The 130087-nt window shown below is 40.0% G+C and overlaps 1 pseudogene; it reads right to left on the minus strand.

The window, feature by feature from the left end:
* Positions 1–23551: 23551 nt before the first annotated feature.
* Positions 23552–88191, minus strand: LOC103602086 (annotated as a pseudogene).
* Positions 88192–130087: the final 41896 nt, after the last annotated feature.

Below are 130087 nucleotides of genomic sequence, written 5' to 3' on the forward strand. Positions count from 1 at the left end.
CCCATCCAATTCCCACTCCCCCCTCCAGGGTCTGCATTGAATATCCCACGGGTCGGGACAATGTGTGTTCCAGAAGGGAAGGAGAAAGGAAAAGGCACTGAAAACCTATTCAATGAAATAATAATAGAAAACTTCCCAGGTATAGGGAGAGATGTGAGCCTTCAGATCCAGGAGGTTCAAAGATCCCCAAACAGATTCAATCCAAAAAGATCCTCTCCAAGACACATTACAGTCAAACTGGCAAATCTCAAAGACAAAGAGAGAATCCTAAAAGCAACAAAAGAAAAGTGTCAAGTCACCTATAAGGGAGCCCCTATCAGGCTAACAGCAGACTTCTCAACAGAAACTGTACAGGCCAGAAGAAAATGGGATGATATATTTAAAATCCTAAAAGGAAAAAAAAAATCCATCAGCCAAGAATACTATACCCAGCAAGGCTATCCTTCAGAAATGAGGGAGAAATAGTGTGTTTTCCAGACAAACAAAACGTGCAGGAGTTCACCACCCCACGACCAGCACTGTAAGATGCTCTTATCGCTGAGAGAAGGGCATTGCCCCCTACCCCTTTACTTGCAGGAAGGCAGTATAGAGGAGCACACAAAGAGGGATGCCCTTAAAATGTGACCAACAAAGAGATGGACAGAGGTATATATGTGAAGAGTAGATACCAGTTCATGTCCAGATGGCTGACCAATGTTCATCCCTGAGGATTCCCAAAAGTACCTAGGGAGGAAAATCTGGCAGACTAGATGCACACCATAGCATCAGTTGGAGACTTGAGCGGTTGTAATTTGTTCATTAAAAATGCAACCTCACAGCCCTGTGGAGACTGAGTAAAAGGAGTATCACCTGGAAGGTAGTGCTGGCTCATAAAGCGGAACATGAATGGTGCTAAAATCAGTACAAGAAACCAGAGCCAAGGTCATTAATTCCAAGAGAGTGAGTGTGTGTGCACGTGTGCACATTCATACACACGTGTGTATATGTTTAGTTTCTGGGAAAAGGGAACAGTCAACACTCCCTATTAAAACTATGGCCAAGCTTTAAATATATCTATTAGATTTAGCAATTGGATTTATCTACTCCTACATGAACAGTTGGACTAAAGGTATAAGGTCTCTTTCTCTCCTGAAATTATTTGATTCTAATGTTTTCAAGTATTGCTGTCTTTTTTATTCATGTCATAGAATGCTTCTCTGTTCTACAGTGTTCTCTAAGGCAAAATAAGAATTTCACTGTTTATATTCTGAAGACAGTGTAGCCCACCTGCTTTTACCAGCTCAGTATTCTTGTTCTAACTCAGATAACCTGTTAGTATACATGCACCTACACTTCCTTCCCCATCAGCCCTTGCAAAATGACTGATTACAGAAGCAAATAGATTATTTCCCCAATCGAACCTAACTTTTGTATGTTAGTGGTAGTGTCTTTTTGGACAAGGTGTCTGAGCATGACAGATATTAATACACCTCTTTATCCACAGACCCTCTAATATAATGATGACTAACACTCATCTAACATGCATGAGCCACTCACTGCTCTAAGTACTTTACAAATATTAGGTAATTTAACCCTAACAACAGACCATAAGGAGGATACAATTATTCCCATTTTATGAATAACAGAACTAAAGAACCAGAGATTAATTTACATGGTAGAAGTTTGAGCTTCTGAAATGTCGATGCTATTGCAGATTGGGTTCTCCAGAAAATGGATTCAGAGATAGAGACTAATATGCAGAAAGTTTAATTAGAAGTGCTCTCAGGATAAACACTCGTAGAAGGAAAGAGAAGAAGTGACATTGGGCAGAAAGAGAACTTGGACCAAATGCAGTGTTAACAATAGCCTTTGTCAACACCATGGAGCTCTGAAGCCAATGTCGCCCTCCAGAGTGGTTTCATGTACAGTGAGACCAGGACTTCTACACTGACCAGTCATCAAGTTGAGGCTGCCCTTAGAAAAGGGAATATGACCTTTGTGAAGTGGCTCTCTCCAGGCAAGGGCACTTTCCAGAGAAAAGCAGCATCCACAGCTACTAAGACAATAGGTTTCTCAGTCCTGACGGGGAAACTGGGCAGTGCCTCCAATATCCATCACATACGTGCCTATGAATCACTCAGGGATCGTCTTAAAATGCAGGTTCTGATTCAATGGGTCTAGGCTAGGGGTGAGATTCTGCATTTCTAATGGGCTTCCAGGTGATGCCAGTGGTCATGCAGCTTAAATGCTACCAAGCCAAGAATACAACCTAAGCTATCGGGTTATGAGTCTGTGGTCTCATCGCTCTGCTGCACTGCCTCAAAGAAATTCTCTACTAAAGTTTTAATTCCAGAGAACTTCATATACTATGTCAGACTGACTAGGCTTAAAGCATTTTCATGACTCCTGGCCTACAGCTTTAATGGACATGCTATCCCAAGTATTTTTTATGGCAAAGAATCTTTGCTTGGCCAAACTTTAGTTAGGCTTCTGAACTTTATCCTAGGCCTATCTGGGTACTTCCTTGTAAAATCCAGTTTTAGAAAAAGAACCCTCCTAAGTCAGTTTTGCAAGAACCCCCAGCCTTGATATCTGATTACTTTCAGTATCTGGTCAGGTTCCTCATCATCCACTATCTCCCAGGTGGTGTTTGATCGCCCTGGCCTATCTTCAGCAAGAATCCAGTTAGGTCAATTTAACCAGAATCCCCCTTATCCCTGATGTTTCTTTCCTCTTAGTAATTTTTCATCCACTGGCTCCCCACCCTGTTCCTTAACTTTAAACTCCCACTAGGTGTGCTTTATTTGGGGTTGAGCCCAATCCCTCTCCCCCATTGTAAAATCCATTGCAGTGGTCCCTATACTATCATGGTGGTGCTGAACAAAGTCTTCCTTACTATGCTTTAACAAGTATCATTGAGTAATTTTTCCTTTAATATGTATTGCTGCAGTTTACCGTTGCTGGCTTTCTTAGTTTTCTCTGTATTTCAAATAAGGCCCAAAGATTTTGATTTCTTTTAAAAAGCAAGTCACTTCCACAAAGTGCTACTGATCCAATTAACCCAAGCAACTTTCACATCATTCTACTACTCAGTATTAAGGAGTTTGCAAAGTCTTAGTGATGTTTTTATCCAGGAAGGGCTTTTCCTCTAGCTAGCAGTCATTTTTCTTTTTGACCTTTAAGGAAGCATATCCAACATGAGAATGTTCCTAGCTATTTGGTATTCATAATTTGTAGCACACATTGGCTATTATTATTTTTATCAGAAAATTATCACTTTTCTATTTAAAGAGTTTATTATATTCAAAGGTATGATTTTATTACATGTTAGAGACAATTCCCCCCCAAAGGAGCCTGCCTTTAATTTCATAATGAGAACCAGTAATAGAGTTGAATTTCACATCTAGGTTCATTTATACTCAATTTTTTAGAAGCAAGTCTATGCTATAAAGTTAAACCCATACTAAGAATTTCCCAGGTTACAATATCCTATTAATTAGATGATGATACTTACCGTGTATGCCCCACAAGCACAGAGGGAAGAAGATAAAGTCCTATGCAATTTTATAATATCCACACAAAGGACAGATGCAAGAATCAGTAACATGTATGTCAACTCTTATTTTTTTTGTAAATACTTGCAAAAAACCTATAATCTAATTATTTTATTCATCATTTAAAAACAAGTTTGTTTGTGCACGCACACATGCGTGTGCATGTGTATTTTTTTGCTATATAGAGATGAGGTAGCAGAGATATGGAAAAGAGAAGTGACCAACTTGAAGACATTTATTGGACTGTAAGAAATAAAATCTTAAACTAGGCAACATTCTGGTTGAGAAACTCTTTTAGCTCAGTCGGTTCCCTAGGCAACAAAAGTCGGTGTTAAAAAAGAAAATAAGAAAAGGACAGCACTTAGAGTAGTTTAGATTTCAGAGGTATTTTTCATTCAGGTGATTCACAATGGAAAATCATTTGTTCAAATTCTGCAGTTAGTGATGGTGACTTTATAAGAATTTGGATCAGCAGATAGAGTAGTTGTGCTTCTAGAATGATGGTTCTCAAAGTGCAGTCTCTGGACCAGCAGCAAGCAGCATCACCTGGGACCTTAGAAATGTGAATTCTCTGTCTCCATCCTAGATCTGCTGAATCAGAAACTGAGCCATGGGGAGAGAGAAGGGAGGCAGCAATCTGTTTTCACAAGTCCTCCAAGTGGTTCCGAGCCCACAAAAGTCTGAGAACCACTGTGGCCACAGAGCACTTTCTAAGTTTTGTTTAGAACCACTTCTGTTCCAGAATATTTTTCTACACATATACATATACATATAGACACACAGGTAAGAACACAAAATCTTTAAAATATTAGTTTGAAGGAACTCAAACTAAAACAGTTGTATCAGAAACAAATCTTACTCAGGAGGGTTTGATTAGAATAGTCTCTAAAATTTCTTTCAATGACTTTTTCTATGCCTAAACAATAAAAGTTGCAAGTTGCATGGACAGCGTCAGCAGTGAAGACACTACCATTGAATTTAATTTCAACCAGTATCTTGAAGAGCAGAGAGCAGCAGGAGACATCAGGAGAAAAAAGAATTCTTTATGCTTTAAAGAGAGTGGAAAATGACTCCCATTGGATTGTTAAAAGCAGTCTTCCCATTGAGGTGGAGATGCAGTTTGCAGTGTTCACTATAGTCCCCGTGCTGCTTAGCAAGAAGGTCAGCGGAGATAAGAGCCCTGAACAGGAGAGGAGATACAGTCTTTATTTTGTTCCTGCCCTTTCTTCCCTTTGCTAATTGATATTGGGGAGATAGCTATAAATCAGTAACCACTGGTTGAGAAGAAAAGCCTAGACCCTCGTTTTCAAATCTATTCAAGAGGTAATCTAGGGTGTTCGTAGCCCATAGCCAAGACCGAAGTTGGAGTCTGATAACACAAGTATCTAAAATCTTGCAGCTGTCCATCCCAGCCCTAAAAACGACTGGGTATAAACTAGTCAGTTAAGAAAGAAAAAATATATAAGATGTGGAGACAAAAGCAAAGCTGGATTAAGCTTTAATTTATATATAAGGCTTAATGTAACAAGGACGACATGGTTGTTTTTTGATTGCTTTTTCAGTTAACATACTGTACTATATTAAGCACTGAAATATAAGATCTATATTTAAATATTTAATTTAAATACAGTGTTTTTCAAGTGGCTTTGTGTATTTGTTTTAATAATTACATATTTTAAAAACTATAATGAATGGGGAAATTATTGGTCTATCATTCAGTAACAGCATGTAGCTACCATTTATGTTTCCAAAGCATGACTTCATTTAATTCTGACAATCCTCTGAGGTTGCACCATTATAATCTTCACTGTGTATGTGAGAAAATTATTGCTAAGACATTTAGTCAGGTTCACCCAGAAATAAATAGTAGAGGCAAGATTTGGCCTCTGATCTGTCTCTAACCCTTTGCACTTGTTGGTCTCAATCAATTAATCATATCCATGCTTTAAGACTGATGGTCGACCATACAACCACCATGTGCATTCTTCCTGTGTAGTCTTATATTCTAATTGCAAGTCTAGTTCTTTGATGGGGTTAGTAAATCTTTTGAAAGTCAGCTTTATGCTTCATATATTTAGAAATCTAGATGTCAGTTAGGAAAAAGAATAAAAATAAACAAAGGAAAATTTTAAGTCATTCCTACTTTTAAATTAATTTATTTTTAATAACCAATTTGAGGCAAATTTTACATTGCATATAAATCACCCATTTCAAATGTACATTTCAATAATTTCAAAAATACATTTACCAAGTTGTACAACCATTACCATAAATCAGTTTTAAAACATTTGCCTTACCTCAATAAGATCCTTATGCCCATTATTTTTATTCCTCCCCACGCACCCCACCAAGGCACCAATAATCTGGTTTCAGTCTCTGTAGATGTGCCTTTCTGGAGATTTCATTTAAATGGAACCATATAACATGTGGTCTCTTGTATCTGCTTTCTTTCACATAACGTAATTTTTTTAAGATTCATCCATGACACAGCATGTGTCAATAGTCTATCTCATTTAATTGCTGAGTAGTATTTCACTAAACCACATTTTGTTTGTCCATTTACTGATTGACAGACATTTAGGCTGTTGCTAATTTTTGGCTATTAGTAATAGTTTTTCTAAAAACATTAATCTGCAAGTCTTTGTGCGGATATACGTTTTCATTTCTCTTAAGTAGATATCTAAAAATGGAATTGCTTTCATTTCTTTTGGGTAGATATCTAAAAGTGAAATTGCAGGGTGATGTGGTAAATTTATGGTTAATTATTTTTTTAACTGCCAAACTGTTTTCCAAAGAGGCTGCACTATTTTATATCCCCACCAACAATGAATGAGAATTCAGTTTCTCCATATACTCACCAACATTTGCCATTGTCTGTCTTTTTTATCATAACCATTCTAGTGGGTGTGAAATAGCATGTCGTGGTTTAAATTTGCATTTCCCTAATGACTAATGATGTTGAGCATCCTTTCATGTGCTTATTAGCCATTGATATAGGTTCTTTGGTGAAATGTCTATTCAAATCATGTACCCATTTTTTCATCAGGTTGTTTGCTTTTTATTATTGAGGAGTAAGTATTCTTTGTATATTCTAACCAAAATAGATTATGTAGTTCTAAATCTGTGTCTCAATGTATTCCGGAAAGACCATATATAGTACAATCTCTGTACACCTCAAAAACATTGAAGCTGCACCATATCATTTCTGTGGTGATGAGCAAATTCAGTAGAATTGAAGTTTAAGATATCTGCAATCATTGTATCTTTGTGTGTGTGTGAGGACTTATTCCTCACAGCTGGAATTAGTGAACACAGACTGTCTTTTAAAAGAAGCCTGTTGTTATCACATTTTGGTGGTTTTAAACATGGCATCATATTCTTTCACTCTCCTCCTGTCAGGAGTAGGGTCTATCTATTCTGCACTGGCTTGTAAGTGCTTCGATGAATTAATACAGTACAGTGGAGATGATGATGCGTGACTCCCAGGCTAGGCTGTAACAGGCCACGCGTGTTCTGTCTCATTTGTTGCAGCACTTGCTCTTGAAGCCCTGAACAGCCATGAAAAATGTCCAACTATTCTAAGGTTGCTGTGCTGTGGAGAAGCCCAAGCCACATGGATAGATTATGTGTAGGCAGTCCAGTTGACAGTCCCAACCAAGGCACCATATATGTGAGTGAAGAAGTTTCCGCATGATTCTAGACTCCAGCCATTCAGATCTTCCCAGCTGGGGCCCAAGACGTCATGGAGCATGAAAAAGAGACAAGTTATTCCTGCTGACCCACAGAATCTGTGGACATAATAACATTGTCGTTGTTTCACACCATGCATGGAAGCTAACTGTTCATCCAGCAGTCTTATGACCATGAGGGACAGAAGCCCCAGCAGGATTGGTCAAATAAAGTGAGGTTTATAATAAGGATCTTCTCATGAACTCCGAGAACGTTAGGAAACCTCTAGGAACTGCAGTCACACTTTCCACCTTCCACGGAGATCTCCGTGTTCTCATATACGTTCCCGCCCCATTCCCTCTCATGGCAGATGGGATTTCTCAGTGTACTCATCAGTCAGTACAGGACCCCATTGGCTTCCCCACCCTGGTCCCCAGCGACATCATCCTGCTACTTCCCAGCTTTATGTCCCACCGCCAATGGATAGCCAATCTGATGTCTCTCTGTTCAAATTCTCAAGTGAGAAAATCTGATTAGTTGAGTTTATTTATTTGAACCAGACCACTCAAGCTATGGGTAAGCCAGTAGTGGTTACCTTTGGGTGAGGGATGCTATCCTGATGAGGGGATGTTGGGAAAATATAGAAAAACGGTCAGGGCCTCTCAGATGTTCAGAATCTTGCCAAGCATCTAATGTAAATATGCATGTGCACCCAGGTGTTCCTTGTTCCTTGCTACGGTAATTGCATGTGCACCCAGGTATTTTGGGTTATGAACTTAAGTATAAGGGACTAATGGCTCTGATAGGCAATACTTCTTAGGACGCTTCAGGAAGCCACGAGGGCGGCTGCTCCTAGCTCTGAGTAAAGCCTATTAATTTTTCACCCACGGCACCCAGGACCTTTTCCTATTGCCTAGCTCGTAGGCCTGCATGTGGAGGGTTTGTGACTCATCTGTACCCTAGCCCTAGCTTTACAGGGGACATGGGCCAAGGACATATAACACATAGGGATGCTCTTTCAGGAACTGTGAGCAAGGAAGGAATATCAAATCTATGTATTTCATGAATATGAAAAATCACCATATGATAATGTAATGAAGACTACAGGAGAAATGTATACAACATATGAGGGTACTTCAAAAAGCTTATGGAAAGATTCATACTGTCTTTCAATTCTGTTCCTCACAAACTTTGTGTAGTACCCTTGTACCATGAAATGAGAAAAGGAGAGTTATTGATTTTGCTGGAGAAGTCAGAAAAGCCATCCTAGAGTTGATGGCATTTAAACTTAGTCTTAAATGATAGGCAGGACTTATCAATTTTTCAGGCAAAGGTGATAATCAAGGCACAGAATTGCCTGGCATATTGAGGAAGTGGCAAGTACTATCACGGGACCAGGTTGCCAGAGGGCTTCGGGACGTGAGACCAAAAAGTTAGGATGACATGCTGGGAATGCCCCTGTTCATGGTAATACTATCAGAGGAGGAGAAAACTTTGAGTGAATCAATGTGAAAAGTTAGGCAAGACTTAGATTTATTTTCTAAGTTAGTAGCTCTCAAACTTGAGTGTGCATCAGCATCACCCAAATGGTTTGTTACAAAAGAGACTGCTGGGTCCCACCTGAGCTTCTGATTTAGTGGGTCTGAAGCAGACCCTGAGAATCTGCATTTCTGACAATTCCCCGGTGATGCTGCTGCCAACTTTCAGAGCACTGCTCACTGGAGTTATCCTTTATAGCTCATGCTAGCCTGAGGCCAGGATTTAGAACCCACAAATTGATGTCTGGTTCTGACGTAGATTCACATCTCCTAAAGGCCTGGAATTTTCCTCTACTTCTACATCAGTAGCTTGCCTAATATAAGTTGATGAATGGCCAGGCTGTGAATGTTTAACAGCAAGTGAATAGTTGCCATAGTGATTCTGTCTTATTCTAGGGACATATTTATACAAGACTCGGGATTAGAATTGAAAATGGAATCTATCACTTGTTGACTAAAATAAGTGATCACGATGGTCTCTCCTGATCTGGCTGCCATAATGAGGGCTTGCCTGTTGACTGGATTTTAATTAGTGGGTAATACACCAATTTTAAATCCACCACAGGTCAGAGGAAGTTGTCCATCAACTACATGGTGGACTATAGGTCAGCGGTGGTGGTTTTCCTTTATGCTCTGACAGGTTGAATGTGTTCACCATTTGCAGTCCTCCCTACACCTGACAACTCCATTTGCCACCATTCCTAAATGGAGACCCTGAGAGGCCATATGTGTCACTGAAGTAGCCCTGGAAAATTATACTTGTGTGCACAATTTGAGGTTTGAGCAGGCACTACTGGAGAGAGTCTTGGGAATTGTTTCAGTCCACAGCTGGCTTTTCCCAAACAGGCAGATTAAAGTATAAAGGCCCATTATTGCTACCTGTTCAGAGGCAGGTCATCACAGGTGCTGTGGCAAGGGGAGGGAGTTTCACTGGACGTGGAGTCACAAGTCTTAGATTCTAGTCCTCGTTGTATATTGACAGTGTGACATCAAGTAAGTCACTTCATTTTTCTGAACCTCAGCTTTTTCATCTCAAAAATGTCAATCTTAGTACTCACGTAAGAGTCCCACAGTTGGGAATGATCTAGATGATATATATGAAAGTACTTTTTAAACTGTAAAACTCCATACAATTTAAGGTATTTTGAATATATTTGAATGTTAGCTGCCTGTATCCTCTTTGAAATAAAGTGAGGGCTGGAGAAATCAGTAAATATTAGATAAATAGATAGATAGATAGATAGATAGATAGATAGATAGATAGATAGATAGATTGATTTAGGATACAGTGAGTGGATAATCTACATAGAAAAAAAAGGGAAATATCCAGGTAAATGGAAAATTGAAGCAGGAAGATTTAGAGCAAATTTTAGAGTCAAAATAATGGGAAAGTTATGGTTTAAAAGTAAAAGCCTAGCCATTGTAGCCTGTGTAGAATAATCAGCTACTGGAAAATATCCTACGGATGAATATCAGGAATAGTCAGTTAATAAGGAAAAAACACGTAAACTGTTTATAGGTGTATAGGAAAGAATAATTTGTTTTGAGTTCCATTAGACTCATGAAAGTATTCAGACACTGGAGAACTTGAATGACACCGAATACTGCAACGAGTATAAATGTGAATCTCACTGCCAAGTTTCACATTGTTGGGTAAAAAATATTTGATGTAAGGGAAAGAACTCTAATTTAAATATGCATTTAAGATTCTGTGTGTGCTAATGCCAGGCACTTACTAGGTCAAGGTCTCATAGCCAGTTGCATATAGTCGGCATTTGTTAAGACTGACATCATGTGCTATTTTAAAAAGAATTCAGTGCTTTTCTACTAAGCACGTGATGAAAATATTAAGTATATAGACTGTAAGAAGCAATGCCTTTACTAATTTATTTGCTTATTAAACATTTCATAGACATCTATTATGTATGAGCCAGACACCATGATCAGCCCCAAGGATACAGAAATGTCACCTCCTGTTATTCTCGTCACTGCAGTATGTTTGTTCCTTCTTGACACTCACTACATTTTGTAATAATTTAATTTTTTTGTTTGCTTACTTATTTCCTGGCTCTATTACTAGACTATAAGCTCCATAAAGACCGGGATCAAGTGAGCCTTGTTATAATTTTGTCCCCAGGCCAACTATGGTTGAATAAATTAATGTTTGATGAGAAAGATACATCCTTGCCCTCAAAGAGCTCATAGTCTGGAAAACATGTGATTACATTACAATGTGATAAGTGGTTTAGTAGCCGAATGTTGAAAGAGCTATAGGATACGGAAGAGGGAGAATGTGGCTAATTCTGCCAGTAGGAGTCAGAGGAGATTTCACTGAAGAGCAGATATTTGTGATGGAACTTGCAGGATAAGTAGGAGTTGAGAAGTAGACAGGGGTGTTGTGGCTGACATTCCAGACAGAGGAAATGTGGTATGTTGAAGCCATGGCTGTATGATAGAACATGGCATGTGGGAGGAACCACGAGTAGTTGAAATGATTAGGGCAGAAGAGACACTAGAAGGGGTGGCTTAAGATGGGGCTGGAAAAGTACACTGGGACCAGAGTGCGAAAGGCCTCGGATTCTGTGCCATGAATTTGAACCTCACTCAACATTGATGGAGAGCCATTAGAGGCATGAGAATGATGTCATTAAACCATAGAACAATGTCCCCAGTGGTCAGTAGAAGGAGAAGAGGGTGTCAAAGACCAGTGAGAAGAGAATTGCAGTCATCCAGGCAAGAAATGATGAGGTCTACGACCAAAGCATGACCCTGGGAATTAGGAGAAGGGGACAGATTTGAGAGGTATTTAGAAAGCAAAATCAATGAGACCTATAACTGATAGAATATGATGGGTCTGTGTGAGAGAAGACTGAGGATTTATTTTATTATGTACCACGTAAGTATTTGTTAAATATGGTTCTAAGTACTTTACAGACATTGATTCATTTAATCTTAGCAGCCCCATGAGCCTTACTATTAGCCCAACTTTATATATGGGGAAATCAAGGTACAAAGATGCTAAGTGACTTGCTCAACATTACACAGCTATTATGTGGTAGGGCCAGGATTTGAACCCAGATAGTCTGGCTCCAGTGTCCCTGGTCCGAAACCCCAAATAAGCACTCTCACAATGGCCTTGTCTCCAAGGACACAGTATCTAGGAGCAATCGCAAGTACTCACAGGAATAGTTCAGTTCCTAGAAGCCTTGAATGATTTTGTTCTTCCTTTGTCTTCCAAACACTAAAAAAAACCCTCTCCTTTTCCCAATATTAATGATTTCCATGCCTTTCTGAATGGAATCAAATGGGTCTGAAAAGAGAGACCATTAAAAACAGAAACCAAAGGACAGAGTTGGAGCCTGTTAACAGAGCTCTGTGATTATAATGATGAAAGCCTGTAATACCATCTTCTTTGCTTTCCAGAAGCCTACTTAACATATCCAGTGGGCTATTGTTTTCCTGTAGTTCTCAGGAGAAGCTTCTTACAAAATTCAGTGTACATTATGCACCTTGATGAATCTAAAAGTTAAGCCAAATAGACGTGGAGCCAGCCTTCAAATCTATATGCTACTGGAAGAGAAAAGACAACTTTCCAGGGAAGAACCTAAAAATGACTTTTTCAGTCTCTTATCCATGTAGTTCCCTTTAAACCTGGCCCAATTCCTCTAAGCCAGGAATTCTGGACCAGGAGGTTAGAGGCAAAGCCACCAGAAAGTACAACAGTCAGGGTAGATGGTTCCCATGTGGGTGGTGGCAGCAAGCATCATTGAAGAAATTTTGGAGCCCTCACTGGGTGCCTTCAGGGTACTGTCCCACTGATAGAACCTGAATCTTAGTGCATTCTCTGTTCTGTGGTGCTGGCAGAATTTTAAAGTAAATCTTAAAATCTTTAAAGTAAATTTTAAATGAATAGAAATTATGCATCAGCACTTTTAGGAACTACTAGTACAACAACTGCTTATGTTGGGCAATTCTAAAAATGAAAATTCATAATTGTCTTGTAAAAACATGAATGCTTTAGTTGAAAATTAATTTTTGTTTGCTAATGAGAGTAAAGCAGAATTAGGCAAAATGTAGTTTGACATGCCATTGAGCAATAACCACAACATTCTCTCTACAGCTCGGAGTCACTTTTGTTCAATTATGTTGGGAAGGACAAACTTGACTTTGTAAAATTTACATTTGCTGATGTCACTGACAAGGGATGACAAATGTATTTCACCCACATTTTTCTAGGACCTGTTATTTTTCATGCTCAGTGTAATTGACAAATGATTATATTTTTCCACGTAAAACACATTTTGTGCTTCTGTGACGGAGAGCCCTTGCCTTACTGTCAATTTTGTTTTAATTGAATGTCAAAGGCAACACGTGCAGTTCGGAAAGGAAAAAATGAATATTAATTTTTCTAGTTGGGATGAAATACACGTTACTTAAAACTTTCTATGTCAACCATTTTTAAGTGTGCAGTTCAGTGGTATTAAGTATATTCACGTTGTGTAACCATCATCACCTCTAGAACTTTGACTTTTAAATATACAAACATCAATAAGCATGTCATATATATGACTATCCACCCATTTATGTTAAAAGGGCCCTCAGGGAAGAATGTAAGTTATTCAGCAGCCTCTCTATATTAGAAGGCCTCACCAACCCCATTCTGGCACAGAGTAGGCAGGTTACAAATTTATTGAATGAATGAATGAAGAAATGAATACATTCCTGTTGACATCTTCATCCCTTCCTGCTGGGAAAGTGAAAATGATGCCCATAGAAAGTGTCCGGTCCTATTTGGTCCTAGTGAAAGTCTCCCTAGTCTTTAGCACTCAGAGTCCTCTGGGACAAACCACCTGAGGTCTCAGTCACCTATCAACATGCAATTTTGGGTCCCTTGTTAAAGGAGGTCTTGCATATTTTTTTCCATGCTTGCTTTGGTCTGTGGCCCGTAGAAATAAAAATATCAGAAATAGAAAGAGACTTGTATTTCCTCTCTGTCAGCCTGAGATTTCTGCTATTTTTAGCCAGAACCGGCCCTGCTTCATTTATCAGTTAACTCTGGTTTTGAAATTGGCCTTCTGTATTCCCCTGGGCAGTAGCTCTCAGCCTGCCCACTTCCAGATGAGGGAGGATGTAAGAACTCAGTGAAAATAACCATCATCATACCATATATTGAGCACTCACTGTGTGCCAGGCATTGTGATACATCTTACATGCGTTATTTCAAATAATCCCCCAAATAACCCTCCAAGACAAGGGTGAGGTTTCCATTTACAACTGTTATGTGTCTGCCTGTGCCATACATGCCATCTCAATTTATCGTTAAAGCCGCCTTGTTATATTTCTCATTTTACTAATGAAGAGACTGAGATTCAAAGAGGTTGAAAATCCTTGCTGGTTACTTAACTGTGAGTAACAAAGCTGGGATTCAAATTCAGGCCTGCCTGACTCCAAAGTCTATGTTATTTCTCCCAACTCTCTTTAGGCTTCCCCTTTGCTTCACCAGTATTTGATTCCTACTTGTGCAGCTGATCTTTTGCAGGCTTGGTTTTTTATGTTTTTTATATATCTTGACTCTTTCTTGCCATCCACAGTCATGAAGATGATGAATCAGATATTTAGAGTTCTGGGTCTTTGATTTGCTTCTGGGACACACAATCTTGTCAAGACTTGTAGCTATTAAAAAAAACCCCAAACTATAATTACAAGAAGCCTTCTATCAAGACCAGGTATTGGCCAAATGGACTTGAACATATAAATCGACCTTCACTGACACCATCTGAGATGAGGTGGGGAAGGCTGACAGCAAGAAGGCTGACTGCAAAGTAGATTGATACTCAGACTCTCCCTGAAGCATTCTTTCATCCTGCATGAGCAAAAGGAGACCAAACAGGACATAGCTATGGTTGTCTCATCACATTAAAAAATCAGTATTAGTTTTTACTAACTGGCTTTTGCAAGCCTTTATATTTGAGGTTTTAATACTTTACCAAAATAATTCCACTCTGTTTTTCCTTGCTTTTCCCCCCTCATTACAAAAGTAATGTGTTTGCATTGTAGAAAAATTGCAAAACATGGGAGAACAAAGAAAGAAAATAAAAATGCCCCTTTATTGATCTACTTTCTTGATGTCCTAGGAGAAAAGACCCTGAACTCACCATTCCGTTATATAATGGACTACACACTAGCTCTCTCCTTCTGATTTCAGCATAACATATAGATTTCTGAAAATTCAAGCCAAGAATGAACTCATGTTAAATAAAGACCTGAGTATACTTATTAATATACTTCTCTTAGGAAAGCTAAGACTTCTTGAGAGTTTGCGACTAATTTCTAGTTTGTGATTTTCTTTCTCTGTGTCTTAAGGACAATTGATCACAGACAGCATTAGTAGGCCTCTTGTTAAAGTTTTATTTGTATTCATCTTTAAAAGCTGATTTTGAAATTACATTGAACTTCATAGACTAGAATATGTCAGTTCTGGTTAATTTGCAAAATACACATTTCTGCCCTAGTAGAATAGAGCTACCTGCATGGCATGTTTTCAATTATTTCCAGGATTGAAATGCTTCACTTTTGGGAGAATGAGATGGCTACCTGCATGGCATGTTTTCAATTATTTCCAGGATTGAAATGCTTCACTTTTGGGAGAATGAGATGGCTACCTGCATGGCATGTTTTCAATTATTTCCAGGATTGAAATGCTTCACTTTTGGGAGAATGAGATGGCTACCTGCATGGCATGTTTTCAATTATTTCCAGGATTGAAATGCTTCACTTTTGGGAGAATGAGATGGCTACCTGCATGGCATGTTTTCAATTATTTCCAGGATTGAAATGCTTCACTTTTGGGAGAATGAGATGGCTACCTGCATGGCATGTTTTCAATTATTTCCAGGATTGAAATGCTTCACTTTTGGGAGAATGAGATGGCATGTATGAAAGCATCCAGCAGAAAATCTTGCCCCTCGTTGGTGCTAAGCACATATCAAATGCTGATAGTATGCGAAAATATTTGCAAACCATACATCTGACAAGGAATTAATACCCAGAATATTCAAGGAAGTCAAACACTTCACAGTAAGAAAACAAAGAATCCAATTTAAAAAATGGGCAAAGGAGTTGAATAGACATTTTTCAGAGGAAGACATACAAATGGCCATAGGTACATGAAAAAATGCTCAACATCATTAATCATCAGGGAAATGGAAATCAAAACCACATTGAGATATCATTTCACCCCAGCTAGACTGGCCATTATCAAAAAGACTGAGAATAACAAATACTGGTGAAGATGTGGAGAAAAAGAACCGTCTTACACTGTTGGTGGGACTGTAAATTAGTGCAGCCATTATGAAAAACAGTACAGAGGTTTCTCAAACAACCACAGATAGAACTGCCACATGATCCAGCAATCCCACTTCTAGGTATGTACCCAAAGGAATGGAAATCATCATGTCAAAGAGATACCAGCACTCCCATGTTCAATGCAGCTCTATTTACAATAACCAACCTATGTGGAACCAACCTAAATGTCCACCAACAGATGACTGGATAAGGAAAATGTGGTATATATACACAATGGAATACTACTCACCCATAAAAAAAGAATGAAATTCTGCCATTTGCAGCAATATGGATCAGCATGGAGAAAATGGTGTTAAGTGAAATAAGCCAGGCACGGAAAGAGAAATACTGCATGTCCTCATTCATAAGTGAGAGCTAAGAAACAAAGAAAGAAAGACTATAGGAGTCCCTAGGAGCCAGATCTTGTACTTACTAGTGTCTCCTGCATACTGGAATGGAGCCCATGGCTGCCAAAGAATTTGTGAAACCATGAAGGATGGACTACCTTGATTACCCTTCTCCAAAGTAAGTACATAGCACTCCAGCTCTGTGGGATAGAGCAGGTATTAGAAAAAAAGGCACATGGCAAAAATAAGTTTGGGAAATTTGGGGTGAGACAATATTAAGCCAAGAATTTCTTACAATTTTTCATTCACTTATATTGAATTGTGAAAGCATAAGCGGCAGTGATGTTACAAACATTTCCCAAACTTACTTGACAATGCAGCCCCTTTCCCTCACACTCAGTCAAGAAGACCCACAAGGGCGAGAGCGTGGCCTACTCAAGACACTAAAAGAAGTTCAGTATGTCCGAGTGTAGACTGCAGAGATCAGCCTGAATACAGAAGTGAGGCTGAGCAGGAGACTAAGTCAGCTCTTGAGAAGTCTTGTAAAATGTGTTGTGAAATTGAGGCTTCATCTTAAAGTCAGGGAGAAGCCACTGAAAAACCAGACTGCATGACCCTCAAATAACACAGCTATTGAAGAAAGAGAAAATCACATTTGGGAGAGAAATGGTGGAGAGTGTTGATATTGCAAAAAAGTAGATCAGCAGACAGAGCAACTAAAAACCTTACGTTTTACTTTACTATGAAACTCATTTCATTGATTATAATTCTGTTATAATTTATGCCATTATACCATAATCAATATTTTACTCTACAAGAAATGTATGCAGAAAAGTAACAAGTACTGTTTATATATCCTTATAATAATTATTTTGTACTGTAATAAAATCAATATCTTAAAAAGTCCTGTAAATCACCTTTTGAAAAGCCCTTATAGAAGATAAATATTTATATCTAGAATACATATGTTACTATCCAACGACATTTCACTTACAGTTTTTTAAAAGTGGGCATTGGTGTTCTCCATTTTGAGAATGCAAATTAAGAGAACATTGCTGATTTTAAAATGCTTCTCCCTTTACGAGGAAAAAAATCTCTTCAAAAAATCCCTGATGCTTTGATAATTAATTAATTTTGGAGAGGAGGGTAGCAGAGAAACTTTAAAGGGCCAACTGAAGATTAGTGAGACATTTATATAAAACATTGTTAAGTGATGGCAATGAGAGAAAATTGATTTAATTGACTAATTTTTTACTATGCACAACTTTTCAGGATCATATCTGTTCTATAAAGAATACGCTTGCACTGTGGGTTCTTGTGAATGTTGATTTTAAATAAACTGTCACTAATATAATTTTGGTTGAAACATAGCCTCCTTGCTACATACCACATGGCAGCATGGTTCCCAGTGACAGGCAAGGATGTTTCAGTGCTTCCACTTATATCCCCCCTTGTCATGAGATGTCCCTTTCTTCATTTTGCTTGTCCTTTTAAACTGAACTACCTTATCTTCCTCTCATGTTCTGTCAGAGGTGAATCAGCTCATGGGTCCCGTCTCTCTTCAGGGGGCTTTTGCCCTTTGCAATTCATTTTGTCTGGTTACCTTGTAACCTCACCTCTCCTACGGGCTCCAGAAAAGTTTGGATTTTGTAGATTACCCAGCTTTTTCCTCATTACTACGGTGAGAGTGACACTTGGTGAGAGTGACACTTCTATATCCTAAGAGGAAATGTGGGCTCTGCAGCTCATGTTAATACATTTTGTATCACAACCAGTGCATACATTCAATACATGTAACTAATGCAAAAATTTCAGAAAATAATACTTAAATCTCTGACTTTTTCTATTCTGTTGTATTCTTCTGCTTTTATTTTCTATGATATGCTATTCTATTTTAGTAAAAAAAAAAAAAAAAATTCCAGTTGTGACCTACTAAATTGATTTTACAATCAACTAATTGGGTCATGAACTACAGTTTCAAAAATACTGGTCTGATATGGGAGGCAGATGGATAAATGTATCATTACAATATAATGTATTAATTTCTACAACAGAGCGTGTACTTTACCTAGGTAGAATACATATTATATAAACAGGGTTTTATTTGAAAGCAATAGAACCCCACTTTGGCTAACATAAGCAACAAAATTTAATAGGGTATCACTCAAATCATAGATTCGATAGGAAGATTAAGGAATCTCCACATTTTTAATCTGGAAGATTTAATTGAGGCTAGGTAGCTGAGAACATGTCCAAGTTCACACCATAAGAACATGCTGGTTAGGACATTGTTATTGGCAAAGCCTGCCACCCTATTTGATTTTTTGAGCTTGATGAGCAAAATTTTGTCACATGCTTGGCATGTTTTTTGTTGTTATTGTTGTTGTTTTGGCTCCTGTTTTGTAGGATGCTGTCTGCCCTTACCCAAGTTGCTGATTGCTGATTAAAGGCATAAGGAAGAACAGATCTCTCCCTGTGGGACACACCAACCTAACCCTTAGAGGGTTCTCATCAGCACTGGGAGGAAGATGCTCTATGACAATGTGTCACCCTGACATTTGGTTGAAGGACATTTTATAGTTCTATACAACACCCAAGGGTACTATTGGCCACAAAGAGATTTAAGTGGTTTTCTTCAGACAAAAGGTAGAAAAGGGGATTTTAGACCAAGTTTAGTCTTTGGTACAAACTAAAAAGCAACCATGAGGAAGAGAGGAAAGAATCCTAACCAATGTGACTCAGGGATTCATTCTTTTTAATTGTGTTTCAATGTGGCTGATTCTCTAAAAGGAAATCATGCTTCATAGTTTGAATATCATGAAATTTTATCAAATACTCATGCACATTTTTATGGATGAAGAAAGTCATTTTTAATAGTATATTTTAATGATGGAATTAAATAGTGGCACTGACTCCAAAATTCAATAGCCTTAGGTTATCACAAGAAAGATGATAAAATATTCATTTCTTTGTAATTAGTTTGAGATAGAGGTAAAATGAAAAAAAGGCCTGTAGCTTTGAGGTATTGGTTTGAGAAAGATGTTCCCTACAAAAGTGGGAGAGTAAACATCACTGTGCTTAATAAAGACCACAAGGTCATGAAACATGGCTACTATGCTAATCTGCTTTCCAAATTTCAATTTGTCTGTAAGCACATATTGCCAATTAGTGCCCACTCTGTTTAATCACATATTTTATTACTATCTCATATACCCTTTGTTTATTTTAGTTTCCACATAGCTTACAGCTCAAAAGCAGAAATTCTTTGAAACCTAGACTATCTTACCCCTCCCCCCAACTAATAATTATAGAGTGTTTGAGATTATGGCTCTGTTGTTCACATCCGCCATAAAAGTTAAGTTCTTAATCTTTTCTGAGTCATGAACCCTTCTGAGAATTTGATAAAAAAATATTAAAACCATCTCTAGAGAAAAGTCCCTCCACACATTTGCAGCTATACCCTAAAATTTCATTTAATACCCCGTAGTGTGTGGACTCCTTAAAGCATGTCTTTGGAGTCAAAATTGACAGCCACTGATTCAAAAGCTGGATGGTTATTTCCAATTTAGAGTGAATACAGGAAGTTTAGTGGAGATTCAAGATGAGGGAGAAATTAAATGTTTTTGTTTTTCTAGGTTTAAATGTTCACAGGTTGGTTTTAAAATGAATTTCCAGAATACTAAACATATGCATATCCAAAAATAATTTTAAAAGAATCATTTCTTGGTACTGTATTTCTGAAGGAAAAATTGGTAATATATGTCAAGAGTCTTAACAATGTTCATAGATTTTTGACTCGGTCATTCCAATTTTAGAAATCTAATCTAAGGAAATATTCAGAGATGTAGACAAAGATCTATGCCCAAGGAAGCTCATCACAGTGTTATTTAAGATAGCAAGAATTTGGAAACAAGATGTTTAGGGGGAAAAAATGGGTAATTAAATTAATTGTATTCATGCAATAAATTATCTGAAGCCATGGAAAATTGTTTTTTATAAAAATATTTAGTGGCATGGGCAACTACTTAAAATCAAGTTAAAAACAAAAAAGTTAAAACAGATAGAAATAATTTATATAATCTAAATTAGGGAATTAAAAATTGGAATGGGTTTTAAAGTCTTTGTGTGAATGTTGGGATTATGGGTTATTTTTAAATGTTCTTTATATTTTTGTGTCTTCCAAATATTTTTACATAGAATTGGTTTATTTCACTAATGAATAAACCAATAATCATTGTATGGTTACTAAGTGCTAGGTACTATGCTATACATATATCTAAGAAATGTTTACTCTTAGAAAAAATAAAACAAATGAAACCCACATGTTTCATGTATAACAGCCATAAGACATCTAGAATTTTTCTAGCCGTGATTCCTGTGTGGTTTATTTTCCCTTTACAATGTAACATAGGTTAAATAGATTCTATTTAACCCACATTTATTGAGTACAGTATTTCTTTGTATTGGGTGCTGAACTAGTCCACCATTTCTAAAGTCTGCAGCACTGTTCAAAGTCCTGTAGAGTGCTTTTAAAGTTCTTGTTGAATTAAATTCTAACGCCAAAAAGAAATATATCTGGGTATCAATCCTAGCTCTTCCTTTCAATAATTGTGAGACAGTGGATGCCTTACTTCTATAAGCATGTTTCCTCTTTTGTTAAGTGGAGCTAATAGTACCTACCTCAAAGTGCCAATGACAAAATTAAATGAAATACTGCATATTAAACATCTATCATAGATCAAGCAAGTAGTTGACCTTAATAAGTGTTTCTTTTCTATTCCTTATTGAACCATATGTAATTGCTGATATTCAACTGTTTTTTTTACTGACAAAAATGACAATTCTATATTGTTAAATCTAATGATTAGTGATTGACTATGATATATAGTAGTCCCCTTGATGAATTATATGGAAAATTTATAGATGTGGACTGGAACAGAAAGGGAGGGCTTGATGCAATTATGATGAAATAACTCAATGAAATTCTGAGAACTAAAGATGCTTTCTTAATTTTAATAGGGATAACATTCCTACTAGTCATATTTTAAAAGCAAAAAGAGCAATAAAATCTAGGAGACCACATATACAACAGAGGGTTGGGGGAGGCCTTATTAACTAAACTGGAAACTCAGATGTTCTATTAAAAAAAAAGAGAAAAGAGAGAAAAAAAATGAGGAAAACTGGCTCATTAAAAAAAGAGAAGCCTGGCCAGTTAGCTCAGTTGCTTAGAGGATGGTGCTGATAACACCGAGGTCCAGGGTTTGATCCCCGGACAGGCCAGCCACCCCCACCCCCACTCCCCCCAACAAAAAAATCTTAGCAGGAAGAAAAAGAGAAAAAGTCGTATCTATTTGACCATATAAAACTTTTTAATATCATATTAAAATATCATAAATAATATTGATTGATTGCCTATCTTTTATCACTACAATATGAGGTCCAAGAGAGAAGAGATTTTTGTCTATTTTGTTCACTGTCGAATCCTCAGTACATAAAATAATGTCTGACACATAGTAGTTATAATTACAAAAAAATGCTATAACTAAAGGCAACCAACAAATAATAGATGAGAACAGACAAAGGGTTAATATTTCTAATGCAAAAGAGTTATGAAAAATTAACAAGAAAGGGACATGAAACTCAACAGGAAAATGGGAGGATCCAAATGTCCAAGGAGTATGTGAAAATGTTCTCAAACTAATATGTAGCATTACCACTTCAGACTGGCATAAATTAAAAAGAGTGACAACCTCTATTGTTCATAGGGATGTAGGGGAAAGGGTACTGCCATACAAGGCTGGTGAAAAGGTGACTGCCTCAGATCCTATTGGAATGCAATTTGATGCTATGTGCTAAAATTTAAAACAAATATGCATTTTTACTCACAAATGCTTCTTCTGGGTATCTGTTTCATAGAAATGAAAGCACAGGTGCATAAGCATATATATGAGGATGTTTATTGCAGCACTATTTTAGAGGCACAAAAGAAAACAAGCAGAAAGTGTGATTGCCCGTCAACAAGGGAATGGCTGAATAAATCACATCACACTGCAGTATAAAATGTTACATAGTCATTAGAAAGTTATTGCTAAGAAAAAACAAGATTCAAAATTATGTGCATGTTCCAATTTTTGCAAAGTCATGACAAAACTTCTCTATGTACCTATTCATATCCATATATATGTAATGAAAATGTATGTACATTATGTGTAGTCATTTATTTACAAATACATGAGCATAAAGAAGAGCATGAAGGTATATACAGTAGGTTTTTAATGGGGGTAACTTTGTGTCTATGAGGAGAGAATGTAGATTGACAGGGAAGTACATGGAAAAGGAAAAGCTGAACCAAAACAGAATACTGCATTTAAAAAAGTATGTATGACACAATCACACACACTGAATTTATGTAAAGTTATATACAACTGTTTATATGTACAAATATTTTAAAAGAAAAAAGCAAACAGACAAAGGAAGGGAGTTTCACGGAGCCATGGCCATCTCGGTGCCATGTCTTGGTGGGCCATAAAGAACACTGTAATATAGCAATAGAATGGAAAATAATGTAAGGCAAGACCGCCAAGCCCATTTTCAGGGAGGATGGAGAAGGATGCATTTCTACCATTAGATAAATCAAAACGAGTTAAGTAAACCCAAAGAACCCGCTCCCAGAGACCATAAAAAAGCCAACAGGGAATTAGTGTAGCAAAATATGAAAATGAAAAATAATAAAAACCACCACTGTGAAGCACATTTGTTAGAACCCAGATTCAAGCCTCTAGTTAAACTTCATGACACAGAGAAGCCCTAAAGTGAAGCGGAAGACTTGAACTGTACCTTACGCTGCCTGATTTCTAAAGTATGTTCGAGCCTTACAAGTCCATGATTTTAGAATGCAACGGGGATGATCTAACATTTATTATTCATACAATCATAGAATTTTGGATGTAGACAGGCCTTGGAGGATTTTCTACTAGTTGGTCCAAAGGCTGAGTTTTAAAGATTTTTTTTATTGACTTTTTATTGCATTTTTAAAAGACACAACATAAAATTTACCATTTTAACCATTTTAAGGGTAATTTTTATTATTTTTATGTACAGAAAGCTCAACAGTGTACATTTAACCCAGTTGAGTGGCGAGTTCTTTGGCCTTTGCCTTTTCCGGCTTGGCAACGTGAGCCACAGGTTCTGGGCCCAGGACATTGTCTCTCTAGTGATAGCAGATCTCATCATACCTGACATCGTAATTGGTCCGGATAGCTTCCACCAGCTTAGCCAGAGCTCCTTTGTCTTCCGAGTAAACCAGTGTGACGATGACAGTGGGGCAGGCCTTCCTGTGGACGAGTCATCCCTATCTGGCCTGCCCCTTGATAATGCAGCAGGGAGCCCCCATCTTATGGCACAGGGCAGGCTGGAAAACAATCAGCTCAATGGGATCCATGTCATGTGCAGTCACCACCAGCTGAGCCTTCTTCTCCACCAAAGTGGTGATAGGATTAACCCCTGCTGTAAGGACAAGTGGACTGTTAGTAGGGACATCCCCCTTGTTGGCAGCTTTCTTAGCCCAGGTGAACCGTCTCTGCTTCTTCTCCTAGTCTGCACTTGCGGGCCAGCATAATCAGGTGAGTAGCTGTTTGTCGGCCCAAGGCCTGGGTGAACTGGTTAATTGCAGGAGGCACTTTCAACTGCTTATAGAGAATAGCCCTTTGCCATAGCAGCCGGAGGTAGTGGGGCCATTTGACGAAGCAGGTGAGGTCCTTTTTGGGCTGGATGTCCTGTCCAATGCCAGAATTCTTAGACCTTTTCTGAGATGATTTACCACCTGGTTGGTTGCTGCTTTTTTACAACAGCAGGGCCTAGGGTCACCTTCTTCTGCTCAGCCTTCTTTCCTATGGGAAAGACCTGGAGACTCAGAAACTTAGTATTTCAAATTCCAACATCTCCAAGTTCGTAACCTTGATCAGACAAATGTGTGTGCATATGCCTTAATCTCCTAGAAGAGTATGCAGTGAAGGATAATATATCTGGTCTGGGTCTCAGAGAAACTTAAGAGAAACATAAATGAATCCCTGCTTTTCAGTTCATTCAGCAAATGTTTAATGAGTGACTAAATGCCAGGAACTGTGATAGACACTAGGATGCAACAATGAACTAAACAGGACAGGGTCCTTGCTCTCACGAGCTTACTGCCTGGGCAGGTGCAATACATAGTCTTTAATCCAGAAATAAAACTGTTGAGTATGTCTTTCAAACTGAGTTAGAGGAGAGAAAGAAAGAAAACAATACAATGAGTATGAACAACAGAAAACAACCTAAAAATGGTCACACTTCCCCGAAGTCATGTTTTCACTGAATCTACAGGATGAGTAAAAGCTAACTAGACGTGTTTGTAGAATAAAATTTGTAAATAAAATGATAGTTTGACAGTTCTTTAGGGAAGCTTTATTGGAAAGATAACTTTTGTAGAGAAGATAGCATTGTTTAGGTTCAGCAAATATACTACCATTCTGCTGTCAAGTTCACCATGTCTCAGCCACAGCGGACATCACCAATCAATTCCAACACTTTTCTGGTACGGCTTCTCAATAGAGGTTCCAGGCAGCCCTTGCCAATCAATCAGATTTGGCACTAAAAACAAAATGTATTTTCCATCTTGGGTATAGTGAAAAGATCTCTGGCCTCAAATTTAAAAATCCTGAATTGTAGCTACACGACTTCAATAATATAAGGATACTGGCCAACATTTGGACCGTTTAGGACAGTCCCCAAAATAGAGGACAACAAACACTGCTGCCTTTCCTGTAAACTACATGAAAGGGTGTGTGGGGTGAGGCCTCATGTTCCACTTTTCAATTTATGGACAGGAGAGTGAACCCAGAAGACATGTCCTTGGGCAGCACCAGAATTTGTGAATATGCCTGAGAATTACACAAGCATTTTGCTGACACTTGCAAAACTGAAACTAAGAGGAATGCCAGTACAGAAGGTATTAAATTTCAAGCCAGAAGGGCTGATATTAAACTTTCCAGAGATGTTGAATGTACATAACTTATAATTTGTGATGGCTCTTGCCTCTGCTGGTCACAGAGCCAAGGCAATGTTCTCTGAACAATAAAGAACCAATTATGCTACAAACTCTGATTGATTTGGAACATGGCTGCTTTCTAGAACTTCTATTTATTTTGTATTTTAAGATGCATATTAATATCATTTTTATAGTTTTTCTCTTAACCCCCACTTTCTATAAGAACAAGTGCATGCCAACTGAAGTTTTGCCAGTCACGATACTTTAGCAGCTGGCAAAGAATTACTGGATTTCAAAAGGTTTTTTCTTTTTTTGATTTTTCATCTCGACACATGCCAATATCTTTAACGCTAACTGTTACACCATTGCAAAAGCTGTCTTGGGTATCCCACGTTCTGTTGAGAACCACCCTAGTACCTGATCACTCTATACCTTTATTACTGTCAGCACAGTCCTGGTGAGATGGAACATGAACTCGAGTAGACCTGCCCTCACTTTGTCTAGCTGAAGAAACAGAAGCTTGATTCTGGATGAAATTTTCATGCTTTTCACTTCTGTAATCTTATGATGGATAAATGGTATTATGCTAATAATAAGGATTGCCTTTAGCATTTGATTACATATCTTACCCAGCGACACATTTTCTTCGACTGCAGTCTTTCATATCAGTGCCAAATTGCATGAGAGCTACAGAGAAGATTTCAATTTAATAGGTGGAAAGAATGTTAATTTTAATCCCACTATGTCGGTGTTTTGGCAAATGAGTCAAAAGGACACAAGGAACTCTGGATATTAGCACAATTACTTTTACTCCAAAGAAAAATGAAAGTTGTATGTTCGGCTTATTGTCATTTTCATCTCCCTCTCCTCCCTCAAGCTCTCGGTTTCAGAGATTTAAGAGAAGTGGGCAGGCAAAATTTAGACAGTGGTGCTCATCAGTGTTTACGATGAGAATATAAGACCCCTTTTGCTGCATGTATCAAGAGTGCCAAGACACAAAGGCGCTGCGGAGCTACTCCTGTGGCCTAAGCACCTGGGAAGCTGAGTTTGTATATCCGGGGGCTGGTGGAAGTAGATGTGTAATGCCCCATGATCTGATTGCTCCTGTCCCACCTGCCCCTCCTCTCGAGTGTTTGCCATTGTGTTATCACTCTCCTACACAGTTCTCTCTTCTTCTTTGTTGATTGCTACTTTTTTCTGCTGACAGCTGACCAAACCTTAGGAAAGCCAAAGCATGCACCTCTGGGATGTTCTCAGCTCCCTCTGATGCAGTATTGGAGTGCAAGACCTGTGCAACTGAGACCCCAGTCAGCTGTAGACCTTTGACTGGCGGAGCTCCAGAGTCCCCACAGATGTCTTTTTATACACTCTCCCATTTCCCTTACATTTCAAGTTTGTAATATATAAAGGTCCCCAGGGAGGAGCAGTCACAGTCACGGCTCCCTTGCTCTACAGGACACTGTTCTGCCCCCTGCTGGGAGTACATAGTATCTCTAGGACCATTCCTTTGGGTGGTTGGTAGGATTTGAATGTTTGGAAATGAGTGGTTTTAGAAAGTATGACTTTAACCAAGAGACAAAATAGTTTTAGTGGTTTTTTGTTCCTGTTACAGCTTTATCTTGCCATACGGTGTTATGCATGTTTTTGTCTCTCTCACCTTCACCTTTGATTGTCACATCGCCTCTCCATAAGCAATGCAGCTGTGAACGCTTTCAGGTGTTGCTTTCCCCACATGACCTAGGATTCATGAACCCTCCACCCAGTGGCAGAGCCCAGGAGTACTGTGCCATCTCACTTCATGTGAGCCTCACGGACGGGACCCGCTCAATGTCTCTATGTCAGTACAAGCTGCTATGGATTTGGGTCCAATTTATATCACAAACTGCATATAACTGGAAAGATTCAGCAGTAAGGATCCATGGCTTCTATTAATCTTGTAAAATGTTTATTTAACTGGTAAAATTAGAATGGTTTATGTGAAAGAACATGGAACTGAGTTCCAATCGTGACTCGACCATGACTTACAGTTGCATTGTCTGTAAAAAGATGACAATGAAATAGAATTATCTATATCGCAAAAGTTTTATGAGAGCGAAGTGAGATAATATATATAATACACTAAGCACAGTGCCTAGCACACCATAAGTGGCCAGTAAATAGTCACAATTATTACTTTTATTGTTGTTGTTCTTGCAGCAGATGTTACGGGCTGCCTGCCCCAAATCCATTACTCCATTCTTGCTGGAAGTGCCCCCATTTATCTGTGTCCCCCTGCAGAATGCCAATGATAGGTTTAGGGTGGGCAGCTGACCCAGTTCTGGCCAGTGACACATGGAGGGAATTCTGCTCGGGGTAATAGAAAAGTTTGACTGAAAGACATGCATGGAAGGAACACCCCTGTTTCTTTAGTTGGATGTTGTGTGTCTAGATGTGACAATCAGAACAAGTTAGGGGAAACAGGCAATAAGCTTTCCTCTTCCTCTTTTACCTCCACAGATAGCTAGAGGGGTACGTAGCAATAGACCTGGCCCTGTGGGACAGCACAGCCATGTCTCTGTCTTCCTTGTTTGTTGAAAAGGTATCATCTGTGAGCAGATGACTGCAGTGCCGTCAGCCAGAAAGCAGTAAGCTCTCAGGACTTGATGTTAGGTTCAGAGAAAGTGGGAGCTCCCTGTCCAATCTAGAGCATCAGTCCTGTGCTCCAACCAGCTGGAGCAGGGCTGCGCTCTGGGTCATCGGCATGTGCACCAGCAAACCAAATACAACGTGGGTTCTTCGTGGCTCTTCCTCAGACGTGGAACTCCCTGAGCAAAGCTGTTTTAGGTCCTTGGCTGTAACAGCAGCATGAAAACACCAACTCCCCCATCTCCTTTTTATCAGCCTAGACACAAATAACCTATTTATTTAGCCTGATTAGGAAAATGAGCTATGTTATACACATAGGTTTCCATATAACTGAAGTTGAGCCCTCTGTTCCAGACTTTAATTTTAACATATTTTTTGTGGAATATTGAAAAATATGGTTCTTGTTTCTTGGCATTATCTCAAAAGCTAAATGCATTTTAAACTTTTTCCTGATGACTTAGAGTCTTCTTTATGACTCAGCTGTGGTGTCTATGTGTGTGTCTGCGGCCTGTAACATGGTGACTCTGAGAGGTTGGAGAGCTCACAGTGCATGTTCATGAAGTCTGCACGGTTTTGTTCTGTGTGAAAGGAGCACTGGGCTGGGAGTCAGGATGCCTCTTGTCAATAAATTTATATCCTCTTGGTGCAGAATGTGCCAGGCTTGTCAGAAGGCAGGAGCTAGACAGAGTGGGGGTGGGGAGACTGTCATTGGAATTTCCCTACGGTGGAGATTCAGGGAACCAGGAAGAAAACTTCCCAGGAGAGCTCTGGAAGGGCTGAGATAGAACAGAGATTTCTTCTCCTTGTCACCCCGTGCTCCCCTCGTCTTCCTTTGAACCTTCCGACAGGTGAGCTTTGAACCTCTTCTCAGTCCTGGGGTTCAGTTTCCACCCTGAGCTTTTGCACTGCCCTGACCTTATTGACACCCACTTCCCCTTCCCTACCTCTCATCTCCTGGGTCCTCCACTTGGGTTCAAGCCAGGCAAATGCAAGGCTGCTAAATGCCACTTGGTTATATACAGGATAAATTCTCAGATTTTACAGAAGAAGTTGTCAGTTTGCAAATTTTAAAGGAAGAGAACCTAAATCTATAAACCAATAAGATAAATTCCCCAACTTATTAGTAGGCTGATTTAAAGGAATCCATCCTATTAATCGAAAATGTCATTTTTAAACTTGCATGTCACCACGGTATTAGTACTTTGTGAAATCGGTGGTTCCAACCAGCAATTTTTAAATAAAATAGAATAGAAAATATCAGGGTGCATCACACATAGTAAGAAAAAGTATTGTTGCATGAAAAGTCTGATTCCATTGAATATACACAAAGATGTGAGTATATGGACAGGTTTACAAGGTTAAATGTATTTCTTACTGTAGATGGTAGGCAAAATGTTTGAAAATTATTGAATTCTAACAATTGTACTTGGCAGTCAACTTAGGATCATATCTGAGCCTCCCCTGGTCCTGGGAAGGTATCTGAAGTATCTGGGAAAATGTGCCCTCCTGATAGGACTTACTGCTGCACAGGAGCTAAGGTGAGTCTTTGTGCTCATGGGTGAAGTCCTCCACCTCTTCCAGTGAAATACTTACCTATAATGTTAGATATGTCTACAAGTCAATTTTGGACTGGACAAATGCCTCTCCCTCATTTTTCACGGGTAAATGAAATAATTAGAGAAATAACTAACCTTACTTTGAAAATGGATGGATCCGCCTGTATCATTTCTCATTTCTGTAAATGTTGCTGTGGGCTATAAGGGTGGTTTCTCCTGGCTTCAGGAGGATCATCTGCTGTCCAACTGTCTCTAACCTGGACCATGTTACAGCTTGAAAGATAATGGCCTTGTGAAGGTTAACTTTATGTGTCAAGTTGACTGGACAGTGTGCCCAGATTAAACATTGTTTCTGGGTGTTTCTGTGAGGGTATTTCTGCATGAGATAAGCATTTGAATCCATGGACTCAGTAAAGTAGGTGACTCTCCCCAATGTGGGTAGACATTATTCAATGCTTTAGGAGCAGAGGAAGGAGGAATTCACCCTCTTTTTCCTGCCTCAATGCTTCAGCTGGGACATCTCTTCTTATCTCCTCGGCCCTCAGAATAAGATTTATAACCTTGGCTCCCCTGGTTCTCAGGCCTTTGGACTGAGACTGAATTACACCATCAGCTTTCCTGGATCTCCAGCCTGCATATGGCAGATCGTGGGACTTTTCAGACTCCATAATCACACAAGCCAATTCCTCATAATAAATCTCTCAACAGATATGGATATAGATATAGATATATAGTTACATGTCTCCTACTGTGTGATGGTTAATTCTAGGTCAATTCTGTCAACTTGATTAAATTAAGGAATGCTGAGAAACCAGGTAAAGCTATCTTCTTAGGTGTGTCCATGAGGGTGTTTCCAGGAGATATTAGTATGAGAGCCTGAATAGACTGGGTGGGAAGAACCCACCACCCTCGGTGTGGGTGGGAACCATCCAATCTGCTGGGGGCCTAGAGAGAACAAGAGACAGAAAAAAGGCAAAGCTCTCTCTCTATCTGCTAGAGCTGGGATACACTCTTCTCTCCTGTCTGTGGACATCAGAGCTTAAAACTCTTCAGCCTTTGGGTTCCAGGACGTAACACCAAGGACACCATTAGCTTCCCTGGTTTCGAGGCCTTTGGACTTGGACTGAGCCATGCTAACAGTATCCAGTTTGCAGATGGCCTATCATGGGACTTCTCTTCACAATTGTATGAGTTAATTCCCCTAATAAATCCCTCTCATACATTTGTAACATATCCTATTGATTCTGACTCTCTGGAGAACCCTGACTAATACAGGCCTCAAGAACTTCTCTCATCTATGCTGATGGCTGGTGTGGTTAAATTTGGTTTTAAAAAGCTCCCAAATATTCAGGAATATCTGTCATGTCCTCACCACAGAGAGAAGCTCCACACCTCATAGCTAGTGTGTATCATCTCTACCAACACCAGTTCTACCTGCTATTTTACCCCTTTTCCCTTCCCTGTCCTTATAGCCAAGCTAAAAAATATATACTTACTGAGAATCATAGACATAACTTCTGAACTTAGATATATCCATGTCTCCTCAGGCCTCCTGATTATCCATCCCAGGCCCAATGGGTCATCCATCACCAAGACCCTAATGGTTTTCAGGCTCTCAAGATGACTTCTACCTGCCATTCCAGCAAGCATACAACATTCTTCATGGGGCCCACACAGCGAACATTTAGATATTTTAGATGCTACAAAATCTAACATATAAGTTTTACTTTGGCTATTATGTTTATAGATTTTCAGAAATTTACTGTTCAAGCTGCCCCAATATTACAACTTTTTGGAGCCAAACCATTTGATTTTGAGATAGGCATAAAGCATAGATTTTAGTTTTCTGTAAATGAAGATCCACATGTATTTATTTATTTATCTGTTGGTGGCTGGCCAGTATGAGGATCTGAACCCCCAATCTTGATGTTATAACACAATACTTCATAAATGAAGATCCACTTTTAAACTACAGCCTTCTGCAGCTTTTGACATGCAAGTCATAGATTCCTGCCTCTTTGGTTATTGTGAATGTGTCTCCATAGAAGTAGATGGCCAATAAACGAAATGCAACTGATCAAGCTCAGACCTATGTGAGACCACACCACATGCTGATCCAGGCTACCAGGGAAAAATCAGGAAACAACCAACAGGATTGGTTTTATGGCCAATTGCTGTAGGTGGTAAGATGCGGTGTGCAGATTTTTGCAGGCAGCACCTACATAGACTGGGACACATTTTAAGTGCTTAATAACTGAGAGTTGTTGGTGTTTTCATTTCCTTTTGTTATTCTCATCACTCCTTACCAGGCACACTGCAGGCATATGCTCCTTGTTACAAAAGGGAATTATGAGCATGGATGGTTCAGTACAAAATCTTACTCATTTGAGCCCTAAATAGTTCAATCTATGCTTCCTGCTGTTGGGTCATCAATCCATTATTTAAAAATTTGCAGCACCTATTACCTCAAGAGGAAGGAATGGTGTTGTCAATGGTGCTCAGATATTGAAGCCTTCCTACGTCCACCTTCTGTTCTCCATGGTCCTGAGTGACTTTGACTCTCCTGTGGACATTCAGCTAATTTACTGTATTGGAGCACAGGCTTGTATCTCAGTGAACTGACTGCATTTCAGCAGCTTCTCCTGAAACCAAGTTTTCTCACAAACTTTTCAATAAACATTCCAGCAATAGTCCTATTTATTTCTCTCCTTATCACATACTCAGACTTCTTGAAAGAATGGTTTCTACATTCACAACTTCTAGTTCCCTCACCTCCTATGTTAGTTAGGGCACAGGCTAACTAAGCTTGTGTGACAACGAGATCCAAAAATACAAGGACTTATATGATTCAGAACTTCTTATTTATTTATTTGTATTGAAATGTAATTGATTGTACATATCTGTGGGGTACAGGGTTGATTATCAATACCTGTGTGCAATAAGGGATGCTCAAATCAGGATAATTAGTACCTTCAGCATGAATTTAGAACTTCTTTCCATCATGTAGCATTCCAGAGGTGAGTAGTCCAGTCCGCTGTTGTCCGTCCAGGAACACAGGTTCCTTCTACCCTGGGGCTTCACCATGCCCTGGAGGGTTGTACTCATCTCAATGATGAGGACACGGATGACCCCAAGGATTTGACCTGAACAACTGAAAAAATGGAGTTACCATTAACTGAAATGGGAAGAGGACAGAGGAGAGAAGCTCACTTTTAGTTAGGTTAAGTTTGACATGTTTATGACATGTCTAAGTGGAAATATGTCAGTAGTAGGCAAGCGGTTAGGAGTTCAAAGGAGAAGTCCAGGCTCTAGATATGATTTGAGGAGTCATCCATCACAGGAGTTGATGAGATCAACAAGGGAATGAGTGTGTATAAAAGAGAAAAGGATTAAGGACTGAGCCTTGGGTCACTCAAAAATTTGGAGGTTGGGAACATGATGAGGAATCAGCCAGAGAACAAAAGGGGGCAAGTAGTAAGGAAGAGGAAAATCAAGGGAGTGTGCTGTCTCTGGAGCCCAGAGAAGAACACATGTCAAGGAGGAGGGTAAGTTAATTAACTTGCCAAATGCTGCTTCTGAGCCAAGTAAGGTGTCTTAGTACATTTTTGTTGCTTACAACAGGATATCTGAAACTGGGTAATTTCTAAAGAAACAAAATTTATTTCTTGCAGTTCTGGAGGCTGGGAAGTTCAAGGTGGAGGGGCCACATCTGCGGAGGGCCTTCTTGCTGGTGGGGACTCTCTGCAGAGTCTTGCAGCAGCACAGGGCATCCCATGGTGAGGGGGCTGAGCCTGCTAGTGTGCTAGCTCAGGTCTCTCTTCCTCCTGCCATGATAGTCCATTAATACATTCATCCACTCATGAATCCATGAATGGATTCATCCACTCATGAGGACAGAGCCAACCACCTCTTAAAGGTCCCACCTCTTAATACTGCCACATGAGTTTCAGAAGGGATGAACATTCAAACCATAGTGTAAGGTAGGGACTGAGATACAACGATTGGATTTAGCTTTAAGTGGTAGACAATATATTTTCAAAGCCGAGGTGAAACCAATAAGGGTATTTGGCTTAGTGTTGAATAGGGAAAATGCACGAAAGTCTGGGAGTAATTGTGCCGCAAGAAACATCCTCTCCAGTTTCATGGGTCAGAGAATAACTGCGAGAGGATTCATTGCAACAAGTGTGTACACGCATTCACTCCTGGTGATTCACTTTAATGAAGTGGAACAATGGTGTAAATTAGCCAAATCAGCTTTCAAATTGCTACACATGCTTATGTTTGTATTAAAATGAGCTCACTTATCTGAACACATATATCAGCATGGCATTGTGGGCCTGCGGCCAGCAGGATGCCCGGAAACAGTAGCAACAGGACATCGAAACCCACCAGAAAAAGCCCACAAGGCAAAAGATAAAGGGGCTGTTAACCATCTAGCTGGTATCAGACAGGCTGCTCTGAGGCAAACAGGTCACCAATTAAAGGGACAGAAGCCTCCAGCTCTGGGTAAAGTTCAGTCACTAGGTGTATGAACTTAGACACACTGTTTTTCCTTTTTGGAGTAAAATGAGGGAGTTGGACAAGATAACCTTTCAGATCTCTTCCACCGCGTACACTGCAAATCTAAAGTATTCCAAACTCACAAAAGAATTTACCTTGTTAATAATTAGTTTTGCCCCAGATGCATGCATTACTAAAGGTGTCAATGATTTTATCCTTGTAAATCACTTTCTTAAAGAAAGCCATGTACTGATTAACTCAGAAGCTGCATGTGCACACAACTGTACAGATTTGGAGGCCTAATAATGTGGGGACATTTGCTGTATCTAACCTACACGCTCAGAAGGACTTATCCCCCATATGCCTTGCCAGGGCAAGGCAGCAGGGTGGTTGTTGCTAGGAAGTGAAACATTCTGTTACCCTGCACAATGGAAAAAAAAAAGAAAATGACAGCAGATGTGTGGGATCAGCTCTGTGGATCTGACAGTGATGACCCTCCTAATGCGTGCGAGCATGCATCTTTCTTTTTGCCTTTGTGATTTTTTGCACATCCTTCCAAATTAATTCTTGGTGTGCTTTATGGATGAATGTCGTTGGACTTCTGTGCTGGGCTCCGTGTCTATTGTTGGGATTGCATATAACATAGAGGAATCATCGTGGGGGATTTTTGAGCAAAGTTTTTTAGAATTCATACAAAGCTGCTCCAGCACATCATTCTATGGTGGAGACTGAGAGAGCCTACAAAAGATATATTCTTGAAAAATAAACGAGGATATATATTTATATTCTCCTAATTTATTTTTATCTTTTAGAGATAAATTGGAAACTGGTTATGAGAAAAATAAAATATTTTGTACCCGGTGGGTACAATGACTTTTGATCTAGCACAATAGCAATTTTTGCATTATAGCCTCTAATAGTCTACAAAGCACCTGCCATGTATCATCTTGTGTTGCCTCTACAATAAACTTATTTGTAGACAAGAAACAAAATATTAGAGCAGTTAATTTGAGTCTGACAGTCTTGAGACATCTTCCTCCCTCAGGAATCTTTATGATGACAACATAAATTTCAGGACACCAAAGATTGGAGATTGATCAAAAGGTTTTCCTGTCGAATGGCCGGAAATCAACCATATTGCTTTTCACTCTTTGCCTGAGGGTGGGTTTATCCAATCACCTAAAGAGTTCCTAACTGCAGACCTGCATTTCTCTGCAAATACTGGGTGGGGTGTGGGGAGGATTACAGAGCTATTGCCTGGGAGGGCCTGAGCAGGCCACTCCTGAGAGAGGAACAAGCCTCCATTCCTTTCTTGTTTCACTAGGAGCAAATATGCTGGGTATCTGGGGACATCCAGTCGCTACTCTTTTATGTACCTTAGGACAATGCGGGGCAAATTTTTTCCTGATCTTTCATAGAAACATAATTTCTAAACAAAGAAGGCCTTTAAGTGAGAGATTTATAGGTGATACCTGGTCTTCTTTCCTGCAGCAGATCTTGTGGGAACAAGCACATACATGGCTCTACACGATCTTCCTAGATGACAGTCACAGCCCGTTAATTTATCTCCTGTCTAAACAGAAAAAGAAATGATTATATGACGGTGTGAATCTCAGGCCCCATGTAGGGGATTTTCCTCCATGTCCCCAAAGACAGGGATTGACTCCCCAAAGTCACACACAGACAAGAAGTAAACTCAAGATTCGAATACCGACTTCTTGATTCTGAGGTTAACTCTCTCATACATCCGCAAACCACAATTATAAATTCACTAGCCCAGTTTTTAGGCAACCAGTACCATTTGGCACCATTTGAACTTTGGATGTAACCAGTCTCAAGGTGAGCTCAACCTCTGGACTTCCCAGTTAAATAAGCCAATAACCTGCCTTCTTTGCTGGAGCTGCTTTGAAATTGTTTTTTTTTTTTTAATTTTAACATTTACTTGTACATATTTGTGGGGTACACTGTGTTTTTTCAATACATACATATACTGCACAATAATTCACTAAGGGTAGATAGCATAGTTTTGTATCTGTTAGTCCACCATTTCTCCTCTCCCTCTTCTACCTGCTCTCCAGACCTCTGGTAACAATTAGACATTGGTTTCTTGTCACTTGTCAATGAATTTTCTAAATGATACATAAGGCTTCCAAGTCTGCAAGCAAGTATGTGTGCCTATAAAGTAATGATAAGTAGCATATACTGATGGTGAACTAGGTGCCAAGTGCTGTGCTGAGTACTTTGCATACGTATTCATTTACCTTCAAAATAATGAAGTAGGTATTATTGTCCTCATTTTCAAGATGAAGAAACTGAGGTTCAGATGAGTTAAGTTTATTCCCCAAGATCATATATCTAGGAAGATTCAGACCCTGGCAGTCAGATGGCACAGTCCCCACTCATAACTGCACTGCCATACAGACCCCTGTCCATGAGAGTACCTGTGTATCTTCCCTGTGGTGTTAAGAGGTAGGTTAATGGGGAGGAGGCTGACACTTCTGGCTTGTTAGTCATTTTCTGCAGAGCAGACCTTGATCTCGGGATGCCCAGCTACAGAGCATGTGGAGAACTGCTTCCAGGAAGAAGTCAGCGAGTTGAGACTGAGTCACTGGACCATGGATTATAGCAAAGGAGTTTGGAATGTGGTGAATCATAGCATCTGTCATTGAACAGGAAGTCTGACTGAAATAAGAAAAGGATTTCTGGAAGCAGAATCCAGCCCAGGGAAGGCAAAAAGGATGAAACTGACAGGTGTGTCAGCCAGGTCCCCTTGCCCCCATCCCATCCTCCAGGTGTTTAATTTTGGTTATATGTGATTTATTTTATACAGTCTTCTGTCGCTGGACACTTAGGATCTTACCATTTTTTGCTATTATTAGCAATGCCACAGAGAACATACTTTATAAATCCTTTAATTATTTCCTAAGGATAACTTCCTTGGAGAGACTTATTGTGTGAAAATAGACATGTCTTAACTATTGGCCATATAATCCTTCAGAAAACTTATCAGGTAACTCCTCCACTAACTACTATGTAAATACGTATTTTGTATACATAGGCAGTATTTATCAGCCTTTTAAAAATTTTTTTTAACTTCTCAATATACATTGTAGTTGATTTTCATGACCCTTTACCTGCTCCTCCTTCCCCTCCCTATCCCCCCCATCATATCTGTTCATTTGTCTTAAAAAGTTCAAGGAATTGTTGTGATTGTCGTGTCTTCTTCCCCCCCCCCCACCCTTTATTTGTTTGTGTGTTTATTTATTTATTTATTTTTAGCTCCAACAAATAAGTGAGAAAATGTGATATTTCTCTTTCTGTGCCTGACCTATTTCACTTAGTATAATTTTCTCCAAGTTCATCCATGTTTTTGCAAGTGGCAGTATTTCATTCTTTTTTATAGCAGAGTAGAATTCCATTGTGTAGATGTACCACAGTTTCCTTATCCACTCATCTGATGATGAACATTTGGGCTGGTTCCAACTCTTGGGCGAAGGAGCTGAAAAGGCATTTCTCAAAGGAAGATATATGAAAGTCCAACAGATACATGAAAAAATGCTCAACATCACTCAGCATTCGGGAAATGCAAATCAAGACCACTTTGAGATACCATCTCACTCTAGTCAGAATGGCTAATATCCAAAAGACTGAGAATGATAAGTGCTGGAGATGTTGCGGAGATAAAGGAACTCTCATAAACTGTTGGTGGGACTGCAAAATGGTGCAGCCTCTATGGAACATGGTATGGAGGCTCCTCAAAAAATTGCAGATAGATCTACCATATGACCCAGCTATCCCACTGCTGGGAATATACCCAGAGGAATGGAAATCATCATCTGAAGGGATGCCTGTACTCCAATTTATTGCAATACTATTTATCAGCCTTTTTAATCTTTGAAAATATGACTATGAAAACATCTGATTTTAATTTGCTTTTTTTTTTTTGGCTAGTGTAATCATTCCTAAATCGGCAATTGGGCCATTGGACATTTTTGAAACATTTTTTCTCATTTATTGTCCTGCAATTAGGATATTAATACATGCTCTTTGATTGCAAAGACAGAAACCCAACAAATGAGAGGACTTATTGGATCTAGGAGTGCATTTGCTTTTGGGTTAAGTCTAGATCCAGGACCTCAAGTTGTATAATAATATTCTCTCTCTGTCTCTCTCTCTCCTCTCTCTCTCTCTCTCTCTCTCTCTCTCTCTCTCTCTCTCTGGTGTTTCTTCTTGGTCAGACTCTTCTTATGTATTTTTGTCTTTTTTTTTTTTTTTTCCGTGTCCGGCAACGGATCACAGCCCTCAGTGTTGCCCCCGTACCGGACCGGGGACCGGCAACGGGATTGCAACCCTCGGTGTTGCTCCCGCGCCTCGCTCAGCCAGTGAGCGGGAGCCGGTCTGTATGTGGGATCCGAACCCTCGGGCGGCAGCGCTGCTGCGCCTCCCAAGCGGTGCACTATCCAGTGTGCCACTGGGCCGGCCCTGGACTCTTCTTATGTAGCAGCAAAAATGACTCTAGGCTTACCTTGCCTTTGCAGCAAAAAAAAAGGGGGGGAGGGAGGGTGATGGGGTGCGGTGATGTTCCTTTTATTTTATAGCATATGCAATAGTTAAATCACCTGAAAAAGACTGACTTATGCCAATGACTGAACATGCCAACCCCTGGAATAATCAATGTGTCCAAGGGGTGAGGAACTCTAATTGGTCATGTGCCCATTCTTAATAGAGGGAAGATAGAACCATGCTATTGATAGTTCCATCAGGTAGTAAGGATATTTTCCCAAAGGCAAATTATGCGAAGGAGAGGGAAAGGACACTAGACTGGCAAAACAAAAGATGACTACTAAAATATTCTTTTCTATTTAAAACTGAGATGTTCATCTTTTTATTGATTTGGAAAAGCTCTTTACATATTAAGAGTATTAACCTTTGAACTGTATTATCTCAACTACATTGTTTTTTTTCCACCATTTTTCACTTTGTTTATGGTGTACTTTTTTCCTCTTATGGAAATTTAAAATTTTTATGTAAGTCCCATGATCCAGTGAGATTTCTCAGAGCTGCTACTTCGGGAAATTCTTGCCAATGTCTCAGGGCCACTCCTCACCTCACTCTACAGACTTGAATAGCTAAATATACTAAAGCTTTGGTTCCTCACCTACCTCAAAGAGTTTTCAGGTGTTGATTGATTTCTTTGTCTGAAAAGTTGGTAACGGTAGTACCACAAGGGTATATGGTTATAGCAGAATGTCCTTATTTTCTTTGAAATGCATGTTATAGCATCAGAATGTCTATAATTTATTTTGAACTGCTTTGAAATGGTCCATCTAAAAATATAAATAATAAGAGAGAAATGGATAGGGTAAATGGGTTAGAGTCTTAACAATGTTAAATGCAGGTGGTGGGTAAATGAGTGTTCATTATACTAATATTTCTACTTTTTTATCTTGAATTTTTTTTCTATTTAAAAAGTTTGAAAAGAGAGTGAGCAGAAGAAGGAGCACTGGACAATGGTGGAGAAAGTGAGTTCTTTACTGTACCTGTCCTCTATCAGCTCCACTCACGGCCCGTCCCAATGACCAGGTGGGGGTTTGGGTTCTGGATACAACACTGTGGAGTATGTTCTGCAGTTATTACCCCTGGTAGAGCCATTGCTGCTGAAAATGGATTGGGGGTGTTGGTGCCATGGAGGAGCTGTGAATGTCCTTGAAGCCTTACTTCCAGATGATCCTTGGAACACCATGTAAGGTGGTGGCCTAGCTGCCTGATGACCCGAGCATGGACTTTGACTTCTAGTTTCTTGTGAGAGCTAGAGTCACATTTTTTATAGGTCTCAATTTTGTTCTGAATATTTAGGTCAAATAAAAGCCAGCTTTTTATTACAAGGAAAAAAAAATAACTTGCCCCAGAGCTTGCTAACATCAGTTCAGAAAAAAATGTGAAGTCCTTGGCAGGGTTAGCCCTGTTCAAAAGAAGTAGGAAAAACTGGAGTCATCTTTGAAGAACACTAGCCTAGAGAAAGAGTCATCAGAAATCTGGAGCCTGGAGGAAAACTATGAAAAGTTTAAGGATGAAATAACTTCCGAAGAGTAAGACTTGAATGAAGAAACCTCTGGATGCACAGAACAAGAGTAGTCAGTGGCTGAAATTACAGGAATGGTCTACTCACTAGAAGATGAATCAGGAGTCGCCACATCACAAGCAGCTTTTCCAACAGAGCATCAAGCCAAGAGCCAACCCCCAGGTGGTCCCTCACCAGCAGGCAGACTTTCACATTGAAAACAGCCTTCCTCTCTCTTTTCCTTAGGTCTCTTCTGTGCTACTGGACTATGTTCACCGATCTCTTCGTCCAATCTGAATTCACTGTTGCTGGTGGATCCAAGGGGACAATTTCTGCCAAGAAGATCTTTTCTCCTCTTCTCTTTCTCCCCTTCCAACTCTAGATTCTACACGCCCCCACCCCCACCTTCACACCCTGAAAATAGAAGTGAATTTGTTCAAGATTAACTCAGCCTTCAAACAAACCAAATACTGTGCTTTCAGAACCAAACCAAAAACCTGGGGCCTCCTTTTGTCTCTTTCTTAAAAAACAGTTTTAGAATTATTTATCTTTTATTGCTGTTCCCAGAAACTGACGCTACATAAGAGACTATACTTTTGCTCACATTGAAACTTGATGGGACTGTGATTCTCAATATTTTAAAAATAATATTTACATATAACGTATGAGTAACATTTTTATTTATTTTATCCTTTAGTTAGTATAAAGACTAACCTCAATAATAATGGGAGTAATATATGTATAGTTCAAAAACAGGAGTTGTTTTAAACTGCAAAGACAGCATTTGTTTGCCCAGAGCTGTACTTCTTATAGTTATAAAGCAAGTGTATTTATTAACTAAATAAGTAGTGATTAGTGATAGGTCTCTAAGAAGATATAGGCACTCTCAAGTTCGTTGCAGTGTTATTCACAACAGCCAAAATATGGAAACAGCCTAAATGTCCATCAATGGATGAATGGGTAAACAAAATGTGGTATATATACATACATTTTTAGCCTTGAAAAAGAAGGAAATCTTGCCATATATAACAACATGGATGAACCTGTAGGACATTATGCTAAATGTAATTAGTCGGCAACAGAAGGACAGATACTGCCTGATTCCACTTATATGAGGTATCCGAAATAGCCAAACTCATAGACACAGAAAATAGAATAGTGGTTGCTAGGGGCTAGGGGGAGAGGGAATGGGAAGGTGTTGTTCAACAGGCATGAAGTTTCAATTATGCACAGGAAGTAAGTTCTAGATGTTTGCCATACAACATTGTGCCTATAGTTAAGAATACTGTATGATGCACTTAAAAATTTAAGAGAGTATATCTCATGTTAAGTGTTCTTACTATGATAATAAAGATGTAAGTAAGTACAAAAGTAAATAGCAATTTATTTAAAAGGTTTTTGTGTGATGAAATTTATGGAAAATTAATGTTTGTTTTTTGGCTTTTCTTCCATGCTTATAAACTTTTCTACCTCCACATTGTAAAATCTTTCTTATAAATTATGTCCTAGAGCATTTATAATTTTACATTGTAATCCATATTGAAGTCATTTTTTGTGTTAGTTAAGGTAACACAAGCTACCATAACAGAGAAATCTCCAACTTCAGCGCCTCAATGCACTAAAAGTGTATTTGTCACTTACATCAAAATCCAATGCAGGTGTTATGAGGACCCAGATTTCCATCTTGAGTCTATAACCTCCTTTAGGTCAATGTAGTCTTCTTCAATGATCTCAAGGGAAGAATATGACAAAATATTTAGACAAAGTTTATGAGCCATGCAAGTGGCACCATGGAAGTGGCGTGCACCACTCCTGACCACATCCCATGGTTAGGGTTCAGTCCATAGACATAGAAAACTGCAGGGGAGTCTGGGAATTTAGGTGTTGTAACAAGAGAGAAAGAAACAGGCTTTGGGGAACACAGAAAAGTCTCAGCCACGATTTTGCACAACTTTGTCATAAAATGAGAAGTATGGATTCTTACCATTTGAAAATTTGGGGACATGTTGAATAAAGCATTCCCCACCTCCACCATTGTCATCTATTAGCTTTAGCTGGACATTTGTACCTGTCACTCTAGCTCTTTGATTGTTTTGGCATTTTTGTATTGTTCTGTTTTCTTTTTCATGGAATGTGAAGTATGAATCCAACTTTACTTTTCTCTATATGGTGAACTCACTTTCCCCAGCACCATCTACCTAAATAATATAAATAAATTGTAATTTAAAAATTCGTTTAAAAATGGAGAGGCAAACACACACCAAGTTCCCACATATACAAGGCCTCTCTATGCTCTTCCAGGGGTCTATTTGTCTGTTTGTTGATTTTTGTTTGTTTGTTTGTTTGTTTTTATTATCACACTGTTTTTATGACAACGACCCTTGTCCTCCAGAGCCAGGTCTGGAGAAAGTTGCTGGCCACCTATGTTACTTCATCATCCTCTCTGGGTTGCTAAATTTCTAGGCTAAATCTTAAATTTTGACATCATTCTCAATAGAGGTAGCATAGGACAAGCTAGAGCTAGATATAACCATGTGGTTTTCAGGCTATGTAGTGAGTGTAGAAAATACAAGAAAAAGATGGGAATGTGGGTGCCCTTACTGATTCATGACCACGACAGCCAGGAGAAAGGTTTGCATACGCCAGCGGAAAGGATAACATCTCCCTTGTCAATTTCCAAAACTCAGCATTCTCAGCAATACACAATTTCCTTCATAATCTGGCTCCAGTCTATTTCTTTAGTCTTGCTGGCAGAGGCAGCACTGTGGTCTGTATCTCCATTCCCTTATTTCACCTTTGTGAATGCCAAGCACTTAAATAATTTACCCCAGATCATTCAGCCAGTTTTGGGAGAAGCTGAGACCAGAACTCCAATGTCCCCTAATTTATAGGTTCTACTGAGTGTTCCACCACCATCTACATGGGTCCTGCCTGGGAAGTTTGTCCCCATACATTCAACTCACTGTTCCTGAACACTTGAGAAATACTGCTACAGCAATCAGAGATACCAGACTGTGGAGTGGGGCCTGTGACTCTTTTCCTTCTTCCCTCTGAGGGATTCCTGATTCTAGGAAAGCAGTGAATGAACACATGCAAAATTCCTTCACCTCCACTTCCTTCACTTGGTTGTGGAGGTGAAGACAATGACCAGCTAAACATGAAAGTCTACCTGGAAAAGCTCCGACTACGTACATCAAAAATACAGTGGGAGGTCTTATTTCCACATGAGTGAACATGAGGCGCTTAATCCCTTTAATTCCCCTATTTTATCACCATTCTTCTACATACGTCTTGAGAAAATGGGTACAGAAGTGGAATGATTTATACTCGGGGACCACAAGCATGGCGTCCTGGTCAAGAACATGGTGTCTTCTACGGAACAGCATCTGTGCATGGTTATGGATAGTCGGGAACTCCTAGGGAGGGTAAGACTGAGGAGCTGTGGGGTTTATTTGACGTCTCTACCCTCATGCCTCTTAGAAATTCTAGAAGAGTTTCTGTCCAATCATTTGATAAAGTGGTACAAATAGAAGTCTAAGAAATACATTGTCCATTTATATTCCCTCCAAGAATCTCAAGTAGCTCTGGATAAAAATTAAATCTCACCCCTGGTGTTAGATGGGCAAGGTTAAGAAGCCAGGCATGAAAAATGGAAGCAGAGAGGCGGTGAATGTCCAAAGACAGGTAAAGATTAAATTCCTAAGTCCTTTTTCTCTCTGGTATTATTTTCATTAAGACCAACAACCTTGTCTTCAGAACTACTTTCTGGAAAATAAAAGCTGTTCGGGGCAAAATGCACTCAGAATGGAGAATTCCCACATTGCTTCTGAGTCCACCCATATTTCTCGAAGTGTTTTCTAACCTTCTCAGGTGAGAAGGGAGATGGTTTGGGGCCAGCAACAGTTGCTGACATTCAGGTGCTATTCTTTGCAGAGACTTATATTTAGCATCTTTCAACTAAGAGCCTTAAAACTCCTTCTAGGCAGAAATTTGCTGGGTGCTGGCCTGTGGTAGCTTTGACCTGCCTGAGGGCGATGCTGAGAAGTGACACAGAGGCACATGTGGGTCAGCAATCTGAAGCTGTCCAGAGATGTGCGTCACAAGCATCTGACGCTATTTTTAGGAATTTCAGCCTTCTAACTAACGTTCCACATGTGATAGCCATCTCTGTGTCTGTGCATTTACCTCTGATATGAATGAAAATTCTAAAATAAAATCCATTTTCTTTTGTACTTACTGCTTTTCTGCTGCTGAAAAAAAAAAAAAGTTATACAGATTCATTTTTAATAATTCCCTTAAAAGAGAGGTCAAGGAAGCTTTTCTGAGCAGTTTCTTGAGAGCCAGCTTGAGGACTGATTTATCTGTCTTGGATGGTGCCAGGAATGTAGAGGCTGCTCAGTCAAGTTTTGCAGAGTGAATGGTTGTCCTTATTCCAGAATATCCGTGACAGGAATAGAGTCCCCCATCTGTCTAAAGTGGTTTGGATGCTATTCAACAGATAGACAGTTTATCCCTAGGGTCAGACACCCCACCCTTTTTTTTCCCTTCTATACCAATTAGCACCTCCCTCTGATTCTGAGGAACGTCATGGTGTAGCAGAGAGATCATGAACTTTTTTTTTTTCTCCCCTTTTTGTCTTTTTTACTGACCGGCAACGGGATCGCAACCCTCGGTGTTGTGCCCGCACCACGCTCAGCCAGTGAGCGGGAACCGGTCTCCACATGGGATCCGAACCCTTGGCAGGAGCGCCGCCGCACTCCCAAGCGGCGCACTCTCCAGTGAGCCACCGGGCCGGCCTGAGATCATGAACTTTTGAGCCAGAAAATTGGAGTTTGAATCCTGAAATTACCACTCATTATCTATGGGAGCTTAGGAGAATTACTTAATTTTTCTGAACTTCCCTTTTTCATCATAAGAAAGAGTTGCTGTAAGAAAGAAGTGATGGAATGTACAGTGTGTAGATGACAGGGGCTTTATAAATTATATTTTTCCCCTCTCTCTAGCCGAAATTTAAGAAGTGATGAATGACGATGTCAGAGGGGGAGGTCAGTGTAAGTGGTGGGATAAGCAAAACTCAGCTGACGTAATCCACACAATCATCTATTTAAACATTCATTCATTCATTCATTCAGTACACAGTGAGTGCTGTCGTGGTGCTGTGCTGAGAGGTGGGAATAAGAGATGAGAAGGACTTGGACCCTGATACTCTGCTCCCACCCCCCATCCTTGAAGAAAGAGAGGGCAGATGCCTCTCGGCAATGCAGTAGGACAAGCTCAGAGGCGCGAGTGCTGAGCAGATTTAAAGCCAAAGTAGCACTGAGGACTGAGAACATCTGTGCTGGTCAGCGTCGTCAGAGCCTGGGCTCCAGGCCCCTCTGTCCCCTGGTGACGACACAAGGCTGACTGTTTTGCTGACTGACACACATAACATTAAAGTGGCTTCATGCTGCCTTGGCTTATTGAGTGGACCATGGAAATGGCTGAGACTTCCTTCTCTTTTGCACATCTCTTTCAAAAGCTTTTGAGGGCAGATAAGATGACCTCAGACTAAAGCTTGAGGAGGCCTGCTGGGTCTGCATGAAATATATTTGTCTTTTTTGGCAGGCTGGGATTTGGTGGGCGGGGGAGGGGTGTGTGTGGCATGTGGTTTTGCCTGTGACATGGCAAATGTTTACTTTTGAGTGAATTCACAAAAAAAATGTGTGCCCTTTTAGTCTGGGTATTGTAATTGATAGCATTCTTTAAGCTGTCTGTTTTTAAAGCCATAATTTTTGCTTCAAACTAATTCAAATGTAAGAAAAAGTAAATCATATCATGAACTGTTTGTAAGGGCAAAGCCTTCGGGATGAATGAATTGTTACTTAGTACTCATCGCCTTCTTTTTTATTTACCTTGATCTTCAATACAATCTGCTATGGTTTGAATGTGTCCACCCAAAAAGCATGTATTAGAAACTTAATCCCCAATGCAACAGTGTTGGGAGGTGGGGACTAACAGGTCAGGAGGGCTCCACCCTAATGAAGGGATTAATGTTTGAAGCTGTGAATTTGGTCTCTTGCCCTCTTGCACATGCTCTGTCTCACCATGTGCTGCCTTCCATCACGTTCTGATGCAACAAAAAGAACCTCACCAGATGCCAGCCCCTCGATCTTGGACTTCCCAGCCTCTAGAACTGTAAGAATAAATCTCTGTTTTTTATAAATGACCCAGTCTCAGGGATTTTGTTACAGAAGCACAAAATAAGACACAACTGCACAAGGTAGGTTTGACAGTCTTCATTTTGCATGTAAATTAAACCTAGATTTAAGAGGTAAATACTTTGTCCAAAGACGCACAGCTAGTAAATGGCAAACCCAGGTCTGTATGACTCCAAAGCCCACAGTCTACATGGTGCTTTCTGCCATGGCATCAGTACTGTATAATATGAATAAAATATGTGTAATATATATGATATGATTTACAATATGAATATGTATAAAGTGCCATAGAAACCCAACCCTGGGAAAAAATCATTCTCCTAGGGAGGCCATAAAATGCTTCACAAGTCAACCATCTCATTTTTCAGGCAAGAAAATGACACTCAGAGAGGTTGTGACTTGCCCAAGCTGGAGAAGTGGAAAAGTTAAGACAGAACCAATGCTTAAGTAGTTCCTTTCCTACAAATAAGAACATGCTGTTTCGTTATGCCGCAAAGCGTTAACACTCCATAGCAGCTAAAAATAATTTATAGGATAACTAGAAAGTAAAAAGACCAAAGTTTAGCAGTGCTGGGTAGTTAATTGGTCCCCAAGCCATTCAGTTTACCCAGGTCTACTTGCTCCCAAATGTTATTCTTCCCCCACCTCCTAAGCTTTGGGTCAAACGTCAAATTAGAAGTTGAACATGGCTGTGCTTAGATGAAGTTCAAAAAGAGTTTATCTGTTTCTATCTCCAAGACCAGGGTGAGAAAGTTTGAGGAGCAGATGGAATGGCAGTGTGGGGGATGTCCAGAGGTGAAAGGCTAGTTGTCATATGTTAATCCAGAAGCCTTCTGCACCATCTGATGTGTCTGAGTGTTGCCATTATCTGTTGATGCATAATAAAACTACTCCAAAATCTAGTAGCATAAAAACAACGATTTTTTTTAATGATCATGGATTGTGTGAGTCAAGAATTCAGGTGAGGCACAGCAGGGATGACTTATCTCCATTCCATGGTGCCTGAAGCCTCCACTGGAATAACTCAAAGGGACAGTGGCTGACTAGACATCTCTGTCTCTTCGTGACCTCTCCAATGGCTGGCTTGGGCTTCCTGATAGCCTGGCAGTCTCAGCATAGTGGAACTTCTTACTTGGAAGCTCAGGGTTCCAAAAGACTAAGGCAAAAACTGCCAGTCCTTTGAAAAGCTAGTCTCAGATCTCACTTGACGTAATCTGTTTGTCACAACTGTCATGGGCTAGCCCAGATTCAGGAGGAGGGTAGATAGACCCCAGCCTTAAATGGGAGGAGTGTTAAGGAGTTTGGGGCTGTCTTTAATCCACTACATTATGCCATGACTGTCCCATTCACTGCTCTGATTAAAAACCCAGGCATGGCCAGTCTAGCAAGAAGAAATAATAGGAATACCAAGACCTCATAAGCCAAGGAATTCAGGAAAGCTCAAGACAACCAAGAAAAGGAAAAGGAGGTAAGACAAGTTGTGTGGCACTTTTATCTCCCCCTGTGGCCAGAGAAGCAGGCTCCAGTAGCCTGGGGGCAGCCCTGCAACAGGAAGGATGCAGTTTTAGGGAGTAAAAGCTATACAAGAAATCAGTGTGCAAGAAAACAATAAAGAGATTGGAAAGAACAGGAGCGAATCACTGTAGCAAAGTTATGACGGTGTATACAAATCACTCAGCACAGTGTGTATTCCACGGTGGCCCTGCAGTAAATAGTAACAGTTCTTGTTTTTTTCTGATGTTGTTCTTGGTAACAGAAATTGCTTTATATTCCTCCATACTCTGGAGGAAAATATACTGGTAGATAAGATAAAATACAGTTTCCCTCGAATCCAGGGCTCCTTTTAGCTTTGTTAAAGTCCCGTAGGCCCTGTTATCTCTGTCTGCATCAACAGCGTCACATCACAGTTTTGATGGAAGGAAAGTCACTTTTCAAAATTCAAAGCCAGGGGTAAGAGAATAGCTTTCTGGTTAGTCTTCTCTGCTACCAGCCCACAGTGCTTGTCAGTGGAGGGTATATCAGCCCAGCTGGCTCTCCTTGGCCCAAATTGCCTCTGCAGTTTAATCATCAGACGTAGGAGAGGGGGATTGACTCCAGCATCTGACCCCTCCCTGGAATCGCTCGATCCCTCCAAGGGCGCTCACTGCCCAGCATTTATTTTGGCCCAGTCAACAATATCTCAGAAACATAAAGCCAGTGTGTTCAAATAATCTCATCTCTTTTTTTTTTCTCTTTGGAACACCTTCAGAACCTTGGCCCAAGTTCACCTGGCAGAGAAATTTTCTCAGTATAGCTGTTCTTATGGTCTCAGCCTTAACCAGGATAAATCTCTAAGTTCCCCTTGTCCCATGGGTTCCATGAAGGATGGTGCTATGGATTGAATGGTGTCCCCTCCAAAAAAAGATATGTTGAAGCCGGAAACCCAGTACCCCAGAATGTGACTCTATTTGAAAATAGGGTCTTTACAGAGGTAATCAAGTTAAAATGAGGTCATTGGGATGGACCCTAATCCAGTATGACTGGTGTCCTTATAATAAAGGAAAATTTGGACACAGAGACAGACTTGCAGAGGGGAAGATAATATAAAGACACGTGGGGAGAGCGCTCGGTGATGCAAGGCAGAGGTGGGACTGATGCCTCTACGAGCACCTGCAAGGACTGCAGAGAACTGCCAGAAGCTAGGAAGAGGCAAGGAAGGATTTCTCCCCTAGAATCGCCCCCCTGACTCCTTCGGACGTCTATCCTCCAGAACTACGAGACAGCAGTTTTCTATTGTTTTAAATCACTCAGTTTGTGGTACTTTGTTATGGCAGCCCTAGCAAACTAAAACTAGTTCTCAGTTTTCTGAGAACTCTGAAAACTGGATGAAGACCCTTTGCAAACTACTTCCCAAGTTCTCTGGACCTTAGTATCCTCATCTGGTATATATGACGAATGGATTTATAGCCATAGCTGATTGTGTTTTCCAATGATGCTCACAACAAGGCCTCCCATCCCACATGCTTTTCTTCAGTTCATCATGTTGACACCCATTAAGCCCTCATCTTAAATATGAGTGGGCCTGTATTGTAACCAAATAAAAGAGGAAGAATTGGCACTGAATGACTTCTGAGGCTAAGACATAAAATCTCCCACCTTATCTATCGGGACATTTGCTGTAGAGCCCTGAGCTCCATGCAAGAACCTTGACTCTCCTGAGGCTGCCATGCTGGGAGGAAGCTCAGACCACACAGAGAGGCCACAAGTAGGCACTCCAGTTGATGGCCCAGCTGAGGTCCAGCAGACAGTGAGCATCAGCCACCACACAGGTCAGTGAAGATGTCCCAGATTATTCCAGATCCCACCCACAAAATCTCCCCTGCTCATAGAATCTTCTTAGCTGAGATTCTGGACATCTTCAAGCAAAGCCATTTCCACTGGGTTTTCCCAAATTCCTGACCTGCAGAACCTATGAACACAATAAAATGGTGATTGTTGTATGCCAATAAGTCTGGGGATAATTAGTTGTGCAGAAATAATAATTGGGCCATCAATTCTCCAAGGTGTCTGTCATGTCTTACTACTTAGAGTTTTAGAACCGGTCCAGAATATTCTAAGAGCGTAAAGAGACTTTGAGGAGAGCAGATCTGCCTGTCAACCCCTTAAGGGCACTGGGAGAGCCCTGCTGTCCCCCTCGACACCTCTCCCCTTGCCAGGGTTGAAGAGCCAATATAGGCTTTCCTGACACCTTCAATCAAATCTTATAGCATCTCCACAAAGTGGGTATGACCCTGTTCTTCACAAGCATTTCCAAATATCTCTTAGCCCCAATTCTATTCAATCCACAAATTTGCAGCAACTTTCATTACAGCTGTGCTTCCTCTGCGCTCACTTCCTGCTTCCTTAGAAACACTACCATGTCACTCATGTGGTATCAAATTCATTCATTTGACAAAATTATTGCATGCCAGCTATGTACAGCTATTGTGCTAGGCTTTGGGGGACATCGGGAAGGCATACAGAGATGAATCAGCCACTGATCCTGTGTTCTTCAAGGAATTTATATTTGAATCAGAGAGAGTTAAGGCATAGCCAAAGAACTCCCATTCAAGGTAGAAGGTGATATGTGCCATAAAAGAAAGCAGGCAAAGTACTGAGAGTGCTGTGCAGAGAGAGGGACTCCCTGGTGTGGTGTGACAGTTGTTAACTTACTGCCTCTCAGCTGCAAGCCCACTCTTCTCTGCTCTGCCTTCTGAGGCTGAGGCTGGGACTCTGGGAACACTTCTGCTTTGTCAGCTGTTCCCTGTTAGGTGCTGCCAATAGGGGGCGCTAGAGGCAGATAACAAGGCTGGAAAAGGGAAAAGGGATTTGCTTCCATGGGTTGCTATCTGTTCCTGTGAGCATCGTCCCAGCAAGGACTCTTGGCCTTGGCAGCAGCGCTTTGAGAATGGCAGGTCATTCCTGCAGCAGCAGCTAAATCCAGTTTGTGATCTAGCCAACATCACAGAACTAGCCTCATCGTCACCTCTCAGACACCAGAACCAGCTGTGCCCATTCCTCAGGGGTCTGGAGCCCAGCCCCAAAGGACTCTTCTCTAAATCTCTAAGTTTTGATAATTCCAACCTCTTCCCCTTGTCCCCTCAGCCCTAGAGGTGGTAGCTGCCTACTGCAGTTGCTATGTCTTTGAAACCGTAGTATTCCCTTGCTACCCTTTCAGTCACCTAGTTAATGATTCTTTATATTAAATTCTCCCTGTTCAAAATAATTGGTGTGATGTTGGTGAGGATGCGGAGAAACTGGAAATTTTTGCACTGTTGGGAATGTAAAATGGTTTAGCCACTATGAAAAAGAGTATGATGGTTCCTCAAAAAATTAAAAATGGAACTACCTTATGACCCAGCAATTTCACTTCTGGGTATATATCAAAAAGAATTTAAAGCAACATCTCAAAGAGATATTTGCACACCCATGTTCATAACAGCATTATGCACAATAACCAAGAGGTGGGAGCAGCCCAACTGTCCATTGATGGATGAATAAATAAAATGTGGTTAGACATACAGTGAAATATTATTTGGCCTTAAAGAGAGAGGAAATTCTGACACATACTACAACATGGAAGAACCTTGAGGACGTTACGCTGTGAAATAAGCCAGTCACAAAAAGGCAAATATTTCATGATTCTACTTATGTATCTAGAATAGTCAAACTTACAGAGACAGAAAGTAGACTGGTGGTTTCCAGAGTCTACAGGAGAGAAAAATGGGGGGCTATTGTTTAATGGGTATATATATTTCAGTTTTGCAAATGAAGAAGTTCTGAAGATTGGTTGTACAACAATGTGAATAAACTTCATATTACTCAACTGTAAACTTAAAAATGGTTAAGATGGTAAATTTTATAGGATGTATACAAGAGTACTTCAAAACATTCATGGAAAGATTCGTTTTATCTTTTAGTTCCATTTTTCCACAAACTTTTTGCAGTATGCTTGTATTTTTCCACAATTAAAAAAAGAAAACTAGTATGATTTCTCTCTCCTGAGTGGACCCTGAGTAGTGTGGCAATTAAAGAAATTTCTGTATTAGTCATGGAAAGGTGGGGAGAGACAGTGAATAATTGAACATATAATTTAGATCCTGGTGGCTTCACACAATAAAAAGTTAATTGTTTGATCCTGCCATAGTTCAATGTGGCCAAAAGGGTGGCTCCGCCCCATGGGACTATTCGGGGAATCAGGCTCCTTCCCTCATGTGAATTCTCAACACATGGCCTCTAAGGTCACCACAGGAGGAAAAGAGGGTGCTGAGAGAATGGCCCAGAAGATCCACGGCCAGGCTGGACGTGCAGACATCACATTGGCCAGATTATCCACTCACCAGAACTCAGTCACATGACCCAAATTTAACCACACAGGAAGCTGGGAAGTTTGTTTTCCTGAGAACACAGAAAGAAAATGAAATGAATTGGGCAAACATACAGCATTGTTGCTACGACTTTGCAGGGAAAGTGTAGTATTTGGGTAGAGCCTTGAAAGATGAATCTTGTCCTGTCTTCTTTGTCACTGTACTTCTTGCCTTTACTCAAGGGCCTCATATAGAGTAGTTTCTTGATAAGCACGTATTGGATGGATAAATGGATGGAAGAATCGAAACACAGCTTTCTATAACCACTGGATTACAAAGGAGCTAGAAAAAGAGAGCTGATCCATTTTCTAATGGAACTACTGTCTGCTGTTTTCTTTTAGGCCCTGAAACATAAGACTATACTGATTGCCACCATATGAGTTTTCTTTTCTTTCAGCATGAAAAAATAAACACAGAGTAGGTGGTGAGTGGTTTGCTTCCACAGTTCAGAGAGGAAATGAATGGGCTTCAGGACCTGGCCTCAGAGGACACCTAATATTACTTCCACTGCTCTGTTGTCAAAGCCAAGAATCATGACCCCCAAATGGAACACAGTCTGGTAGACAATGTTGAGTGTGCACATGAAGTCCCTTGCTCCTCGCACTGATGTGTGAATCCTCGGTCCCATGTGATTTCTGGCACAGGTGCTGGAGATATGTGGACAGTAGGTCGTGCCTACCTTGAGACAGGCCCAGCTTGACTCACTGAGCCCATGGAAGCTTGCCCATGTATGAAGGCATTTGTTCTTTTCTTTTCTTGGCTTGAGGAGATATTAATAAAAATAAAGCCAATAAAAGCAAAATGATCGTAATTGATGCTAATCAAGGGAAGAACCAGATTGCTGAGTGCATCTGTTCATCTGGCTTTTTGAATAGTTAGCAGGGGTTTTATTATTGGTATGTGGGAGACAGTGAACTCAGGGCCGTATCCATTCCTAATGCACTGGCCTACGGATAACTATACAGTTTCTGTCCCTAGACTGTGGGCCCAGTAGCTTTTGTATAGCAATGTGATTGGTGCAGTCTTGGTGAGAAGATTGTTCTTGATTCTCTGTGCTGCAAGTACCCCTACTCGGAGTCTGTGTTTTGGTTTCCTTTTGCTGTGTAACAAACATGCTAAACTTGGTGACTTAAACAACAAACATTATGCTCATAGATTCTGTGGGTCCCGAATTCAGAAGGGCACTGTGAAAATGCTTGTCTCTTCATGACGTCCAAGGCCTTAGCTGAGAAGACTTAAATGGCTCAGGGCTAGAATCATCTGGAAGATTCTTCACTCTCGTGCCTGGGGCCTGGGCTGGAATCACTTAAAGGCTGAACTCAGCTGGGATTGCCAATTGGAGCACCCTGACCTGTCCATGTTGTTGGATTTCTTACAGCATGAAAGCCAGTTTCTGAGAAGGAGACAGGCATTCCAAAGACCAAGAAGAAAATCAATGGCCTTTATGACCTGGCCTCAGAGGTCATCTCATATTAATCTGCTACTCTGTTGGTCAAAGCAGTCATAAGCCCACCAGGTTTCAAGGAGAGGAGACATAAGACTTCAAGATGGGTGGTGTAGCAAAGGATTATCAGCTGTTTTTTTTAAAAAAACCACCACGCAAAAAAAAAAAGGGCCGGCCCAGTGGCACACTGGAGAGTGCGCCGCTTGGGAGCGCGGCGGCGCTCCTGCCGAGGGTTCGGATCCCATGTGGAGACCGGTTCCCGCTCACTGGCTGAGCGTGGTGCGGGCACGACACCAAGGGTTGCGATCCCGTTACCGGTCAGTAAAAAAAAGACAAAAAGGAAAAAATAAAATTAAAAAAATAATAAAATAAAATAAAAAACCACCATGCTTAGATTCCCTCATGTTTACAGCAGCCAATTTCTCTTGACCCTAACTTCAAAATATACCCAAATTCAGTCACTTCTTACCACTTCCATTGTGTTCACACTGGTCCCAACGTTCTTCCCCCAAGATCATTGCAACAGCCTGCTAACAAGAATCCCTGCTTCCACCTCACCTCCCTAAAGACTATTTTAAACCAAGCTACCACAGTGATCCTATTTATTCATTAGTCATATCGTGACATTCCTTGCCCCAAACCCTCAGTGGCTCCCGATTGCTCTCAGAGTAGAAAAATAAGTTCTCATGGTGGCACAGCAGGCTCTGCACAACCTGGCTTCCTGTTACTTCTCTGCCCTCCTCTCCTACTCCTCTCTCTGTGCTCCCTCTGCCCCAGCCACACTGGCCTCTCTGCTGTTCCTTGAACATACTAAGCATCGTCCCATCTCGGGACCTTTGCCTTTGCTGTTCCCAATGCCAAGAATTCTTTTCTGCCAGATGGTTTTTTTTCTGCATGGTTTACTCCTTTACCTCCTCCAGGAACTGAGTTACAGGTCACCTCAGTGAAACCACTGCTCACATATTTTGAAAGAACACCTCGCCTCACCCCACTTTATCTTCCAGCATTCGCTTCTCTGCTTTGTTTTTTCCATGACACCAATCACCACCTAATACACAATATATTTTCTTATTTGTCTTATTTCTTGATGTCTCCCCCATTATAATGTAAGCTTATATGAGAACAAGAATTTTTGTCTTTTTTATTCACTTTTGTGACTCTAGAACATAGAACAATAGTTGGCACATAATAGATGTTCATTGATATTTGGTAAGTAAATGAAGTTTGAATTAATGAGAGAATGAATGAGTGAATGAGAAAGGTAAACTCCATCACACTGTGCTCAAAAACTATTCTGATATGATAAATTGTTTCAAAAAGACTCATAAAGAAGAAGGATTTGACTCCATTGAGAAAGCATAAGTGGCCTGCCTTCCTTTGATAGGGATAATGTCCCAACTTAACATAAGTTAGCTGTTGTTTCTCCTCCTTAGATATCTGTGTCAGAAAGGTGATATGGAGGTATTGCTGTGAAGCGTAAAGAGATTTAGACCTGCACTTCCATTAATTAGTTGTGTGAGTAAAGGTAACCAACTTAGTCTCCCTGGTCTACAAATTGAGAGAAATTGTATTTGAACTAGATAATCTATTCCTAAGGCCCCTTGTAGTCCTGACATTTAATACTTTGTCTTTGCTCACCAGATCATTCTCCATTGAATTCCAGGAGAAATCTAATGATGGGATCCCATTCCCTGGGGGTAAAGAGGAGAAATCAGGAAGAGAGAGAAGGTAAGCCAAGGGTTCGGTGTAACCCTGAGCAAAATAAAACATGCAGTGCTCTGGAATGTTTCATGAAGGGGGAGGAGTATTGGACGTTAGTTTCCAACCTTTGATGGAATCAGAATATTGATCACCCTTGTGGGGGTGCTGTTTGAGTATGACTGAAAGGGGCATGAGGAAGACTTCTAGGATACTAGAAATGCTACCTTTTGATCTCGGTTGTGGTTATTTGGGTGTGTTCTGTGAAATTTCATGTGTTCTTTAGGTATACTTTTATATGTGCACGTTACATTTAAGTTAAAAAGTTTAACAAAAATTTCCAACCCAGAGCAGAATTTATGTGTGTGTTTATGTATATGTATATATATATATATGTAAAAAATCATATGTGTGTGTATATATATGGAAAAAACCTTTTCTGTTGATAATTATTAATGAGAATTTGGATATTTTACCTTAATAATGACCTGGATAAAAAGAGAGATAAAACAGAGGATTTATGTGGGAGGAGCTGGGAGGCGGAGTTCTCAGCTTCATGTCTGACACAAAATTGTGATGACAAGCCTCAAAGGGGTTGAAGTTTGATGTAGAGGAGCTTTTAAATATGGACTCCTTGATATTCCTAAGCCTCCCTAAACTCTCTGGTCCAGGCAGAGGGGCACACCTGGGATGCTCCTAGAATTCCCAACAAACTACCAGACTCATCCTTCTTCTGGTCACTCCCAGCATCATTTCCAATCCACCTCTAGTGGTGCTTTCACAGTTTATTTCTGTGACTCTTTTGATCTTCCAAAAGCCTTCAGGACCCTAAAAGGCCATTTAAAAAGCAAGGGAAAAAGATGTACAAAGGATATCCCAGGAGAGAGGCCACAGGCCTTTCAGAAGTCTCACAAGTTGAAAATTACAGCTAGTCTTTTGAACTGATCATCTGGGCAGGATTTGGTGAATAAGAGCAAGGTATTTGAAGAAGATGGTTTAATATCCCACTGCAACACTCTGAAAAAAATCAAAAAGTCATTTTCAGCTCGGGTTTGACATTCTACACCTCATTTGTTATCCATAACGGAGCAAAATTCCTTTTACAAAGTTCCCAGGTGCAGAAGCTAATTGCAGTAGTTCCCCCACCCCTTTCTTTTACTATTGAAACCTGGGGCCGCACAGTGTGCTGCTTATATTAATAATCGAACAGTGGTTGGTCTGCTTCATGGATAGAAAGAGCTATTCTTCCATGCACAAATTCACTCCCATTATTCAGTAAGATGCCTCACCCTAACTCTCACAGCTCATTTTTGGTGCTGCTGCCTTTAAGAGTGGTGTTGGTTAGATATTGTATCAGCTATCTACTGCTGTGTAACAAACCACTCCAAAACATAATGGCTCAAAACAATAGCAGTCATTTACTTTGCTCACAGATCTGAAATTTAGGCAGAGCTTGGCAGGAACAGCTCATCTCTGCTTTATGCAGCATGGGTTAGGCAGCCTGATAGGAGGCTGGATGATCCACTTCCAACATGGCCCACCCGCATGACAGGCAGGTGATTCTGAGCATCAGGAAGGGACTCAGCCAGGGCTCTGTGGGTCAGGGAACTCTGTTCCTCTCCACAAGACCTCTGCACAAGCTGCTTGGGCTTTGCTCTTGGGTTTCCAAGAGAGAGTGTCCCAAAAGAACAAGATAGAAGTGCATGACATTTTTATGACATAGACTTGGAATTCAGAATGTCACTTCTGCCATACTCTATAGGTTGAAGTAGTCAAGGGCCTCTCATATTCGGGGAAAGAGGAGGGGGAATAGTGAGAGGCTGGTTAATGGACAGAAAATTACAGCTAGACAAGAAAAATAAGTCCTACTGGTGTACAGTCCTCCAAGGAATCTATAACTAACAGTGATTTACTGCACATTATCAAACGACTAGCAGAGAGCAGATCAAATGTGCACATAACAAAGAAACAATTAAGTTTTGCAATGATTAATATGCTAATTACCCAAAATAGATAATCACACATTGTCTACATGTATTGAAATATAGCTCTGTACCCCATAAATATGTACAATCAATATGTTTCAGTTAAAGAAAAATTTTAACAAAAGGCTTACCCAGATTCAAGAGAAGACATAGATTCCATCTCTTGATGAAGGAATGCCGAATTATAAAAGAGCATGTAGGATGGGAGATATTGCTGCAAGATGCTCGATAGAACAAATTGTGTGTGTGTGTGTGTGTGTGTGTGTGTGTGTGTGTGTGTGTGTGTGTGTGTGAGATATGCACATGCTGGAGTAGAGCCTTTGGTTCCCTTTCCTCATATATTCGTAAAGGAATCTCCATGCCGATTATCAGAAGAAGGAAGTATCACAAGACTACTTCTGATGTCTCACTCTACATCCGCTCATCCTTTCCTCCCAAGGAACAAAGTATGGCTAACTGCCAGGACCACTGCACTGAAATGCAGACAGGGCTGAGTTTCTCTCCCTTGTTTTTTCTCCCTTGAAAGAAAGCCTGAGGCAAAAATCTGTACAGTGGGTAGTTGGAGCTTGTGCTTTTTGCCTTCGTGTGGAAAGAAGACCGAGTGGGGTCTGAGTCAGCAGCTCACCATCTTCCAAATTCTCCACCAGTATCTGGGTGGGTAAGTTAGGGACCCTAGATCGAAAGGGGGAGGGAGAGATGAGGACTTACCCTGTTCTTTAATCCAACTTAGGAGTAATGAGGCAGATATTATTCAAGCCTCAGCTGGTTCCTTGCTATTATTTACCAATTGATTAATAACCCAGATCACATAAAGGATGTAATTAGCATCCAAAACTTCCAACATATGTATAACTAGAGTTCAATCTATGACTTAAAATTATTCTTCCATATAAAGGCAATAGGTTTTGGAATAGGCTACAGGCAAAGATTGCAGGTCTTGAGCTGGATGTTGAAGAGGCAGGAGGGCATGTTAGGAAGATGATTTCAGAAATTACTAGAGATCTTGAGGAAATTGATCAGTTTGAGCCTCTCTCCTAGTCCCATTCTATCTGTTGGCAAGGAGACCCAGACACCTGCAGGCTGCTGCCACTCCTTCCCAGGAATGCCAACAGGCTGCTTGAGCTACATGCCCAGAGCACCAGCCCCACCTGCCATTGCCTCACCTGTCATGGGGCTATCTGCTCTCTTGCCCCATAGTCTAGGATTGAAGCTCCCAGGAAATTCAGCCTGCTTCTCTGGCTCCATTTTACCCAGGACATTTGGGCATCAAAGTTATTTCCAACTTCTCCTGCTGAGGTTGTAGCCCTTGGAGGGAGCCTGTTCTATACCAGTGGCATTCCTTCATTCATTCAGTCATCACTCTGTACTGAGTGCCCACTGTGCTAGACACTGGGTATAGGATTGTGAATAAAACAGACCAGGTCCTTAACTTCACAGAGCTTAAAAATCAAATGGAGGAAGCAGATAATACACGATAAACAGAGAAAAAAAAATCCAAATAATATATAATTACAAACTATGGTAAGTGCTTTAAAAGAACTAAACAGAGTGCAGAGAGATAGGATAAAGAAGGTAAGCCATCAACTTAAATAAGCCCAGCATCTTGTCTTATTCCAGCTGACATTTTGGGGGGCTATAACTCTACTTTGTCCTGCCCTATACTGAATAAGAACAATAATAAAATAGCAACAATAACAACAGCTACAATAATAATCAATACTTAATACATATAGGACTATGTTCTAGGCACTTTTGTAAGTGATTTTTATGTGTCAATTTATTTAACATGGTATTGGTCAATGACCCAAGTTGTACCAGAATTTAAGGTCTGCTGTTACCCATGTCTCTCAAACTCCATGCATTACTGTCTCACTCCTCTCTCCCCATCCCCCACATCCACAGACCCACCCACCCCATCAGCTTCTCCTTGAAACCTGACCTCTTTCTGGATGAGGAATCGAGCAATTTATCTGTCTGGTCTGTAGCTGTGATTGCTAACCTTACCTTAGGACTCTTCTGCCCCTGTGTGTGTCCTGCACAGTTCCCTCATTCCTTGTCACCTTCTGCTTGCTTGGAGTTCCCAGCATAGTGCACAGATGAAACATTGATCAACCCTATCAGGAAGCCAATTCTATCAATACCCAGATGGCAAGGAAGATACCTATTGTAAAGATATGGAAAATAAAATGTGGTCTGGTGATTTGAGAATACTAGCTTTTCTAACATTTTTAGCAGCTGAATCCTTTCATAAATAAAATATTATTTGGAAATTCCAATATATAAGACAGTTAAAGAGTGAGTGGGAGACCCATGATCTCCCACTCACTCTTAAACTCAAATTTAGAGGACCAAGACAGCTGGATGGAACACTATGGCTCTGTAGAACTCAATTTTAAACACTGCATTAAGCAATAAGGAGCAATTATAAGTAATTGAGTAGAGGATTGACATTTTTATAAATTTGGTTTTAGGAAGTCAGTTTAGCAATAATATACAGAAATAATTGAATGAGAAAAAATAGAGTCAGAGACTATAGCAGATTGTTGCTGATCTTGTGATCTGAGGTGATAATAATGTCTTTTATTTGAATAGTATGTTCTGATAATTATAAACCTATCAATGTACATTATCTTACTCACCCTCACAACACTGTCATGTAACACAGAAGGGGACTGGCATTACCTACATTACCTATTTTTTTCATAAGAATCATAGGAAAATACGTAAACTAATAATTGTAGTTCAGATTGTAAGACAAAATCCTTCTCTTACTTCCAAGATGATAGCTCTCAGGTATGGACCTGAAGAAATGGGACACAGGACAGATATCTTTCAATAGGGAAAGAAGAAGAATTGATCGAAAGCAGTGTTTTCCAAGAGGTGTTCTTGGGATGTTTATGGGTATATTCGTGGGTGTGATGTGAAGAAACTGGAACCTTCTTCAAATGTGGTTGGGAAACACCAGGTTCAACTATTTTTTTTTTTTAACTGTAGTGCTATTCAGAGGTTTAATAAACCAATGTGCATTAGCTATCACTAAGTGGGACATAAAACATAAAGAATCTATCGTACTTCTTTGACATGGGACTCTGTCTTCAGGGGCATCTCACAGGATTTGGTAACGTTCTAGGAAATAAAGTGTGCTTGGTCACTGTTGTGCCTACTCAACTCTGCAGTTGTAGCATGATAGCGGACATAGACAATAGGTTATAAAAAAATGATCATGGCTGTGTTCTAATAAAACTTCAGGGTCACTAATTTGAATTTCATATCATTTTCACATGTCATAAAATATCATCTTTCTTTTGATTGTTTTTCAACTTTTTAAAGTGTAAAAACCATTCTTAGCTCTCAGGCTGTCCAAAAATAGCCAGCAGGCTGGATTCTAGAACTTAGGGCACTGCAGAGGAAGGACTGGCTTCAGGGTGGGAGGTACACAGAGAGGCATGAGGTGGGAGACATCTGTGGTTTGAAAAGAGTGGAGGTGGTGGTGAGGTCTGCCTTCAGAATTGTGCCCAGGGCTTGGCCCTGCTGTAAAGGGTAACTTTGTGAGAACTTCAGTTCATCTCAGCTTCCCACTTAGCCTGGGGACCACATAACTCCCAGTCAAAATCAATGACCCAAACAACAGTTGCAAGATGGTTCATTGATTCTCTTGTCTGAAGAAACTGTTAACCTTCGTTTGCCATCTTGCTCCTTGGGGAGCCCTAATTTCTCACTTCTGGATACCAGCCAATTGTATTTTGACTTTCTCTTAAATACCCTGAGGTTATCACACTGTATGTACCACTCATTTTATCTCAAGGCAATGTTTTAAATGAAGTGCATCCTTTGTTAGCCCATAACTTCCATTCCTTCCAATGGAATAGGTGCAAAAACTCGAAATACGTGAATCACCTACTCTTTTTACCCTCTTACCATTTTCCCACCTATGCCTCATTTGCCAAAGTACAGGCTTAACAGGGTTGAGGGTGGGAAAGGCAGAGAAACATTTTATTCCCTGAACTTGCTTCTCCCTCTACCCAAAGGCAAATAGTTTAAATGGTATTCTCCCTGAAAGTTTAGTAGGCATTTGTTCTTTTTATAAACATTTTTTCTTTTTACAAAAGCAACAGATGTTCATGGAAAAGACTTCCAAAGAGACAGAGTAGGAAAAAAAAAGAAATGAATGAAAAGAAAAGCCACCTTAACTCACCATGTAGCATAACAGCAGCTGGTATGTTGTTTATCTTCAAAGTCTTATAATGCACACTTTTTGAAAAGTTAGTTCATTCTGTAGATACTGCTTCAAAATAGAATTTTTTCACTACAGATTGTGATTTTCCAGTGATGGCTTAAATGCAATTTGGCCTAAATTGATACTTCCCAATGTTTGTTCCACCGAACACTATTTCTGTGGGCAGTTAATAGATATTTGGAAAAAATGGGAGGGAAGTTATGGTCAGATACACTTGGGAAGTGGGAAATACTGGGTTAAATATGGTTAAACAGGCTTCTTGATCTCAGGGTTACGAAGTATCTTTAATATACTGGTGAGTGTCATAAATCTTCAGGATGAGGACTAGAATATGTAGCGTTTTTCTATTTGCTGAACCACAAAACTTTTTTCTCCTCTAAGAATCTCAACACTTTTGTTCCACCACATACTCTGGGAAATACTGGCCAACATCATTAGGAGCTAAAATTGAACCCTCGATTTCTCATGACATTTAAGGTACACCTTTCCAATTCCCAAAGAACTTTTTAAAGTTTTGCTGCAAATATATTACTTGGAAATATAACTGAATTTCTCTGTAGTTACTTTTAATACCATTTTGCTTAAATTATTATAATTTAATGGATAACATTTAACTTTAAGAAAAACAGTGGTAATATATTATTGGTTGAAAATAGGTGATCCATTTAGGAAAAATAATCAGTGTGAACATTCTTTGATACTAGAGTAAGGTTTTAACATTTTTCAATAAAGCTTGCTTAACATTGTTTAGTTCTTTTCAGCAAAAGGTCTATTCTGTGTAGCACTGATGTCCACAGTAGTCCACAGTTGGAACATTCTGTCCATGTGACAAATTCTAATCTCAAAGTTGCTGCTGACTCATTGGTGGTACGTAGTGGCCCATGTAACAATAGAATTTTATTTTCATTTTGTTTAGAACTGCATCAAAGTCCTAGCTTCATAGGCATATACTTGGAATTATTTTTATGTAGTGTCATGAGATCTTTGGGCAAAATAGTGGACAGGCCAAGCTTCAGAAGGCTAGTCATTTATAGCCCCCCTCCTAAGATACTTCTACCAAGTCAAAGGTGCTCAGGGAAGAGAATCTGACAGAGAGGAAAGGAAAGGAAGGGAGAGGAGGAAAGGGAGGGGAGAGGAATCTATCTACAGGGGATAGTGATCATCTGAAGAAATCAGACCTGGAGAGCTGTACTATAATTCAGAGAGTCAGTAAGTTGATAAGAGTGGACTCTCCAAGCAAAATAGAGGTAGAGAGAGTAGCAGAGTCACACAAGCAGGTACACACTAAGGTAAAACTACAGGAACCCATGTTTGGAGCCCCTCTGACCTCCAGGGCCCCATGAGTCCCCACTGCCATGTCACCAAGAGGCTTGGCTGTACAGTTTTCCCTGAATGAGGCTGGCCTCAGGGTTGAAATTCTTGTTTTGCTAATTTCCTCAGGTATTTTCATAATGAACTCACTTTGACCAATACTGAGTAATACTATTCCTCACAGTGAAGAGATCCTAGCTCACACAGGCATGAAACACAGTTGGAAAGATGGTGACTGCTCATTCTTACTGTGGCCTTAATAAAACACCTGTCCCATTTGCCCAGGGGGGAAGGAGATGCCTCCTGATCTCTGCATCTCATCAGCTGGAAGTACTTTGGGCATTATTCTAGAGCTTCAGATGTTTAGCCTAAGGGTTGCTATAGGTGGATGGGCTTCAGCATATCTGTGAATGCTCTGAAAGTGAGAGTAAAATTTTTTTGCCTATGTACATTTTTCTGGGGTGCAGTACCATTCATAAATTTCTCCAGACCCTCAAAGATGTCTATGACTGAAAATGGCTGTAGATAGAAAGGAAAATCTAGACCAATTTTTTGTTTGTTTTTGTTCTGTTTGATCCATGAGCTTTTTCTATAGGTCAGATATCTTGGCTCTATATTAAAGTATTAGAAGTTTTTGTAATTTCTCTGAATCCATTTTGCATAACTAAGTTTTATTTTCCTTGGATCTTTCCTAGCTTGACATTACTCCTTTGATCTAAAAAGAAATGGAATAGAAGTGTCTCTGTTTCTATTTGATGCATAAATAAACAGCACTGGAAAAATGCTCCGAGTCAAAATTTCATTTTAAATTGTAAAGTGACAGCATTTTCTGGCCTCATAGTGTCTCATGATAGGGCTTTCATGTTGCAAGCATACCCACCTGTAAGACCATCCACATCTCTGTGCTTGCTTCTCCTTCCCTCATGCTCACTCTCTTGTTCTTTCTTCACCCACCAAATAAAATTCCAAAGACATATAGGAAGAAAAGGGGAGAGGTAGCAAAGTCACTTTAATAATGTGTAAAAGAACGAAATCCTTGAAAATGCCAAAAACCCAGCAGAAACTAAAAAACAAAACTGTCTTGTGATAGTGTTGAAATCTACACATAAGGAGAAAGGAGAGAGCTAGTGAAGTCATTTTTAAAAATGAATACAAGAATGAAAATCCTTGAAAATGCCAAAAACACACAAGCTGGGGGAAAAAAACACTCTTTCATGAATGTGTTAAAATCTACCCATAAAAGTAGACATTTTTAATTGAAAAAAAAATTTTTTGGGCTTGAAATAATAAATCCATATGCTGAGACAGCAAAGCAGACAAAGAAGGTTATGACCCCAAAGTAACGATGAGGAAAACGAAACAGGGAGCAATACAGCGCGTGGGTCGCCAGGAAGGCGCAGTCCTGGAGGGTCCTGGACTCTGAGTGTTCCTGTCTCAGGCTTACAGTTAGATCAATGACCAATGTACTCTTCATGCTTGGTGTCCATTAGATGGGTCAGATAGTCATGGAGGAAAATCATGAACCCTTCTTTCCCTGGGGATCACCCATTCTAACCGTTCTGCCATTCACATCCTGGCTTTTCTTTACAGTCTTACTTCCTCAGTACACATTACTAAACAACATAGTTAATTCGTGCTATTTTGAATCATGCAGTGTGTACCCTGGTGTGTCTGATTTAACTTTTTTTTTTTTTCCTTTTTGTCTCTTTTTTACTGACCGGTAACTGGATCGCAACCCTCGGTGTTGCGCCCGCACCGCGCTCAGCCAGTGAGCGGGAACTGGTCTCCACATGGGATCTGAACCCTCGGCGGGAGCGCTACCGCGCTCCCAAGTGGCGCACTCTCCAGTGCACCACTGGGCCAGCCCTGATTTAACATTTTTACACAATAGTTGTCTTTAAGATTCATCCATGTTACCGCAGTTTGTTAATTTTCATTGTTGTGTGGCATTCCATTGTGAGACTGTACCACAGTTTGTTTGTCTACTTTCCTGTTAATGTGCATTGAGTTGTTTCCAGTGAGAGGCTATTACAAAGAATGCTGCTATGAATATTCTTACACAAGTCTTTTGGTGCACATGAATGTGCATTTCTATAGGAGAGATACCTGGGAATGGAATTGCTGGGTCGTTAAGGTTTGTGTACAAGGGTACTTCAAAAAGTTCATGGAAAGATTTGTATGATCACTTAATTCTATTTTTCCATGAACTTTTTGAAGTACCCTCCTATCTTTAGCTTTATTAAACACTGCCAAACTTCTTCCAAAGTAGTTATACCATGCGTAGGCTTTTCTTTCCTTTTTCTTTTTTTTTTCTTTTCGTGTCCGGCAACGGATTGCAACCCTCAGTGTTGCGCCCGTACCGGACTGGGACAGGCAACGGAATCGCAACCCTCGGTGCTGCACCCGCACCTCGCTCAGCCAGTGAGCGGGAACCGGTCTGTATGTGGGATCTGAACCCTTGGCGGGAGCGCCACCGTGCTCCCAAGAGGCACACTGTAGCAGTGCACCACCGGGCCGGCCCCATGCATAGGCTTTTCTATTTTTAATTATTATAATGGTGTACCTAAGTCATGTGTTTAAGAACTGCACCTGGTTTTCCTGGCAAGAATAGGTTGGTAAATTGGTTTGGGAAGAACCCTACTTGCCAACTTTTGTATCCTGGATTAAATTCCCCCAGCGATACACTACTTCAGACATTATTTCTCTTGCCCCTGCCCTAATAATATAGTCATCTTTTTTAAAAAATCAACTTCTTTTTTCCATTTTTAAAATTTAATTTAACTTTATTTTATCAATATACAATGTAGTTGATTTTTGTGTCTCTTTACTGAATCCTCCCTCCCTGCTCTCCTTCTCCCCCCTCCTGCCCATCAACCTCATATCTGTTCACTTGTCTTAACAACTTTAAGGAATTGTGATTGTTGTGTCTTCTTCCCACCCTCCCCCACCATTTGTTTGTGTATTTATTTATTTATTTTTAGTTCCCACAAATAAGTGAGAACATGTGGTATTTCTCTTTCTGTGCCTGACTTATATCACTTAATATAATTTTTTTCTAAGTCCATCCATGTTGCTGTGAATGGTAGTTTTTTGATCAACTTTTGACCTGTATCAATATAGCTATGTGCCAGTTGCAATTAGGGGACATAGAAGAAAGCCAATATCAGGAAGATAAATTGCACAGGACATAATTTCCCTGGGTTTAAAGCATCTATACTAAAACTTCTGTGAGGTGTAGTACAATCTGGTTTTTTTATTCTTTATTTTTTAAGGCTATTTAAGTGATGCCAATGTAACAGAATGACTTTACACAGTTAAATGCCAAACTGGGATTTAAAATACCAACGTTTCCTTCTTTAAAGTTGGATCCCTCCAGGATATTATGAGGATGCAAGCATCTTCATGGCAGTCTGTCACCTTGTGGCTCCAGAAATTGAAAGCTCATCATGTTCATAGATCAGCACCATTTCTACTTATTAATATTTTTAGTGTCTGCCTTATAAGTCAGGCACAAAATGAAGGGCTTTTAAAAATAGACTTCTTAGTCTATTCAGGCTCAATACATCCTGCTAAATGAGTTGTTGATATCAGCATCTTCTTCCCCCTTTCTGGACACTCTGTGAATATGGGATGCACCTGTGTTTGATCCAGGACCATCAAAGGTCTCCAGAGGCTTAACCATTACTGGCCTTTGCTTCTGCAAAACTCTTGTGATGATCATCATGTTGTTCTTTTATCCAAAAACAGTCTTCAGTAATTCAAAATTAGGAGCCAGAGTCTGGCTTGCAGCTATATTTTGGTTCAGCTTACCTAAGCACTGGGCAATGAGGAGATCTCAAAATGAGGTAAATCACGTGCATGCTTGAAGTGAAGTTAAAGATGTTCTGGTCAGTGGCTATTGTGTTAATTGTATAATATTAAGACTTTGGGGGAATACACAGACAACAATGTATTTTGTAAGTTTGTCATTGCTGTAGTTTGAATGTTTGTTCCCTCCAACACTCAAGTTGGAACTTTATTGCCATTGTAACAGTATTAAGGCCGTCCAGTCCTAATCATTTTAAAAGGCAATTTCACTTTAAAAGGTCATTAGGGTTGAATTAATGCCATTATGAAAGGGTGTGTTAGGGGCCCCTTTTGTCTTCTTTTATGTGAGGACAAAGCAATCCCTTGCTCTGGATGGTGAAGCATTCATGGCACCATCTTTGAATCAGAATGACCAGTTCTGCTGGTGCCTTGATCTTGGACTTCCCAGCCTCCAGAACTGTGAGCCAATAAACTCTGTTTTTTATAAATTACTAAGTATGTGGCATTCTGTTATAGCAGTAAAAAACAGATGAAGACAGTCATTTTATATTTATATAAAATAAATTATACAGTCCTGACCTAAGAGATATTGAAATCTAATTCAGGAGATTATACACATATATGGAAATAACTAAAGAGAAAGCAGTAGGATATACAGCACAGCATAACAGGACTTTAGAAATTTAGAGAAGGACTAGGTGCATGGAGTCAGGGACTGAAGTGAGTTCAACAAGGTAGGGAAAGAGTGGGCTCAGGAGAAGCACCTATGAGATGTGATGATAGCACATAAGGACGGCAGAGAGGCTGGCCTGATATGGCTGGATTATGTTTGGAAGCTAGGAGAAATTGCTACATAGGTGTGGAGACCCATCCATGGAGGGTTTTACATGCCAGATGGACTAGTGGCAAGAAGGTGTAACTGAGCTTTTTTTTTTATTTGCATATATAACATGTTTATTTTTACTTATTTATTTACTTTAATGTACAAATTAAAAATGTATATATTTATGGTATACAACATGATGTTTTGAAATATGCACACATTGTGGAATGGCTAAACCAAGCTAATTAACATATGCATTTCCTCACATGCTTATTGTTTTTATGGTGAGGACACTTAAAATTTATTCCCTACCTATTTTCAACACAATACATTAATTTTAACTACAGTCACCATGTTATTCAGTAGATCTCTTGAACTTATTCCTTCTTTCTAACCAAATTTTTGTACCCTTTGACCAACATCTCTCCAACTCCCCCCCTCCCAAGTCCCTAGCAACTACCATTCCACTCTCTGCTTTACCTTTTTTAGATTTCCCATGTAAGTGAGATCATGGGGTATTTGTCTTTCTGTGTCTGGCTTATTCCACTTAACATAATGTCCTTCAGTTTTATCCATGTTGTCACAAATGGCAAGATTTTTCTTTCTTTCTTCTTCTTTTTTTTTTCTGAAAGCTAAATGGTATTCCCTTGTATATCTACCACATTTTCTTTATCCATTCATCTGTTGATGGCCATTTAGGTTGATTCCATATCTTGGCTATTGTGAATAATGCTGCAATGAACGTTGGAGTGCAGAAATCTCTTCAATATACTGATTTTATTTCCTTTGGATATATACCCAGAAGTGGGATTGCTGGATGTTATGGTCCACAAGCATTCTTAAACATGACAGAATAATGATGGTAGTAGCTTCTAGAAATACTAACCCATCACAGTTATTATCATTGGACAGACAAGCAAGGGGGAATATTCTGTCCTCATTGAAAGAGAGCTATCTGAGGACTTATGTTGCCACATGCAGTTGAGCAGATGCTGCATCATGATATAAATGGTACCCAGTAGAGCTGTGCATGTACAACCTGAAAGTTGTTTTGTTTGGGGACTGAGACAACTGGATGGGTAAAGAGCTATTTCATCTACCATGGGAAATCATAGTACTTGAGTTTTACAAAATGCTCCCCAAATCAACAAAACCATGTGCATTAGGATTTATACTATACATACACTAACATTAATATCTTAAAACTATATTGTTTTATGTCCACACAAACATTTTTATAAGAATGGTCACAGCAGCATTATTCTTAATAGCCCAAGACTGGAAACTACCCAAAAGTCCATCATCAGGGGAACGGGTGAGAAACTGAAGCACATGCAGACAGTGGGACAGTATATGCTGTGGAGAGGAATGAAGTGATGGTTGCAGCCTGGGTCTGCTTCACAGACATTACACTGAGCAAAAGTAGCCACATTAAAAGAGTACATCTGTGTGATATCATTCATCAGAAAGGAAATGCACACTCATCTATTGAGACAGAAAGCAGACCAGAAGTTGCCTGGAGGCCAGGGGTAGGAGGGACTGGAAAGGCGCGTGAGGAAACTTTTGGGAGTGATGGAAAATTCTTTATTTTGATCTTGATGGTTTCAGGAGTGTATACAGCTCTAAAAACTCATCAAATTGTATTCTTTAAATATTACAGTTTATTGTGCATAAACCATGTTACAATAAATCCAAGTAAAGAGAAAAGTTAAACTTTCAAATATTCTCTTTCAAAAATTATTTTGTTAGAGTTGACTTATTAATTAGTGGTGACTTTTTAGTTTTTAGTTCTTCAATGATTTTTAAGAGATTTCTATGTTTTAATTCTTGGCTATTAACAACTTGTACTTGAAAATGTAATCTACTTCCTTTAGACAATGAGAGAAAATAGATATTAGTATGAACCAGGAAATCAAAGGAAGTGAAAAAATTATTAAAGAATTAAAAAAATTATTTTTCCACTCATATTACCTAATTTTGTATTTTAAAATGCAAATACATTTAGAAACCTTGTAAAAAGTTATCGTGATTGCTTTATCTCATCTTTCCCTGATATCATGGAAAATTCAAACTGAATAAATAAACTGGATCATTTCCTCAGTTAGTTTTTCTCCTATTAAGTATTTGCTGAGTTGACAGAAAAATCCAGCCTGGTTTAGCTCTAGCAAACAAAATGAAAGCTTGTGACACACTTGTCACAGAAACCAGGGAAGCTGAAGAATGACGGACAAACTCTAAAGGCCCTCCTTCACATGGGTGGCAGTGGCTTTTCTTCTTTATGAAAATCTTTTCCTTTTCTCCACTGGAGGATGAGCCAATTACAGTCACAAGCTCAACAGGAAGGGGCTCTTACACCTTTGATCATAAAGAGATTAATCACCCTTCTGCTAGTGACTTTCTTTGGTTTGCTCATATCAATTATTAATTTGTAAAGTGTGAATTTATCATTACTTACTGAATGCTAGCTGCACAATTGGTGTATCGTGGAGCGGAGGAAGAGGATGTTAGCTGTGCAAGGAGGCTGTTACTTCATCATCATGAATATCCCAGACCCCTGTTTGAAGAAAAAGGCAGCTTAGAAAATGTTTTATACATCCAGCTGGTACCATTCAGGACTGGATGGAGCCTTAAGCCTCTTAAACAAACTATTTGTAGTATCCACTATAATACATTTAGAGCAGTGGTTCTCAACCTTGGATGCACTTATAAATCATCTAAGGAGCTTTTTAAAAATATCAAGGCCAGATCCCACCCCTAGAGAGTCTGACTTAATTGGTCTGGGAAGAGGCCCAGGCATAGGCATTTTTAAAAAGCACTCCAGGTGTTTCAAATGTGCAGCCAGGATGGAGAACTACCGATTTACAGGTAGAATAGCTGTTTTTTAAGTGCTTTAAATAAATGCAATATATAGAAATTTTTATATTCCACATTAATTCAAAATACATTTGGTCCAAAGATTTTTTTTAACTCTGAAAATTATAATTAAGTAAATTAAAATTAAAACAAGAGCAAGGTACCATTTTTCCCCACTGGCAAAAATTTAAAAGATTGATAATATCTAGTAATGATGAGAATGCATGGAAATGGTAATACTGATACAACACACACAGGAGTAAAAATTAGTGCCAGTTTCTTGGAGGGTAATTCAGCTACATTTATCACGTATCATACCAATTGGTCTAGCAATTTCACTGCTAGGAATTTACAGATGCTCTGCAATGTATAATGGGGATTACATCCCAATAAACTCATGGTAAGTTGAAAATGCATTTAATACCCTGATAAACCAATTGTAAATGGGACCATTATAAGTTGGGGACTGTCTGTACTTGAAAATTTTCATCAGGATATAGGTTTTGGAATATTCATTGTAAAATTCTTTGTAATAGTGAAAAAATGGAGAAACCCAAAAGGTCAGGAGACCAGTTATGTAAATTTTGATACATTAATAAGGTGAAATACTATGGAGACATTAAAAAATAATTGCTCCTACATATGCTGATAGCAAAAGATCTCTGAGATATAGTATTAGGTGAAAAGAGAAAAAAAAACAACATGCAGAAAATTATGCAGAATATAATCTCTTTTGTGTAAATTTAAATAAATGCAGTTTTAAATAAATGCTCACAGATGCATGTTTTTTCCTTGAAGGAAATGTGGTGATCTTTGGGAAAATGGACTTTAGGAGACGTGGTAAACTTTTATTTTTATTTTGTACCTTTCTGTACATTTTAAATTTTCTAACCAATTACAAATATCTTGGAATTATCCAGGTGGTGGGATAATGTTCCATTTTTTCCTTTATAATGTGCACTTTTTAAAGTGAGGGAACCAATAACAAAGGTTAAAAGAAAGTAGAAAAATAAGATGAAAATACAAGTAAATTTGGAATACAAAAAACATGTCTTAAGGTCTGTGTGACTGCTGAAGTTGGGCCACACATTTGGCTCTGATCTCTAGAGCAGCCAATAACGTAAGGGAAACATCATCAAACGAATTACACAATTCATGCTATCTATAAGATAAAAATGCCTCTGTAGGGGATGCCCAACAATTCAGAAAACTTGAGTACAGTTTCTTTGGTGGATCCTCAAAAAGAGAATACTGTATATGATATGGGGAAAAACACCTTCAAGAGTTATCCATAAAAAGGTCAGGAATTTTGATCCATTTTACAGATGAGAAAACAATAGCAGAAGCCTTGGTTACTGGCCCTTTCTGTTGAGATAGCAGTGTTCTTAGCTGCAACAAATGATCTCTTCAGCTAATGTTGCTACTGATCACAGATATCATAGATCGAAGCTGGCAGTGCTGAGTTGTGGTGACAGACATCCTCCTTGCACTGCTCCCTTAAGCCCGACACCTTTACTGCCACCCTCCCCAGAAAACAGATCACCCTTGTTCTCACACAAACCGAAGTCTCCGGAGTTGCATTTGACTAGTGGAGCTGAAGTCATGTGACTGCTGTAGCTGTAAAGAGAATTGGGAAAACAGAACAGTTCTCATAATGTGGTATGTTTCTCCCAGTGTAAGGGCAGGATATTCACAAGATGCAAGTTGGCCAGAAAAAGGACCCACCAAGATTCCAAAGCGAAGTGTGGATGAGGGTCCAGACCCAGGTTTGGAGCCACCCAACACCACTCAGTGGCTATGTTTATGCTTTCCTTTATACCTCTTGCTTTGCTTTCAGGAAGTTAGACTTATACATTGCCTTAATTCTAACATCTTTACTAGTTTCAAAACAGACTATACAAACATGTCAACTAATAGGGGTTTTGAACACAACTCCTTCTTAGAGTTCCAGATGCTGACAAGTCTTAAAACAAATAAACGCTAAAATTAAAATTCAATGCATAATAAAATCTGGAAACAGCCCAAATACCTTTCATCTGAGGAATGGGTAAACAAACTATGGTACAATATAGAGGAATGAGCTATTGATACATGCATCAACATAGAAGAACATCAAAAACATTATGCTAAGTGAAATAAGCCAGACTCAAAAGGGTGCATGCTATATGGTTTCATTTTTATGACATTCTTGCAAAGGCAAACCTAAAGTGACAGGAAACATATTGATGGTTTCCTCGGCCGAGAGTTGGGGAAGGGCTTGACTACGGTGGGGTAAAGGAGAATTTGGGGGATGACAGAACCGTTCTATATCTTGATTTTGGTGGTGGTTACATCTTTGTGAACACTTGTCAAAACTCTCAGAACTGTATACCTAAGAGGGTAAATTTTACTGCATGTAAATTTACCTTAATTTTTTAAAAAGAAGAAAAATTCAATGAATAATACCTGCATTCATTTATTCAAAAAATATTTGTTGATCACCTACTATGTGCCAGACACTCTTGAATGGCCATATATTTCAGCAAACTAACCCCAATAATATATATAATGCATTGGAAATCATCTTAATTGCTCTACTGATTTCTTAAACTTGATTTGCAGCCAACATTGATGCATGGAGAGCTTTAGCAGTGACGGGAATGGTGGCAAGTAGTTTCTTTAATCCACAACTGACAAACTATTGAAGTCTGGTGTGAAGACATATTGCAGCCAATGGATTTGACACCCACCAAGTACCAATTTAGAAAATCCTCTTTAAGTGATAATTGGCTCTGTGACACTCACATTTTAGTGTAAGGAGGCCTAGAATTTCTGGTGGGAAGAAGTGAGGTGGTGAAGGAGGAAGGTTAGGGCAGCCTGAAGCAGTGAGGTGGAGAAAGAGCACTGGCCTGGGGGTCAGGAGATCTTGACAGCTCTGCCCCTGACTTGGTCAAGGTCACTTTGCCTTTCAGGACTCAGTTTCCTTGTCCACTAAATGAATAAATTGGGAAAGTGGGAAGAGCACTCACTATACAACGCAGAGCTCTTTTACTAATCATTTGTGTGAACTTGGACAAGTCAGTTGGCATCTCTGGTTTTAGTTTTTTACTATATCAAATGAGAGATTTAATGGTTGCACAACAATGTCAATGCTACTGAACCATATACTTAAAAAGATTTAAAATGCTAAATTTTAGTTTATTTATATTTGACTACAATGAAATTTTTTAATTAAAGAAAGAGATTTAGACAAAATGATATTTTGGGTAATGTAGTTTGATCTTTCCTCTTACTCTTGGGATAAAGACCAAATTCTTTAACAAAGCCACCTATAGGGTATGCAGGCCCTGGTCAAATATTTTTTGTGAAGCCTCTGTCTATACAAAAACTTTGCATTATCCAAAATCAGCATATCAGAACCATTCTGGTAGCCCAATCTCACATGATCCCACACACAAAATATTGCACTACCAGGAGGAGCAATCTGCTTGCCTGACTGCCTTTCTGGGTCCAGGAACTGACCTTGGAGCCCCAAGACAACCCCGTAGTATGAGTTGTGAAGCTTCAAGGGGTATCTGTATGACCCCTGCAAAGGGTAGAAGATTAGAGAGTACTCTGAAGGAGAGAAAGAGTCCATGCAGGTCCCAGTCTAGGCTCTGAGTGACCAGCCCAAACAGCACTGCCATGCCCACTGGTCCAAAACACCACAAGGGAACTTAAGAAATTTTGAGGAAGGCCCTCCAAAGTACCTGAGACATAAGACCAAGCCAGGGGATCGGGGGGCAGGGCCAAGGGGACTGGCAGGGAAGTGATAGGAACTGCCCATATGGAAGGGCAGTTCTTCTTAAGTTGGCTTATACACCCTGTCTGATTTAGCTCAGATGTGCCAAGGTGCCTCCCATCCTTGAACTACGGCACCCACATATGGTTTCTCTACTGGGAACACGTGTTTCTCCCCCTGCCCAACACTAGTTACCCCATATAATTAACTAATCCTATTCACATGGGAGGTCTCAGTTTAGAAAAACTTTTTCCCAGAACTTTTTTTCTGCCCCCAGTTCTGGTTTAGTGACTTTGATGGGCTACATTTTTAAGATGGATTTAGGATCTTGGAATCTGACTTCTCTTTCCCAAATCAATTCACCAGAATATTCAAAATAAAAGATAACAAAATCATTCAGGAATAGAATAAAAATTCTAAATCTGTTTCCTTCTTTCTAGAGACTGAGAGGAATGGAGTGATTCTGCATGCTGCGTTCTCAGGGGAGGGCCTGCACCCAGAGGAGGGAAGGTTGATGTTAGCCCCTGACTAAGCTATCTTAAGCCTGTTCCTTGTGGTCTTATACAGCTTTCGTTCATTTATTAATTAATTCATTCATCCATCCTTTCATTCAATCATTCAACAAACATTTATGGCTCCTTATTGTATTCAAGGCACTAAACTAGGTCGGGGGGTGGGGGTGGGGGAAGTCAAATAAGATGTGATTCCTTCAAGGTGCTCATAGCATATTGGACATAACCCACTCTGGGATGTAGTTAATGGTGGTATGCTGGGGACTCTTGGAGAATCCTGCAGATATGGGTGGAGGCTTTCCTAACAATTCGCCATGGTACAGTGAGTGTGTCATTTATGAGCATGCGAATTCAGAAAACTGTTGTTAGGACAGCATGATGCTTCAAGGGTTAGACCATTCCATTGCACTGGGAATTGAAAGGAGCATGAAGTTTGGGATACCCCACTTTCTTACATTAGATTGTGAGACTGGTTCTATGCTTGCTACTTTATAACATTTCCTGTAAGAGAAAAGAAGCCCAAATGAGAAGCAAAGAATTGTAATTGGAGGTCTTCAACAAGACACTTAAGAAAAAGTACTGAAAAGGTCATGTCGATAGCACTTGACCATAGACAAATATCCTAACATGCCCCTTCAAAGACAGGGGATGGCAGATGGAGTGTGGTGGTCTCTAATCTCTACCCTTTGAAATAGCTCAACATAACTGTTGAGAAGATGACTTCCAGAAACCTTACCCACAGAGGTGCTGAAAAAACAGTGTGGGTGATTTCTGAGGTTAAGGGGCTTTGCTGAAAAACACTTCTGATTAATGTCTAACTCTATAACTGATTTTGTGCTGGTAAGGAAAAGAGTCTCTTCTCATATTTGCTCCAAATTTCCCTAAAAGAAGAATTCTAAAGCATTTGTTCTGTGACTGATATTTCTATCTCTGTCCACATATAAAATAACCAAGATAGATTAGCCCTCTGCCCAGGAATGAACTTTTTTTTTTTGAGTCATTAGCTCCTTCTAGAATGAGATGAAAGCTATGGGCCTTCTCTCCAGAAAATATATATTAATCCATATGCACAAATTTTCCACAAAATTTCAGTGGATTGAGAGACCCACTTGAAACCTATCTATGTACCCTAGGGCATCTAGAACACATTAAAAATGTAATTTGTTGCAAAAAAGATTCTTCAGCTTTAGTTTCATTGATGAGTCTCCAAAAATACTGGACAGAAATTCTCAGACTACAGGTTTTCAGAAAAGTTCCAAGGGAGTGGTCAAAGTCAATAGCTATAGAAATAGGCACAGTGGTAATATCTAACTCTGTGACAATGTGAACACTATTCCTCCTTGTTAGGATGGCCAGATAAAATCCTGGATACCCAGTTAAATCTGAATTTCAGATAAAAAGCAAATAAATTTTAGTATCATTGTGTCCCATGCAATTTGTACAAGTATGCTTAGGATACACTTACACTAAAATTATTTGGTGTTTACCTGAAATTTAAATGTAACTGGGCATACTCTAGTTTGATTTGCTAAATCTGGCAACACTACTCCTGGTCAATTCTACTTCAGCAGGATTCCCTACCTTGGACTTATACTTCTGTTCTTCATGTGGTCCTTTTGACAATGATTTCTCTTCTCCCTTATCTCTAAGTGTATCTTATTTTGATCCAGCACTGACGAGGACCTAATGATTGTAGTCATACTGTCTCTCAGGGGCACGGGAATAATGAAATCATGTGTGTCTACGTATGAACATGTGTGTGAGGGAGAAAGTGCGAAAGAGAGAAGTGATGAATCACCCTGAAAGAAGTTTAAGAATTATTATTTTGAGATAAACATCACTATTAGAAAATGAAGTCTACCTTCAGTGACCACAGAAGGAAGTGGTAATACAACTAGTACACAATTAAAGTAGAAAAGTAACTCTCAGGAACAAAATTTTTTAAAAAATCCTGAGGTTTATAGAATCACCAACTCCTTCCCAAAGGGAGTTAACTCATTTTGAAAATCAGAAGGTTTGGGAGAACTGCTAGTTGTTAATATCATACACATCTCCTTTTTCTTTAAAACTCTGAATTCTGATTTTGGTCAAGGCAGCGATGTGTCTAGTTAAAACACACATTTGCAAGCACCTCTTGCTGCTAGAGCAGCCATGTGACAAGTTCTGGCCAGTGAGACATAAATGGAAGATTGCTGGACATTTCTGGGTAATAGTTATTTTCCTGCTATAGGGGCTACCTCTTCCTCTTTCTTGCTTCTTTTTATTCCTGTCCAGAGTGCAGAAATAAGGCTGGGGTGGAAGTCATCTTGAAATCATGAAGCAACCATGAGCATGAAAGCCACATGCTAAGAATGGCAGACCAGAAAGTCAGAAGGAGTCTGAGACATTGGCAATTGTGGTGGGCGCTGTGCTGTACCGCCTAATTCCCCTTTGAAACTGAAATCCTTGATCCTTACCCCTGGGACTGTTGATAGCTGATATCTCTCAGCTGAGGACAGACACCCCACCCAAGGTCATGCCCGCTTCCTGGCAGGCAGCCCATGACCAATGACCGGTTGATGAGAGGGTATAAAGTCCTGTTCCGTTGCTTCAACACAAAAAGTCTCTGAAGGGCCATCTTCAGAGCTCCCCACGTGACTGGCTGAGGCCTTGCTGTGCCCATACCGCAGCCCAAACTCTCCCTCTTACCCAATCCTGCTGCCTTCCCTTACCCCACAGGTGTTGCTCCCAAGAGCTCTCCCCAGTGAAAGTCCTGCCTGCAGTCTCCATGGCAGAGGCTGCTTTCCAGGAAACTTGACCTGCAACAAGGACCATGCACAGCCACTATACCAGCCTACCACTTCCAGACTTCTCATTATATGAAAAGATTAAAATAAATTTTAGATAAACCACAGCGCTGGATTTCTTATATGTCTAGTCCAAAGCAATGTCTGTCCAATACAGTTGTCAGGGCTGCCTAAATTACCAAACGCAGGGACGGCTTTCTCAAAGCTGGAGCATAGGTGAGTAGCTCATTAACTTTAATATTTTTAGTTATCACCATGAACTTGTATCACAGGATATATTTCAAGGTGAAGTGGGCCCACGTGAAGTCTAAAGGTGTTAGAGTAAGGGTTATGAGGCAAAACTCGAGGAGCATTTTCCATATTCTTTTGTCAATGGCAGCACTAGGGGACATGTGATGAGAAGGTAGGTGGTCCTCACTTCTGTGTCATAGGCTAGCTCTTTTTTTCATTTTGAGCAATTATGGTTTTATCACTCACCTACTTGACAAAATAAATTTAGATTATCTTTATTTTCCTTATTATTGGGGTTATGAATTCTATACATTTTGCCCCTTGAAAAAAGTAGTACTTTCTTCATAAACGCCTCTAAGTTCAAATTTCAAAGGACCCACTGCATCTGGGATTTCAGAATTGGTGATCAGTCCATCTGCTTCTGATGTTAGAGACTTTGATTGTTTCACTTCTTGGCTTTTACCTATCTAAAATAAATTGTTTCACTTCTTGGCTTTTACCTATCTAAAATTAAAAAAACTCCCACCTTCTTTCATTTGGCTTAGAGGGTAGCCTCCCTTCCATCAACCTAGCTGCCCTTTCTGGTGCTTTTTCCAGGGTCACTGTAGCTTTCTTGAATTGCAGTAATCAGAGGTACACAAAGTTTTATTGGAAAGAAAAAAATATATTTCTTTTGGATGATGTTCTACACCTAGCTGACCATCTGAGCTCTATCAGCATATTGGACTGACATCCTGAAATGACTTCCAGTCCCAATCATAGAATTCATAACCAATCATAGAAATTCCTTTTGTACATAGGTTTTGGATTATTTATTGATTACTTTTTCTTATATTGTTTATTAGTTTGTCATTTAAACATTGAGTCATTGACACAATGATAGTGATTCTAAAGTGTGGTCCTCAGGCAGAAGTATCAGCATCACCTAAGAACTTGTTAAAAATATACATTCTAAGCCCTCACCCCAGACCCACTCAATCAAAACCTCTAGGGGTAGGGCCCAACAGTTTTTTCACAAGCTCTCCAGGTGATTCTGATGCACACTTAAGTTTGAAACCTGCCGTAGTGTTTTGTAAGTGAATGAGATATGGTGATAGAAAATTTCATAGGAACAGAAATTTCTACTTAGAAAAATTGGAATGTAAAAGGATGGAATATCAAGAATATATTTGTTTCTTGTTTGATTTTTTGTTTTGTTTTTGGGGTTTTTGCTTGTTAGAATATATGGCTTTTAATACAATCGCTGGCAATACATACAAGGGATCAGTTGCTTATATTTGCAGCAGTACAATTTAGGTTTGATGATCTAACTAAAATTAGCAAGGGGAAAGGAATAAACATGAGAATGGAGAAGTTAATTTAATGAGAGGAAATTTAAATATTTAAATTTAAATATTAGTAGAGAAAATACAGAGCCTCAAAAGGAAAAGAAACATAAAGGAATATCAATGATAGACCCTAATAATAGGTAATGGTAATTTTCCAGTTCAGAGGAAAATCAGTAGAGATGCCCAAAGAAGGAGAGGAAGGTTTCTAAGAATGAGTGCTTTCATTTATTTAAAAAATGATTATTGAGCACCTAGTTTGCACCAGACATTGTTCTAGGGGCTAGAATACCATGATGGACAAGATAGAAATGATTCCTGCTCTCACAAAATTTAGTCTAGTGGAGGTCATAAACCACTAAACAGACAATCGTGATACAGTGTGAGGAGCTCAGAGGAGAGACATTGAACACTGAACCCAGGCTTGGGAGGTGGGAATCTTGGTAATGGCCATTATGGTGTTTAGAGCAGAGACATATTATAGAAGCAAACTGAAGGGAATTAGTAAAGTACTTTTCTGAGGTTCATTTTTAATTATATCTCTGAGGTGGAAAGCATTAGTCTCAGTTTAGGATTTTAGTAGAAAATGTGTGTGTTATGAGGGCACGTGACAGAGGGGAGGGATCTTGGATTAAGGAAATCCAAATCCTAGGCAGAAGCACAGGACTGGGTCTATAGCCTAAACCAAATTTCTAACCTTAGGAAGCAAAGGCAATCATAAGATTGGGGAGAGGACTCTAGCCAAGAGAAAAATGAATCTTTTTTTTTTTCCTTTTTAATCTTTGAAAACAGAAGACCTAAGTAGTCTTCCTAATATACTGGCTTTAGCTACTCCAGAAGAAAATCTTAAGCATAAAAACTATAAAAATATATGAAAGCCATGGTATTTGAACCCTTGTTAGTAGGAACTTCTATCAGAGGGCTGTTGCTGACATGACAGGGGATGGCTGATGAAATTCCAGAAGAATGTTACGATTGCTCAGTACAAAAAAGAAAGAAAATAGAGAGGGAAGGAAAGACAGCCTGAAATTTATTTTATTTTGATTGTTTGATTTTTATATTTTTATTTACTTACTGAAAAATATTTTCTAAGGCAGGTAACGTTTTTTACTAAATGATTACTCTGTGCCAGGCTTTTAGTTTGTTTTAAGCCTGTAACTCTAAGTGTAGTTGGTCAATAAATTCACAAGTGAGAGTTAATGTCAAGAGAGATAGGAAAAAATAGAAAGAACATGGCCACATATAATTCTTATCAAGTCTAGTTAAATAGTCATTTTATTAAGTTATTTTAAGTTAGGCAAAATAATAGCGCCTATACTTGAGGTCAAAAATCATTGAATATTCTACAAAAATAATCTTTGAGATTATATTTCTTCAGGTCCCTCGTAACCCTTTTCTATTAGCAGGGGACAGTTACACATTTGTAGATTCAAGTCACTTGCTTGAGTTGGCAGATTCCCCACTATCTCAGTCCTGATGGCCCACATGGATTTTGTTCAGCCTTGCAAAGTTTCCTTTTGTACACAGTCACTACTACAATCAAGTAATTCTAACCGGTCCATCTTTGGGGATATCGTAGGAAAGGAAGTCTCTATATTATTTTTTCAATATCTTACTTTGGAGAAAGTAATTCAGCCTGTGAAATATGCTTCTTTCCATTCTTGAGCAAATCCTTTATCCCACCAAGATCAAAGTATTCCACTCATTCTTTGAGTGACTTCCTACCTCTGACATGTTAAAATAATCTCCCTTTATTGGCTTTGTAGACCCTTGTAAGGTGCTCTTCAAAGTCTTTTTGCTGTAGTTATTATTCTCTTCATTTATAATTAATTGAGTTTTTTAATTCTCTTTACATGAACTACCCATGGGGGGAGGGGGATGTCTTCTTTTTTCTTAATTTATGTGGCTCAAGCTGTTCTCTTTTTAGCTCCTACCTCTAATGCTTGTTATTTTTATTTCTTGATATATGCTTTTTGTGGAAAACAAACATCAATAACAAAATGTATAAAGGCTTTTCTTGTGGGTTATTGACTTTTAAAAGTCCTTCATTTCAATTGCATCCTTATCTGGGGTTTATATTTATCATGTTTCCCTTTTTAAAATCTAAAGCATATGCAATTTGTTTCATGATTTTCCCCTGTCCCATGAGGATGTAGAATTTAATTATGTTATTAGTTTTTACTTAGTGGTTCACCCACAGCAATCTCTTGGGTTCATTTCTGATCCTGTTTAGGATTAAAGTTCCCTCTATTTTTCTACCTTGTGGGATTTAAAAAGCAGTCCTCAATTTATTAACATCCGCCCCCACCTCCTCCTATACCTCTCATCCTGTCTGAGCAGTTGGCTGCTTTGTGTTTGGATAATTAAAGTCTTCCACTATGAGTATCTGGACACATTTTTTTTCAGCTTCCCCAATTCCACTTAACATTTTTTGTCATCATTCCTCTAAGATGACACTAAAAGTATAGTGTGTTTTATTAAAAATTATTTTTAAAAATCTGTGAAAATAATCTCTTTAGGTTTTCAAGAAAATATTTAGGTGTGTCAGTGCCTAGTTTTTCATGACTTGGTTGTGGACCGAGAGGAACATTTTATCATAGAGAACTTGCTTAAATGTAGATAAGAATTAGCATAGGTGAGTGGCACTAGGCTGAGCTCTAAGTCAGAGTTGGGTCGGGAACCAGGGATAGAATAGAGGTCCCCCCTGGATGCCAATTCTGATTGGTTGAAAGGGAATGTCAACAGCATTGTGTTGAGGAGTCTGAGGCCACATCCAGGTTCATAATAATAATAATAATAATAATAATAATAATAATAATAATAATAATAATAATAATAATAATAATAATAATAATAATAATAATAATAATAATAATAATAATAATAATAATAATAATAATAATAATAATAATAATAATAATAATAATAATAATAATAATAATAATAATAATAATAATAATAATAATAATAATAATAATAATAATAATAATAATAATAATAATAATAATAATAATAATAATAATAATAATAATAATAATAATAATAATAATAATAATAATAATAATAATAATAATAATAATAATAATAATAATAATAGCCAACATTCATTTAACACTTCCTATATGCCAAAGCACTGCTTTAGAACTTTATATTATTTAATTAGCTCATTATCAACTGTAAGAGACAAGTACTGGTATTGCCATTATTTCCATTTTACAAACCAGAAAACTGTGAACATCATTTATCCAATATTTTCCAAGGGCCAAATTGTCTGCGTTTACACAGCTGGCAAGTAGATGAACTGGGATTTTAACCCAGACCATATGGCCTTAGATTCTATTCATAATCACTATAATAGAGTTGAATACCATGATTGCTTATATCTGCCATATGTACTGGAGGAGGGAGGAAGGGCATATCATGCACCTGCCATCCTTGAATTCTCGTCTTTGCCCTACCTTTTAATCATAATTTTTCTCCTGTCTCCTCTCACACCTAATCAAAGTAAACTTCTTTCTCTTCTCCAGTGTTTATGCTCTTGTGCTTTTGTGTGGGCTGCTCCCTAGGCCTGGAACATCCTTTCTTTTGCTCTTTGCTGGTGTCTCTGTCCATTTGGGTTGCTATAACACACTACCATAGGCTGAATGGCTTATAAACAATGGAGGTTTATTTCTCACAGGTCTGGAGGCTGGAGGTCAGGATGCCAGCATGCCCTCTTCTGGGTTGCAGACTGCTGACTTCGTGTCTCCACATGGCAGACAGCAGAGAGCAGAAGCAAGTTTCTGGTGACTTTAATGAGGGAACTAATCCCATTCATGAGGGCTCCACCCTTACGACCTCATCTAAACCTAATTACCTACCAAAGGCCCACCTCCTAATACCATCAACATATGAATTTGGGGAGGGGGGACACAAACATTCAGTACATAACAGCTAGCTAACTCTTCACAAGTTCTTTGAAATTCAATTCAGGCATAACTTTTTACAAACAGCCTTCCCTGATTTCATTGATCAGAACCGGTATTTCTTCGATGTGCTTTCTTATAGTGTTATGACCTTACCTGTAACATAAAACTTTTTATTTTGAATTGTGATAGCTTCTCTTAAAATGAGCTAAAAGACAGGATTCATGTAGTGTGTTTATTGAATGAATGAGACCTGATTCCTGATCTCATCTCTGCTCTGAACTACCTGTATTATTTTCTAAAAGTTATGGGCTTTCCAAGACCAAATTTGTAATTGTAAAACACAGGTGCTGGACAACAGGGAGTTTCCAGCTCCCTTATCTTTTTCTTATATCACTTTGAAACATCCAAACATTTTATTCAGTAAGAATGTTGCCCATTTACACCTGTGTTCTCTATCACATGCATACAATATGGTATTTCTTTCTATAAACCATTCTCTCTCCTTTATGGCTAAGCTTGCTAGGGGTGAAATCCCTATCTAAGTAAAATCAACTTGTTGGGACTGGTACATGGGGGCTTCAACTGTATTTGTAATGTTTTGTTTCTTAAGTTGGGGGAGGTATAGAGGGGCATATCATATTATCTACACACTTTGTGAAATATTTTATAAAAAATATATAAGAGAATATGTATATTCTTTATATTCTCTATAAAGAATATAAAGAAAACTAACTTTTCTACAAAAATGCCTTGCGTATTAGGTTAAATCTGCACGTAATCACTCTAAATTAAAAAAAAAAAAGTATCAGTTATTAAAACACAGATATATAGGTATAAAATGTTATCCTGGCCAGATTTACATGACAGATGGAGACTAGAATCTTGGGTAATCTGTGGGTTTTCATGAATGAAATCAATTAAGTTTAGAGAAGCTATTTATTGTTAGAGAGATAAAAACATAATTAGCAATTATAAAGCAGTCGAGGGGAGGTTCTGATTCTAATGGAGCAATAAATGGATTTTGGGGACTTGGCAAATTGGTGGGGTAGTTTATATTTTATTTCTTTCTTTTCAAATATAACTAAATCTCTTGCTGAGCAATTTTTACAGTGGAGGCTAGGAAACTTTGTGTGAACTAACTTATATCAGATATTTCACATACCTATTTCCTGAGACAGGATAGCCAGGTTATGTACATGAAGCAAGTAAACAGAAAATGAATGACAGCCTGGATGTTTTTCAAATTCATATGCTCAAGCAAGAATCTCTTTTGTTTTCTGTTACCTCTTTCTGTAATGATGACACCCACAAAGAGAAAAATAAATGCTTTTTTGTAGTTAAAAATTTATTTACCCATACTAGTTAAATATCAGTGAAAACTGTCCTTATTTTACCCAATAAATAAAGCTACAAGTTTACAAGGTGAGAAAAAAATTTCCCCCATTTGAATGCTGTGAAATATATTTAACGTGTCAGAGAAGGAGGGAAGCTAATTTGCAGCTCACACATTGGGCTTCCATATTTCTGATGTCACAAATAAAGTCACTTTCGAGCAATATGGCTATTGTTGGTAGAGTGTTCTGAGAGGACCTCACTAATTTAGTTATAAACTAGGTCATACCCCTGTACTGCAAATATCACTTCAGCAATAGCTTTCCAAGATCCAGGAACTAATCACCTTATTTCATGAAATAACTCAATTTGGTAAAGCTCTTGTAAAGAGAATTGAGAATATCTTAGAATCCTTTAAAATAGATTCAACTGCTTTATTTAGCTAGCATGACAAACTAAACTAAAAGCATTGCTATATTATTTGAGGATTTGCTTGGATAGATGTTCTGTATCAGAAGGCACAATTTGGACCCAAATTAAGCAATACTGGCTTCAGAATTGTTGCATAAGAGAAGCTAGAGGAGGTTCTGGGTTGGGCCCTGGGAATCTGCATTTTAACAAATACCCCAGGTGATTTCGTTGCACATTTTGGGAAAAGTCTCAGGGAATAACTCTTAATAAATCTCAAATAAAAATTTGTTTTGGTCAAGGAGGGCATAAAACAAGTGAAGCTGTCACCAAAGAGTTTATCAGTTTGGCATGGTTAACAAAAGGCAATAGGTTATTTTTGAAATATTTAGTCAGTCAATTGGAATTAAACCTACTTGTGGACCTAGCTTTTCAATTTGTTCCACTGAATAGTCTTTGGATATTTATTACCTATGAATTATTTTTGGTCTTTTAAAAAGCTGTTCTCACAAATTATGCAGAAACTTTTCTCTGTTTACATAGTGTTTATGTCATTGGTGATTTGTGTTGCGGAGTTGATTTTTTCTTGTTAAAGAATGAGTCCATCGATCTAGCAGCTTATGCAGGTGTTCTCAAGCATGGCTGGATATCAAATCACCTGCGGAACTTTGTAAACCTATAGCTGTCCAGGCTCCATTCCTCATTCTAATCAGAATCTCTAGAAACAGGGCTTTACAATCTGTTTCCTTAAATACTCACCATGTAGCCAGGCTTGAGAACCTCTGTTGTAATGATAGCAAAAGAAACTTTCTTTGAGGCTTTCAAATATATTTTCTTGTTTAGACAGTTCCTCACTCCTGCTGTAGCTAGAACCACTGTTGTGCTAGATCCAATGTGTTCCCTGAAACTGTGAGTTTTGTGCTATGACATCTTTGATAGGGGCAATGTGATGAACCATGACTGAGACTGCTAAGTGGGCTTCTCTTCGGGGACTGAGAAGTCAAAGAAGCTGCTATGGGTCAAATGTGTCCCCCATAGTTCATGTGTTGGAAACTTAATCCCCACTTTATCAGTGTTAAGAGGGTGGGAAATCCAATTATGGTATTGGAAAGGTGGGGCCTTTAAAGGGTGATTGTGAGGGCTGTACCCTCCTGAATGGATTTATCCATTCATGGAGTAATGGGCATAGTTCTGATGGCTTTAAAAGGAGAGCAAGTGAGGAGGTTAGTTCTCTTGCTCAGCCCATTCTCACCATGACACCCTGTGTTGCTGTAGAAGGCCCTCACCAGATGTGCCTCCTGGATCATAGGCTTCCCAGCCTCCGAAACTGTAAGAAATAAATTTTGCTTCTTTGTAAATTACCTAGTTTCAAGTATCCTGTTATAAGCAACAGAAATGGAATAATACAAGACCCAAGACACAGTGACAAGGGTTAAGTTTTCTCTAAGTGTCAGTCTAGGTTACCTTTATAAATAGAGATAACTGCTTGAAGCACTGTCATACCACCTGGTTTGAAGCTCACGGGAGAAGATTTTAGAGAATTTAGCATGTGATACTTAAATCACCTTAGCACATTATTGGGTAATAGGAGCTTGGCTATGCTAAACAACAAAGTTTCTAGATTGCCAGCCTGAAAACAGTGTTTTTCCCATACGCTTCTTCCTTAACTTGCCTGTGTAGTTCAACGACAGACTGTAAGTTTCCAGCAAGCAGGATCCACTTATGTCGCTTCTCTGGCCAAGAGTCTAGCACAGCGCCACTCAGACACACATGCCCTATACTTTAGGACGAACGTAGACACGGTGTTCTCTTCGATGAGCATTTCGTCTCACTTCTAGCTTCCACAAACCAATCGCCAAGTTGGCACAGTTTGCTACTCCACAGCCTGAGGGTGGGTGATGTGGGAATTAAACACACCCTCTCTCAGTCGGTGCCCAAACTCTGAGCGTCACCAGGACACCCCAAGTTTAGTCAGCCACTGGAATGCTTTTCATCACTGGAGGAAGCACAAGAAAGGTCGCGAAATTTTCGAATCACATGGAGCAGGGGCTATAACCATCACTTGGACAGACGCTATTCAAAGCGTGGTCCTCAACCCAGGAGCATCGTCATTACCACCTGGGAGCTTGTTAGAAATGCAGACTCTCAGGTCCCCAGCCCAGACTTTCTAGATCAGAATACACATTTTAACAAGGTCCCCAGGTGATTCTTATTTATATTAGGAATTAAGAAATAAATTGATCTAGTAATTGATGAGCTGAGCGCTATTCGGCCCCGGAAAAGAGACTCAACCCTTTGTGCCCGCCTCGCACCCGCTCAGCACAGCAACCGAACCCCCAGGGACATCGGAGCGGGCGCTGCCGAGGGCAATCTGGTGATTGGCTGGTCTTGCCACGTGACCGGCGCTGGGCCTTTCCCGAGACTGGATTGGCTCTCGCCGACGCTGACGGACAGGGCCGGGGCGGGACAGAGCCTGGTCGGAGGGGCGCGCGCGGGGGCCGGAGGGGTGAAGGCGCGAGAGCGCGCTGCACCCGCGCCTCGCTCAGCCAGTGAGCGGGAGCCGGCATCAAAATAATATTTCAGGGACAGAGCCTGGTCGGAGGGGCGCGCGCGGGGGCCGGAGGGGTGAAGGCGCGAGAGCGCGGCTGCGCGTGCGCGAGCGGCGGGGCTTTCTCCCGAGCCGTCGGAGGGAGCCGGAGCGCTTGTCCCGAGGAACGATCTGCAAGGCTCAATAGCGCCATCTATTGAATCAGAGGTCTAAGATTCGAGAAAAAACTCCTGCCAAAATGAACAAGCACCCAAAAAGAGATACCCGAAATGCAAAAAACCAAGAAAATACACCACCAAAAGTCAATAAATCTCAAACTCTAGATCCTATAGAACAAGAAGCCCTTGAAATGAATGACAGGGAATTTCGAGTGTCAATCCTAAAGAGACTGAACGAGATACAAGAAAACACAGCTAGACAACATGATGAAACCAGGAACCCTCGGTGCCTCGGTTTCCCTTTTCCTACTCTCTGGTGCACCTCGCCATCCTCCCCAGCGAGGCGAAGAGTGCCCGAGGGGAGTTGCCCACCTGGCAGCCTCGCCTCAGCCTTTGTTTCCCGCCCGGAGGGATCCTGGCATCGGCCCCCTCCCCAGGTAAAGGGTGCGGGTGGTGGGGCGGGGGCGTCACGGGCGCTGGACCTGGGCTTGGGCCGAGGAGAAGGTGGCTTTCACGCAGTGAGACCTGTCATATGGGAGAACGAAGAAAAAAAAAATGTAGTGTCACTTTGGCCGAGCCCGTGAGACTCGAACTCCTCCGGCGGCCGCGAGCGAAGCCGAATTCCTAGCGCCGCTGTGCGAAGAGCCCTCCCGCCTGGGTGCGGGCGGGGGCGGGGGCGCCTCCAGCGACCCGAGCCCCGGGGCTGCCCCCCCGGGAGGCTTCTCTGCCCGCTGGACCTGCGCGCAGCAGTCACCCGAGTTTCACCGAAATCAAACGCTTTGAGCCTGACGAAGGAATCCAGAGATTCGTTAAGAGGCTAAAAAAATTTTTTTTTAAAAAGCAGGTGGGCACTGGTGGAGCAGATCTGAATGAGAGGCTGCAAAAAGGAATTACACATACGGTGTAAATGGTGAGGAGGAAGATGCCTGCAGGAAACTGCAGAGCAGACCATCACACTGAGATTTTTCTTCAAGAAGATAAGATTTTGTGGGGGGAAGGGTGGCAGTTTCTGTAAACTCAGGTTTTTCTGGGGCTGCCCAAACGGGTAATTATTTTCAGTATGTTAATGGACTGTGGGGAGAAGGAAGGCAGAGTCTAAATTAAACCTATTCAGACCTCCTTAATGCCTTGGAAAGTGAGTGTTTAAAGAAGGCCATAAGAGGGTGGAAATCATACTTTAAAAAAGGGAGGTGTGTCCAGGAGCTTAAGAGCAGGTTAAACTGTGCAGGGTACCCCCTACCTCTCCGTTCCCCAGACCTGCAATAGCAAGGGCATACTGTACATCTGACAGTGAAATGTAAAAAGTCTCTTCTCTTTTCCATTGGTTAACTAACTTATTAATTTGTTGGGTGTACATGATAATCTACTCGGTAAGACATGGTTCAACTAACTGTCATTATGAAGATTTTACTGCATTCTGGAGTTTCAGTGTGATTCATTTGGAACTTATTCTGTTATGAGATGGACAAAGGTTTCCCTACCTAACTCCTCGGAGACATCCTGATGCTGTTTCAAAGCCCTTTTATTACTCTTCCTTTCCTCATACAAAGTTATGTTTCTTTAGGAAACAATCTAATTTGCAAACATCTAAAACACACCCCATGCCTGTGAAATGTTTCACTTGCTAAGAAATCAATCTACTAGGCAAGTTAAAAATTTTTTTGAAGAGAGAACACTTAAATTTGTTAGGGAGATCAAACTCAAATCCATCAGCTGCAGCGAGTCTTTTAGTGGTTTTCTGAGATGAATGAAAGTAAAAGAACAGAAGTTGCTGCAAAGCTCATCGGGAATATCACAAATGACCCTATTAAAGTGAAATATAGACTGTCACCTGGTAGACTGGAACACAAAGCAAATTAGTGGGAATAATTTAAAACTTTATCAGTGATTTTTTTTTTCTTAAGGTGGTATGCAATCTAGAGGGGAGGAAGGAATTCTGAGGGTAGGTGGCATAGTTTGAAAGGTATATGCTTTAATTTTCAAAGGAAAAATAGTCATTTTTATTACATAAACCACACAAAGGGCATACAATGTTTATGTTTAGCCTGTGGAAGGAAGGCAGGGTTTTGAGAGGGTTGCGAAGCACTGATTAGGTTATGCAAGGGACAACAGGAAGATTGACAGGCTTAGTTCATCTTGAGGGAAGTAACATACCCCAGTGACCTATAGGACAAGGTTTTGTTCTCTGACTCAATAAAAGCCCACTAGTGCTTGCAAAGCAACAAAATCATTTCCTTTCTGTCACTGCTATCCCCTGGGTCAGGCACAGCGAATGGAGAGTGAATGAGAGAGATTAGAGTCCAACCTGCATGCCTAGGCAGTAGTGTCCTTTGAGGAGGATCTGTGTCACATTGTGTAAATATAAGAGCCTTCATGTTGAGAGGGGTCTGAGCACCTGCTATAGGACACATGCTGAAAGATAGAGCTGGATAACACTGCCACAGTTGGGGACACTGGGTGAGATCATCTGATACAGAAAGCACTGGAGGAAAGGAGAGCCAAGAAATGTTTAATTTGGTGAGACTGCTGCTTGCCTTTGGAGCTTTGAGGACACATTTCCAGGCAGAGCTGCCTTGTTGGCTAGCCTGGATGGGCTTTATATGGCTTTCAGGGGACCTGCCCTTCACGCGATGGAGGTTCCTGTGGATGTTACTTGTCTCAGGTTGTAAGCGTCACTTATGCCTGTAATGTTCTCTAGAAAAGAAAGGCTCACAAAGACACAAATGTAGGCTGCTGTTCTTTCGGGTCCTTGCTCATGTCACAGGCTTTCAGAAAACAACTTGTACCCTCCCTACCAGTAGATGGCACTGCTGCCTCTGGGAATTCCTGGAGGAGGTGAACTAGGGAGCTGGCAAACCAGTAGTGTGTAGACTCTAGAAGATCTTGAAAGACTGTGTCAGCTCTTAGTCAAAGAGAATCTCAAAGAAAATAGTTCTGAAAGCCATAACTATTTATATGAGGTAGAAATAATGTTCGTCGTGGGGATTGAGGAATGGTTCTGATTACTTTGCGTGTGTGTGTCTGAGCAGGGAAGGCAGAGGGAAAAGTGACAAGTAAGCACCATAGTGTAGGCTTTAAAATCACTTGACAAACATGTTGTTGGTTAATGAAACATGTTGAGATCATGATTTGATCAAAGTTCCCAACAACTTCATCTTTTCTAATTATTTGCATGTATATCTAGTTTACACATGTGGATGGGACTATGGAAATGTACATGTGAGTTTTAAACTTAATCAGTAGCCAGTAATTAACATGCTCTGAAGATAGAAGTGAGAGTGTTAGTAAAAATAATTTTGATAAAGTCATCTCTATATTTCAGGGATGTCCACAGAAGATAGGTCAAAGTTATTCTGAATTAGTTTCTTCTAAAACTTGAAAATTCCTAATAAGTGTTTTTAGATTTTCTTAGTTAATGGTAACCTTTCAAGATTGTTATTAACAGCCCAAAACTTGAACTTTGGTTTTACTGACCTTATTAGCCAGGGTTCATTCATCCATCCCCCTTTTTTGAAATAACTATTCTTTGTTCTTTGTTATTGAACTGTTCTTTGAGATAGATTCTGTGGACATGGTATTTGAAGGAGGTGGGTGCTTTTGCCAGTGATGGGCAGGTTACAGCGTATAGTCAGGGCCTCAGCTTTGACCCTGCCTAAGGTATTGAATGCTGATTCTGGATGCCGTTACCCCTCTCATCTGCTTCCTTGTTCAGTTCCCATCCGATGGCTCAGCTTATTTGAGATTTATTTCTTTCTTCAAATGAACCAACCAGCTGTTTTTTACTACCAATGCCAAATCCTAAAATCCTGCTGGTGCTAGACAGCAGTAGTCACAACAGTCCATGAACACTGTCTTATTGTGTGACCACAAATAAATCTCTTGACCTTTCTGAACTTCATTTTTCTTGCATTTTCATTGGGATTGGTGAGATGGCAGGTGTCTCTTAAAATCCCTTCCAAGTCGGGCCGGCCCGGTGGCGCACTGGATAGTGCACCGCTTGGGAAGCGCGGCGACGCTCCCACCCGAGGGTGCGGATCCCACATACAGACCAGTTCCCGCTCACTGGCTGAGCAAGGTGCGGGAGCAACACCGAGGCTTGCAATCCCGTTGCCGGTCCCCGGTCCGGTACGGGGGCAACACTGAGGGTTGCGATCCGTTGCCGGACACGGAAAAAAGACAAAAGACAAAAAAAAAAAAAAATCCCTTCCAAGTCGGGCCGGCCCGGTGGCGCACTGGATAGTGCACCGCTTGGGAAGCGCGGCGACGCTCCCACCCGAGGGTGCGGATCCCACATACAGACCAGTTCCCGCTCACTGGCTGAGCAAGGTGCGGGAGCAACACCGAGGCTTGCAATCCCGTTGCCGGTCCCCGGTCCGGTACGGGGGCAACACTGAGGGTTGCGATCCGTTGCCGGACACGGAAAAAAGACAAAAGACAAAAAAAAAAAAAAACAAAATCCCTTCCAAGTCTAAAATTCTACAGTTAGGTGATTCTCATAAGGTATTTCTGAAGCCTCCAAAACATTCTCATTCTGACAGTATTGTCATACTGTGTGCCTAGGGCAAAAAGAAATCTTGCTGATGTTTCTTCCCAGAGAAATGGTTGTGCATTGTCTTAGAATTATAACAGTTCAGAGTTAGAAGAAACCCTAAAAGATGGTTTAACTTAACCTTCTCCATCATATCAGTTTATAGACGGGGAGTTTCAGCTCAGAGCTGCGTGACTTGACCAAACAGAGTTAGTGGCAGAGAACTAGTTAGAGGACTAGGACCCAAGCTCAGGACTCAATACAGTCTACCGTTCTCCAATTCTGCCTTCTTTCACCTGGCATCAGGACACAGAATATGCTGTGTCTACAGGGCTGGGACCAAGAAAATTCTTGTTCCCTGAGTAATTCCTTAATGTAGCATTTTAAAGCCACAGCATGAATAGCTTTGAGTTTAGGCAGAAATTCAAAGTTGGGCTTCTTTTTGCAGCTCATTCTTTCCTTCACTGACTGACCCTGAGCAGGATTCCTTACTGTGCATGTTGGGTTTTTTAAACTTTACTGTAAACTGTTTCCTATAAGTAAAAAACTTTTATTATCCCAGAAGAGTCATTCCGCAATCAGATGTTCTTACATTGGGTCTATGGACTCCCCAAGTTCTGTGTGGATAGGAGAATATTTCCATATAATTCACTTTCTTTGTAATCTTATGTGTTTTATCTTAAACATTTAATACTCTGTTCTGAGAAGGGGGTCTTTAGGCTTCAACAGACTACCAAAGGGGTCCATGGCACAAAAATAGGGTAAGTATTCTAGTCAGTTCTAGAATATTGCCAGGATGGGAGAGTTCTTGATTGAGAGCTAAAACATCAGGTGGAAGAGGGTGGAGGTGGAGCATAAGAGTAAATATATGAAAGTTCTTAGGAACTTTTTTACTTTTTAAAAAATTGCTCAGTAAATGCAGATGCTAATAACAGCTTTATACTCATCTTAAACTAATAATAGATATCCAAGTATTGATTTCCACTTATCGCTCTTTGCTCAATGAGTACTTTTTCCTAATTTCACCAAAACATGTTCAAATTCGTGTTGCTTTATTGGCAATGACATGCATATTTAGAGGCTCCCGTCTCCTCCAGACTGATTTGATTTCCACATAGTCATTGCCTTTCTGATTTATGAGTTTTTGACTCCTATCTTTCACTTCTGAGGTACTTCGTCTCTTGATCTACTGTAAGCTCCTAGGACCCTCCATGATCTCAGAGATGCAAAATAATTTATATGCCAGCAATAAAAAAAATCTTTAGGTTCCTTTATTTGCACCCAGAGTTTACTATAGAAACTGCTGCTTCTCCTCAGCTGATTATTTTATTTCCATTTTCTGTTTGCAACCCCAAGTTCTCTTTCTCTAAATGTCTTCAAATGGGATCAACTCAGAGTTTATATATATTGGAAATAAAAATTTTTGTTTTTGCCACAAAGTTGTTTTGTGTTGAAGTTGTATTTTAAACATGTGGTAGAAATTTGGTAAGGATTACTGCATTTTGATGAGCATTTGCTTGGAAATCTCTTGATATGTGTCCTGTGACAACTTGCCTACATTTGGTACCGTGTTGACCCATGCTGGTGAATGCCACTTTCTCGTACTTTTTTGGTCACGGGCCAGAGTAATATTTATTCTTGCTTTAGCAGAAGAATAAGAATTACCTATTTTCTTTCAAAGATTATAATTGGGTTTATGTAATAACAGAAAAAAGTCAAATTTCAACATTCTAATCCCAACACACTGCTAAATTATTGTGAGATTTTGGGGGTATCACTGATTTCTCTGAATTTGTTTCCTTATCTGGAAAATAAGGGGAGAGAGCAGTGACCACTTAAATTCTTTCCTGTTCCAAAATCCTGTGACTATGAAATTTTATCTGGTACTCAGAGTAAACATATTCCCAAAATTCTGCCTAGCCACGAATTCATTTATAATCAATTAAAATTGGTGCCAGGATAATAATTCTTTATATCTGCAAATCACTCTGTGGTTTACAAAAATATTCTCTTATTTTATTTTTATTTTTTTATCTCTTTTCTACTCGAAGTATAGTCAGAGGAGGGCATTAGTATCACCTGGGAGATTGTTACAAATGCAGAATCTCAGGCCCCATCAAATCAGAATCTGCATTTTATCAAGAGGCCTAGAGGATAGATATGTATGTACATTAAAGTCTGAGAAGTACTGCTTTGTTTCATTTTGAGTCTTGCATTGACCCTGTGAAGGGGTACGGTATTTTACAGATGAGAAAACAGAGATTCACACTTGTTAAGTAACTACGTCAAAGTTACTGTGCTGTGTCTCACCCAGAACTCCCTACCCTAAACCTACACTGTCTTCTTGGTTGGGATGGAGTCAGCCTTGTGTGATAGAGACTGCTAGCCGCCCAGCAGCCCAGGGGGTTAGGTATGGCTGTGTGATTGAGTTTTAGCCAGCCAACAGAATGTGAGTGGAAGCAGAAAAGTGTTGTGATGCATTTCCAGGAAAAAGGAAAAACAAAAAGAGAACACCCATGCAAGCTTCTCCATGCTGCTTTCCATTCTGAGCTGCCTGGAATGGAGAGGACCCCTAGGGTAACCTTGAAGATCATGTTTTAGAGATGGCAGGACTTTCATTGGCCTGGGTGCCTTGATTGCTGCATCAGAGCCACCCCATGACTGGGCTGTCCACCTGTCCAGTATGCATACAAGAACCAGAAATAAACCTTTATTGAGTTTGAGCCATTATAGTGTTTGGGTTTATGTGTTAAGCACTTAGCTTACTCTAACAAATTCACTTGAACAGGGGCTTGGGACTTGAAGTTGTGAGTATTTGGCCTAATGCATTTATTCAGTTTTGTCTTTGGCAGTTGGTGATCATTTGGTCTTGTTCCAATATGCAGAAGTGAGTGAGGTGAAAAGAGCTGATGAGGAGATGGGTCATGAGGATGTAAGTGCATTTGAAGGCTTCCAACCCCTCTGCTCCAGGGTAAGACAAAGGTGTTCTCTGCCATTATTTTTCTGGCTTTGCCTGGTCATAGAAGCTCTTGTTTTCACCAGCCTCTGGGAGTCAGTGCAACAGGATGCTGGGATTGTCTGTGAAAGGTTCCCTAAACTCTTAATGATTCTCAACTCATAGACACCATGCAAATCAGCAATTACGAAGAGAAGGCTATGACCAAGATGATGGGTTGGAATCTGTGCATGGAAATATCTCAACACAGGAATTTTTAGTGAGTTTGTACAGGATGTGATTTATATGGAGGGATTGTTGAGCCTTCCTGACATGCTCTGTAGAAAAGGGAACAGGGCCTGATTGCTTTTTTTCTCCTAGCCATATCATGTGGTTAGCTCTGCTAGCTCATAGTTCCTCGCCCACCATCCTCCTTCTCCATGGATCACTCTGCTTAACTTTTCCTTTTTTAACCAGTTTTTCATGAGGAAATAGCTTGTCGGAGAGTTAAAGATTCCTTGTTTGGTGAATAATAACACTAGCAAAGCATACGGTTCTGCCCATTCCATTTATTTTATCCAGCATCACTGGAAGTCACGTGCCTATTCACTCCACATGTGTTTGCAGTCCCTAGTGCAGTGCATGTAGGCATTGGGAACATCACCACCAAAGCTAGCTTCAAATTTTCATTTGTGCTGAAGATTTTTGAGACCAGAAAGAGAAATTCAGTGTTTGGTGTGCCCTTCTCGGGGTTCAGGCGAAGGTCCAGGAAGGAGAGATAGAAGGGACACCACATTCTTTCTGAGTTCTCCAGCTTCTAGAGCTTAGACTAAAACCAGACCCTTTGAAGAGAAGATTATGATTACCATAAATCTAGGCAGAGCTAAGGATGGTTAGGAAAGAGGGACAAGAGGTTAAAAAAAAAAGCACTCCACTTAAAACTGGAGGTTGATTGTAAGCAGCTCGATTCAATACTCTTGAACCCTTGCTAGATAATGTCTCATTACCCAGGCCCAGACAGAGGGCACTCAGAAAGGCTGATGTCCCTAGATGCCTCACATGGCTCAGTAATGAGTACAATTTACTAAACAAAGTAGACAATTAGGGGCTGTAAGTCTGTAGATTCTCATAAACGTGCATCATGCTTGCTCTGGAGTGATGCAGGTGCATGGAGATAAGCAAAGCAGAAAAGGGCAACTGTAAAGTACATCAGCAACGGACCAGTCCAGGTGAGCAGCCAGACATGGACCATCGCTCTGGGCCTGGATGCTCCTAACTAGAGGAGCTGGGCTTTGCTAGGTTTTCTCCTAAAAGGAGAGGAGCTGGGCTTTGCTAGCTTTCCTCATTTTCCTCTGTGGCGCCTGCATATCCTCTATTTTAGCAGTAACTAAAAAGTATAACCTGCTAGAGATAGCACTTGAGTGCCGTGTTTCTGTGTAAATACTGTACAAGGATCAAATTATAGAGGGAGCCATTCTTTATTAGTTAGGGGCTAAAGAGAGTAATGCTAGAGATGCCAGAGGGCCAGGGTTCCTCAACCTTGACTATTGGCATTTCGAGCCAGGAAGTTCTTGTGTGAACTATCCTGTGCATTATAGGGTGTTTAGCAGTGCCCTTGGCCTCTGCCCACTAAATGCCAGTTGCTCCCCCCACAACTGTGACAATCAAAAATGTATCCAGACATTGCAAATGTCCCCTGGGTGGCAAAATTGCCGCTGATTAAGAATCACCGCTGAAGGAATACAATGATTTAATCTTGCTTTGAGTTTCTCTAGGATTGTATTTTAATCATTTAACTTCATTTTGACTCAGTTTCCCTATCTGTAAAATAAACATGTATTAATAACTCAGTAGCTAAGGAAGTAATGTGCTGTGTGACTGCTTGGGGACTGTATGAATATAAATGCTAAGATACAATACCTGTCTCCCCAAATTCCCAGGATCCAAGGATCACTCTTAATTCTTGTGATGGCAGTAATGAGAAACAGTGGGAATTTGAAGAAGGGTAAAAGGTTAGTGGTGTGGGAAATAATGAATAATACTGGATTCTGAATTTATTCAAAGACATGTTCTAGTTTATTGCAACAGTATATTCTGAATTAAGGCTTTCCTTTGCAAAATTAAGAAAGGGAGAGTGGATGAGGCAGAAAGAAGGCTATTCAGAAGAGCAGTCAAGAAAATTGCATTTGACAGGATGATCTCTTAATCTTTAAAGTGACTCATGCATAATTAGACAAAGGACATAAAGAAGTAAGCCCCAAAGGAAAAATATCCTCCTAAATGATTGCTGATACAGAGCAATTTTTGCAGGTAATGCAGTAAAGACCAGAGAATGTTTAGGGAAATCTGTTTTTATTCTAGAACTTTTACATTTCTGTTTTTTCTCTTCTTTGGGAATATGGAAAGGGATTATCTTCAATATATGCCCTTTAAGTGATAAATAATATGTTTTAATATGACGTGTGTTCTTCTGATACTTTCCTAGTGCTATATGTTGGAGTGGTGAAAGTGGCCTCAACGCTGACCTAGACCTGAAGTAATCTACATTATTTTAATAGAAAGCTTCAGTTCGACTCTAAGACAGGACCAGTGCAGGGATTAGATGTAAACTGTATTGGCAGGTTCCAGTTCCTTCTCAGTGTGTTTCTGGTCCCTGTGATTATTAGATTCGCTCACAAAATTGACAACAAATGCATTCGATCTTGGATCTAATATGTGGAGAAGCCATTTTAGACAGTTAGCTTTGTTTATTTATGTCCTGTCATACATTTATAGCCCTACGAGTTAAGCAAAACTTATAAGAGTGTTTGAGAAGGAGTCTCTGTAGCTTGAGTGCTTCAGTGCAGAAGAAAGGTGACAGGTGAAAAAAGCTCCACTGTGGTAGGAGTACACTGGTATTTGAATGTTGAAGTTTTTATTCAAGTGCTGCTCAAAGTGTGGCCCCTGTACCAGCAGCATCAGGATCATCTGGGTACTTGTTAGAAATGTACAGGCCAACTGAGTCAGAATCTCTGGGAGTGGGCCTAATAATCTAAGTTTTAACAAGACTCCCAGGTGATCCTGATAGATGCCAAAATTTGAGAAGCACTTCTCTATCTAGTGGTTTCTGATGTAGTAACATCTTATAAATTGTGTCTGTGTGTTTGTGGTGGGGAGTGCACCGAGAAAGTATTTCTTTAGGTGGCCAGAATATTTGTAATATTTTCTTGTGATCATCTCTTAGATTGTTTTCCCAAACCATGATCTTAGCCTTTTCCTGCATTGTCTGATACAGTAGCCACTAGTCAGTCACATGTGGCTATTTTAATTTAAATTAAATGATATTAAAATGTAGTTGTTCATTTGCTCTAGCTATATTTCAAATGCACTGTAGCCTCATGTGCTTAGTGACTACCATATATGACAGTGCAGATGCAGAGCATGTCCATCATCAGTGAAAGTTCTATTGGATAGCACTGCTTTAGCCTGTGAAGACCCCTATTTGTTGGAGGCCCATATTTGTAGTGATAGTGTGCTCTTGTTATATCAAGATCTCAACTCATTTAAAAAAGAATTGAGTTGTAGACTTCTCTATCTGGGGAAACTTTCAGTCTTGCTGAACTTTTACCTTGCTGCCGCATCTGTCTGCTACAGAAAGTGCCATGGGCCCTCCTCTCTGACATAATCAAATGCACTGTCTCTAAAATATTTGCCCTGTAATCCAAGGCCACTGAGCTGTCTCTTTCCATTTGGTCTCTCTATGCCTTCCTTGACCCTTGATGATGAGGCTTGTTTGTGCAGCATGTCTCCTTTGATACTGCCTAGAGCTTTACAAAGGGACTGGGAAAGGTGGCAAGAGAATTTTCACTTCCCCTTCTTCCAAGCCCCAGCTTGGCTCAAAAAAGTGTTTCATAAGAGGGTATTAATTCACAAGCTTAATCTCCGAGGAGTTATCCCCTGAAGAATTAATCTCTAAAGCAAAATTTCCAACAAACATATTACAGCAAAGATTTAGTAATTAAGCCCTTTAGTAACATGGAAGAATTTTCAGTTGATGTTATCTATTAATATTACCAATATTAGTTGCTCAGTAATTATCATAACTAGAACAAATGAAAAGATGTGGAAGTATAGACACAGGTTTTAAAAGATGATATTTATAGCTAACTGAGCCCAGGATTATTTTCCATGGCAGAAGGAACTAGAATCAGGAGTTTGTGCCATTTGTATAATTGTTGGAGGTGAGAGGAAGGAGGTAGATGGAGTCTGGAATTGATCCTTGGACAGTCTTAACTTGACAGATTTACTTCTGATGGGATGCATTGATTATTCTCTTCCTACCTTTCCTTCCCTTTCTCTCTCTCTCTTTCTCTCCCTTCTTTTTAAAAGGACTTTGTTTATTTATTTGAGCAGTTTCAGTTTCAAGCAAAATTGAGAGGAAGGTGCAGAGATTTTCTGTGTTCCACCTGCCCTCCCGTACATGCATAGGCTTCCCCATCATCAACATCCCCCACCAAAGTGGTGCATTTGTTACAACTGGTGAACCTATATTGACACATTATTATCACCCAAAGAGTCCATAGTTTACATTAGGATTGACTCTTCGTGTTGTATATTCTTTGAGTTTGGACCAATGTATAATGACATGTATCCATCATTATAATATCATACAGAGTATTTTTGTTACCCTAAAAATTCTCTCTGCCCTGCCTATTCATATCTCCCTCAGCCCAAACCTCTGGCAATCACTGATCTTTTTACTGTCTCCCTGGTCTTGACTTTTCTGGACTATCACATAGTTGGATTCATACAGTGCATGGCCTTTTCAGATTGGCTTTTTTCAGTTAGTAGTATGCAGTTCATATCTCCCTCAGCCCAAACCTCTGGCAATCACTGATCTTTTTACTGTCTCCCTGGTCTTGACTTTTCTGGACTATCATATAGTTGGATTCATACAGTGCATGGCCTTTTCAGATTGGCTTTTTTCAGTTAGTAGTATGCATTTAAGTTTCCTCCATATCTTTTCGTGGCTTGTTAGCTCATTTCTTTTTAGCACTGAATAATATATTCCATTGTCTGGCTGTATTACAGTTTATCCATTCATCTACTGAAGGACATCTTGGTTGCTTCTAAGTTTTGGCAATTATGCAGGTTTTTTTGGTAAGTTTTCAGCTTCTTTGGGTAAATACCAAGGAACACAACTTCTGGATCAAATGGTAAGAGAATGCTTTGTTTTGTAAGAAACTACAAAACTGTCTTCCAGAGTGGCTGTACCATTGTTCATTCCCACCAGCAGTGAATGAGAGTTTCTGTTGTTTCACATCCTCACTAGCATTCGGTGTGGTCTGTGTTCTTGATTTTGGCCATTCTAATAGGTGTGTGTGGTATCTCGTTGTAATGTTCATTTCCCTGGTCACATAGGATGTGGAACATCTTTTCATATGCATCTTTTCCATCCGTATATATTCTTTAGTGAGGTGTTGTTAAGGCCTTTGGCCCATTTTTTAATCAGGTTGTTTGTTTTCTTATTGTTGAGTTTTAAGAGTTCTTTTTATATTTTGTATAACAGTCCTTTATCAGATATATTGTTGCAAATATTTTCTCCCAATCTGTGGGTTGTCTTCTGATTCTTTTGGTATTGTCTTTCAGAGAGAAGCTTTTGGTGTTAATGATGTTCAGCTTATCAATTCTTTATGTCATGGGTCATGCTTTTGGTATTATATCTAAAAAGTCACTGCCATACCCAAGGTCATCTATGTGTTCTCCTATGTTATCTTCTATGAGTTTTATAGATTTGTGTTTTATATTTAGGCCTGTGGTCCATTTTGAGTTAATTTTTTTTTTTTGTCTTTTTCCGTGTCCGGCAACGGATCGCAACCCTCAGTGTTGCCCCCGTACCGGACCGGGGACCGGCAACGGGATTGCAACCCTCGGTGTTGCTCCCGCGCCTCACTCAGCCAGTGAGCGGGAACCGGTCTGTATGTGGGATCCGAACCCTTGGGCGGGAGCGCCGCCGCGCTTCCCAAGCGGCGCACTTATCCAGTGCGCCACCGGGCCGGCCCCTTGAGTTAATTTTTATGAAGGGTATAAGGTCTGTATTTAATTTTTTTTTTTTTGGATGTTGCTGTCCAGTCATTCCAGTACCATTTGTTGAAAAGACTGTCTTTAGTTAATTTTTATGAAGGGTATAAGGTCTGTATTTAATTTTTTTTTTTGGATGTTGCTGTCCAGTCATTCCAGTACCATTTGTTGAAAAGACTGTCTTTGCTCTGTTGTATGACCTTTGCTCCTCTGTCATAGATCTTTTGGCTTTATTTATGTGGGTCTATTTCTGAACTCTCTATTCTGTTCCATTGATGTTTTTGCTATTTTTTCACCAATACCATACCATGTTGATTACTGTAGCATTATAGTAAGTCTTGAGGTCAGATAGTGTCAATCTTCCAACTTCATACTTCTCCTTCAATATCGTGTTAGCTATTAGGGGTCCATTTAATAACTTGCTGGGGGCTGGCCCAGTGGCACGCTTGGTAGAGTGCGGCACTTGGGAGCGCGGCGGCACTCCCGCCGAGGGTTCGGATCCCATATAGAGACCGGTCTGCTTACTGGTTGAGCGCGGTGCGGGCGCGACACCGAGGGTTGCGATCCCATTACCGGTCACGAAAAAAGACGAAAAGGAAAAGAAAATAATAGTAATAACTTGCTGGGATTGCATTGAATCTATAGATCAAGTTGGGAAGAACTGAGATCTTGACAATATTGAGTCTTCCTATACGTGAATATGGGATCTCTCTGTTTATTTAGTTCTTTAATTGTTTTTATCAGAGTTTTGTAGTTTTCCTTGTATGTTAGATTTATACCTAAGTGTTTAATTTTGGAGGGTACTAATGTAAATGGTATCATGTTTTAAATTTCCACTTATTCATTTCTGATATACAGAGAAGTGATTGACTTTTATATATTACCCTTGTTTCTTGCAACCCTGCAATAACTGCTTATTAGTTCCAGGAGTTTTCTTGTCAGTTCTTTTGAATTTTCTACATCGGTGATCATGTCATCTGAAAACAGAGATAGTTTTATTTCTTCCTTCCTAATCTGTATACCTTGTCTTGTCTTATTGAATTATCTAGGACTTCTAGCACAATGTTGAAAAGTGGTGATAGGGAACATCTTTGCTTCATTCCTAACCTTAATGGGAAAGCTCCTAGTTTTTCACCATTAAGTATGATGTTAACTGTAGGTTTTTTGTATGCCCTTTTCTCCTTAGTTCGCCTTTCTTACCCACTTTTGTCTGCTCTGAATATTTGAGGGGGCCCAGTTTTCTTAAGGGGGGTGTTGTTAGTATTTTGATAAAATGATTCATCATTTGATAGAATGATCTATTTGGGTGAAACTTTCCTGTCCAGTACAGGATGTTTAGTATCGCTGGTCACTAAATACCCCTATTACTCCAAACAAGTCATTGTATCAACCAAGGTATCCCCCCACATTTCCAAATGCTTATGATTTAGAATCAGTAACCACTAGAGAGCTGAGTTTGGTGTGTGTTTTGGGGGGGGCGAGTGATGTACTTAGAGTTAGGGAAGGTGTAGATGCTCTGAGGGTCTGTTGCATTAATTTTCAATGTGAACTGACCTTTCCCTAATGTTGGAACTGCTGTTGGGAACTGTTATTATTTTACTGGGACCAGAAGAATTGGGTTCTGCCAGACTTGCCTCCAGAGGCTTGATATCAACCCAGAAATCACAGGAGGCTGTCAGTGCCACAGAGAGTGGAGAGACTAATGAGGCTCCCACTAGATGCTGTGTTCTTACTCTTAACTCGCTGCAGCTAAACCTTCCACATCTACCTGAAAGTAAATTGGTCAACATGTGGCAGCAATCTACTGAGAGCAGAATTACAGCAAGAGCTATTTAAAGACAATCCAAGGGAGATGGGCTTTGCCAGCCATTTTCTTTCTTTCTCTGTGATTGCAAATATTGGCACAGTACCTTCTAAATTTGTGTAGGCTAGTAGGAGATCTGAGATTGTTCTACAGTTAGCAAAGAGAAAAGGAACAGTTTTAGACTTTTGCCATGGGGACTGTGTAATCTGTTTTGATTGCAAGAATGGAAATTCACTCAAATTACTTTAAAAAATGGAAGGTTTAAGTAAGGGTACGTGAGAAAATAAAGAAAACAGAACCTCAGTCATGTGGTAAGTTTGCAAAGAATCCCAGGAGCCTTTTAGAATAAGAGTACAGTCTGGTCAGACCTGATAGAGACAGGACTTAACTCAGGAGAAGGAAGGTTGTCCCAATTTGTTTCACCTCCAGAGTGTGACTGTACTAACAGTGGTTGGACAGTCCATATTCTATTTCTTGACTAGCAACATGGCTCAACATTTCCGTTTTGGCTTCTCTCCTTGGGTCCTTTTGTTCCTGTTCCTCTTTATTGTCCCTACAACCTAACTGATGATCTTTGTATGGACCAAACTCCAAAAGAAGAAAAGAAGTATGAGAGGTTCTATAGTAACTGTCACCTCTACTGGTCAAAGCTCTGACACCAGGCAATCTTAGAAGTGCTGATGTCCTCTCCTGTTCCATATAGCTGTAGCCTGGGGTTACTTGCTTCACTAAAGACTATAGTCCTGGCAATTTCCCCATAAGGGAGCAATGGTGGGGTAGACTGATAAAACATGAGACCCCTCTCTAGTATACAGACCCTGAATTCTTAACTCTGGAATAAATGTAAACAGTATTTGCAGTTTATATGTGTAATAAAGAATTGGAAGATCATTCACAAAGCCTGCATGTAGCAATTGTATAAAAGCATTAACCCATTCCTTTGTTTGAGAAGTCTGGCTGTATCCCAGGGCAAAATGGTAGGGAAATTGCTGGGCTGGATGATTGGGAAATTGGGAGTTGTTTTCTCCACATAGATATCTTATTTTTTGCATCTGTCAAATGTGATTCAGCCACCCATGTATCCCACAGGAATAATGGCTAGGTGACTGTCTAAATGTTGAAAGACGTTTTGACATTTTTGACAAGTGTTGTTCAACAGCTGGGTTTGTAAGATTCCAGTTCTGACAAAGGAAAATAACTTAGCTTATTACTCTAAAAATAAATTCCATATGAATGTTGACATTTTGGGGATTAATGCCTTACAAAGTAGACTCAAAAATTTTTATACTGTGTTTTATTCACTTTCTCCCTGATCTGGGAGTGTTTGTTTCATTTGAGCCAATGATTGAGTGTGACTTTACAAGGGGATGCATTCTTATATGGCAGAAGGCTCTGTCTTCATTTGTGATTTCGTGTCAGGGTAGGAATTATGGTCCCAGCTCCATCTGGACCGGCACAGCTGGGAGTGGGGAATCCTTGGCGGCAGTGAATTCACTGAAGGCTCTAACACTTCTACTCAAGGAGCTGGATCACAGTGGCACATACAGAGAATAAGTTAATATTTCCTTAGAGGGATGCAGCTTTTGTTGAGAAGAGGTCAGCAGGGCTTCTTCAACAGCTGGCTGAGGGAAGAATGTAGTTTATTGAAAGGTGTTGGGGGATCAGCTTTCTCACCCAGCTGCTGACTGCTGAGGTGAAAAGAGCAGAGAGGAATCATTTGCCCCAGTTTCTCTTCTGACTAAAGATCCCTGTCCCCTCTACTGAATTTTTTTAAATGAGAAGGGAAAAATATAGGATTGTATCTAATTAATTTTAACATATATTCATATTTCTTCTCAACAGGAAGATTTGTATATAGATAACTGCATGTTGCCAGGAGATTAAAATCTTCTATCTTAATTTTAAAGAAGCACTAATCTTACAGTATAAACTAAAGTAACTCAAATTTGTGCATATGCGATTTTTTTTTTACAAAAATAAAATTATGTTTGTTGTCATAGAATAAGGAATTAATTTGCAGCCCCTCGGTGAAGATTCTGTAGCAACAGTAAAGACATCTATTCCAGGGTGTAAAGAGATACTGAGGGATGGCCAAGAGCCAAGGATTCTGAATCCTTGATTCCTGTCCTGCCACAGGCTGCTCCCTGTGGATAAATGTGCACATTTATCTCCCGGGGGATAAATGTGCAAGGGGGGTTATGGGGTTCAAGGACTTTGGATGCAAGTACTGAAACGCCAAAGTAGGACTGAAACTCCAACCCCAAGCTGCCTTGTCCTTTCTGTAAGCCACAGGCAGGGGCGATCCTTCTCAGCCCTTTCCCTCCAAGCCCACCATTTAATCTCAGCTTTCACCTTTCAAAGGAGCAAAGCTATGGCTGATGTAATGCCTTCCAATGTGACCCATTGCTATCAGCACATCCCCTTAGAGGTCCTATCACGGACAAGGTAGAAAGCAGACAGGGGAGGAGCATGTTTTCTCTAGTTAACAAAAGATGCTCCTCTTCCACTGGAAATAACTTATTGGATCACTTCTGAAGTTTTTCATTATCAACATTAGTACAAATTTGCCAAGCATTAAATATTAGGACAGTATTTAGAGATGCTCGAATTAGAAAACCATGTTTTTGCTTTGAGAGAACAAAATCCCATATTAGTACAGTCCTGGATTTTAACTTTTTGTTCCTTTTGGTGTTTCTCCACATGCCCCTCCATCTTTTCCTTCCTTCCATTAACCTATTACTTTAAGTCCATTAGTCTCTTTACCTCCTTTCTTCTGTCTTTGTCTTTCTCTTATTTCTAGAGTTCTGTGGTTCCCAGCTGCCTGCAGGACAAGGTGCTTTTTAACGAGGAGTAAAGGCTGTCCACAGGCTCACTCCAAATTCCCTTTCTGAATTTCTTCCTACTCTTTCTTTGTACAAACTCCTCCTTTACCCAAACCAATTCTTGGTCCCATTCTCACCTCCCTGCATAGAATGCCCTTTTTTGCTTTTCAGTGACCATTTGGTAGCTTTGATAGACCTTGGGTCTAGTAGCCTGGTAGACCTTCATTTCCATCCTGTCTCCATCAGTTTTTAGAAGTGTGACTTTGGGCAAAATATTTAATTTCTCTCAGCCTTAATTTTCTCATTTTTAGGATGGGAATTATAATTGTATAATGTAAGATGCTTGTAAGCAGGGTACTTGGGTACTCTCCTGCCTGTGTCCTCTTTTCTACCTGTCCAGCACAGCACTTTGTATATGTTCTTGCTACTGAAGTTACCGGACATCAGAATTTCAGAGCTGGTCTGCATCACAGTTTTTGATTAGCCTTCCTCTACCTGCCACTTTCACACTTTCTTTAGCCACATCTTTCTTTGATAGGACCTCAGTACCCTAACCCTATCGGTAATGACCTAAAGATATATTCTTCTCCAGCTACCTGTGATAAACTATGTTCGTGGACACTCAGAACATTCTGGTTTATCTGCCCACATCAGAAACTGACAGCAATTTCACAGCCACTCTCTACAACCTTAAGCCACTGATTCATATTCTCAGCAATTGTTCTCTCTCATGTAAAGTGAGATGTATCATGAAGATCAAATGCTATGATCATAGCTGTCATCACAAAGAATACCTCTTTAAAACAAAGTTTTTCAGGGCCCAGCCAACAGGCTTTTTATTCTAAGCACCATTTAATAAAATGCAACATGACATTAGCAGGGTTGCTTAGACAAGCCCTTGGAGTTTATTTAAGCAAACTCTGTCCCATATTGATTCTCAATTATAACATGTCTAGCATGAATAAACCTGCCGGTGTTCTCAAATAATGGTGAGGCTCTTCTGGCAGCTCTGCCTGTTTCTCACTGTCGAGCCAAAAGTATACCAGTGTTTCTTTTGTTCATTCCATTTAAAACATGATTTTTAACCTCTTGCTCAGATGGTCTCAGCCATTTGTGAGGTCTGTAAATTTCGGTTTCTCAAACCTACCGTCTTCTGCCCCTTTTCACTATTTCTTACTGCTGCCATCTCTCTATTTTTCTTATTGTCTCATGTAACAAAATAAAGCTTTTATATTTTTTCTATTCAAGAATAACTGAAATTTTAATATTTTTTTGTTTGATCTATTTTTTTTAGTAATTAAAATAGGCTGGTAATTTTATGTATGTGTTTAGTTTTCATTGAATTACCTTTGTCTCTTTTTGCTCATGAGTTTATTGGTGAGAAGACACATTGGTGAGTACAACTGCTTGGATTCTTCTGCATTCTTTGGCTATTCATACATATTGCTAATTGAACCTTCACTAAGGGTTTTCTAAATTTTGTGGTTTTATATGATTTTACCTCGGGCTCTAGAGGGAAAGATATGAAAGGCCATAAGAGTATTGGTGGTATGAAGGAATCCATCACAATATATTATTCTTCTCAGATCCCTCTTTCAGAGAAAAGATAGATTCTTTTTTAGGCTCGTAATCAGAAAGATTATCTAGTGTAACTTCTTTGAATGGAGAGACTTTAAGGCAGGCAACAGGAATCTCCGACCTTTTTTGCTCCATGAGCACTGATGGGGGTGCCTGTGTTTGAGTGTGTTTTAGGGCAGAAGAAAGGGAGCCTGGTAACAAACTGAGACTGGGTTGTACTGAGTTACTTGTTAATCGTGCTGAAGGGGAGACACATGGCCTCAGCTGTATATCCTTCCTCACTAGAAATACTCATAGTTGGCAGAAGCAAGAATCCAACTGAGAAAGTTGGTTTTTTTTAACTATTGATTTTGAAATTATTTTTTGTAATTATGGGTACCAGGAGAAGAAAAGTAAGTGGGAGGAGAAACGTACAGCAGCTCAAATATGTGACTGCTCTGCTGACTTGTATAAGGTCGGATCTCCTAATCCACCTCCTTTTTAGATAAATCTATTTCCTGCCCCACTGGCTAATCGGAGCTTTCCTCCTGCTCCTGGAAGCTCTCCCCTGTTCTCTCAGAATTTAGGAAAAGAGTCAATGGGATTGGGCGCTGCCCAGGAAGGGTTGACCTCTAGGGCTTTGCTCCTGAGGAGAGAAGGACTTGCCTCTTGTCCCTCTTCCAGTCCCCAGCTGGACTCCAGCCCTGCTCAGCCTCTCAACAGCTGCCCCAGTCAGCTATGCTCTCGGCCCATCTTTTCTGTCTGGGGTTCCCTTCCTGTTTTTTGTTTGGATGTCAGACAGGCCACAAATTGCTTTGGCTTCTCTCTTGTGCCTTCAGGTCCTCCTCCTCAGGACAGGAGGAATGCCCTTGAGGGGCCAGAGACCCACAGAGAGGAGACCAGGAGGTCCAAGAGTAAAGCCCATGTCCCAGTTCTACTCCAGCCTCGCTGTTGACCTAGCTTTGCTTCTGAGGCTTGGGGACTTTGTTACTGTACTTATTAGAGTTTTTTTCCCTCAACTGCGTATTTTGTCTCCACAGTTAGGTGATGAGGCCTCTACAGGCATGGGCTGTGCCATGTGCTTCTCTGGCGTTCTTTGCATTGCCTGCACTGTGGAAGACAAACAGCAAGAGCGTGGAATATGGGGTTTCATTGCATCAATAGTTTTTCTTTGTAGTTGTCTTAGTTAGGGCTGTTATAACAAATATAAATAAGGACTGGGTGCCTTGAACAACAGAAATTGATTTCTCACAGTTGTGGAGGCTTGAAATCCGAGATCAGGGTGCCAGCCTGGTCGGGTTCTGGTGATGGCCCTCTTCCGGGTTGCAGACTGCTGACTTCTTGTGTGGTGGAAAGAGGGCAAACTAGCTCTCCGGCCTCTGATTATAAGGGCACTAATCCCATCCATGAGGGCTTCACTCTCATGATCTAAAGATCAGGGTGCCAGCCTGGTCGGGTTCTGGTGATGGCCCTCTTCCGGGTTGCAGACTGCTGACTTCTTGTGTGGTGGAAAGAGGGCAAACTAGGTCTCCGGCCTCTGATTATAAGGGCACTAATCCCATCCATGAGGGCTTCACTCTCATGATCTAATTACCTGCCAAAGACCACCATCTCCTAATACCATCACAGTGGGGGTTAGGATTTCAATATATGAATATAGGGAGGAACTCACACATTCAGTACATTGCAGTAGTTTGTCTTACTCATTCTTTTATACCTTCATTTACTTACCATTCTTATATTTTTATTAAATAAGTATGTTTAATAACCACTTGCCTGTTTCTCCCTGGAGTGGCACTTTTCCGGAAGGCTCCAAATTCTGCATGCTTCTGAAGCAGTCTGCCATAGATTTGATTTGACCATATCTGACTTTATCTGTTGAGCTGAATCTTAACTTTTCCCTCCCTGTAACCCTGCAAAGAGCCTGCAGTTTCAGGAACTAAGCCCCACTTTTGACTTAAGCAGCTTTCTTTCCCGTTCACTACCAGGAGATGGGAAGGGCCTAGGTTCTTTTCCAAGTCTCACTTAAATTAACTGTGTGGCTGCAGAGGAGTCAGTCACTTCTCAGTAGTGTATTCTTACTCAGATAATGAGAGTCAGGCTCATAATCAGAAAGATTATCTAGGGCTGGCCCGGTGGCGCACTGGATAGTGTGCCGCTTGGGAAGCGCAGCGGCGCTCCCGCCTGAGGGTTCGGGTCCCACATACAGACCGGTTCCCGCTCACTGGCTGAGCGAGGCACGGGAGCAACACCGAGGGTTGCAATCCCGTTGCTGGTCCCTGGTCCGGTACGGGGGCAACACTGAGGGCTGCGATCCGTTGCTGGACATGGAAAAAGACAAAAGACAAAAAAAAAAAAAAAAAAGAAAGATTATCTAGTGTAACTCCTCCTACTCAAATCGCTTCTTTTGTTACTTGGGTCCTTTTTCATACTGGCAAAGTCACTCTTTTCATTAAAGTTGTTCTGTTTCTTTGTCCTAGGTGTTTAATGCATGTTTTCCCCTAGCCAGGCCCGTTTCTTTGAGGGGCAGGGACAAAACCTAATTCTCACATATCCTCGGCTACCCTTTTTCTCCCTGTGTACCAAGCATACGGTTCCATTCAAAGTAGGTGATCCATAAATGTTTTCACCTAAATGTTAAATGTTTTAACATAAATGTTTTAACATAAATGTAACCACAAGCATTTATAGAGTTCAAGAGGAAAAAATGCCCTTAATACATAACCATTTAAGCACACCCTAGAGGTCGCCTGGTTTACCACTTCATTTTTTAATCAGCAATTTATTGATTCCTTCCTCCCTCCCTCTCTTTTGTGCCAGGCACTGTGTGAGGAGCAGGGGATCTGAGGTGAACACAGACATGCAGTGAGATGCAGGGGATAGACATCAAACAGATAATTAAAAGATCAATGAGAGCTTTAAGTACCAAGAGCTACAGAAGCCCGTGATAGGGCGTTGCTTTAGGGTGCAAGAAGACTTTTATGAGGATGTGATGTTTAAGCTGAGGATTTCAACCCAGAGTAGGGAAATGACTTTCCCAAGGCCAGTCAGTAGCTCATGTGTAGCAGAGCATGCCCTGTAACCCAGATTTCTACCCTCCCCTGGGTTTATTTCTCTGAGTTTTGTGGGGATGCTGTGAAAAAAACCTCATCATTAAAGTACTTTGATCTTCTCGAATATCACTAGGGCACATGGCTTGGCTATTTCGTGAATAGCTTACATTTTTGTAGTTGTTATGGACTGTTTGTGTCCCCCCAAAATCATATGTTGAAATCTAATCTCCAATATGATAGTATTTTTAGGATGGGCTTTTGGGAGGTAATTAGCTCATGAAGGTGGAAATTCCTTCTAGAATTTGCCCAGCAATTCAACTGCTGGTATTTTTCTAACTTCTAGAATTTGTCTGTGTTGTTATATATAACCTTTCTGGAGGGCAGTTTGGCAACATATATAAAAATGTAAAATGTCTGTACACTTTGGTTCAGCAAGTCAACTTGTAGTATTTGTCCGATTGCAATGCTGTGAAAAGATGCATATACAGAGATACCAATTATGGGTTTGTGTTTGGTTAGAAAAACTAGGAATAGCCTAAATATTCATTAGAAGGAGACTTATTATTAAATAGTGATACATGTGGACTGTGGATTACTATATGGTCATTAAAAATTATATGGCAGTTCTTTGTTTTTAACAGGAAGATGTCCACGTCATATTAGTAAGTTAAAACAACTCTGATCATAGAACAACGTAAATAATATAAACCCATTTATGCAAAATTATTTATAAATGTATATAAACATACAAGGGATATTCAATAAAATCTTAGCAGTGTTTTTTTCCAAGTGACTTTTAGTTTTGTTTTGCCATTTTGCTGTGTAGTTCGAATGTTTATATAATTAGTGTGTCTCATTCTTAAAAGTCACAACAGGGGCCGGCCCAGTGGCGCACTGGATAAGTGCGCCGCTTGGGAAGCGCGGCGGCGCTCCCGCCCGAGGGTTCGGAACCCACATACAGACCGGTTCCCGCTCACTGGCTGAGCGAGGCGCGGGAGCAACACCAAGGGTTGCAATCCCGTTGCCGGTCCCCGGTCCGGTACGGGGGCAACACTGAGGGTTGCGATCCGTTGCCGGACACGGAAAAAGACAAAAGACAAAAAAAAAAAAAAAGTCACAACAATATTTAAAACATGGTTGGCCCTACTGACCAAGTGTTTGCAGCATCATCCAAATAAAGCAGACCATTAAATGGGTGGAGAGGACTAGACATTGTTTTTATAGAGCATCTATTAAGTTCAACTGCATATGCACTGTGATACTAGGTAATATATGAATTACCTAGTATCACATATACTAGGATACTATGAATATAGAGGAGTGTCCTTGTTCCCTAGGAGTTTAAAACCTAAAATAATTCCAAGGCAATATGTTATTAAGTAGGTGTACAGCTCTGGTGTGGAATGTGTAAGTACCTGCCAAGGAGAGATTTTATGATGGCATGTGTATTCAGATTTATCACTTTACCTTCCCAGGTATGAAAGGAAAATCAGTAAGTGCTTCTCACTGAAGGAGGGATTTGGGTAGAATTTGTGGACCAGCATCTAGTGCCATTTAACTGAGTGTTGCTATCAGTTTTGGCACTTATTTTTAAAAGGAACTAGCAATTTTATTTATTGACAATTCATTAGGTATCCTAAAAACTTGCTATTTAAATCTGATAGCATGCACACTGAATCTTCTGCATGGCAGTGCTGGAGAGAAAGTCAGAGAATGACTATTCCAGGAGAAAGTGTCACTTGTTAACTTTGTAAATGAAATTAGTGCTTAGTCATTCATTAATCTTGTTTTTCTTTTTCTGATGTGGATGTTTTCTTTTAGTAGAGTCACATTATTTTTTGACATTAGAAAATCATAACCTGTTGACCCCATGCATAAACAATAGCCAGGAAAGCTTTTTAGAGTTTTTGATAATTTTATTAATTCTCCATAAACATTCCATTATTTTAAATTGTCTTAATTTTCCTTAGGCTCAGAGAATAAAAATATCTGTCTCTAGCTAATGGACATTCTTTTGGGCCAGTAGGATATGAACCTGTGGTCTGAAGAATCAGGGTAGGTTTAAAGGAATTTGGTTAGTGATCTTAAATCTTTAATGTACTCTGCCATACATTCTCTTCTTTCAGTCTTACAAGAATTTGCACCAAGGGGAATCTTTGGAAACATATTCTAACTCAGGACGTATATACTGCCTTAGAAATTCGAAGTAAATCTCGTATAAAATTTACATTCACGGAATTAAGTTTGTTTTAGCCCAAAATATGGTGATGTTGTTTAATGTCAGTTCATTTCTACGAAGATTTATCAAGCCCCTGTGGATTCAAGAGAGAACGAGAGGATAAAGATTGGAGACCACATTTTTAGGACTTTTACTAATTTCCCAAGGAGTGTTTAAGGTCCACCTGAGGTTCCTGGTCATGGATTTAGAGTGAGACCATTCAAAGAAGTTGTGTGTTTTCCCTCTCTCTGAGCCTTCATGTGAATGAGTGAGTGTTTGTATTATTCCGTTTCTGTTGCTTTTAACAAAATATATGGAACTGGGTAATTTGTAAGAAAGTGAAACTTATTTGCTTACAGTTTCTGAGGCTGGGATGTCCAAAGTCCAGGGAAAATATCTGGTGAGGGTCTTGGTGGTGACTTCAGTGACACAGGGAATCACATTGTTAGATGGTAGAAGCAGAGAGAGTGAGAGAGCAAGACAGACTCTTCTCTCTCCTCTTTTAAAGCCCTCAGAATCACACCCCTAACCTCCATTTTTTTCTTAAATTTTTAAATTTATTATTAGCATATTCATTCTTACAAATCGTGGTATTTCTTTATGCCCTTTACCCAACCTATCCCTTCCCAAATCCCCTCCCTCCCTCCCCTCCCTTCCATCTTTAGTATCTTTAGGTTTGTTTTCTCCTTCTGAAAGTTCAACATATTGTTGTGGTCTTTTCTTTCTTTCTTTCCTTTATTCCTTCCTTCATCCCTCCCTCCCACCCTGCCCCTCTTCCTCCCTAGCAGCCAGTTATGAGTGAGAACATGCAGTATTTCTCTTTCTTTGACTGGCTTATTTCACTTAACATAATATTCTCCAGACTCATCCATGTCGTTGCAAATGGCAGAATTTCATTCTTTTTTATGGCTGAGTACTATTCCATTGTGTAGATATACCACTTTTTCTTTATCCAGTCGTCCATCAATGGACACTTAGATTGGTTCCATGTTTTGTCTATTGTAAATAGAGCTGCAGTGAGCATGGAAGTGCAGGTATCCCTTCAACATAATGATTTCCATTCCTTTGGATATACAACCAGTAGTGGGTTTGCTGGATTATATCGTAGCTCTATCTGTAGTTGTTTGAGAAACCTCCATACTGTTTTCCATAATGGTTGTACTAATTTACAGTCCCACCAACAGTGTAGAAGAGTTCCCCTTTCCCCACATCCTCGCCAGCATTTGTCATTCTCAGTCCTTTTAATAACAGTAAGGCTAACTGGAGTGAAATGATATTTCAGTGTAGTTTTGATTTGCATTTCTTTGATGACTAGTGATGCTGAGCAGTTTTTCATGTGTCTGTTGGCCATTTGCATGTCTTCCTCTGAAAAATGTCTATTCATCTCCTTTGCCCATTTTTTAATTGGATTTTTTTACTGTCTAGTTGTTTGAGTTCTTTTTTTTGTTATGTGTATAGTTTCTTTTTTCAAAATTTTTTTATTAATATTATATTTTTACATTCTATGATGTTGCAGAGCAGTTGGGAGGGATGCGGAGAGAGGTAAGGGGAAAGAAATGAAATGGAAGAAGGGGGAAGGAGGAGGGGGTGGGATTGAGTCCTATGGTACCCCCCTCATCCAGGGGGCTTCCAGTTGTAGCTTGGTCATTGCCGGGCTGGGTGCAGATGTCAGGGGGGTATGGCAAAAGCCCTCGCTCCCCACACCCCAGCTCAGGAACCCAGGGTCCTTCTTGCTGCATCTTGGTGGTCATTGCTGAGCCCCTCGGCCCCCCACTGGTCCAGCTCTGGAGATCCCGGGGTGCTTCCTGCAGTGGCTTGGTGGTCGTGGCTGGGCTGGTTGCACGTTTCAGGGGAGCATGGCCAAGGCCCTTGGTCCCCCACTGCCCTAGCTCAGGAGAGCCTGGGACACTTCCTGTGGCAGCTTGGTTGTCTTTGCTGGGGTAGTTGCACATGTCAGGGGGGTGTGGCCAAGGCCCTCAGCCCCCCACCCTCAGGACTGGTTGCAGTTGTCGGGGGGCATGACTGAGGCCCCTGGCCCTCCCACCTTTCTGGCTTGGATGCCCAGGGGACTTCCAGTCCTTGTAGGTGTTAGAGATGTTTTTTGGTGAAATGAGACCTTTACTAGTTAATATCAAACTTTGTCTCTGGTTGTGGGTACCTTGTTTTTTCTTCCACTTCTGTGTTGGATTATTTGCTGTGCCCACCACTTAAACTCTGTGCTGGAACTAATTTGTTGTCCTTTGCTTACTTCTAAAACAGGGGAACTTACTGTGGGGACCAGTAGTTGAGCCCTGTTGTTGAGCTAAATTGCTGCTTTGCTGTTGATTCCCTAGGGAAGGCTTTTTGTGTAGCTCAGATTTTAATGGTTGACTTTATAGGTACTTCCGGCTCTCCTGAGATCCAGTACACGTGGGTTGTGTGGAAACTCTGGGCTTGAATCTTTTCATCAAACTGCACCCCAGTTCTATATTCCTGGACAGTCTCTTCTGAGTGGTCCTACTCTGATTGGGGTGCAGATCAGCTGTCCTTGCTGTGCCCCAGTGTTCCCCCGGGGGTGCCGTCTCCCCCACTGTCCATGCTCCAAACACTTCTCATGGGACAGACCATGCTCTGGTCCCTTGCGATGACTTACCAGCCTCTGAGTGGCTCCTTTTTTTCAGTTGTTGTGGCTCCTTGGTCCTATGTGAGTCCATTGGAACACTGTTAGTAGTATTGCTGGTTTGTGGGCCCCCAAGGCCCTCTTCTACCTTGATGCCTCCAAGCAACTTCATCCGAAGGGCACAGTTGTGACTTTTGCCAGCTCCTGCTCTGTGTGCTCAGCAGCTCCAGCCTGGAAACAACTGGAATTCGAAACAGTTGGAGTTGTTTTTTCTTTCTCTCATTGTGGCTTCTCTTACCTCCCTGCACTCTGTAGGTCTCTCCTCTTCCCCTGAGCTCTAGCGGCCCCAGCTTGGCTGTTGTTGCTTTTTTATAGTTGTAAATTGGTTGATTTGTGAGAGAGAGTGATGCTGGGGACTGTCTGTTCTGCCATCTTGACTGGAAGTCCTATGTATGAGTTTCTTTTCTAACTTATGCCTCTCGTTCTGTAAATGTCCATCAAACTGAAAAAGAGTTGATGTTTTGGATAATCAAATGGCATCCTTCTTGAGTGAGGCTCTTGAGGTCATTGGTGCTGAGTCTAATCTCCTGGAAAACAGCAGAGTAGAAATATGTGGGGTCCAAATTTTTCCATGCGATCTCATTTCCATAGGCCATGTCTGTCCAAGTCCATGTGACAAAGTACCCTTAGGTTGATAAGAAGACACTACCTGCAGGTCACAGGGTGACAGAGATCATTCTGGAGCCACCTGGACCTCCTGGAGCAGAGGACAGGGAGCTGTGGAGACCTGTGGAACTATGTTTGAGTTCTTTGTATATTCTGGATATTAATCCCTTGTTGGATGTATAGTTTACAAATATTTTCTCCCATTCTACTCTGTTGATTATTGTCTTTCCACTCTGCTGTTTGTTTCCTTTGCTGTGCAGAAGCTTTTTAGTTTGATAAAATCCCATTTATTTATTTTTTCTTTTGTTGCTTGTGCTTTTAGGGTCTTGTTCTTAAAGTCTTTTCCCAGTTCTTATATTACAAAGCTTTTGTAACCAAAACAGCATGGTACTGGTGTAAAAACAGACACTCGGGTCAATGGAACAGAATAGAAAACCTGGAAATCAACTCACATACTTACAACCAACTGATCTTTGACAAAGGCAACAAGAACATACATTGGGTAAAAGACTGCCACTTTAATAAATGGTGCTGGGAAAATTGGACATCCATATGCAGAAATATGAAACTGGACTTGTACCTGTCACCATATACCAAAATCAAGTCAAAGTGAATTAAAGGCTTAAATATAAGATCTGAAACCATAAAATTACTAAAGGAAAATATAGGCACTGACCACCATTATTAATCAATTCACTACAGCATGTTCCTACAATCTAATCACCTCTTCAAGTCTCCACCTTTCATCATAATAGGATTTCCTGCCCTCTTAACAGTCACAGTGGGGGCCAAGTTTCTAATACATAAAACTTGGAAGACACAAGTTTCAGTGAGTTTTGGAGGGACACAATTCAATCCACTACAGTGTTGAAGTTAACCAGGTTGTGGTTTTGCCTAGTGAACAGGTACACACTAGAGTGGAGAGAGTTCAGAGCCTACAGAAAAGAGTGATTACGACAATTCACTGTGGAATTTACTCTGGAAGTTAAGGAGGTAAGGCTGGTAAGGGACACTGAAAAGTGGTAGGATGAATGGGTCACAGAGGTCAGAGATTTGCTTAAATTTGGGTACCAGGAGTGGAGAACTGACAGAGAGATGATGGTGTTTGGAGAATGACATGGAGGAATTTCAGTTAAGAACTAGAGTGTGACCTTCGGGTTAGGGTAGAGGACAGGGACTGAGAAACCAGAGTATTAGAAGGATCATCTGTGTGGAGACTGACCTCACCTAGTGTCATGGCCTAGGAGTGATGAAGAATGACAGAGAGCCAAGAACCCAGATCTTCCCAGAACGAGGGAGAGTGGATGGCACAGTCTGATTTTGTGTGATTCAAAGTTTAGGGTTTTACAGAAGAGGAAAGGAGGGTCAATGTTCTAGATGTGGTAAAAGGAAGCAATAAGGACACCCACTCCACCTCTAAGCCTTGAGGTTCAGGGAATGTGGGGAGAAAATTGCCAGCCCATAAGAGGGCTTGCTGGGGGATGGGGCAGCCATTAGTGTCCTCAGGGAACAGTCAGGTTTCAGTTAGAGTAGGAAGGTGGAGGGAGCATTGGGAGAAGAGCCTGAGGGGACAGGGAGCTTGTAGGATGCTGACTGCCTGTAAGGTCCAGAGAGCACGGGAAGGATTTCAGGCATTGGGGAGGAGTGGGGGTTAGGGTTAGGAAAAGGAATGGAAGGGGCCATATGGTGATAAAAGTTGAAGGAGAAATGACCTGGGGTCCTGGGCTTCTCATTGTGTCTTTTGTTAATGGAGATAAGAGGAGTGATTAAATTAATCCTAATATTCCCAAGGCTATGGGTATAGGAAGTAGAATGGGGGAGGGGCAGCACCCAGGGTTTGGGATCTCCCTCTGGACTCCTGCTTGAGAGGTGGCGTTACACTCTCTTTGTCACCTCTCTCCCCCTGGGTGACGGAAATGCAAAGGATTACTCAAAACCCATTTCTTCTGAGCAGTGAGAAGCCCTGAAGGGGTTAATTTTCCAGGAACCCTCAAGAGAGATGCATTGCTCCTTGGAAAAATAACACTGGACTGGGGTCTTCTCCCAGTATTTATTTTCCAGGGCAGGAGGTTACAGAAAAGGAACATGGGTAGAGTTATATGGCTAAGTATAGTTTAACAATAGAAGCTGGTAACATCAGTGAAATAACAAAGTGAAATTCCATAATGCAGTTTGCAAAAGGTTAAGTCAATCCACCAACAAAAGCTCGTTCTTAGCAAATACTGTCTTTTCTTAGAGCAGTTTCCTCACTATTTTTACATAACAATAAAGCAGCTTTCTTAATGTATCAATCAGTAGATTAACCTGCTCCAAGGATGTCTGTCCTTGAGCCAGCAATTTTGCTGTATTTACAGTTCTTTATCTACAACAGAGACTTTAGCCTGGGAAAGTTTCCTGTCTTTTGCAAGCTTAACATTTCTATGTATAATTTTAAAAAGTTAGGCTAAACCTGAAACTACAGGGCTTTGGAGGCTATGCCCTGTGAAATACATTTGCTTCATGTTAGTGCTCTCCACAGGGTGGTCTTATACAGAGTGCATAGGTCTCCCTTTTAACCCCAGTCAGAGGAGGGACTGTGTTAATTCTAAGCACTCAGAGCTCGTCCTCATCCCTGCCTGGGGAAGTATAAAGCATGGGGGCTGGGGGGTGTGGAAGGGTCTCCTGCTTTCTTCAGCTTTGTGGCTCACTTCACTTGTTTCACCATGTAGACAGCATCCTTTTTGACTGCACCATATTTCTGCTGATTACTTTGTGCCTGATGCAGAACCCCCTTGCATTGCCTTCCCGATTACCTCTGTGTTTCTTGCATCTGTGTAGGTGAAAGCTCCATGCCAGTGCAAGGACAGAATGTGTGCGATGTTACCCTGTAGGGCTCAACTCAAGTAATAATACTGTCTGCAGGAAGGCATTTGGTCTAAAACCAGGGATCACTTCTATCAACCTAAAAATCATTCAGTTCTATCTTCTGGTCAATCCAGAAGGGATTCCATAGTACAAGCCAAAAGATGCTAATATGAAGTAACCTCTAAGTATTCTATTCTAGGGAAATTAATTCGTGTGTGTTTAACTCTTTGTGAGCACTGGATTTAAAATTCAAAATGAACTCCTCGGTAAGTTCTTATGGTCTCCCTTAGACAGATACTAGTGTCTTTATTCTCTATGTTATAGACAGTTGAGCCCTAAACACACTTGTATAAATAGGTTCAAGAATGATTTGCTAAAAGGACCTAATTTTAATTCTAATTCTTTTTTTCTGGAATTCTGTTTCTTTTACAAGGATATCAAACAGAAATGTCATTTTATGAAACATTTAAGTTTTAACACTTCACTTTTAAAGGTCCACTTTGTAAGTATAAAGGGACTTCTTAAATATGAATCATAATTTTCAAAACAAAGGGAAGGAACAAATGTGAATATAAAGGTTGGTTAGACAAAGAAATCGTTTTTTTATTGTTGAAAATTACAGCATATGGTAGAGTTGTCAGAGAGAGGATTAATGCAGGAGATGGTGCTGATGAGATCATGGTTTTTCTCATTCTTCCTTACAAAGAAATCTACCCTGGAGATCATTTATACAGTATATGAATAGTAAACATAGCCATAGTTAGTTTACTGGCCTTTTCTTCCAGCCACAACTTTGTCCTGACACTTCTGCCCGTCTGTGACATAGCCATGATCACCATGCAGTCCCTTGGAAGATGCTGAAAGTTCTGAGACAGCAAAGTGAAATCGCATCCCTGCCAGGCTGTAAACTTTTAGAAGGCAGGACCAGGCTTTTACATCTTACACTGTGACTTTGGATAAATGATCTCACCCTTTGAAATGTCCTAGGTGTCAAAGTCACAGTGATGTGATCCTTGAATAAGATGTACTCAGTGTACATTTGTTGAATGAATTAAATTGTCACTGCATTTATTTTTAGTACTGTGTATTCTTTTTTAAGTCTGGGGATTCTGAAAGTGTGAGAATATGTGAGAATATGTACAAATGTGTGAGAATATGTACAAATCTACACATATACAGGTAGATACACACACACGCACTCTCTGATACACAGAGATACTCCCATATGCAGAGAGACATGACTCTTGGCTAACATAGTTTTCAATTAACCAGAATGTTGTATTTCCCAACTGTGGTACAATAAGTGGGTTTACGGTAAATGTAGTTGTATTTTCCCAGTTGTTCATCTTTTGCCTCACAGAGGAAACAACCAAGTTTGTCTTAGGAAATCATAAAATCACAGTGCTCAAGAAGGGGAATGTAGTACTTTGTCTTCTCCTAGTGGCTTAAGCCTAATCTCTCCATCTTTTCCTTTTTTTTTTTTTTTTTTTTCCCCGGTTTATACAAAAAAATCTCATTTTTTTTTTTTTTTTTTTTGGCGGCTTGCTGAGGACAGGGATCTGAACCCTTGGCCTTGATGTTGCAAAGTTGTGGTCTAGCCAGCTGAGCCAACCAGCCAACCTGATCTGTCCATTTTTGATCTAGTTTTGACTTTTTTTTTTTTTTTTTTTTGGCGGCTTGCTGAGGACAGGGATCTGAACCCTTGGCCTTGATGTTGCAAAGTTGTGGTCTAGCCAGCTGAGCCAACCAGCCAACCTGATCTGTCCATTTTTGATCTAGTTTTGACTTTTTTTTTTTTTTTTTTTTGGCGGCTTGCTGAGGACAGGGATCTGAACCCTTGGCCTTGATGTTGCAAAGTTGTGGTCTAGCCAGCTGAGCCAACCAGCCAACCTGATCTGTCCATTTTTGATCTAGTTTTGACTTTTTTTTTTTTTTTTTAGCTCTAGTTAGTACAGAAGAATCTCAATTTTTTTTTTCCTTTCATGCTCCAAAGCAGGTTCTTTCTTCTTGAAAAAAATGAAAGGACCTCAACATAGGGTGCACATTTCTTTATTAAGAACTTCTATGCTGCATTTAATTGATAGCTCCTTGACTTTATTTCCAACAAGTTTTATTTTTAACTGGACCAATTCTTTTTATATTAAAAAAATAATGTATGCCCATATGGCATTCTTGTGGTGATTTGTACCTAGCATTATAGGAATAAAAATATCATTTTAAAATGAAAATTGCAATACTAGCATGTACCTATTTCTACATAGTCCAGCTGCTTTCAAGGCTTAAAGTAGGTGGAATCACAAACCTGAATTTTTCAGTATAATTGTGGGGTTATTAATGCATGGTAATTTTGGTTCTGTAAACAAGGAAATAGACTGTTCTGGAGGCTACTCTATAAAGGTTAAATATATTCTCTAAGTGTAAGGATTCAAAACAACCATAATTACTACATAAAGCTATTCTTCTTTGCTTCATTAGTGTGGATTCTCTGAGTTTTAACTGTGATCATAATTCTTCACATGAACTTTTACTGCAATTATTTTGCTATAGTTTGTCGCTCAAAAATTCCCACTGATTTACTTAGATTCATCTTTTCTGAGAAGTAAGGACTTTGCTGGAGCTTGAAATTTAATTGGTGTTATACTGGGATAACCACTAAGTTCATTTCCATCGCCATCTGGTACGAGGCCCTTTGTGTTTGGGTGCCTGGTTATGAGATGATGTCTTCAATCTGTTTTGTATTAATTATCATGTTATTATTTCTAATGTATTTCTTTTATACCATATCTTATTCTAGAAATGCTTTAAGATGATTTACAAAGATGAATAAAACATAACAACTTAAAACTTAAGAGTGAAAGTGAAAGAAGAAACAAAAAAGGCAGAGTAACAAGAAGAGAACCTGGAAGGAGGCTGAGAGATGGCAGGCTGTCGGGACATTTTCTTGCTGTGGAGTGGGCGTGCACGAAGCTTTGGGCTTCACAGCAGTCATTTTGAAGAGGTCTCTATTCCATTACACAGTATCCTTAGTATATGCATAAACTGTTTACGTTCCCTCTTCTATAGATCGATCAGTGTTTGTTAATATTTAAAAAGTTAATTTATCATATGTAAAAGAGTAGTTATAATGTACACGTAAGGTATAAAGAATAAAATGTGTACCCTCTACCTAGCATGAAAGCAGAATGCTACCACTTCTTCTGAAGCCCCCAATGTGCCCTTTTCCGATTACATTCCCTTCCCTTCCCCTTCCTAGATGTAACTAGTGCCCTAAAATTTGCAGTTATTCTTTACTGTTATTAAATTTGAACATTTATTTACATGTCCTCAAGCAAGAATGTTTTTCTGTGATCTTTGCTTCTGGTGCTCAATGTTACTTGAGATTCATCTATGTGAAAGTTTGTTCCTATAGTTCATTCATTTTCACTTATGTGGATGTGTACTATTTACCATTCCCTTATGAATAACCAACAGTGCTATCAGTATTCTTAGTTATGTCTCCTGGTTTGTCTCCTGTGTGTATGTCTCACCTAAGTACACACGTGTGAGACTTTCCCTAGGTTTGATAATTATCAAATTGTTGTGTTGTAGGACTGTGCATATTTAGCTTTACTAGAAATGCCAAATTGTTACTCAAGTGGTTATACCACTTTACACTCCCACTAGGGTAAGGGGAGCTCCGTAACCTCATAGCACTTCGTATTGTCTGACTTCTTAATATTTGTCCATCTGGTGGAGGACTGATGCATTCTTTATAAAGGCATTACTGGCATCAGAGATGAATTTCCTGTTCATCTTGTCCATCAGACCTTTCTGTACAATTTTTCTCTTGTCCCTGAAGTTTTTCTTCATGCTGTCCATCCAAAGCTTGACTCCATCTCACCTGCTTTAGCTCTCTGAATTACTAATGTTTGTAAGCTACCACTTCCATACAGTAAGAATTTAGAACATGTTTTCAGATGTCTTCAGTTAGAGTTTTCTCTTTTAATTAACTCAACACGTAAATCAAATAATTACTCGACACTGCACCTAGTCTGCTAAGATATGTACTTCATGCTCAGAGATGTTCTATGTCTTGTGAGGGTGGTGAGGGCTGATAAGGCTGTGAACAAATAAATGATAAAGTGTTATAAAGGAAACATCAGGTACTGAGATGGCTAGTAATGTGGAAATGTTACTTCAGGTGGCATGGTCAAGGAAAGCTTCTCAGGCAGGTGAACTTCACCAAGACATGCCACGTAACTGCTATGTGAGTGTGGGTTGGGGAAGGGGAGGAGACAGAGGCAGCGCTTCAGGCTGAGCAGGAATAGCTTGTGCAAGGGACTTGAGGCAGGATAAAACCTGGCATGTTTAGGAGTTGTAAGAAGACAGATATGATAGGCTGGAAGGCAAATGCTGGTTTGGAGGATTGCGGCAAGAGATGAAGTTGGAGATTAAGAAAGAGATCTTGTACAAACTTTGAAGCAAGGTAAGGAGTGTAGAATCACACGTAAGTGCAATGGACAGATGATGAAGCGTTTGTAATGAGGGGTGAGGGAGGGGAGGGAGGTGATCTAGTCAAAGTTTTAAGATAGCTTTGGCTGATATGTGAAGAATGGATTGAGGGGCACAGATTGAATGCACTTTTTGTGCTAAAAAAAAAATCACAAAATTATAAACATCTGAAGTACCTGTTACCTGTGAGGATACAAGTTGGGGCCCTTACCTTCCAGAAGGCATTACACTCATTTGGGGTGGTGAAGCACATTAGAAAACTGATGGTGCTAAATGACAAGTGGGCTACAAGAGAAGGCTTGTGTTAGAGGTTCAGAAAAGGAAGAGACACTGCGGACAGGAACAGTAAGAAAGGGCTTCCTGGAGCAGCTGTCAATATGGATCTGGAAGGATGGGTAACAAGTTAAATAGCAGGGAATAGGGAAGGCTTTCTAAGCAGGAAAAATGGTGTACACCCCTGTTTGGATAGAACAAAGTAGGGCTGGGAGGTGAATTTAGAGAGAGGAAAACTCTTGCCAGATTGTGAGAGACCTTGAATAACCTCTCTTCCCTGAAGATGAAACCACTAGTTAGTTGACACACTGTTCAGATCTTCTAGAGGATGGAGCTGACAGCTCTGGTTTAGAAGACTTCACTAGGAATACAATTTCTTTACAACAGCACTGTTGCATTTATGATTACAGAATTACTTTGTTGGTCTTGGATTAATGTCTTATGGGTCTTTATTAAGTCCTAGGATTGATTTTGGCTTAACATTGGGTCTTTAGAAGAACCAATTCCTTTTCAAATAACCAGGGAAGTTATACAAATGTGTGTCTAGCTAACAAAATAAGAGCACTTACCTCACCCCCTTGAGACTCCTTCATTTCAGCAATAGGGAGGAAATGGTTGAGCCAGCATGCATCCTGAGCATTTATTTATTCAGATCGACCTAAGGTCCAGTCATGTGCATTGTCCTCCAGGAACTTAAGGTCCAGTTCAGTACAAGTCCTTTTATTTACAATCCAAGACTTCGCCTCTGTATCTCATCTTTTATTTAATGCCCAAACTCCTGCCCGTAAGTGGGAGGTAGCAATACCACATGATGCTCTCATCCTGGCTTCTGTCTTCCTTCCTGTACTATATCGTGCCTATAGCCAGGACTTATACATGGTCTGTCCAGTCATTATCTGTATGTTTAGTCAAAATCCACTTGTATAATTGACTCACTTCACTCTTATCCTCCCAAGAATGTGTACGTTGTTCAGTCTCCTAATCTTGTCTACTTTTCACAACATTTTGTATACTTATATATATCATCTTGAATTTATTGATTTAATATATCCTATTTTTGCTCACAAAACCTAGTAACTTTTTCTCTTCCAAGAAAATGGACTTCTCTTTGCTACCCAGCTCCTTTTAACATGTTTTTCTGAATTTCTTCTCTTCCTGTAAAAGCCCACTGTTGCATCTTTTCCCAGTCTTCTCTTGTGGCTCAGTACCACACATCACACCTCACTGAGCACTAAAGAGGTCAGTGAAGGCCCTACACAGTGCAAAGTGCTCCATGCTCTTTCTGCTCCCTCCCTCCCCCTGAGGATGCTGAGTGACATCTCCAGAGTAATAACAATCCTAGGTTATTGCCAGCCTTTCCACCCCTCTTTTCAGGTGACTTGAACCATTTTGGTAGCCTGCCACAGTCACAGATTCAGTGAGACCCTCAAAGTGCCCATTGTTTGGGAGACATTGTGCCTGTCCTCTGGGAAGCCTGTGATCTCGGGGGAAGAAGGCTTAGACAAGCAAGGAATGAATGGATAGCACAAGACAGGAGTACAAGACTGGCTTCACCAGATCATCTGTGACATGGAGCAACTTAGCCTTGGCAGTTACAGGGCTGTGGTACACCTGCTACCACTGTCCGCCGTCCCCTGAACTTGGGGGCGGTGAGCTGGGGAAGCTGAGGAAATTGAAAGCTGGGTTCTCCTCTAGAAAAGGCTTAGAACTCTGATGCAACTTATGAGCAAGTGCTATGAATACAGGAAACACATAATAAACTCTGAAGAATGTTTATTAAGAAGAGAGCATGATTTAAATCTCATTATAGCATTTCATTACAAGGACTCACTCTCTGTAACAAAGCAATGTCTGTGTCCTAGCAGGTGACCCACAGAAAAAACATTTTGTTGATCGGAGTACAGTAACTCTTCGCAGTGAATGCTTTCTCTGATTCTTGTTTATTATTTAACAGCCACTTGTTATTAGAAAGGAATTGTATTCTGAGCTGGAGATGCACACAGGGGAGCCAGACTACTGCAGCAACTCCAAATGTTGTGTTGCCATTAAAATCCAACAGTTACTGCCCTCAGGAAACCCACATTGAGGAGATGGAGACACTAGACAGCTAACTAATGCAGGTATGATCTCTGTGAAGGTAGGAGCCCAGGAATTCTTGTTTGTTTTCTCTCTTTGTTACCAGTACCTTGTACAGGGCCTGTTGTGTAAAAGGTGTTCAGGAGCAATTCACTTTTTTGTTGTTGTTTGGAAGTAATTAGATAAGTTGCAGTATAGTACAGCAGATACCCCTATATCCTTTTCTCAGTGCATTAGTTTGCTAGAGGTGCCATAACAAAGCACTGCAGACTGGGTGGCTTCAACGAAAATTTATTTGCTCATGATTTTTGAGGTTAGAAGTCAAAAATAAGGGTCAGCAGAGTTGGTTTCTTCTGAGGCTGCTCTCCTTGGCTTGTAGATGGCTGTCTTCTCCCTGTGTCTTCACATGGTATTCTCTTTGTACATGTCTTTGTCCAAATTTCCTCTTCTTTTAAAGAGACCAGTTGTATTGGTTTAGGACCCACTCTAATGACCTCATTTTAACTTAATTATCTCTTTAAAGGCCCTATCTACAAATATAATCCCATTCTGGGGTACTGGAAGTTAGGACTTCAACATATGAATTTTGAGAGGATACTGTTCAGCCCGTAACACCCAGATTCACTCACTGTTAACATTTTATCTCATTTGAGGATGATTAGTGATGTTGAATGTCTTTTCATATGCTTATTGGCCATTTGTATATCGTCTTTGGAGAAATGTCTATTCAAGTCCTTTACCCATTTTTTAAACCAGGTTATTAGCCTTTTTGTTGTTGAGTTGTAGTTCTTTGTATATTCTGGGTATTACCCCCTTATCAGACACATGATTTGCAAATATTTCCTCCCATTCTATAGGTTGTTTTTCACTTTGTTGATTAAGTCCCCTGAACAAAGGTTTTAATGCTTGATGTAGTCCCATTTGTTTGTTTTTGCTTTTGTTGTCTGTGCTTTTGACGTCATATTTAAGAAATCATTGACATGTTTAATGTCATGAAGCTTTTCCCTTATGTTTGTTTCTAGGAGTTTTATAGTTTTAGATTTTACAGGGATCCCAACAAAATGGCATCTAAAAATACACAAAAAATGAGGTCAAGGAGGTAAAAAGAACGATTGAGGATAGGGCATTAAAATTAAGAAGTATTTATTATTGTGAATATGACATTGCTAAAATCTGTTGAGTAAGATATAATAAAACCTCGGGATAATCAGAGAGTTGGTTATTCTGTTAAAGGAAAGACTGTTTATCTCAGGAGCAAGCTGAAACTGCTTTAGTGTCAAACCTTAATTAAAATTAATATAAAATGATTAAGGATCTCACAGACAATGGGATCATAAGTCTGCACATCAGTGACCATGTCACATGTAGAAAAAGGAAAACACAGAATATACACTGCCAAAGCATACTCCATGAAAATTATTTGTTCATGCTCTTTACCAAATACCTGATATATAGTATACTTTCTTTTTTTAACAGGCCTCCTTTTTAAAATAACAGTTTTATTGAGATAATAAGTCACATACCATACAATTCATCTTTTTAAAATGTACAATTTAGGGTTTTTTAGTATATGCAGAGTATTTTACAGCCATCACCACTATCTAATTTCAGAACATTTTCATCACCCCAAAACAGGCCTCATTCCTATTAGTAGTGAGGCCCCACACTCCTCTTCCCAGGTCCATGCCAATCACTAATCTACTTTCTGTCTCTGTGGGTTTGCCTATTCTGAACAATTCATATAAATGGAATCACTCAGTATGTGGCCTTTTGTGCCTGGCTTCTTTTACTTAGCAGATGTTTTCAAGGCGCATTCATGTCATAGCATGTATTGGTACTTCATTCCTATTTATTTATTTATGAAAATTGTCTCCCATATTTATCTTTTTGTGTGTGTGTGGTGGCAATGCTTAAAATCTTCTACTTCTTTTCACAAGTACAGAGAGTTGAGTTAATCCCATTCCTTGGTACATGACACATTATCAGCATTGGTTATATATGGTCCCCTCCCGATATTTATTTATACATTTATTTTCTTTTATCCTCATACCTCATTTGATTACTCTCCCCCTACAGGCAATCATTTTAATTTGTTTTTATGTATATCTTTTTTATTTTAGTGCATTATAAAATTTGTGTTGATTTATATTCGTGTATTACAACAAATCTTATCTGTTTTTTTCCACTCAGCCTTGCAGTCTAGGATCTATTCTTGTTGCTGTGTGTACACCAAACCCACTGGTTTTCTTGACTGTGCTTCTCCACGGCACATCCACGTTTTACCCATTTATCCAGCTGGTGATGCACACCCTGATTCCCTCCAACTCCCCTCTCCCACAAACAGTATTACCGTCAGCAGCCTCTTTCGATTGTATATGAGCATTCCTCTGGGATATATACACAGGAGGGAAATTGCTGGGTCATACTTAATTTGACTAAGTAGTACTGGATTTCTCTCCAGAATGGCTCTTCCAAACTGTTCCTCCATCAGCAGTTCTTAGACGGTTCCTGTTTCCCTAAATCCCCCCCAGTGCTTGGCATTGTTCAGCTTTCTAATTTTGCTAGGCTCATATGTGTAAAGTGAAATCTTCGCTTTTTGTTTTGTTGTGTTTTGTTTGCATTTCTTTGATCACCAGTGATTGACCATCTCTTATGTTTTGCTCTGATTTCTAGCAAGTTGAAACAACCTTACCGCATAGTAATCCTGACCTCCAAGGGTGCACCTCATTGCTGTTTTTCTGTTGTCCTTCCTTTAACACTCCTCATATCTAGACATGCACATGGTTTTTTCTTCTCTTCTGGCCCTAATTCCCCCTCTCTTCCACGTGTATGTGTGTGTGTGTGTGTGTGTGTGTGTGTGTGTGAGATGGTGGGAAAGATGGGAAAATTTTTAGTCTACTCTGTTTTGTTGCTGTGGGAAACAAGGAGATTTCTCCTGCTTTGTACCAGCAATGAGTCACAGAGGAAGTAACAGATGGTTTGAAGGGTGAGGACAAAGGCACGAAGCCACATGTGCATGATGTTCCTTTAAAAAACGGCATTCCAGGAGAAGCAAGTGAAAGAGGCTGAAAGAGTGAGGAAGCCTGAGACAGAGTGCCAGGAAAGGGTCAGGTGTGTCTGGGGACCCCCAAGGCCCAAAGGAAGGAGGAGATGACCCATGAGATTTAGGGAGGGAGAAGGCAGAAAGATGACTTAAGGGTCTAGATTTTTCAACATGTGTACTCTTTAATATGTCTAAACTCATCAAGATATATACATAAAAGGTATGCAATTTTTATATGTCAATTATACCTCAATAAACCTAAAAAATGAAAGGTAGGTAATAATGCTAATAGTAGTAATACTAATCTTGCATGTGTCTGTTGTTTCACAGTTTAGCATTCTGTTTACACTTGGAAGGGACAGAGGTGCCACTGCCATCCTTGTTCATATGAGGAGGCTGAGCTACAGTGGGGAGAGGGACTTCCTCAAGGTCTCCTGGGAGCTGAGACTCGACCTTGGGTTGTGCACCTTATTGCTTATTTCTGTGACATAACGCTGGAGATTGGGGTGGGAGTGCTTGAAATAAGCAGCTGACTAAAAACAGAAAGCCAGAAAGGGAAAGGCGGTAAAAGGAAGAGAAAAGCTGCAGAAACAGAGTATGTAGTAAAAAGTAAGCTTACTCTGCCCTTAACGTTTATGACCTGTAATCTTCTACTTTAAACTCGTTCCTCAGATTTACTAGTACAAATGGAATCAGAATGTTAGAGCTGAGTGGCTAGAGTTAGACTAAGCAAGGCTTGGAGAGGCTCAAGAAAAATTAAAGCCATAGTTACAAGACAGTGACCCTCTGAAGAGCCACAGAATTATTAGTGATATCTTTTATTTTAATTATTGATAGTGATTCAATAATTTAATTGGTTAATCAACGGAAACAAAAATACAACTTAGCTGGACACAATTAGAAATTTGAGATATGTTTAATCGGAAGAGTTTTAAGATTGGAATTTATCTGTTTAGTCAGAATAATTGCTGTAAATAAGACTAAACTATTCATTTACCAAGTGTGAAATGTCTCTCTTTCTCTCTCTCTCTCTCTCTTGCGCGTGCACGCGTGCACACACACACACACACACACACACACACACAAATCATACTTGGATCTTGTAGAAAAAACTGCAAAGAGACCTATAGTTTTTAAATCATTTATTCAATTGATAGATATCAAAATCTTATTTTGTGTGTAGTTCTCTACTCAAAACTGTGAGGGTGTTAAGATCCTTAAGGTATTGTTCTTGCCTTTCAGAAACTTTCAGCAGTAAAATTGAGAAGACAAACTTGAAAAATATAATAATACTTAGTTATATAACTTTTGAAGACAACAAGATGTGCCAGTGATATATAATTAGATCCTAGAAGAATGGCACAGAATGGCACAAATAATTTACCAAATTATTTGTTTTCCCCCGAATTTTGTCCCTGTGTGTAAAGAAGGGCCTTTAAGCCTGGTCATTTGAGATGAAATATACAGTGCATACTGCATTTATCTGGGACTTTGTCCAGAGAATGGGCTTTCCAAAAGTAGAGTCACACTAATCCTCAATGATTCTTTGGGGATGTTGAGATGTTCACCATTTTCTTTACTTTGCAGGTACCTTAGTCTGTTTCGGCAGCTATAACAGAATGCCATAGATTGGGTGGCTAATAAATAACAGAAATTTATTTCTCACAGTTCTGGAGGCTGGTAACTCTGAGATCAAGGCACCAGCAGATGTG

This window comes from Galeopterus variegatus, unplaced genomic scaffold (genome assembly GCF_000696425.1).
Source record: "Galeopterus variegatus unplaced genomic scaffold, G_variegatus-3.0.2 Scaffold4007, whole genome shotgun sequence".
NCBI classification, from domain to species: domain Eukaryota; kingdom Metazoa; phylum Chordata; class Mammalia; order Dermoptera; family Cynocephalidae; genus Galeopterus; species Galeopterus variegatus.